Source organism: Mesocricetus auratus, unplaced genomic scaffold (assembly GCF_017639785.1).
Source record: "Mesocricetus auratus isolate SY011 unplaced genomic scaffold, BCM_Maur_2.0 Super-Scaffold_4256, whole genome shotgun sequence".
Lineage (NCBI taxonomy): Eukaryota > Metazoa > Chordata > Mammalia > Rodentia > Cricetidae > Mesocricetus > Mesocricetus auratus.
The window spans coordinates 100,086,948-100,231,126 of NW_024429182.1; the positions used below are offsets into that span (position 1 = coordinate 100,086,948).

The window sequence follows — 144,179 nt, forward strand, 5'->3', positions numbered from 1 at the left end:
TAAAATTAAAATAAGGCTGAGCCGGCACAGCAGCACACAGTAGCTATTCAACGACAACCTGCTGAAGCCAGGCATTGGGGTGCATGCCTGTAACCCCAGTATTTAAGAGGTAGAGATGGGAAGACCAGGGCTTCAAGACTCACCGGGGCCACTTGAGAAAGGCCCTCTGAGTGGCTGAGTTTGATAATGAAGGTGGGAAACAACTTAGAGAATCTTTTGAATATTATTGGAGCTTTTTTTCAAACTATAACAGAACTGTAAAGAAATTACACAGCCCAGTGCCTAGTCACGATATCACCTGCCCCAGATCAATGGTGCTCCATCCCAGTAGGGTCCAGTGGACAAGACACACAGCAGCAACTTGATCGACAGCCATGCTCCGCAGCACAGGAAGGGTCTTTCTGTGGACCCAGAGAACACACTCACCTAGGGAAGGTCTACACATTTATCTGACCTTGGACACTGAACTGAAGTTGACAAAAAGCGTCAGCCCTCTTCCCAGCAAAAACACCATTAATGTTCTTCCTTTCCCAGAAGCCTGCTTGCTCTGTGATATCTGGTCTGAGATAACATGGCAGCCTGTCTAGCTGTCGGCCCTGGGAACTGCCAGCCACGCCGTGGAGTTTAATTTACTCTTGCTTCACAGTTTCCAGACTGATCCTTGTCTCATCATTCTGACATGTGAACAGATGTCTCAGTGCAACTCCCAATAATTACCCTTCATCCTGCTTCTTTCTGCTCCACACCGCTGTGGCTTCAGTTCCCAGCACTGCCTGAGAGCTAAGAATTTAAACTGAATCGTTGGGGCTGGGGAGATAGCTCTGTCAGTAAAGTGCTTGCCCTGTAAGTATGAGGTCCTGAGTTAGAGCCCTAGCACTCATGTCAAAATATCCAGGCTTGTCCCTGTGTGCCTGTAGTCTCAGCAATTCGGAGCAGACACAGGAGGATCCCTGAGACTTGCTGGGCCCCCAGTCTAGCTGGATCAGTGCCTTCCAAATAGGTTTAGTGAGAGACCCTGTCTCAAAAAAATAAGATGGAGAGTGAGTGAAGAAGACAATTGACATTGACCTCTGACTACACACACACACACACACACACACACACACACACACACACACACACACACACACACGCATACAAACCCAACTTACTCGTGAGTACGTGAGTCCCAGTCAGAGCCTGAGGTATCTGGAAAAGTGAGCAAGTTCATTTCCATCTGTGTGTCATTATGCCACAGGCTCTGAGGCACAGAGGTAGCATTGGCCTAATCTTCTCATAAAGGCCCACCAGGAAACACTTACATATGGAAAAATTTCAATATGAAGTCTACAGGGACCACAAGCATTTAAATCACAACGCACAGGAGCCACACAAGTGTCAGCCACAAGTCAGCTGTGATTTATTAATGACCATTTCCTCCAGGAACAGCCCAGAAGAAACGGTCACAGAAATCTGGGACCCTAGTTCAGGTCTTGACATGGCCCCATGTACCAAAGCAGAAAGAAAGGATTTCCTCTCTGATATTCATTTATCTCCCAAAGCACTTTCTGAATAAACACAGTGTGTCAGTACAGCCAAACACACACAGGAAGAAAGGCCGCTTCTCTCAGCTGCAGGGCAGGTGTCTGACAAGCCTCAACTCTGAGAGAGGTTTGCTTGTGGTCTGCTATCTGCAAGCTCCAGAGGAACAACAGTGTTCTGTCACCCTTCTCTACAGTGTCTCCTTGGGTGGGGTGTCCTGATAGCTGTGTTAGTGTCATCTGGGGTGCTTGCTGAAAAGCCCGCACCTCATCCTAGACCTACTGTCATGGGGCCTTGAGGTGAGGCCTGAAAATCTGGGTTTTACCTGGGCTCCCAGACAATGTGAGTCAGGAGGGTTGGGAACTTCTACCCCTAGGTTCTTTCTCTCAAATAAAGGAAGAGCTTAGCTTGGACATCCTAGCAAAGATTTCAAGCAGTTTCTTTTCCTTTTTCCTTCCTTCCTTCCTTCCTTCCTTCCTTCCTTCCTTCCTTCCTTTCTTTCTTTCTTCCTTTGTGTAGCTTCAGTGTCTGTCCTGGAACTTACTCTGTAGACCAGACTGGTCTCAAACTCACAGAGATCAGCTTGCCTTTGCCTCTCAAATGCTGGGATTAAAGGCATGCGCCACCACTACCTGGCTTCACTCAGTTTCTTTATGCTGTCTGAGGTTGGGTAATGTGGTGTAGTGTGTGGTGTGGTATGGTGTGTGTGGTGTAGTGTGTGTGTGTGTGTGTGTGTGTGTGTGTGTGTGTGTGTTAAAAAGGAATCCACTGTATTCTAATTCTATTGCCTTACATTTTGTTTGTTTATTTGAGACAGGGTCTCATGTAGCCCAGATCAGCACAGAACTAGATATATAGCCAAGGCTGGCCTTGCACCCCTGACGCTTAGGTCTCTGTCTCCCAAGTGCTGGGACTATAAGGGTGTGCCACCATGCCCAGCTATTCTCAGTCCTTCCAAATACTGCCACCTCCCAGTAGCCTGGCCTGAGGTGTCAGTGAAGGCAGTTCACAATCAATTCCAGAATCATGCATGCAGAACACCTGTCAGGAGATATAGGGCCAGTCTGATCTGCCATCCAGGCCTTGCCAGGCAGTCTCTGTAGGGTCCTAGGCATTTGGTTCCCTGGATGCAGACAACAGTGAAATTAGACCCTGGCCTAAGTCAGGTGCAGAGTCCAACATGGCAGCAGGGCCGTCTCCTCCCAAAGCAGCCATAACATCTCACTTCCAAGATATAGCCATTGTCCCAAAGTGGTGTTTGATTTGGTGTTTCCTTTGTCCATGGCTAGTTTGGCACAATTCCCCATGAACACAATCGACCCTCAGTAAGTTAACCCCAGTGAGTCACAAAAAAAGAATGCAAAGCTATAAGCAGCCCTGGTTATTTGCAGAGGACTTGGGTCACAGTAACTTGGGTCTGTGACCCAAGAGCCCCACCTAACAGGGTATGCATTTCCCCGAAGCTCTGTATTCACAATGTCTCCCTTCCTGCTGCACACCTCTGGGAGCACGAGAAAGTCCCCAGAGCAAAGTTGATGGCAATGCTAGGCTGTCTCCAGGGCCCCCTTCTGCTATCATGGAGAGTCCTAGGAGCACCTGGGCTCATGGGTGGTGGGGACCAGGCAAAGAATAAGCAGCCTCTTTGTAGCCAGTTCCTCCTTCAGAGCCCCCAGGCACCTCCCACATCCAGGGTAGGGGGTGACCAGAATTTCAAGGGATATTACTGAAACTAACGAATGTAATAAAATTTAAAAACACCAATTCATCATATGGATATTTTGTCACTAAGTGAAAACAAACTGTTTGAATGATTGTGCTTTTGCCTCAGAAGGAAGTAACTAAGCAGTCTCTGAACAGGGTAACAACTGGCTGGATCCTGGGGTCTGGTGTGCCGTCCCACCCCTTCTCCCCGTCGCCTGGTGCAGAAGGAAAGGGGGATGAAAGAAACAAGGGGCAGACAAAGCCTGCTTCTATAATTGTGTGGTGTGTGTGTGATGTATGTGGTATGTGTGTGTGTGTGGTATGTGTGGTGTGTGTGTGGTGTGTGTGGCATATGTGTGTAGTGTGTGTGTGTGGTATGTGTGGTGTGTGTGTGGTGTGTGTGGCATATGTGTGTAGTGTGTGTGTGTGTGGTATGTGTGGTGTGTGTGTGGTGTGTGTGGCATATGTGTGTAGTGTGTGTGTGGTATGTGTGGTGTGTGTGTGTGGTGTGTGTGGTGGGTGTATATGTATACATGTGTGCATTCCAAGCACCGTGATAAACTCTGTGGAGATCAGAGCACAACCTGCCCAAACTGGTTCTTTTCTTCTACTTTGTGGTTCTGAGAACAGAACTCAAATCATCAGGCTTGATAACAGGGCATCTACCCACTAAACTATCTTTCTAGTCCAAGGCCACTGCTGCAGAATGCCTAGACACTGGGGTCTTCCAGACAGCTGTGCAACTGGAGGGTTTGTCTTGTGAGGGCCCCCATCCCCTCCCAACTCCCTACCCTAGAACCTTGGCTTGTCTTTATTCTGTGCTAAATTCTGTGTCTCTTCCCTCAGCCCAGCCCTTGCCCATCCCTCCCCAACCTCTAGGGGTCATCTGCCCTTCTAGGGAGGCTTCTGGACCCTTGTGACCCAGCACCTTGTGATGTGGACATACCTGGGATATGGACATTCCCAAGCATCCATGCCCAGCCCAGCAAGAGTCTAGACTGTTCTTAAGTCAGTCTGTATGATGACTTGGGCACCTGTGGGCACTTTCATAGCCTCTCACCCATAGGCATGCTCAAGTGTGGATTGGGACTCAGCCTCTGCACCAAGGCCCAAAGTCATATTCTCCGCATGGCTCCTGGAAGCCCTGTTCTGTTGGCCTAAATAAGGAACTTACTCCCTTCCTTGTGGAGTAAAGACAGAGTACAGTCATGGGCAGAGATGGACAGCACCATCCATTCCCCATGGGACACTTGTGCCCTTCACCAATCTCCAACAGCTCAGCTTTCTGTAGACCTTCACGGTGAGTTCCAGTCCCTCTGTGTGTTCTGGGGCAGAGGAGCTTTGGCTCCTCTGTGGTCACCATCAGACTGACGGCTGTACACTTAGAATCGAAGAAAGCCAGAGCTGGCTTTAAATGATGTTTTTGTGCATTGAGCCCTATGACCTTGAGCAAGGCTCTCAGCCTAAGAGTCCTACCCATCTATTGCATTTCTTTTGTGGTTGTTGTTACGGAGTTCACTTAGCTCAGACTGGCCTCGAACTTACTCAGCTAAGGACGATTGTGAACTCCTCATCACCCTGCCCACCTCCCTCCCTGAGCACTGGGTTACAGGTGCCACCACTCTCTGACCTGTGCACAGAATTTCCAAATTGAAAGGAGTTTGGTGCAACAGCCTTGGCATGGCATTGTTTAATAAACACCCACCTTAGAATAAATGCTCAAGTCACTGGAGTCATTATTCACGAAGGTCCCACTGCTGGGCAAGCTCTCCAGAGCTGCTCAGAAGCAGGAGACCTCATCTGCTCTTCCAGCTCACCTACCTGGGGTATCATGAGCAATGACCACAGGCCTTATCTTCCTATTGTTTCCGTCTCCTTTCACCAAGGGAGCTTAAGCATCTCAGAGGACTCCCTCCGTGGTCCTCTCTGGAAAGTGAGACCCTCCTTGGCCTTGCCAGGCTGTTGTGAGCAGAGGGGTTAGGTGGCATGTGGCAGGTGCCTGTCATAAACTTTGACAGCTGCTTCCAAATTGCCACACAGAGCTTATATTGATTGTAAATGCTCTGCTGATAGCTCAGGCTCATTATTAACTAGCTCCTACATTTTAAATTAACCCATATTCCTATATTTACCCTCTGCTTCCTGGCGGCAACTTTATTAGTATGACACGGTCGTCTTGTTTCTTTGAGTCTCTTCTCCACCTCTGACTCTGCCTTTCTTTTTCCCTGTAACAGTTTGATCACCCCAATGAGAATAACGCAGATTCATAGTGTGCAAAAGAATTGCACCACAGCAGACTTGTGACGTGGAAGCACCTGACAATTATTAATTTCTTCCTCCTATCGCCTGAGAGGAAGTAATCTCAGTTATTTCTGCAATAGCCTGGCCTACACAGTGAAACCCTGTCTCAAACAACAGCAAAGTAACAAATAAATAGGGGTGGTGAGCTGAGGAGATTATTAAGTAGATAAGAGCACTTGCGCAAGCACAAGGTCCTGAGTTCAAATCCTCAGAACTCAGATAAAGCAAGATATGTAGTTTGAGTGTTTGTAATGCCAGCACTCCTACAAGTAATTGTAAGATAAGAGAATCCCCCCAGAAGCCAGTGGGTCAGCAAGCCTGGCATGTACAGAGGTAAACAATACAGAGACCCTGTCATAAAGTGGAAGGTAAGGATAGATACCTAATGTTATCCTCTGACTTCCATACTTACACTGTGGTATGTGCACCTACATTCCCATACAGGAGTGCATGCGCACACGCGCGGGGACACACACACACAGACAGAGAGACAGAGAGAGAGAGGGATGCAATTCCTATGATAGACTAATTACCCAGTATACAAGAAGATCTGGGTTTCATAAGCCAGGTTTGCTGGCCCAAGCCTGTGATCTCAGCACTTAGCAGGTAGGAGCAGAAGAATCCAAAGTTCAGGGTCATCCTTGGCTACACAGTGAGTTTGAGGCCAGCCTGGAATACGAGAGACCCTATCTCAGAAAAAAAAAAAGAAATCCTGCAGAAGCACCTTTTACTGGTGGCAGGAGGTGCTGGCTTAGTGGCTTCACAGCCACTATTATTTCCACTGGGCTCAGCTCTGGGGAAGCTGAGGGCCTAGACACAGAAGCTGTGAAAATACTTCCTCTTGTAGTTAGGATTTTGAAGAAGTCCAGACCTTAGGCCAGATTTCTCTCCTGGCTGCATTTGCCTATTACAAGTGAGTGACACTAGGTCCCATACTGGGGAGGAAGTACAAAGTCATTGTTGCTAAGGCTGGAGTGTAGCTCAGGGGCAGAGCTTGTGTGGGGCTCCAGTTCTGTCCTCATCACTCCCCCAAAAAAAGAAAAGAAAAAGATCATTGCTACAGACTTAAAGCTGCCAGAGGATGTGACCGACAGGACACGGGAACAAATGGTCAGAGTAGCTGAACCCTGTGACTACAGAATTGTTTTTGCTATGGCCAGACTGGGAAAAACCCAAAGAGGCTGATTTGTTTGTTTGTAGTGCTGGGAATTGAACTCAGGGCCTCGGGCTGCTAAGTAAACTCTCTTCTACTGAAGTATGCCATTAGCTCATCTAATTTTATGTTTTAGACAGAATCTCAGTAAATTGCCCAGGCTGGCTTCAAACTTGCCATCTTCCTAGCTCAGGCTTCCAAGTTGCTACAAGCTGTACTTATCTATTTAGTATGTGCATGCATATGTGAGAGTGTTTCCGTGTGTGCAGATGCATGGGTGTACCTGAATGCATATGTGTGTGTGTGTGTCTGTGTCTGTGTGCTCTGTGTATGTAGGTCAGAGAACAATTTTGGGTGTTATTCTTCAACTGCCATCATCATTTTTTTTTTTGGAGATCAAGTATCTCACTGGTCCGGAACATACCAAGTAGACTAGGCTGAATGGCCAGCAAGCCCCAGGATCTACCTCTCTGTCTCCCCCAGCACTGGGATTATAAGAATTTAACATCATGTCAGATTTGCTTTACAAGATTTCTGGGCATTAAATTCATGTCTTCATGCTTGTGGGGCAAATGCTTACCACTGAGCTATTGCCACAGCTATGTATGTGTGGAATGCATGTATATATGTATGTATACATGCACTTTGATAAGCCCTCTAATTTTAGTTTGCTCTTTATTTGTTTTTCCAGACAGGGTTTTTCTGTGTAGCCCTGGCTGTCCTGGAATTCACTCTGTAAATCAGGATGGCCCTGAACTCACACATCCACCACCTACCTCTGCTTTCCTATCACTGGAAGTAAAGGCTTAATGCCACCACTGCACTGCAAAGCCCTCTAACTTTTATACTGTAGAATTTGGGGCAAGTTTCTTTCTTTCTTTCTTTCTTTCTTTCTTTCTTTCTTTCTTTCTTTCTTTCTTTCTTTCTTTCTTTCTTTCCAGGCTTATATAAATGAAACTGTGGCCAAAATATCAACATCAATACACAGTGGACAAATTACTTGAGTTCAAATTACTTGAATTACATGAAGCGAAACTGGAGGACTTTTAGAGTAGTTGATTTCTTCTTGACCACAGGCTTTTCAGGTTTAAAACAGGCCATGTTACCAGGATTAGAAAATTCAAGAAAGAATGAGAAGGGCTGGAGAAATGGCTTAGTGATTAAGAACATACAGTGCTCTTGCAGAGGACCAGAGTTTGGCTTCCAACACCCGCACTGGATAGCTCACAATCACCTGTAATTCCACCTCTGGGGAAATCTGATGCCCTCTTCTGAACTCCATGGACACCTGCATGCACTCAAGCACACATGCATGCACGCACTCAAGCACGCACACACGCAACATACCTAGAAAGGAATGAAAATAAGCCTTTAAGAGAAAGGGAGAGAATGGAGGGAGAAGGAAGGAAGACTTCTGCTGGGCTGGGATGCAGGCTCCCTCAGCTTCTTATATTTCCCTTTCTACTCAATTCAGATTATATTGCACTTTCATTATCTGTGTCCACATCTGCTCCTAGCTGGCTGTTCTCCTGGTCCTCAGGGATCCAGGACTTAGCACAAGGCTAGGAAGGCTCTAAGTGGAACCAAAAAGCTTATGGATTGAAAAGATAAAACATTAGGGCTAAAAACTGAGATGAAACAGGGTGACTTTGCCTGAACTTCCAATTGGTGAATTTGTTTCAGAGACAGTATACCATAAGAACCCTGTATGTAAACACTTTTTTATGAAGTCTATGAAGGGTTTCCTCTTTATTTACTAGCTCCCTGGAAGCCTAAAATGCCTCCTGAGTCTAGGGAGCTGTGTTGCTGTCCCTGATGTCTGGGACAAGACCCAGAATGCTGTGTGCAGCAATGAATAGACAGAAGCAGCAGGATTCAGAGGGGACAAAAGCTCCAGGCTCCCTGTGGTCTCCACCTGTCTTAGGGTTTCTGTTGCTGTAAAGAGACACCATGAGTATGGCAACTGTTACAAAGACAAACATTTAATTGAGGTGGTAGCTTACAGTTTCAGAGGTTTGTTCATTATCACTATGACGGGGAGCTTGGCGGCTGGGAGTATAGCTGTGTGCAGGTAGACATGGTGCTGGACAATTCTATATCTTGATCCAAAGGTAACAGGAAGTGAACTGAGAGGCTGGGTGTAGCTTGAGGATATATAAAACTTCAAAGCTTCCACAGTGACACACTTCCTCTAACAAGGCCACACCCACTTCAACAAAGCCACCCTCCTAATAGTGCCACCCCCTTTGGGGGCCACTTTCTTTCAAACCACTACATTTCACCCCCTGGCCCTCAAAGGCTTGTAACCATATCATAATGGAAAAAAGCATTCAGCTGCACTTCAAAAGTCCTCATAGGCTATAATAGTCTCAACAATGCTTGAAAGTCCATAGTTTTTTCTGGAGATTCATGAAATCTCTTAACTGACTCCCTATAAAATCAAAATAAAAAACAGATCACATATTTCCAACATATAATGGCACAGGATACATTACTATTCTAAAATGCAGAGAAGGAATGTAGTGAGTGTTGTAATATGTGATATGTGGCCGGGGTGGGGGTGGGGGACCTTGGCGGATTCCATGGCAGGTGAGAGACAAACTCACCATGCAGACAAAACTTACATGGGAAGTTTTATTGGAGGAAGGGAAGGGAGTAGGGGAACAGATTTATGCAATGACCTCTCTGGGCCTCCATTCAGGGACACCCTGACACATGCCTGGCCTCAATAGCTCTCATTAGTCACAAAGGCAAATTCCATATCCTCTTTCTTCTATCCTTAACTCTAGAAACATGTGACTAAAGCTGCCTACTAGGGTTGGAATACAGCCCCCTTCATTCAATGACATCTTCACCAATGTTTTTGTTAGTTTCCTTCACTGCCTAAGCTTGGCTGTCCCAGAACTTGCTCTGTAGACGATGCTGACCTTGAATTCAGAGATCTTTCAATTACATCTTCATCTGTTTTCTGTTTTTTATAATTTCCTTCACGACCTAAATTTGGCTGTTCTATAGACCAGGTGGAATGCAGGCAGACACAGTGCTGGAGAATTCTACATCTTAAGGCAACAGGATGTGAACTGAGATACTGGATGTGGCTTGAGCACAGATGAGATCTCAAAGCCTGCCTTGACAATGACACACTTCCTCCAACAAGGGGACACCCACTCCAACAAGCCCACACCTCCTAACAGTGCCACTCCCTTTGGGGGCCATTTTCTTTCAAGCCACCAAAATGCCTCAAACACCAAGCAGTGCTCTGCTACTCTTGTGTATGACTAGATGCCTTTGCCTGTCCGGTAAGTAGAGTGAGGCCCGTTAATGGGATGCACAGATTGAAATTGTAAGTTGAGAAGTGATGGTGGTTATTAAGTCATAAGGATGATGTGCCCTCATGAATGGGATAGGGACCTAGTTAAGGCACCCAGGGAAATTTCTTACTCCTCTCTCTTCCATGATTCTAAGGTAGTTTGTCAACAGGGAAGAGACCTCTCCAGATCACAACCATGTTAGCACTGTGACCTCATGTTTTCGGCCTCCACAACAGTTACTTATCAGTCTACTGGGTCTGTTACTTGCAACCACTGGGTCTGGTATTTTGGTATAACAGCCAGAATCAAGACAAGGGCCTTGGAGTAGATTTTACCATGTGCTCAAATACAAACACACACACACACACACACACAAACACACACACACACACACACACACACACACACACACACACACACGCGCGCGCACACACACACACTGAACATCAATTTTGTGCAGGTTCCACAGAGTAATGATGAAAACAGAGTATAGCTCTGGAGACCACAGTCTGAAGGTGGAAACAACCTCACGATACAGAGGCTGTCAGTATCTCCTGAAGGCCAACTGTGCCCAGGCACTTTATACTCAACATCCAATTCAGTGTTCCCGTCTGAGAGGTGTCATCCTTTCCTCAAATTCTAGTTGTGAAGCTAGGGCTCCAGAGGCTAGGTAGGGCCAGCAAACAGCACAGCTGCCACTAGAATCCATGTCTACTTGGCTCCGAGGCCAAGATGTTTCCCACCAAAACCCTAGCAGTTTGTAACCCATGGATTAAAAACAAAGATTAATACATTATGTATGAAAAAATCCCAAAGAAACAGTATTTTATGTGCTCACTAAAACATTAGTAAAAGAGAAAATCTAAATAAGAATAATAAATAAAAAGGCTAGGATATAGCTCGTTTGGCAGACTGCTGGCTTACCATGCACCAAGTCCAAGGTTCGATTCCCAGCACTGCATAAACTGGGAGTGGCGGTTCATTCTTGTAATGCCAGCACTTGAGAGATGGAGGCAAAAGAGTCAGAAGTTCAAGGCCTCTACCGTACATAGCAACAAGGCAGCTGGGGTCCTGCTTCAAAAAATAATAAGAATTAATAATAAAGTTGAAAATAGTAATTATGGAAAATCTATGACTATTTACTGAAGCAGTGAACAATGCTACTGGAAAAGGAGATCTAAGATACTTTATTAAATACAGAAATCACGCCAGGCATTGGTGGCATACACCTTTAATCCCAGAGGTAGGCAGATCTCTGTGAGTTCAAGGCCAGCCTGGTCTACAGAGCAAGCTTCAGGACAGCCTCCAAAACAATACAGAGAAACCCTGTCTCAAAAAAACAAAAACAAAACGAAACAAAAATATATAGAAATCACTTACTGGGTCTCTGATGCTGCCAGGATCCAATAGAGGGATTTACTTTCTCTTTTCCCTTTTATCTCTTGACTGTTCCATGTACCCCTTTGGGGTGTGGACACTATCTCAGGTATGTGAACTCTCCCCTACAATTACAATTTACTTCCTTAGAAGTTGGCTTTTAATTATTTTCCTTGCAATGTATATATGTGTTTGTGCACGCATGTGTGTGTGTGTGCATGTACACATGTGTGGGCATGGAGACATCATAGAGTGTGTGTGGAGATGAGGGGACAACATGTAGGAGTCGATTTCTATACCATACAGATCTCTGGTATGGAATTCAGATCGTCAGGTGTGGTGACCCCGTTAGGTCTCAAGACAAGTTTCTTCAGCAAGCATCTTTATGCCCTGGGCATTCTTCCCAGCTCATGCTTGACTCTTAGATAGTCAAAGAGGAGGCCATGGCATGGCTAAAGTAGATTAAAGTGGGAAGAAGCTGCAGATGGTGTTGTGAAGGGAGATGGGATCATACAGGGTCATCATGGTTTAGGCAGCAAAAGGAAGTCCTTAGAGGAATATAAACAAGGGAGGGACTCGACCTTGGAGAAGACTTTAGATACTTGGGCCCAAGGACCTCACATTGACCTAGCCAAAGAGGCTTATCCAGAGACCTAACAGTGGGTTATCCATGAAGCCAAGAGTTAGTTAAAAACCCTGGTCTCCCATCTCTCCAAGGGACAAAAGCAGAGCTTGTAGTCAAAGTCATGGCAGCCATGCTCTGACCACAGCACCACTGTGTCTTCTTTTGAGAAGTTACATTTCTCTTGCAACTTGGCCAGCTTTCATGTTTACGCATACCTGTGGTTTAGTGTCTATCCAGCAGATAGAGTGATAATGTTAAAACTGAATTTGTTAGTTGCCTACATTTAAACCTTCCGCCTATGCTCTTGTTGTCCCTCCAAGCCTAAGGAGTGTGGATGTTCTGTGTCCAATCATGGATTTATTCTGTGTGTGTGTGTGTGTGTGTGTGTGTGTGTGTGTGTGTGTGTGTGTGTTGGGGGGTGCGAAGACTGATGGATGAGCACACAAACATGTAGATACAGTCTTGCAAACACAAAGATTATGGCGCATTGTTTTTAAATCTATGTAGGGTAGACATGAATTCATGGTGCATATAGTGCATTGGAGACACTAGGCCAGACCTCCTGGAGGTTTGACTTCAAACACATTGCTTAGCTTTGGTGCCGAAGAGATAGCTTAGCAGCGAAGAGCACACGCTCTTCCAGAGGACCCAAGTTTGACTGTTGTCTGCATTTGCTTTCTATTGCTATGATGAATACCATAACTGTAAACATCTGGATAAGGAAGGGCTTATTTCTTCATGGAGGGAAGGTAGCCAGGGCAGGAACTGAAGCAGAGACCAGAGAGGAGTGCGGCTTACTGGCTTGCTCTCCATGGCTTGCTCAGTTTGCTTTTTTATATACCCTTTTCTTACACCTGCCCAGGGATAGCATTGCCCAAATGAACTGGGCCCTTCCACAGTAGTCTTCATTCAAGGAAATGCCCCGCAGACTGGCCCACAGGCTAATCCGATGAGGGTATTTTCTCAGTTAAGATTTCCACTTCTGAGATGACTCTAGCTTGTGTCAAGTTGACAAAATAAAACTAACTAACCCAGTTTCCAGCACCCACATGGGTTGACTTACAGCTGCCTGTAACTTGATCTCCAGGGGATTTAAAGCCCTGTTTTGGATTTCAAGGGCACCTGTACTGGAACGTGTATATAACACACACACACACACACACACACATAATTTCAATATTTTTAATTATTTACACTTTCTGTGCCTTGGTTCCTCATTATAAGGAAGATAATAAGGCATCTAAGTGTAGATTTACTGTAGATACTAAATTACTATACATAAAATATGGAGAAATACTTGAAACAGTTCCCAGTATCTATGAATTATTACTTAATCGTGTCATTACTGATGAATATATATATATATATACATATATATAATAAAGAATGGAAGAAGGATCTGGATGCATTCCATGAAGATATCTGGCATAGGGGATAAAACACTATCTTTGGAGGGCTTGCCTGAAAGGCCAGTATAACTTTGGCCCTGCAAGTCTATCTCCCCACCTGAAGGTGAAGATAATCCTTTAGAATTTGACTGCAGCACTGTTAATGAAGGGGCCACCCATATGGTATGTCAGTATTTGGCATGGACCGCAGAACCTATTCAAAGGCAAATGATGTCGCTTCCTTTCAGTATTTTCCCCAGTGGGCTGTGAGCTTGCCAGCCCAGCATCCTTAACTGCCCCCGTATGCCCACACCCTTGACCCCAGCAGAGCCTGCGTAACAAAAGACAAGCATGTGTGTGCAGTCAAAGCCACCATTGCTGTGTTCTACACCACTGCCAGAAACCTCATTGAGTACATAATCATCTGTCACAGCAGCAATGTCAGTTGCCACCTGCTGATGTCTCTGCTAAGGAAGGGAGACCTGTACAACCCAGATAATGCCTCTGCCCCGCTCAGATGCCTTTATGCGCCTCGACTCCGTGACTGGCCCTCCCACCCCTGCTCCTCAGGATGATGTTTGAGGCCACCACACCCACTCCTTGCTGTCTGGGTCATGTCTTCTCTCTGCCCTCTTCTGACCCCTCTGCTTCACACCTTCAGACAGTAACTCCTTGGACTTTGAGACTCTGCACGCTTGCACATAGTGTTTCCCTGTCAGGGTGGCCTTCCTAGAGCACTGGGACTCCAAGGCCCAATTCCCACGGTCCCGCAGCACTTCGTTGCAGCACTTCGCACAAACGGCCGCTTTGGCCCTTGTGCTGTGTTTGTCTTCATTTGTGAGTCAAGCGGGCACTCGAAGAATACGTGATCCGGAAGCGGTTTTCACCTCCTCATCCCCCCTGTATCGCCATTCCTTCGTTTCTCTCACCCTTCTGTGTGTCTTTCTGAACAAACCCAGGCGTAACCCACTTTTAATAGATGAGGCACCGGTGTTTTGGAAAGTCCATTGTCATTTGCCGAGGTGTCCTGAAAGAGTCTCTTGCCTGCCAGGGTGCTGCTGCTGCTGAGACCAGTCCTCTTGAATGCAGCTGTTGTTAACAGAGGCGCTCCTCCCGTCCCAGATCCGCCCACGGCCTTGCACAAGCACCCCACTGCTACAAGCAAAGCTTCTGCCACACTCTTCTTGAATCTGATTTTGCTTTTCCACTCTCAGCCACTTCCTCAGATGTCTCCTGAGCTACCCTAACGTCAAACAGCCCCACGCTGCTTACCCCCTTTGGAAAGTGAGTCCCAGGGCTCTCCTTATGTAAATGCGTGCTGACCCTGACTTGCGCTGGAATTGCAGGCCTGTGCCACCCAACCTCGTTTGCCCTGTTCTATTTCTGGCCTTTGAACCATGGTAACTACTTTTCCCCCTCTTCCCTCTTTTCCAAATGATGTTTCTACGCGGTTACCTCTAGGCAAAGGTGGTGGCTGAAGACAGGGACATTGACATTAAGCGTAGTCTCACTTATGTGACTGACCTTTTCTGGGTTCCTAGGTAGCACCCTAAGGTAGGTTACTACTTATTTCCTAATCTGGGTTCAGGGCTGCTCCTGGCTCTTCTGAGTGATCACACAAAGTCATCCCTGAAGATGTGCTCTGTGAGGAAAGCAGGTCACCATGTGCAAAGACACCTCCTTGACAAAGACATCACAGGACTAAGTCCCAAAGAGTGTTGTGTCTCCAGATTCACTTCTGCTGTCAAGAATCTATAGGTTTTTGTTGTTGTCACTGCTGCTGGATAAGATGGTTTCCTTTCGTCTTTGGGACAGAATTTCAAGATCTGTCACTTTGTCCTACTTTGCTCTTAATTCTATACTGCTGTACCCAGGGGACTTTCTGCATGGAGGAAGGCTGAGAGGGGTGGGCACCAGCCAATGATAGCTCCCTCACGGGGTGCCAGAGGGGAGGAGCTAAGGGCAGAAGAAGTTAGCAGAGAATAGAGAACAGTGGAGTCATAGGAGCAAAGAGATGGGGAACAGAAAAATGATACACTCGGGAAAGTTCCTAATACTCTAGATCATATTCTTCTAATGTAAGTGTATTAAATACACCTTTTCTTTTTTTGAGATGTGGTCTCACTATATATCATGAGCTGGTCATGAAGTTTCAATCCTGCTTCAGCATCCCTGGTTACACTATGTAACCCTGGTTGGCTTGGAACTCACTCTGTAGACCAGGCTGCCTTGAACTCACAGAGATCTACCTGTTGCTGCCTCCTGAGTGCTAGGATTACAGGTGTAAGCCACCATACCTAACCCCTAGGGTTTTTTAATTGCTTGTTTTAATATATTCCTGAATACATTTCAATGAAGAATGTTTCCTTCTTCTAAACATAATCATGAATAAAATGTTCATAATACATTTTGGAATATCTGTATCCTTACAGACATATTCTTCTGATGCCCCCTTCTCATCTTCTCTGCCCCTGCTTCCTGTCAGTCTCCTCTTTTCTCTGTCCCCCAGTCTCCCCTTACTTCAGTGTTAAGTGGAGGTTCCACCACCTGATGTCCTCAGTGACAACAGTAGAGCTTCTGTTCCTTTGAAATGTGGCCCAGCGCCAAAGGACCATTTCCTCAGTTACACGGACTCACTTGCAGCTCAAGGGCAGTGAATAGACTCTGTTTGTCATTGGAAGTGTGTCAGTGTCACACTGGGACTGGCATGAGTTAATGCTGTCATCTTTGGAAAATTCCACCTGCCTTGAGTGCTTGGTTTTGTTGGCCAGATTGAGGTCTCACCCCTGCTAGGGTTCCACTAAGCTACATTCATAGCCCCTCGAGTAGCTATAGCTTTGTTTTTGTTTTTTTGTAGTTAAGGTTAGTCTTGAATTTGTGATCCTGCTTCAGCTTCCCATGTACTTTAAACCAACACAGCCCCTACACAAAGCTTCAGATGAGTCCCAATACCGCAATCTATCCTTGTTCTCACAGCATCTCACTAGGCCCTCCCTTCTAGCCTCACCCCTCCCCGCCCCCATCCTCTGGATCTCTGACTACCCTCCAAGTTAGTGCACAGCCTTGCACCTTAAGCTCGTCTTCACTCTCCTCTGGCTACCCAAAGCTGTGCGAGTGAGTCTGTGTAACTGAGGAAATGGTGCTTTGGTGCTGAGCCACACTTCAAATGAACAGAAGCTCTATTGTTGCCACTGGGGACATATTGTGTCACTCTGTCCTTTGCAGTTGTCAGCCTCTTAGAGCTGGGGCCTAGATCTTTCATCCACAGGGATTCTAGAGTACCTCTCCAAAGACTTGTAGCACCCTCTGTCTCAAGTTACAAAGAACCTTCTTCATTTGCCTTCTTCTTCTTCTTCTTCTTCTTCTTCTTCTTCTTCTTCTTCTTCTTCTTCTTCTTCTTCTTCTTCTTCTTCTTCCAGTTCATGGCTTTGCAACAAGAAAGTGACACATATTTAATAAAAGGATCGATTCTCACCCAAACCATTTCCCATGCAATGCCTGGATTAATTCCAGTCTAATGATTTGTTTTAAAACACCACTCCAAGTTAGCCAAGCCATACCCTCTGTTTCATCTCTCCAAGGTTCAACATCTGGTATCATGCTGGGTCCAGTCTCCTTAGCTTACTAAACACTGTGTCACCTTTTATGTAGCTATTTGAGTCTAAGCAGCAATTTCAGGTCTATCTGAGCTGTCCGACCACCCAGTGCTATTGGTGTCACTCTTCTGACTTAAACAAAACCTAGGTCAGTGATGAGCTATACACCCTGAAAGAACTAAACCCAACATTTCTTGTTTGAGAACTCTTGCTTTCTAGTTTGTGAAGCCACTTCTTCCATGAATCTTTATTCAGGGGAATGGGTTGCCAGCAGTCGACGAGTCAGCCTTTGAGTTCTAGTTTAATCCTTAGTCATTGCATGGTCTTCACTGAGTTGCTAATTTCCAAAATGCTGAGCATCTTGTATACAAATGGGTAGCAATACCTCAAAACATAAGGATTCAGTTGGGCTTCGTGGTACAGGTCTATAATCCCAGCCACTGGGATGCAGAGGTGGGAGAATAGCAAATCCAAGTCCTTCCTGGACTATAAGTGTGAGTTCAAGGTCAGTCCAGGCAATTTAGCAAGACACTATCTCAAAATAAACAACAGGAAAACAAACAAACAAAAACCCTGGGAATGTAGCTCAGTAGTAGGTCACTTACCCAGCATGCTTAGGGTCCTGTATTAAATTTCTAGTACCAAACATAAAATAAATTAAAATGTAAAAAAAGAGAGTGGGTAAAAAAAGGTGTATCATTGTCTCAAACACAGTCAGAGTTCAGTAAGTGCTAGTCCCTTACCTGGTTCTACACTGCCTGTACCTGCCTCTAATCCCTATGATGATGAACAGCCCCTAGCTCCTTGCCCTAAAACAAGGGGCTCAGCATATGCATGCTGGAGAATCGATCACCCATCCAGGACAGGGACACTGAATTCAGTGCAAGGATCAGAGCACATTAACTTCCCTACTCTTAGCTATAGCTCGTTCTCTGGTTGGTTGGAGGTATATTTTTTGGAGATTTCTCAGAGTGTGTGTGTCAGGGTTTACCCATAGCCCTGTGTGGCTTGCTTTATCTACAGAGCACAATACAAGCCCTTCTCTCATACTGAACTCTTCACTTCAACCCTGGGTGCCAATCTACAAAGATTCTTTAACGGTCCAAATTACAGGAACTGGTTTTTATTGCTGTTTGTTAATTTGTTTTTGAAACACTCTCTCTACAGACTGGTTTAGCCTAGAACTTGCTAATTAGCCCAGGATAACCTTGAACTTCTGATCCTTTTGCCTTATCTCCCAAGTGCCTGGATGATAGGCTATGACGGCATGCCTAATTTCCGTGGTGCAGGTGGTCAGATCCAGAGGACAACTGAACCAGTCAGTTCTCTCTTCCCACCGTGGAGACTGATACACCCCACCAGGCATGCTTCTGCTTCTTCTCAGAAACCCTTCCTTGTCAAACAGATTGACTTCTGACCCACATCAGCAGACTACTTCATGCCGGCTCATGTGCCACCTGCCTGCACTAGTCACCGCAGCTGTTGCTCTCAGACATGTTCTCAACAGTGTATCGCACTCATTACCTCACTTAGCCATTGTAATAAAATGCTGGGATGCGGTACTGTCTCCCACCTTGAAGAACAGAAAACTGAGAGTTAGAAAGGTTTGGACCTGCCGGGCGGTGGTTGGCGCACGCCTTTAATTCCAGCACTCAGGAGGCAGAGGCAGGCGGATCTCTGTGAGTTCGAGGCCAGGCCGGACCGACAGCCTCCAAAACAATACAGAGAAACCCTGTCTTGTAAAACCAAAAAAAAAAAAAAAAAAAAAAAAAACCAAAAAAAAAAAAACAAGAAAAAAAGAAAAGAAAGAAAGGTTTGGACCCTTAGTTTGGACCCTTAGTGACAGAGCTATGGTTTGAAGTTTGCTACTGACAGATTTGATGAAGGGGGAATCACTGTCTTCAGTTGTATACCCAGCCTTAGTTAGGAAGAGACACCATGACCACAGCTACTCTTGTAAAGGAAAACACTCGAGGGGCTTACAGTTTCAGAAGTTTAGTCCATTATCGTCATGGCAGAACATGGAGGCGTGCAGACAGATATAGTGCTGGAGAAGGAGCCAAGAGTTAATAGATCTTGATCCAAAGGCAACAAGAAGTGGTCTGAGAAACTGGGCATGGATTGAGCATGTATGAGACTTCAAAGGCCACCTCCACACTTCTTCCAACAAGGCCAAACCTACTCCAACAAAGCCACACCTCCTAATACTGCTACTCCCTATGAGCTTATGGGGGCCAATTATGTTCAAACTACCACACTCACTGATGACCAGGATCCAGTGGATAGTCCCAATCCAATGGTCACACAGGTGGTCCTGGTTAAACTAAACGTGTCACAAAACCAAAAGTCATGATTCTGGGAGAGAAACAAGTAGGAATAAGGGGTGGGGAAGTGATCTAAGGGATGGGAGGAAAATAAGAGGTATTGGGGGAATTATCAGCATACATTATGTGTGTTTGCATGCATACATGTGTGCATGTGGCAAATAACAGAATTAATCAATAAAAATTTCAATCACACATTCACGTACACACATACACACACATGCATACACTCATGTGTAAGTACACAATCTGACCTGATTCTAAAGCTGACTTCTCCTTTACCCCAAGACTCTCTAGTCCTAGATGAGAACAAATATTTTTTATCAATTTATGCATCAAAATACAAGTGTTCTCTTGTTCCAACAGAAAACTTCTGATGATTGGGGACATGGATGTAGCTTGGTTGGTTAAGTTTCTGCCTAGTATGAACAGAACCCTGGGTTCAAGCTCTAGTACCATATAAATTGGGTATGGTGGGCCACACCTATAATCCCAGCACTTAGGAGGAGGGAGCTGGAGGATCAGACACCTATCACTACGTTACAAGTTTATAGTCTGGGCTACAAGATAGTCTGTCTTAAAAACAAGCAAACAAAAGCTTTTGAGAAGATGTTAACGAACAAACTATTCAATTTTTAAATTAAGGTCTCATATAACCCAGGATGACCTGGAACTCACTATGAATCTCAAGCTGCCCTTGGAATGGGGTGATCTTCCCACCCCAGCCTCCCCAGTGCTGGATTCCAGGCATGAACTACCATATTCAGTTTGAAGCTGGTGAATTTTTAAGCCTGTGTATTTTTTAAATTCTACCTCTAAAAAGTAGTGAACTATTTATCAATACACTAAATAATGAAAATTATCCCTAACCCCATTTTCCGTAGATACTCATCCCTCCCCTCTCACTCTGTGTGTGTGTTTAAATATGGGTCTACATTCCACATAGATTTTTTTGGTTTTTCTTGAGACAGGGTTTCTCTGTATTGTTTTGGAGCCTGTCCTGGAACTTGCTCTGTAGACCAGGCTGTTCTCGAACTCACAGTGATCCGCCTGCCTCTGCCTTCCGAGTGCTGGGTTTAAGGGTGTGCGCCACCAACTCCTGGCTGATTCCACATAGTTTTTTTACCCACCTTCTGTGTTTATCAAAACCATATGCCACATTACAGACATCTTTTGAAGTCAATGAATGCAGATCTCATAGGAGTGATAGGACTCAAGTGGCTGACAAGTTCTTGCTACTATAAAGGGGAAGGGCTGGCGGTGTCATGCAGTAGAAGCGCATGCGCTTTATTTCATGAGGGCTGGGTCAGATCGACACCAATGAGGAAAAGAAAAAAAAGCTGAGATGAGTTCCCTTTTGTTGTTTGTTTGTTTGTTTTTGTTTTTATTTTCACCAGCACTTGGAAGGCAAGTGGATCTCTGAGTTCAAAGCCAACCTGGTCTACAGAGTGAGTTCCAGAACAGCCAGGGCTACACAGAGAAACCCTGTCTTGAACCCCACACAAATTTTTATATTACATGTGTGCATGTGAATGTACCACAGCACACAAATGGGGATTCTTCTTCCACCATGTGGGTTCCAGGGATTAGGTTGTCAGCTTGGTGGCAGTACCTTTACCCAGCCATCTCTCCCACCTTTTATAAATGGGAATTTGTGGTGTCCTATGAACATCTTATTGGCTAAGGTTTGCAGTAGCACGGTTGAGATTGCACGACTCAACACAGGCATGCATGGCTCCGAGAATTGGTAGGGCTCTGCCGGCAAGATGGTACATGGGCTGCTGCTGACCTCTGCCTTCCCATTGCTCAGGCCTCCACCCTAGCCAGAGCTGGACAGAGCAATGCAGTTCAGATACAGATTCTGGTTCAGCAAGGTTCCAGAACTAATTTGGCTCTAGGTTGGGGCTCAGCTGCACTTGGGAGCTGGCGTACCCACTATGGGAGTAGGAGGAACTGTAGACCAGATAATGCAAATGTTCAGCTCGATAGACTCTGAGCCAGAAGACAGTACATGTCAAAAGTCCCTGAAAGGGTAAATGCCAGGCAGTGAATAAGTCAGAGAAGCAGGTGGTGACAGGCAACAGGAGGCAGGGATGAATCAAGGGAGAGCTGGAACAGTTCTGGACCCCAAAGATTCACTATTTTTTTTGTTTTGATTTTATTTTGTGGTTTTTCCAAGCAGGATTTCTCTCTGTAGCCCTGGATGTTCTATAACTCACTTTGTAGACAAGGCTGTCCTTGAACTCTCAGAGATCCACCTGTCTCTGCCTCCCAAGTGCTAGGATTAAAGGCATGTGCCACCACCACTCAGTTACTCAGTTAGCATCTCTATTCTTAAGGAAGCCTTAAGAGGACGTTAAACCACTTGGAACTGGAGTTACAGTTGGTTGTGAGATGCTTCCTGAGGGTGCTGGGAATCAAACCCAGATCTCCTGCATTGAGTCATCTCTCTAGCCCTTGTAGGCAACATTCTTATACATGTCTTGTAGGCAACATTCTTATACATGTCTCATGATATGCAGCTGTGAGAGCTTTTTAAGGATGTATCTCTAGAAGTTCCTTTGTTCAATCACAAAGTATGTATCTGTACGTTTGCCACTGTTTCACCTGGCTACATACTTGATTTACTTTTTCCCCCCCTGAGACAGAGTCTGTCTATTATACATCTCTGACTATCTTGGAATGCACTCTGTAGACCAGGCTGGCCTTGAACTCACAGAGATCCACCTGCTTCTGCCTCTTGGATGCTGGGATCAAAGGCGTGTGCCATCACTGCCTGGCTCATTGTGTCTTCTTTGCTATATCATATTGTAATTCTATCCAAGGAACCGCTACAGCCAGCTGATAATCTCATTTATCAAAAAAGGAAAAGAAAGAAGATCGTTTGAGACTTTTTAAACGATGGCATCCCACAGGCCTCCAAAATCCTATACACTGAAGCTGCTAAGACACGGACTGGGACTCTTAGGTGTGCCTTAGCCTTTCCCGGGGAATCTTTCTGCTAACCTTTGTGCTTTATTGTGTGTTAAAATACCGTCTTAGTAAGTATTTAAACTCAAATTCAGCCGCATACTGTCCTGAGATCACTTATTACTCAGTGGCTAAAGAGTGCAGGACTTGAGTTCAGTTCCTAGCAACCATGTAGGGTGGCCCACAACCACCTGCAACTCCAGCTTCAGGGGAATCTAATGCCCTTTTCAGGTAGATGCACCCATGTGCATGCGCATGTGTGCACACGCACACACGCACATGCGCACACATGCACATACACACACACACAATAAAATCTTTAAAAAATAGGATAGTGATGTTTATATTTCCTTGGAGAATTAAATGAAATTATTATGCATCTATATATGTTCATTCAAATGCCTGGTTAGGATTCAACAAGTATTCTTATAACAATAGTCATAATAGTATAAATAATAATGTATATCGAATTCTTGCTATTGGAGAAAACATTTTCCTTAGTGCTTGAAACTCATTATCATATTTACTCCCAACAGTAATCTTAATAGGCTGCTGATAATATCTTTAAATTTTAGGTGAAGGAGCTAAAGACTATAGAGCTGGAAAAAGTCTCAGCAATAATAAAAGGGACTGCTAGGGGCCATAGCATAGTTGACAGAGTGCTTGCCTAGCATGCATGAGACCCTGGGTTCAAGCCCCAGGATGAATTAAAACAGTCATAGTAAGCAACAGCTGGCTGTAATCCCAGCACTTGAGATGTAGAGGCAGGAGGATCACAGGGGTTATTGGAAGAGATTGGCTGACTGATCAGTTGGCAAGTCTGATCTTAGTCTGCTACACTGTAACTAGTTGTCATTATTTTATGTAGATGAGACAACACCGAGGAGAGTGAGGTCTGGAGGTAGACAGGTAGGTAACTTTGCACCCAGTACTGTGCTGGGTGCTGGGAACATACTGGGGACCAAGGCACTTTTTTTGTTCCAAGGCCATTTGGAACCTGGCTCAGGGTTTCTGAAGACTATCTGTCTCACAGTGACCCATGCTGTCCGAGGCACACACTCCATGAGGCAGTCCACTTCTTCAGGTTTGCAGGAAGTCTGAGGGTCGGTGATCCTTTTGGTTGGGAACACAGGAAATAGATGATCACAGTGCAGAGACAGAAGTTACAGAGGGATCGGACGAATCTCCTCATGAAGCCAAGTCTAAGTGGAGACCTGGAATTTAGAAAAAGTTAGCAATGAAAGTGCAGGATGAAGAAAGAAAAGGAGAGATTGGAGGTCAGGGTGCAATGTCCACATGCCTAGGAGTGAGAGGAGACCAAGAGACCTTTTCAAAGAGAGAGGAAATATTTTAGAAATGTGATGACAAGGCCCAAGAGGTTGGCAGGGATCAGGTGACAAAGGCTTGTGAGTCATGTCAGAAGGTTTGGACTTTATTCTATAGGTGGTGGAAAATCACAGAGTTAGTACTCAGAGGATGTTGACAGTTTTGAGATTAAGAACAGGTCCTCTGGCAGCCATCACACAGAGAAGAGGTTGTGAGATGGGACAAGACTTTCCTCGGGGTTGTTACAGCTCAGGCAACAGGGCCTGCTGTGAGGCAAGACTGAGGAAGGAGGGAAATGGACAGAGAGGAAATCCACAGGAGCTGGTCACTGACCGGATGTGACAGGGTGGGAGAACTGGCTGCCAGTCACATCTTCTTTCTTCAGCAAGCTGGGTCAAGGCTCTGAATTTCAACACCATAGTAAAGAAACCACTGTCAGAGAAGCCAGCGTGCAGGGGGAAGTGGCGGGCAGTTTTAAAACACACTAAGTTTGACAGCCTTGGGAAATATCCGATGGAACTGCTTAGAAGATGGTTTGGATGAGTTCTTTCCTAACAGGTATGTTTTGTTTGGGGCGACAGCCCAGTTCAAACTCTCTCCTAGACTCTTCTGCCAGTCCCCCCCCAGACTCTCTGTCATGTCTCTGAACTCCCATGGTTGCTTCTGACCAAATAGTTCTAAAGGCATATCCCAGTAAAGATTCTGGAAGGGATATTGTTTTCCTGATAACAAATGGCAGCTTGGTATACGTCTTTCGCCCCTGTCCTTGCCCTTCCTTATTCCTGCGGAATCACAGTTGGATGCTTGAACAAGCAGCAGTGAACTTGTGGCCATGGACTGAAAGCCCTATAAAGAGATCAAGAAAATGTTCTGCATTGGGCAGCGGAGGTAGGAACTGGGGCAGTCTACTACTTGAGAAAAAAAATCCTTTTTGTTTGTTTGTTTGTTTTGGGTTTGTCTGTCCTGTAGACTAGGCCTGTCTCTGACTACAGAGTGCTGGGATTAAAGGCATGTGCCACCACATCCAGTTAAAAAAATTTCCTTTAGTTAAGGTGCTGGAACTATTCTTCTGTCATTTTTAGCAAAAATGTGATCCTAATTGGTTCAAGAACTAAAGCTCTGGAGAGAGATGTGGGGTAGAGACTGAGATTCAAGTCGGCGCGGAGGCGGTAACTGACAGCCCTGAGGCAGAAGTGAAGAATGCACGTGTAAACGGTCCTGAGGTCAGAGACTGAGAGGGCTGGCTTCTAGGTGATGTTGAGAGGAGGCTTTCCAGTTCACAGGGCAAGAATCCCTGGGTTGTTTCATATTGTTGGCATTTCTATACTCTCATTCCAAATGAAACAATCCATCTGGGGTTATTTAGTGAATACTCAACCCCCTGAGACGTTATTTTGTTATCATGTGCTTAGTCAAAGGTTTGCAAGCTCTGGTCCTGTGTAGTGAGTATCTTCCAGGGTGTGCACATTTGGGGCTCACTAGCTGATCTGGGAGCCTGTGTTCTCCTCTGTTTCTCGCAAAGCAGTGAGCTCTGGAGGTCTGTCCTAGAAAGCTGGTGCAAGAATGACCTGGCCAGCTTTTGTCAAGATTGTTGCCACAGCCTCTTGACTTGCCCTATTCTTTCCCTCTTCCCTTCTTGCCCCACTGTTAAGACCCCCCCAAGCCTGGAAAGCTTTTCTGCCTAACCCACAGATGTAGATACTTTACCCCCCCACCCCCTTCCCCCCACTCTGTTCTTGCTAGGATACACAGAAAGGACCTCATTACAGCACATTAGACGGAACTCTCAGTCCCCAGCCCTCTTGCCCTGCCCCCACCTCTGCACGCAAGGGCGGCACTCTGAAGGCCTCATTCTAGTCTCCTTTCTCTTGTCCTTTCAAGCCCTTGCAGGCTGTTTTCTTGCCCAGAAATATCTTTCCACACATTCTCTTACACACTGCCCAACTCACAGCAGCTAGATTTCTTTTCTGCTTTTTCCAGCAGCTCTCCATCTTGTCCCTCTCGCTTAACCCCTTCTTCAAGTTCTGTACAAATCCTGTTGATTTCTGTGTTAGTAGTCCAGAGAATGTGCCCTTCTTCATCAGTAATGCTGTTCACTAGTTCTAGAGCTCCAGGTCTTACCCAGTTATGTTGACCTGCCCTCTCTTCGGCAAATGTATCCCATCAGCATTATCTGCCCTCACTTTGGCAAATGTACTCACTCACATCAATGTTATCTGCCCTCCCTTCATCAAATCTGACTACACCAAGCTCTTGCTTAAAACACTTTGGACTCCAAATGGAATTGTCCCCACAGATCTGCCAAGCCTTATTTTTCCAAACCAGGTGGAGGGTGAAAGCGAACACAATGCTGGCTGTTAGAGAGTCCTCTTGTCAGCTCAGCCCCTTCCTCTGACTCCTAGAAGATCAGTTAGGCACAGGAGATACAAAATGGCCCTCACACTAGACTGCTTAGGTTCCAGCCTCAGCTTAAGTGCTTGTTATCTGGGTGTCCTAGGGAGACATTTCGAATTCACCAGGTCGGTTTCACCATATTGATCCAGGCAGTACTTAATAGTACAAGGCAATACTTTGCAGGACGGTTAGATTTCATAACTATATAGGAGCAGAGTGCATGTTTGTAAGTACTAGGTACTGTGATTGTAACAGCCATTTGGGCCCATTAGGTATGTATATCTGTTTTGTCTTCTTCAATTGTCTACAATATTGTCTGACACTCAGTAGATGTTTATTAAGCGTTTATTGCAAAGTGAGTTTGCTAACTCACTTGGTCAGGGTGTCTTGTCACATTTCATTTTGGCAGTTAAATTAGTATCAGGTTAAAGCCAGGAGTTTTGCTCTTCTACTCTGCCTCCCCACACCTGAGCTGAAGTCTTGGTTTCCAGTAGATGTCCAATTCATTTTTGCCAGTTCCCATGTAACATGATCATGTGTGAGTGTATGTGCTGGTATTTGCGAATAAGTATATGCATGCAGGCCAAAGGTAAGCTTCAGGTGTCATTCATATTTCATATAGAGAAAGAAAACAGACTTAAACCCATGTGTCATTCCATGTGACTAAGGAAGCACATCTCTCCTTTTTCTTTTCCCTGTGGTTGTGGCTCATCTGACTCACGTAGAAAGCAACAACTGTTAATTCTTTATCTGTATTCTTTGTTGCGTATAGTGGGTCCAGGTAGAACCTTGTAGACTGGATCACAAAGTATAGAAAGCCAGGTCTCTATTCTCAGACGCATGTTTCTTGACTGTGAGAGTTAGGGAGGTCTTCAGAGAGCTGGGTTTTAAAGGAAGAGTGGGCAGTTGGCCAAATTCAGAAGCAAAGGAAGGACTATGGAAGCTGATCAGCAGCATGATGACCCAGGGAGAATTTTCTGGAACTGAACACAGGGGCAACAGGATGAGTCTATTATTGTGTGTGCGCATAGACGCATTTGCCGTGTTGGTTGTATGGAGGTCAGAGGACAACTTGGTGAAGTCAGTGCTCTCCTTGCATTATTACATGGTTCCCAAGGTAAGGCTCAGGCTGGCAGATTGGAATAGTAAATGCCTTTAGCCAAACCCATCATCCGCAGACCTGTGTTTGAGTTCTTAATAGCCCAGTCTGGAAGCAGCAGGGATGCTAGTTATTGACAAGGCAGGCAGTAGGATCTCTTAAGGAGGCAGAAAATGCTATGCATAGACTCCCAAAGGGAAGTCACGAACTTTTTAGTGCTTTATCCAGTGTATACTTTTAAAGGATGCCGACACCTTTTTTTTTTTTTTTTTTTTTTTTTTTTAATTCTGCCCATTCCGAGTTGTTGCCCCTTTCTTTTGCCTCCACAGGACACTCAGAGTGACTTCCCGGGAATCGCCGGAGCTGGCTAGGGGTGCTCTTTTTGGAGGTCCGTGGTCAGAGTTAGACACCTAGGTGCCTCACTGTGCAAGTTGAATCAAGCTCCGGGCTTGACAGAGAAAGGTTTCATCTCCTTCTCGCCCCAATTAAACCAGACCGCCCACACACTAATAGAGGCTTGGTCCGGTCCAGACAGAAATGAGAGTGCCAGACGCCTCCAACCTTGAGCCACGGGCGTGTCAAAATCGGCCGGCTTCCCCACTTTCCCACCTTCTACTCCCGTTGATCAGTACTCTCGGAGCCCAGGAGGGACAGGGTCTCCGGGCGCCATCTGGATGGGCCCTGTGCGCCTGCTCTCGATGCGGTGGGCGGAGCTGTGTAGGGGGAGGGGGCGGTCTGGAGGCGCGGTGGGCGGGGCCTGCCGTTGGGCAGGTTCAGTGACGGCTCTAGCTCCGCCCCTGTCCTTCTGGTCAGGGAGGAGGGCGCCGGAGAGCGCGCGTAGCCTGAGCCGGCCCGGGAGCGGCCGCGCAGTGTGGGGCGGCGGCGCGATGGCTCCAGCTGTGGACCGCGAAGGCTACTGGGGCCCCACGACCTCCACATTGGACTGGTGCGAGGAGAACTATACGGTGACCCTGTTCGTCGCTGAGTTCTGTGAGTGGGGCCTGAGGCGGGGAGCGAGGGCGCGCGCCGAGGGGCGACGCGGCGTGCGGAGAACGCGGAGGGCGAACCTGGCCGCGAGCGGAGGCTCCAGGCCGGGCCCGGGAGCGGCAGCTGGGCGTGCGCGGCCGGGGGAAGCCGGGGAGCCGACGGGGACGCCCGTTGTGCCCGGCTGGCTTCAGGGGGCCTCCGGGTTGGGGACGGAAGGGACGTGGGAGCCGCGCCTGGGACCTCAGAGGACGTAGTGAGGCGCGCGGCTAGGAATGAGAGTTCCTACCTGAGCGCTGCTGCGGCCAGGCCGAGCGCTGTCCGTCCCGAGGTCGGGGCTGAGGAGGTCTCTGCCGCGAGGGCCCTGAACGCCAGCCCGACTGCTGCCACCCGCCTCAAGCTGGCCGGGCACGAAGGGGACGCTTACTGACTTCATCCTCTCCCAGTCTGGGGAACTCTTCAGGGCCCTTCCCTTCATCTCTCCGTCCTCATTAGTCCACGCTCACCTCCAGGGAACAGTTACCGTTTCTCTTAGCTGAAGCCGCCCCCCCCACTCCCACCCCTACTCCGGTGTCTGCAAGTGGCAGCGATCGCTGTTCACCTTGCATCAGAAGTGGAAGCCAGAACACCTTATCACTACCTTCCTGCTCCAGCCCAGCCACTCTCCCAAGAGCACGAGAGACTGCCTCCTTGCTCCCCTCTGCGTCTAGCTTATCAGACTTTCCAGGGGTTAATGGTCATCTAAGGACACTTCTTTCCACGAATGTTCCTTCAGAGTCTGCGATTTGCTGTTGCTAGACCCGCATTGCTGGCCAGGTTTGGGTCGCACTCTCTGTCCCCTTCCCTCCCTCCCTGCCTCCCTCCCTCCCTGCCTCCCTCCCTCCCTCCCTCCCTCCCTCCCTCCCTCCCTCCCTCCCTCCCTCCCTCCCTCCCTCCCTCCCTCTCTCTCTCTCTCTCTCTCTCTCTCTCTCTCTCTCTCTCTCTCTCTCTCTCCCTAGATGATCAGCTTTTGAGAGTACAGTGTTTGATGATTGTTTATGTTGTTGTTTGTTTCTGTCAAGGAGCAGAGAGTAGTCTTTGGCTGCTACTGCCTTCTTTTGAATGAACCCACTTTACTAGGCCATGATGCAAAACTCTCCTTAGCTAACATTCCCATTCTTGAGTCCTTCTCGATGGCAAAGGGTTTCATGCCAGATGATCCCGCACAAAGTCTTGGCAGGATGTTAGTCCCACAGATTGCGTATCACTTTTTCTGAACTACTAGTTTAAATTAATAGTTTTTATACAGTGAATGAGAAAACAGGCAAAATAATCATTTATAGGTTAATTACTTGGCAACCCAAACATTGGCAAAGGAATCACTTTGCCAGTTCTTTTTTACATAGCTTTGGCAAGAATATCAGAGACTCATGACCACCAGAGAGACTTAAAATCATGTTCTCGGAACTGGAAGTGTGTAGCTTTTTATTTTTCCCCTCTTAGGAGTCTTCAAATATTGGGTGGGCTTGAAGTTCACTCACTTTCTCTAGAATGTAGAATTAGGTGCAGTGGGTGGAAAAAAGTAACTGTAAGGAAAGATTTTTGCTTCAACACAAGGGAAAACTTTCTAACCAGGGATACTGTCTTGGAGCAGTTTGGCATGGGGGTAAGGGAGTAAGAACTTTTTGTCACTGAAAGTGCTAAAATAGGCACTCTTCACCTTTAATTCATTTATTTTCAGAGGACCTGTGTAGTAAAGGAACTAACCCCATTCATCTTTATTAATCTACATAGGTTAAGAAAGACTTTTATTTCAGAACCAAGATTTTAGATTAGAATCAAAAGAGAAAACTGGCAGTTGAGTCATGTGAACTGAGAGAGAGGAAGATACTAGTATTTTGGCACTTAGCTCTGAGAAATGGGAAATGGCTTTACTTCTTCATGTCCTCAGAAGAGGAAACTGAGTAGACTGAAGGAAGGTTTTGACATAGCAATCAAAAGTGTTGCATGAAGAGGATAAATTAATGTGTTCGGAACTCTTTGTGTATATACATTGGGAGAAAATGGCCTGAAGGAGGTTGAGTCAAATTGTCTGATCACATAATATAGTGGTGGATATCGATTAGAATTTGGAGTGGGAGTATTTGACCTTTGAATATTATGCAGATTTAAAAAGCTGAGTGTGTTGTTACATGCCTATAATTCCAGCACCTGGGAGGTAGGAGCAGGAAAATTAGGAGTTCAAGTCCAGACTCTGCTACATGAAACACTTTCTCTAAAAACAACAACACCAAAAAAGCAAGCAAAAGCTAATTAATACATCTTAACCATGTACTCCTGACAAGTGCAGCTCTATCACATTTACATTAGTTTTAATGATAGTATTATTAAGGATAATAATAGTTATTAACTAAGTACTCATTATGTACCACAATTTGCTAAGCCTTTGATATGTTTTATCTCTTTTGAGTTTTACAGTAATTCTCTGAAGGTATTATGCCCATTTCACAGATTAAGAACTTGAAATATTCATTTGTTTTTAATTTTTAGTTTGTTTTGTGTAAAGGTTTCTGTAACCCAGACACTCCAGATGTTCAATGTATATGTAGACTGGGCTAACCTCAGACTCTTGGTACTCTTCCTGTCTTAGCATCTCAAGTGCTTGGATCACAGGAATGAGCCACAATTCCTGGAAGGAACATATATTTCTTGTATTTTTGGTTGTGAGCCTAGCCTTTAATGGCTGAACCATCTCTCCAGCCCAGGAACATCTTTTTTTTTTAAAGAAATAATTTATCTAAAGTTGCAATGAGTTGTCCTGAAACAGTGTTCAGATTAAAGTTGTGTTCTAAATCTATTATGTACCTTTGCTTCCCCATCATAGTTTTTATTACACTTATTGTTTTGCCCTTGCATTCACGGGAGAACAGAAATCCTATATAGTATCACAAAAGACAAACTGATGGAACATTCAAGTTATTCAGCCATCTTTCAGCATTACAGTGTATTTTGAATAATGATTGAATTTGTGAACCATAGATGTGGCAGTGGTAACTCGAAGTCCTGAAAGCTATCTTCTTTTTTAATTAATTATTTTATCTATATCTATATATTTTGTTTTTCGAGATAGGGTTTCTCTATGTAGCCTTGGCTATAGATTCAGGCTGGCCTTCTAGTCAGGGATCTGCCTGCCTCTGCCTTCTGAGTGCTGAGATGAAAGATATGCACAACCACTGCCCCACTAAAAGTTATCAGCCCATAATGATTCAAATTTATTTTTATTTGAAAAGATTGGAAAGACCAGGGGAAAGGGAAGAGAGTCTTTTTAGGTAAGACATAACAAGTTCTGTGATGTGCCAGAACTTATAGGGATAAGTGGTTCCTGTTTTGAATTGGATTGTACAAGTAACAGTGCAAGCTAAAACTGGGCTAATAATATTTTGTTTGTTTATGTGGTGGAGGGAGTGTGTAATGCTACATTGTATGGAGGCCAGAGGATGAATGACTTGCAGAAGTCAGTTCTTTCCTTCCACCATATGGGTTCCAGGGACTAAACTCACTTCATCAGGCCTGATGGCCCCGAAGCAATTGTATAATTCATAGTAGAAAAGTTATAGTTGTTTTGTAAACTTTAAAAACTGTTGTCAAATAGGGCTGGCAAGATGGCTCACTTACCTAGTACTTCCTGCCAACTTTGGTGACCTGAGTTCAATTCCCTAAACCTACAAGGTAGGAGAGAACTGACTCCCACAAATAGTTCACTGACCTTTCCACATGCTCCCTTGACACCACATACACCAGAGTGGTTTTGGTTTTTTGAAACAGGGTTTCTCTGTGGTTTTGGAGGCTGTCCTGAAACTAGCTCTTGTAGACCAGGCTGGTCTCCAACTCACTGAGATCCGCCTGCCTCTGCCTCCCCGAGTGCTGGATTAAAGGTGTGCGCTACCAATGGCCGGCTCAAAAGTGTTTTTATTTCTTTGTAAAATAGCATATCAACAAATGTAGCTCCTTCTCATCACATAACATGGAATGAATGTTTTTCCTATGCATTGACTTTGTATTTAAATGTATTTCCTTTCTGAGTTTGGACAATCTTTTAGCATTTTATTCTTTGCACTTTCCATATTATTAAATACCTCCAAGAATTCCTTTAATTAGCATTGACTTAGTTTTGTTTGTTGTCCACCACTATCATTCTTATGGATTATCTTCACTCTTTTTCACCACAGCTGTTGTGTTCATTAGGTTGATAAGTTTGCCTTAACTAAGTTTCTCAAGAAGTACATCTTTAGCTCCTTAAATGCATCAACATTTCTGTAACAAGTCTTTTTTTCTGTCCTGCCAGGCAGCAGTGACAGAATAATGACACGGAGACGTCTTATTAATTATGAAAGATTGGCCTATAGCTTAGGCTTGATCTTAACTAACTCTTATAACTTAAATTAACCCATTTCTATTAATCTGTGTTCTGTCATGTACCACCCATCCTGCTTCCTTGAATCTCTCCTTGTGTGCTGAGATTCCTCCTACTTTCTCTCTGCTTAGAAGTCCTATAAGTCTTGCCTGTACCTCCTGCCTAGGTATTGGCTGTTCAGCTTTTTATTACACCAATAACAACAGTACACCTTCAACAGTGTACAAATATCCCACAACGCATTTCCACTATTTCTCTTATAACTGTTCACATTTGTTTGGATTTTCTATCCATTGGAGTTTGTTCTCTGCTCTCTTTTCCCCATTGTTGGTCAGTTCCTTCTTACTATTCATTTTTGTAAGATGCCATCAGGAGAAAAAGATGCAGCTATGCTAATGTCTGTATGTGGACTGAATAACAGATATTTAATGACTTTTAAAGTAATCAACTTTGAAAGAATTGACTTAGTTGGTCACTGAAAAAATTTATGTAATTATATGTGGGTTGAAGATCTAGCAGTGAAGTTTTTAGTATATTTATTTCGATTAGTATTATTTAACTAAATTCTGGCAAACCAAAATATATACATATTGGAACTCTGCTGAGCGAAGATTGCCTGTATATTAATAATCCTCAAAATATTCTTATCAAGTAGGTGATGGTACCACATTTTAAAAAAGGGGTATTAGGTCTGAAAGAAGTTACCTCCTCAATGGCATATAGATGTGCCACTAATAATGGCAGAAATAGTATTAAAACTTAGATCTGACAACTTTCTACCATGGTGCACAGATTATTGAAAGTTTCATTTTGAGTACTAGTAGTTTAATGGAAGAAATAATGCCTAAAGGAAGAGGAGAGTTCTAAGCCTTATTGTTGCCTTAGAGAAGAAATTACACAGTTAAAAATTATTTAAGGATCTGGGTGTGGTGGCTCATGTCTACAATTCCAGGACTTAGGAGGTAGGGACAGGTGAGTCAGAAGTTCAAGGCTGTTCTTAGCTACAGTTAGCATCTACCCTAGGTATTAAAAGACCTGTTTTTAATTTTTTTCAGAGTATTTCACTTATTCAGTAAATATTTATTGAGCTATTTTGTCATTTGTTTCAGACTGTAAAACTGTTATGTATAGGCAGCCTCTCTGTCAATGATAGTTGAAAATGCCAGAAAGATATAAATAGGCACACTTTCCCCGCCCCCAGATTAGAGGTTGAAGCCAGGACTGTATGTGTGCTAAAGCTGTATCTATATATCATTATACATATATATGTATATATATATCTATCTCTACTACTGAGCTAAGCTCAACTCTCTGTTTCTTATTTTAAGACAGAATCTCACTAATTTGTCTAAGGTAGCCTTGAAGTCACTCTGTGTAGTTCAGACAGGCCTTGAACTTATTTCCTTAGTCTTCAGAGTAGCTGTGATTGCAGGCCTGTTTTCACTGCTCCTTCCAAGTGAAATACATTTCAAAAAATGTATTTGATAGAAGAATGTCCAAGAATTTACATTTTATAGGAGTTATATGTTAAAAAGCTAAATAATATTTGAAAATTCTTAGTTATGACTTCCATCAGGTAGAGGAGGTAACTTGATTGGCTGCATCTTCACTGATGAAGAGAATCAACAGCACTCACAGTAAGACCATGTGACCATCTTCCTTTTATTTTGGAGTTGGGATGATTTGAGCTACGTATTGTTTCTCCTCATGGATTTTGTTGCCACTCTTTCTTCAGTCCTATCTGTAGGACCCAGGCAGAAGGAAGTAGGCATCCCTCAGTGCCCTCAGTCTTTATGGCTTTATTATAAGATTCACTTAGATGGGAGACAGGAGTTTGTTTTTTCTCTCTCTGTAGCCAAGGATAAAAGGCTTTAACCAGTTGTCTTTCATACATATGCCATACATACAGATACTTAGGGGTATCTGGTTTCTTATTTTTGCTTCCTTTCTTTTCCTTTCCTTTTCTCAGGCTCCTTCCATTTTTCTTGAAATAAGTGGGTACACATTAGGAGTCTTTTAGTTCTGAGTCTCTGTGGGCTGGCAGAGGTGACAGTTTTTTATCATCTTAAGGAAGATAATTATTTTGTTAAAATTTTTATTACAATTTTATTTTTTAGTATGTATGTGTGCATATGCTTGTGGCTATCAGAAGACAACTTGTGAGAGTCAATTCATTTTCTATCCTCTGGGTCATGGGGATTGAACTTAGGTCCTCAGAATTGATGGTAGGTGCCTCTACCCACTGAGCCATTTCACTTGTCTCAAGAGAATTTGTTTCCTAAGGAAAAGCAGACGGGCAGCACTGCATTCAACGTATAATGCAAAAGCTCCATAAGTCAGGTGAAGAAGGAAAAACAAATGAAAGATCAAATTTAGTGTACAAAAAGATTTAGGTTTAATATATCAAACTCATAGACTGCAGGTAAATGTTTTTGTTTTTGTTGTGGTGGTGGTGGTAGACATACTTATGGGTACATTAGAACAGAAATGATACTTAATAAAAACCTGAAACAGATTTATAAAGACTTGTTGATGTACCTAGCTTTTGACATTGCAACACACCAACACTGCACTGTCATCTGCAAAGTTCATTCTTGAGAAGCACATAATTGAGCTAATATATATATAGCAAAACCAAAACCCCTCAATTTTTAAGTAAGTTTACAATTTTGTGTTGGCCTACAGACATGTTTAGAACTCATCAAAATGACAGAGCCAGAAAGAGAGAAGAACAGTTATGGTAACATGAAAACCCTGGACATTTTACTATGGAAAAAGCAACAGGGTAATAGAAAGGCCAGTATACTAAAGTCTGGATCTTTGCTCCAGTTCAGGCTTGTGACTTTGGGTAAGTCATTTATTCTCTGTATCATTTTATTTTCTATAAAATGCACCTTTTGAATGAAGGACCTCAAGCATGTGAGATAAGCGCTTTATTGAAGAGGGAATCAATGCAATGGGGAAAGCAGTATTTTTATTAACAGGAGAAAGCACTTACACACAAGCTGGGAAAATGAGAAGCGTGGCCAGCTTCCAAGAGAGAAGCTTTTGCTTTTCCTTTCCTTTATATACCTCCTGTCCTGTACCCCTTTGGGGTGAGGACAGTATTGTGGGCTCATCCCTACAATTCCCCTTTTAGTCTAAATAAAGCATTTAAACTTGCTACAAAGCTCAAACATATGCAACATATATACATAGAAGGTGATAAGCAAGTTATAATCTACTTATATCCTAAACTAAACATATCTATCCCATCTAAATCCTAAACTTATCTGAAAGAGATGCCCAAGTCTGAACACCTCCTTCCAATCCCAATCCTAAAATAATTGAAAACTAATACTAACAGGTGTAAACTATCCTATAATATCAACAGTAGGAAAAGGGGGTGTAGTATTCTCAAAATTACTTCCTGCTGAAATGGGATGACGACAGTCTCATGGAAACCTGTGGGAAGAAAGTGTTTGCACAACAAGAGCCTTAAATACATTAAATAGTCTCTGTTTGGCAGGAGATGCTTGAATGAAGTTCTTGACTGAAGTTGTAATGTTGATTGAAGCTCTTGTCTGAAGCTCTGGCCAGCTTGTAGGAAGTGAACCGTATCAGTTCATTGGTCTGGAGTTGTGTCGAGCAATGTAGTTCCAAACTGGTTTCAGGATGGTACTAGTCAGGTGGAGTCAATGATATGGGGCAGTTCAGATGAATCAAGTCGAATCAGGTGGAGTCGATAAAGTGGGGATTCCTGTTAGGAAATTCCTTGTTCTCTGGAAAACTCAAACATTAATGCTAACAGAGACATTTTCAACTTTTATATGTATGCATATCAGTAAAGGCAACAATAAGGAAGATAGTAAACATGAAGGAGATTAGACTTTCAGAAAAGGAACCGAATTTAAACAGATGACATCCTAGTTTTGTTTTCTTTTGTCTTATATCAATGGCTTTTTGATATAATACAGAAATTCTGAATCTTATTTTAATAATATGTTTGGATTTAGAGGAGAGCCAATCCAATTCCAGAGCCAGCTCCAGTTAAATGAATTGGGACTAAATAATATTAAGAAGCAAGGAGAAATGGATTATTATAAGAACAAGATAGAGAGATTTAGACATTGATACCCAGTGGTATCAATAGTTTGTTTGATAGTCCTCAGGGTAGCTATCCATTCTTCAGGTATCCATATGTCCAGTATTTTTCTATGTTTGGAGCAGAGTTTTCCTGTGAAGACAAAAACAAAACACTTCTCTTTCCTTTTATGAGGTCTCCTTACACATAGTAGAATATGACCTTGTAGATAAGCTGTCACCTTTCCTCCTCCTGAAGTTTCTTCTGTTCGGATCGAATCTTGATAATTTTTATGGAATCCAAAGTTTTTCTTCTCCTGTGGAAACAAAGGCAAAACCTCAAGCACAGCACATATCCTGGTTTCCAAACTGAGGTCATAACCTTGAAATACACGGGTTGGTTTAGTTCAGAAGTTTTTTTCTGTAGTTCAGTGTCTTTCTGCAGCTGTTTGTCCTTTTTTATTAGCATTAAGAAAGTTCAATGTTAGTAAAGCATTATGTAATCTGTGTTTAAGTGTCTTTGTTCCCCCCTGGTTGTTTATGAATCATTTCTTTTAAGGTGCGGTTAGATCTCTCAACCACTGCTTGTCCTGTAGGATTGTGAGGTATACCAGTTTTTTTTTGTTATAATATTTGAAAAACGGTTCCAATTTGCTGGAGACATATGCTGGAGCATTGCCAGTTTTTATTTGTGCAGGTATACCCATAACAGCCATCACCTCTAAGGGGTGTGTTATAACAGAATAAGCCTTTTTAGAGCTGAGGCCAGTAGCCCATTGGAAGCCTGAAAATGTGTCTATGGTATGGTGTATGTATTTCAAACTTCCAGATTCTGGAAAGTGAAATACATACATTTGCCAAATTTCATTTCTGCGAATACCTTTGGGATTACTGCCTGCTGGTAGTGGAGTTTGATTATAGAATGAACAGGTGGGGCAGTTTCTTACTATTTCCTTGGCTTGTTGCCAAGTGGTAGAAATGTCCTTCTTTAAGCCTTTGCTGTTGACATGGTGTTTCTTATGAAATTCTAAAGCTTCTAACACACTTCCTATTAATAAATGATATCAAACTCATCATTGCCTTGTGCTAGAGGACCTGGAAGACCTGTATGGGATCTGATGTGTGTTATATACAGGATGAGTTCTATTTCTGATGGTTTCATGTAATTGTAAAAACAATGAGGTTAATTCTGTATCATCAGGAACAAATTCTGCAGTCTTGATGTGTAAAACTACTCTCTCTGCGTACTGAGAATCCGTAACTATGTTGAGAGGCTCTGTAAAGTCTTTAAGTACCATGAGAATGGCGTACAACTCTGCCTTTTGCACAGAGTTGTAAGGCCTTTGAACTACTTTACTTATATTTCCTGATTTATAGCCTGCCTTACCTGACTTGTTTGCATCAATGCAGAATGTAAGAACTCCAGAGATAGGTGTTTTTCTTACAATACGCAGAAGGATCCAAATTGTTTTCTTTATGAATTTGATTCTCTCTGTTTTGGGATAATTGTTACTGATTGTTCCCAAAAAGTCACTGCAAACCCTTTGCCAATATTCATTTTCCTTCCATAAGGAGGAAATTTCCTCATTTGTTAAGGGTACAACAATTTCTGCTGGGTCCTTCCCAGTTAGTTGATGAAGCCTTAAATTACCTTTTAATGTCAAATTAGAGATCTTTTCTATATATATCTTCAGTTTTTTATTCTTTTTATGTGGCAGAAATACCCATTCCAGTATTATGTCTTCCCTCTGCATTAATATTCCAGAGGGGTATTCTCTAGGCAAAATATCCAGAATGCAGTCCAGTTTTGGATCCACATGTGCTTCAAATATTCTTTGTTCTACCCATTCTAATTCTTTTTTAACCTCAGCTGATAATATTCTAGGACTATTTAAGTCCGTGTCTCCCTTTAGGGCCATTTTCAGGTGTTTTAAATCATGCCCTTCCACTCCAATAATCGTCTGTAGTTGAGAAATTTCTCCTAGTAATTTTTGAAGATCATTAAGAGTCTGGTAATGATGTCTTCTGATCTGTACCTTTTGCAGTCCAATCTTTTATAAGTCTATTTTATAGCATAAATAATTTTTCTGGGGCAATTTGTAATCCCCTTCAAGGTAAAGTTTCCTTTATTGCCTCAAACATCTTTTCCAACATACCTTTTTTTTTGAATCAGCTAACAATATATCATCCATATAATGATAGATCATTGATTGTGGAAATTGTTTATGAATTATTTCCAAGGGTTTTTGCGCAAAATACTGGCACAAAGTCAGACTACTTAACATTCCTTGTGGCAACACCTTCCACTGAAATCTCTGTACTGGTTGAGAATTGTTATAAGTAGGCACTGTGAAGGCGAATTTTTCCTTATCTTTTTCTTGTAAAGGTATAGTGAAGAAGCAGTCTTTTAAATCTATAACTATAATTGTCCATCCTTTAGGAATCAGAGAAGGTAATAGCATCCCAGGCTGTAGAGAGCCCATAGGCTGAATTACCTTGTTGATAGCTCTCAGATCAGTAACCATTCTCCATTTCTCAGACTTCATTTTGATAACAAGTACAGGAGAATTCCACGGACTGTTTGATTCTTCAATATGTCCAGTATTTAGCTGTTCCTGAACTAACTTTTCTAAAGTCTCTAACTTCTCAGAGGTCATAGGCCATTGCCCTACCCAGACAGGTTCATCTATTAGCCATTTTTAAGGATAGTGCGTTTGGTTCCTCTGTAGGTGTGTCACTAGCATCCTGTAACTGTACAGCTTGTATATTCTGCAACTTTTTATTGTAGTGCCTTACAATATTCTTTCTACCACTAACAGCTTGCTTATTATTCATCTCTCACAGAAGGAATGTTAATCTTGGTATTCCATTGCTGTAATAAATCACAACCCCAGCAATTTATAGCAATATCTGCGACATATGGCCTCAATCTTCCTCTTTGTCCTTCTGGTCCTATACACTCTACCTATCTAGTACTTTGTCTTACTTGAGATAGGGTCCCTATTTCTAACAATTGGACGTTTAAAACTTGAAGAGGCCAATTTTTCGGCCACGATTCCTGAGTTATAATAGAAATATCATCCCATGTGTCAAGCAAGCCTTACAGAATAATGTTTTTTACCTGTACTTTTAATTTTGGCCTCTTGTCATTGATAGCAATCTACCAAAATACACATTTTCATTTCCTCTAGTATCGACTGGTTCATCTTCAATAACTAATCTGTCATCCACAGTGCCATTAGTCTTTACAATAGGCAGTGGATCTTCTAATTGTCCTGAGAGAAATCTTCTACAGTGACTAGGAATGACCGGACCACTTTTGACATGGGGGACTTCGAGAGGCCCCCTTGAGGAGTTTCCCTATTGTTAAGGGTTACTTTGTTTGTCCATAGTCGCCTACATTCTTTGGTCCAGTGTCGGCCCTTGCCATATCTCCTACACAAACCAGAAGGCTGAGGCCTTCTGTTGGAATCATTCCTATGAGAAGCATTATTTCCTACTCAGATGTCCTATTCTACCACAATTAAGACAGCTGGTGTTATGATGTCTTTTTAAACTTCTGGTGATTGCCCCTCCAACCCAAGTTTGTATCTCCTCACGGTTAGGCCATTTGTCATCTTGGTGCCTCTTTAGGCCTTTAGAAATGGCCTCTCCTACCCAGGTCCCTGTCTCTGGACTATTATTCTCAATATTAGCTGTATACAAGACCCATTTGTCCAATGGCTCTGATCTGATCTTTAATGGCCACAGGAACTGTTTGTATTGTAGATTTGCATTCTCATAAGCTAAAGATTCCATAAGGAGTCACCTAGTATTTGAATCAGTTACCTGTAAGTCTACTGCTCTGGATAATCATTGTAGGAATTCAGGGAACCTTTCTCTAAGACCTTGTTAACTTTTTCTCCTGGTTTATGGTCCTTATTCAAAGCATTTAAAGCTGCTGTGCGACATTAAAGTATATGTTCGTTAAATCCAGCTTGGGCCTGTGGATTAGCAAATTCACCGTCACCAATAATCTCATCTTGGGAAGCTTCAAAGCCATGCTTCAAGCCTTGAAGTTTGAGGGCCTTGCCTTCCTGTCTCCACAAAGTCTTCCACTGTATTTGGGAAGACTGGTCCAGCACCACTGATACTAAATTATCCCAATTTATGAGCATGATCTTATTCATTTTTGCCCAAGAATTCAGCAATTCCTTTACATAGGGGCTGTGAACCCTATAAGCTGGCTTTATTCCTTTCAGGTCTTTCATTGGTATTGGTTCCCACTGGTAAGTGATGGACCCATTTTGATGCCCTGTGATGCTGGCCTTTGTGCCATAGTTACTGGAAAGGCCACCTTAGGATGATCTCCTAGCCATCTTGTAGGTATACCTCTTTTATTGCCTGGTGGCTTATTGGCTAGTTCCTCAGAGTCTGATGTTTTAAATGGTGAATCTTCTAAAGATTGCAACCTTGTGACAATATCATCTCTTAGCGCTTGTATTTCCTGAATCAAAAATTCTTCCAATGACTTGATATGCTCCTTGGACTCGTCAGTCAAGTGTGATTCCAAGCCTTTCATACCATCATCCCTAGAGGCTCTAAAGGCATCTACTTTTCTTTCTAGAAATATCATCCTATCTGCTAGATGGCCACTGTCTTCATACATAGAGTGAATTGTCCCTGATGATTCAGTAACTTCCTCCTGGCTGAACTCTATTTTGGTAATAAATGCAGTGGGCATTGAATTAAATGTGTTCCAAAGGTTATTCTGATTAAGTTCCAAGTTATCTGTTCTGGTGGCTAAGTCCCCCTTTTTCCTGAAGATTCTGAATTTTTTACTCTTATTTTTTAATCATTTGTACAGTTTGTCTATTATCTGTCTGTTTGGTCACTCTCTTCCGTGTGATTATGTGTATTAGAACGCTAACCGCTAGCATTAGACACAAATACATTTGAAATATATCATAATTGTCTTCTAATACATAATCCATAACATTGGTAATGAGATCTCTAACATTCTGCAGTGTTAAATTATCTGCCATGGTATAATTAGATATTCTTACCACCAATTACAAAGTACTGAATTGTAAAAATCACCTATAATGGGGTTTGTGTTTGGGAGAGGAATCTTACCTGTAGTTACTGCGCTTGGCCAGAAGATGGCACAGGTGTACGCCAAACACGGCTTCTCCACAGAACATCGATTTTAACCAAAAAGATCCTGAAAATTATAATAACAGTTTGTACAGAAATTAGCAAGCAAATTCCGGGAGGGAATGGCCTGGGGACATGCTGCTATAAGTAGCCGTGAAATCCTATGAACAGAAGGGGTAAAATCACGCTGCACTGCCAGAATGAGCTGTGCAACTCTGGGAGGTCAGGTGGTCAGATGGGCAGCAAGCTCGCCTGGTGGCTGGAAAGCTGGGCAGGGCTGGAGCCAGCCCGGGACTCTGACGGCTGGCGCTAGGACCCTGAGCTGAGCCTGCAGCAGTGGCCGCAGCAGGGAAGGGAAGCTGTGGAGGCCAAGGCAGCACACAGCTGGGAACCAAGTGGAGCTACTTGTCCCAAGGCGCTGTAGTGGGGCAGGATCGCGGCGCCACATGATCTGGTGGGCTTGGGGGAAGCATTGGAGGCAGGAGACAGCGAATGCGTGCTCTGTTGTAGGCTGGGGAGATAACTCTCAGCACAACTTTCAGGAAGATGCTATCAGCAAAACTAGCGATGCAGTGCAAATAGGGCTTGATTTACCTGTGAATTCCAGTCCGGTGGGAACACACACCACGTTCCACGGGGCTGGCTTTCTTTGGCAAGGCTGTGGCACAGCATGCCAGACAGGCAGCATTGGGGCCACCCAGGGGGCTCATCTCCCCAAGCCCGAGTTTGGGGGCTGGGTAAAAACTCCTGACATCAGCTAAAGAGGGAATCAATGCAATGGGGAAAGCAGTATTTTTATTAACAGGAGAAAGCACTTACACACAAGCTGGGAAGATGAGAAGCGTGGCCGTCTTCCAAGAGAGAAGCTTTTGCTTTCCTTTCCTTTATATACCACCTGTCCTGTACCCCTTTGGGGTGTGGACAGTATTGTGTGCTCACCCCTACAACACTTTATATCCTTTTTGTTTGTTTGGTTGGTTTTGGCTTTTTGAGGCAGGGCTTCTTTGTGTAGCCCTGGTTCTCCTGGAACTCACTCTGTAGACCAGGCTGGCCACAAACTCAGAGATCCGCCTGCCTCTGTCTCTTGAGTGCTGGGATTAAAGGCATGTGCCACCACTGCTCTTTATATTTGCTTTATCTTGTTTATTTCATATGTATGGGTGCTTTCCCTGCATGTATGTCTGTGTACCACTTGCATGCTTAATATGCAGTGAGGCCAAAAGAAGACATTGGTCCTCTGCAACTAGAGAATTTCCGTTTGTTTTTTTTTCCCCGAGACAAGGTCTCTCTATTGCTTTGGAGCCTGTCCTGGAATTCTCTCTGTAGACCAGGCTGACTTCGAACTCACAGAGATCGCCTGCCTCTGCCTCCCAAGTGCTGGGATGAAAGTCATGTGTCACCAATGCACAGATGCAACTAGAGAATCTTAACAGACAATTGTAAGCTTCTGTTGGGTGCTGGGAGTTGAACTTGGGGCCTCTAGAAGAGCAACCAGTACTCTTAACAACTGAACCATCTCTCCGGCCTTCCAACTTAAATGTTTTTTTAGGTGAAAACTTGGAAGAATACTGCCATGGATGTTCATTTACCCATTGTCTACACTCTATTTTTTAACTGTTTTATAACATATTTATTGGTTTACTGATTCTTCTCTCAGCCTATCATTTTTTTTGACACAGTATACTTCCCCTAAAAAATTTCACATTTGTTTAATTATTCAATTACATAAACATTAAACATATTTGCTGAAAAATAATACACCTGTATAGCAAAACCCTTATAGAGATACGCAGCTTTAAGTTGGGGATGTAGCTTTGTGGGCAGTGAATGATTAGCATTCCTGAAGCCCTAGAAGCTTTATATGCTCTCCAGCAAGTGTAGGGGCAGAGGAAAGAGAGATAGAAGGCTTTGAGGGGAATTAATAGTCACCTCTTCATCCTTCCTCTTCAGTGCAACCATTGTTCTGATTTTTTCCTTCCTTCCATAAAGTAGATTTGCCTGTTCTGAAACTGCTTGTAAGTGGAATGAATCATCTAAGGTTTCTTATGATCAGCAGAATGTTTTTGAGATTCATTTGTGTTGCTGTGTAGTGGTAGTTTACTATAAATGAAACACAGAACACATTTTCCTGCTGGGATGGCCATCTGACTGTTTTGGGATTTTGATGATTATCAGTAGAACTGCTATGAACATTCTTGTGGAACAAATATGCATTTTTGTTATTTTCTGTTTGTTTGTTTGTTTATTATTTTGACATGGTGTTGCTGTGTAGCCCTGGCTGACCTGCTGTTTAACCCTCACTGATCTTGAAGTTGTTTCAGTCTTAGCCTCCTAAGTTCTGGGGTTGCAGGCTTGTGTCATCACACCTGCCTAGAAGATCCATCTTTTTTTTGTGTGTAGCTAAATCCCTATAGTTGAAATATTTGGGACATAGAGTAAATATATGCTTTTGTTGTGTTAGAAACTACCAGGCTTTTCTCCATTTTATAGTGGTAGGTTTTTTGTTTTTGTTTTGAGACAGGGTCTGGCTATGTAGCCCGGGCTAGCCTTGAACTTTCTATGTAGCCCACACTGGCCCTGACTACTAGGAATAAAGCCATGTACTACCATCCTGACTTACACATACATATCTGACCCGCATTCTTTCAGCAGTTTGCTTCAGTTACTTTCACAATTCTGGTGAATATATACTCACATGCCTTTATATCTAATTTATTTATTCTTAGGTATTCAGTCTTTTTTTCCATTCTCCACTCCACCCCACTGTGTGCACTACTTTTTTTCAAAACTGCTATTAACATATGCATTATATATCCATGCCCCTTTCATTATTCATAATGTTCTATGGAAGATAATAAAATGTCTTTTGAAATTTTGACATTTGGACTGGTTTTTCAGCAATAGGTAACTGAAAACAGTGTTTGAAGTTGATTTTGAGCATTTTTGATTTCCTATGTAACCTTGGTATGCCAAATTATACCATACTTTACTAAAGTCTTAGAAGATGAGACTAAAAAATAAGAACTAAGTTTAGTACTTTTGAAAGCTGTTTTATCTTCCTAGAATTTTATAAGCATCCTTTTATTGATCCCTCTAATGTATGCATAATAATCAAAAGAGGTATTTCACGCAGTGAAAGTGTAACTCAAAGTTGAAAATATTTGCAGAACTGGGATTAATTGTTGACCCATCCTAGATGTGCACTCTTAGCTTTTAGATATATTCTCTAATTTCTCACAGCAGACTGATTTTAGAAGTAATGACTGGGTAGAGTTAGAAGAGCAAAGCAGAACTCTATAATTATACATAGTAAAATTTTGTTATTAGAATTGACTGTAAACACATTGATAAGCTTGAGCTATTGACCCGTTACCTTTATGACATGTCATCTGTTTTCTCTAGTAATAACTAAATCCTGAAGTCTGCTTTCTTTGATGTTAGTAAAATCACCCAGCTTTTTTATAGTTCATGTTGGTATGACTCTTCTTTCTTACCTTTTAAATTTTAACCTATCTGTTTATTTTAACATTTAAAGCACCTTTTCTATAGGATTTATAATTGACTTTTTATATTCATTTTTGTCAGTGTCTTAGTTCTATTGCTGTGAAGAAACCCCACGACCAATCACAATTTAGAGATTTAGTCTGTTGTCATAGTGAGCATGGCAGCATGCAGGCAGACATGTGCTGGAGAAGGATCTGAGAGTTCTACATCTTGATCCACAGGCATCAAAGGAGACTGTGTACCACACTGGGTGTCTCTTAAGCATATTTCAAAGCCCATCCCCATAGTGACACACTTCCCCCAACAAGGCCACACCTATTCCAACAAGGCCACACCTCCTAATAGTGCTACTCCCTATGGGCTACACATTCAAACACATGAGTCTATGGGGGCCATTGTAGTAGGACTTTCTTGTTGGACTTTCTTTAGGACTGCCAGCCCCCAAATAATGACATGGAGACTTATTATTAATTATGAAAGCTTCACTCTAGCTTAGGCTTTTTTTGTTTTGTTTTGTTTTTTGTTTTTGTTTTTGTTTTCTTTTTGAGACAGGCTTTCTCTGTGTAGCTTTGGAGCCTGTCCTGGAACTAGCTTTTGTAGACCAGGCTGGTCTTGAACTCACAGAGATCCTCCTGCCTCTGTCTCCCAAGTGCTGGGATTGAAGGTATGCGCCACCACCGCCCGACAAGGCTCGTTTTTAACTAGCTTTTATAACTTAAATCGCCTTCTTCTATTATCTACATTCTGCCATGTGATTTTTTTAACCTTTCCTTAACTCTTATATGTCTAATTCCCTCCATGTCTCACTGGCGTTCTCACATGCCTAGATTCATCCCAGCTTCTCTCTCTTCCTGGAAGTTCTGCCTATCCTCTCCTGTTTGTCTATCTGTTGGCCATTCAGCTCTTTATTAAACTGATCAGGTGCCTTAGACAGGTGATGCCAAACAATAGACACATTTTAATACAGTGTAAACAAATCCTGCAACAGGCCATTTCTATTTAAACTACCACAGTCATTTTAATAATTTCTCCCTGTTTTTTGTTTTTGTTTTTGTTTTTTTGTTTTGTTTTTTTGGTTTGTTTTTGACATAGCTTCTTATGTATAGTCCAGAATGACTTTGAACTCAGACAGCAATTGTCTCAGCCTCTTATGTAGTTCGATTATAAACATGAACCACCACACCTGGTTTAAATCTCTACCTTTTCATTGGCATATGTTGTCTGTTTATAGGTAATGCATGATTTGGTTATCATTTGTATGATTTGGTTATCATTTTTTACAGTCTTTTTTGCATTTGTTCTTTGCTATTTTTCCCATTTTTTCTTGTTGTTTTAATTAATTTAACTATGTGTTTATACACCTGGTCTTTCAGCTGTTCTAGTAGCTTCACTGCTCTCTCTCTCTCTCTCTCTCTCTCTCTCTCTCTCTCTCTCTCTCTCTCTCTCTCTTGCTCTTTATTGATTTTGAAGTTGCTCTTACAGGCATGTTCAGCCTTTGACATTATTACAAGATGTGGCATCCAAAAAGTTTACACTGTTGAGTTACCAAAACAAAACAAAATCTGTGGTTGTTTAAATAGATATGTCACCCATAGACTCCCGTGTTTGAGTGTTTGGCCCGTAAGGAGTATAGCCTTGTTGGAGAAATTGTGTCACTGTGGGGGTGGACTTTGAGGTCTCATATTTGCTCAGGCTATGCCCAGGAGGGCACATAGTTGCTTCTGCTGCCTGCGAATCAAGATATAGAACCATCAGCTCCTTCTCCAGTATCATGTTTGCCTGCATGCTGCCTGTCATGATGATAACAGACTAAACCTCTGAAACTGTCAGCCACCCTCAATGAAATGTTTTCCTTTATAAGAGTTGCCATGGTCATGATGTCTCTTCACAGCAACAGAAACCCTAACTAAAACAAAATCCAAAACAACAAAACAAACAAACAAAAAAACCTTTGTAAGGGACTTATAGGAGGGCTTATCAGGTAGAAGAGATTGTTGTACAAACATGGCAACCTTCAATCCCCTGACTCCACAGAGTTGTCCTCTGGCCTCCACACATGTTATGGCATTCACATATCCTCCTTTCTCCATCATACACACACACACACACACACACACACACACACCACAACATGATAAATAATAAACAGTTTTGTTATTTACTTAGTTTTAATTTAATAATATTTAAATAAGTTTATGATTTTTTTTGTTGTTGTTGGGTTGAGTTCATAGCTGCCCTGGAGTACATGCTAGGCAAATTCTTAGCTACACCCAAATCGTCTTCTTTTTTTTTTTTATTTCTTAAAACACAGTCTCACTCACTAAGTGTCCAGGCTAGCCTTGGATTCACTTTGTCACCTAGGCAGGTCTTGAATTTTCTGCTTTCCTATCTTAGCTGCCCAAATAGTTGGGGTCACATGTTCCCAAGTGAAATAATTATTGTTCCATTGTATTTTTATTTATTTTACCTATAACAAGACCAATATGAATCAGCTGTCTTGCTTTTCAATACTACTAAATGGTTATTTTTTTATTTCATGTAGCTGTGAGTTAGTAGCCCTTTAAACATACCAAGCAGTCTCAGATCTAGTGTCTGTTACTGCAGTGGTCCAAGGCCTCAGTCTTATTCTGGTGTGAGCACTGAATCTCACCCTCTTGTGGTACCGAAACAGGCACTCATGCCCTTCCCCTACTCTCTTGGGGCAGTCATAACCTGGTTACCATGTTGGTTTTTTAATTTCCTTTTGTGCCACATTCCTCAGAAGTATCTTGAGTTTTAATAATGTTAGGGTTAAGCTGTGTGTTTAAGAATATATTTATTAAGCCAAGTGGTGGCATATTTCTTTAATCCCAGCATTGAGTAGGCAGAAACAGGTGGATCTTTGTGAGTTTGAGGCCAACCTGGTCTACATAAGGAATTCTAGGTTAGCCAGGGCTATATAGTGATACCTTGTCTTGGAAACAAAAACAAAACAAAGAATATAGTATTGAAAGTTTCCAACATATCTATGTATTTGTAGGGCAAGTTTGTCTTCATATTCCTAGATAGCTATTTATTTTCTCTTAGCCAAGGATTTATATATTTTAAAACTAGCAGTTTTACTGTGTAGGTATGTGGATAGAAAGTCATCTAGGTAGTAGTTTATTAGGTCACAGCCATACAGTTTTTAAGCCTGCCCATATTTCTAAATTATACAGAAAAGCATGAAAGCATGTCTGTTTGCGCTTTTCTTCTTTCTTTTATAAGAATGACTTCCTAACACTTTGGGCTTCCCCAACATTTTGGACTTCCTTACTCTCTATGAGTGTGTCCTTTCTATCATGTGTCTGACCTCCATCGTTTTATTTTCCTTCTCAACTCTAATTTTCTTCTCCAGGCACCTCTGAGATTTACAGGTTGCCTGCTCTGCCGGATTTTCTTTTAAAACCTAATGAAATTTGTTCTTGAGCTGAAAAAATAACCATCTAAGCAGTATCAGCATACCAAGAACGTCCTGTTGAGATCTAGCTTTCATAACCTGCCTTTGCTTCCTTCTAATGTGACCTCAGCTTTGTACACTTGTGCTTTATGTGATGCTGCTGTTACTTTCTTAGATTCAGCACACCATCCTTGTTCCATGCATTTGTGTACATGGGCCTTTTTATTGCTCATGTTCTGCCCTAGCCTGCCCATGCCCCTCTACTTGATTAATTCAGCCTTTGATTTTTCTCATAGATTTACAACTTATTTTAGTTTTTCTAAGTTTTCATTTCTGGAGGATTAATTTTTCCCAAATATGTTTGTGTCAGTGTTGGTCATAATCTTTTTCTTTTGTGTTTGTTTTTTGTTGTTACCTTTATTTCTTTAAACATTATAAAAATATTCATATTTTGAAATTTTCATCTTTGTGTGATTATTGTTTTGCTAATGCCTTTTATTCTAAGATTTTTTTCATGCAAGTGCATGTGTGTATGTGTGTGTGTTAGTGTGTTAATGTGAATATGTGACACGTGAGTGCTGGTGCCTGTGGAGGCCTGAAGACACCGGATCTTCTGGAGCTGGAGTTCCAGGCAGTTGTGAGCTACCCAATGTGGATGGTGAGAATCAAAATTAGGTTCTCTGCAAGAACAGCCAGTATCCTTAACAGCTGAGCCATCTCTCCAGCCCATTTTGCTGATTGTTTTTGTTTCTCTATGTAGCTTTGGAGTCTATCCTGGCACTCGCTCTGTAGACCAGGCCAGGCTGGCCTCAAACTCACTGAGATCCGCCTGCCTCTGCCTCCCTAGTGCTGGGATTAAAGTCGTGCACCACCGACACCCAGCCCATTTTGCTGATTCGTATGCTTATTGCATGTATATTGCTTTTGCTTTGCAATGTTACACAATAGATTTCTTTCTCCCGCTGAGCTATAAACTGTTAAAAAAATGTAAAAAAGGCAAATAGCTGGGGTGAGCTGGCCACAAGGATGTGAGCAGGGCCTAGGCTCCTCCTTTCATCTGCCTTAAGGTGTTGTGGGGATGGGAGAGGGCAACCCCTCACTGCCTGTGATGCCCTCTGTCCCCACTTTCCTCACCCTTCCCCTCAACAGCTATACCACTGGGGAGAGCAGGCCCTACACCTCACCTGGGCAGCACAGTAGAGCTGACTTGATTTTGGAGTACTGGCCATAAGAACATGAAAGTGGGAGAGCTGGTCCTGCCCCCTCTTGTATGCCCCTGTGGTGGTGAGGGCAAGGGGAAGAGGCCCTCCCCCTCTTACCCCTGGACACCTGCAGCAGGTGGGAGAGCTGGTCTCGGGGGAGGTTATGGGAATGGGAGAGCTGGCCCTGCCCCTCGCCAGTTGCAGCACTCAGGAGAGTGACACCTGCACCTCACCTGGGCAACACGATGAGCTTGCCTTGTGATGTGGGTGCGAGTGAGGGAGTAAGAGCAGGAGAGTGGGTCCTGTCCCTTACAGCTTGCAGCATAGGGTGAGCTAGCCTGGGTGGTGCTGGTGATGAGGATGAGGGAGAGCTAGTGGGATGACCAACTCAGCAACCACCCATGCCCAGAACTAGGACTACAAGTTGGCCTGCCTTAACATCCCCACATCTGTGATCTGCTGGAGTGCATTAAAGGGGCCAATTCTGCATATCCAGAGCTGCAGGATCTCCATGACAGGGCAACAGCAGAATTTCCATGAGGAATCCCAGTGAGGCTCCAGCAGAAGTCAGAGGCCTTGAACCAAACCAATGACTTTGCAGTGAACACTTGCAAGTAAAGATGTATGGGTCCCCTGGAGTTGGAGTTACAAGAGGTTGTCAGCCACCTGACATGGTTTTGGGAACCAAATTCAGGTCCTCTGAAAGAGTGGTATAGTCTCTTAACCACTGAGCCATCTCCAGCCCTGAGAATAGAAATTTTATAATCGGTGTCCTTGTATGTGAACCCTGATTTTTCCTTGAGGGTTTTTTTTTTTTTTGCTTTTCAAGACAGGGTTTTTCTGTGTAGCCCTGGCTGTCTTGGAACTCGTTCTGTAGACCAGGCTAGCCTTGAACTCATCACTTGCTCTGCCTCCCAGTGCTGGGATTAAAGGCATGTGCCATCACTACCCAGCTAAGATATTTTATGTAAGACAAATTGCTTAGTTTTTCTTTAGCTGTCATACTAGATTACCAATATCTTATGGTTTAGATAAGGAAAATGACTTCCATAGACCTGAAAGTAGCATATAAATGTTGGTTAATGTTTTAAAGCTTTACTATAAATTCAGGATGTGGTTGTGTGATCTGGAGGCAAAGGTAGGTGGATCTTTGTGAGTTCCATAATAGCCCCTGATTTACATAGTGTGACCTTATCTGGAAAAAAAGTCTTCACTATCTTCCAAATTCAAATTATCTTCCGTTTTACTTATGAACTGAAAAGTTATATATTTTCTTCTCAAAAAATGTCTGTTTTACTATAATCTTTACTCAGCACAATGCCTATACCCTCTAATAGGTGCTCATAAATTATAGAGTGAAGGGATGAAGAAGTTTAGTCTCTTAGCATCAACATTACATATTGCTATTAAAAACTACTTCTTAATTGGTAAATATAGATAGGCTCATCATCACCCACAGAGTCATTGTGGAGATTGTTTCATATTTTGAAAACAATGTAGTACAATTAATAAGCTTAGTCCTAGGTTTGAATCTACTGCATTCTCAGATAACAACTATTTACAAATCATTTTCTCTTTTGAGCCTCAATGTCTTTAGTAAATGATTATTCTCATACATGTATCTACTTAGAAGATTGCTTTAGAAAGTGAATATCAGTAGGTGTGAATATATTTATTATAAGCTAGGAAAAGTAGAATATGTAGACACTTTTTGTTTTATAAAAATAGAGGCATATGAGCTAACTACATGGCCTACTTTTACACTTGTGAAAATTATGAAAAATATAAAGATTCCACAAGGTTAGATATCTTAAAGGAAGGCATAGCAAGAGAAGGGTAAGGCAGACATTGAAGCTGTGGAAAATATCAAAGGATCCTAATTTGTGTACCGGTTTGCTTATCTCTGAATTGAACCAGTGGGATCTGGGTTATAAGTTTAGGTTTCAGGAGACCTCAAGGTTGTAATTCCCAGAGCGCTGTATTGTGTTGCTACTCAAGTAGTATGTAGTGATTTTTAAAAAACTGTATGTCCTAGTATTCTTAATACTTTACTCATACATATTCAAAGCTATATTTGATTTATCTAATGTAAGATATGGGAAAAAGACTGAGCTTAATTTTTTGTCAAGATGGATTTTAGTTCAGTTACCTCTTACCATTTGTTAAATGCTTCTTCCAACAATAATTATATACTGTATCTTAAATGTACTTGCATATGTATCTGAACTTTCCAGTCTGTCTTATTGAGCTCTCTTGTTACAGCATCGTATTATCTTGATGGTGTGTGTGTGTGTGTGTGTGTGTGTGTGTGTGTGTGTGTGTGTGTGCTGGCATGTGTGTGCATTTGGTTGGGCTCAAATTTAGGATCATATGCATGCCATACAAGTATTCAACCACTGAGCTATGTCTGCTGCCCTGTTTCAATTGATTTTTATATAGCTTCCTAATTGCTTCAGTTGTGGTTTTTGTATCTATACCCATGTCCCTGTCACCAGGAAGAAACACTACAGCACTGCAGATAGAGAAAAGGACTTTGTATTTTTGTTTAGGGCCAACAGTGGGAGAACACTGGATGATACTTTTTGGAACCAGGAAGGGAAAAACGAGAGTGATACGGTTTATGTCCACGAAAACTCATATGGAAAGTTAATTCCCAATGTAACATTATTGTGAGTTGAGACTTTTTGGAAGTACTGAGGACATGGGTGCTCTGAGCACAGATCATGTATCTTTAGAAGGAGTCTGACATTTCCCTTATTCTTGTGTACACTACTTTCCCTTCATCCCCCAGGTTATGATGCACCATGAAGCCCTTGCCAATCTGTGCCTCCAGAACATTGAGGTAAATAAGTTGTCTAGTCCCTAGTGTTTTGATATTGCAAAACATATGTTAAGACAGAAGAAAAGTAGAATAACTAAGGAAAGGGGCATTTACTCAGGACATTATTTTGAGATGACTCTTATGCTTCCTGTATAAATGTGGGAAAGCCAGTTGATGTGAGGTATCTATTCCCTCATTTGTAACAGAAGAAAATCAATTAGGTTAATGTTCCTTAAATTTTTCTGTTGAAGCATTCATATAGGTAGAGGAAAGTGACAACAAATGCCTGTGTCTGAAGTTGTAACTGTGCACAGCCTTCCACAAATAAGTTTATTTTTGATACTCATAAAAGGATTTTGTGTGTGCATGTGTGCACATCTGTGTGCATACATACACTTTGGTGATTATACCATTGACCATTGTAGTAAAAATTGGAAAAGAGCAAAATTTCAGTTACTAGAAAATTGTGTAAATAAAATATTATATAGCTTTATACTAAAATACTGTATAGCTAATAAAATTAAATGGAATTGTCAATATTGAAAATGTGATCAGGATTTTGGCTCATGTTCATTTTTATATTTACATTTTTCATATCACTAAACAACAATAATCATCGAGTTATGAAGAAACCCTGGAGTTGTATAATATAAAAAGTTCTTGTATCTGGAACTATTTGTGAACCCTTATTCTACCACTAATTTGTTTTTATTAATTTGTTTTACATTCCAATCTCAGTTCCCCCTTCCTCTTTTCCTCCAGCTCCCTCTATTCCCCCCTCCTCCCGTCTGCTACATGGAGAGGGTAAGGCCTCCCATAGGAAGTCTACTAAGTCTGTCCCATCTTCTACTTGAGGCAGGACCAAGACACACACCCTCCACCCCTGTGTCTAGTCTGGGCATGGTATCTCTCCATATAGAATGGGCTCCACTAAGTCAGTTTGTGCATTAGTGTTAGGTCTTGAACCCACTGCCAATGGCCTCATATATTGTCCCATTCACACCATTATCACCTATATTAAGGGAGTCTAGTTTGGTCTTATGCAGGTTCCCCATTTGTCAGACCTGAGTCAGTGATCTCTCACTACCTTGGGTCAGCTGATTCTGTGGGTGTCCCCATCATGGTCTGGACTTCTTTTTCATATTTTTACTCCTCCCTCACTTCGATTGTACTCCAGGAGCTTGGCCCAATGATTAGTTGTGGGTTTCTGTATCCGCTTCCATCTGTTTCTGGAAGAGATTTCTAAGGTTGTGGATTGTAGGCTAGTTATCTTTTGCTTTATTTCTATACCACTAATTTTTAATTCTGCTTCTTTAAATTTCTGGTGGTTAGTATAAGAAAGCTTCTTTGTTGATGGAGAATGAAAGTGAATTTGCAAAAAGATGATTGTTTTCAAGTGTTTGAATTCTTGGAACATTTTTTTGTTTGTTTTTTTTTTTCGAGACAGGGTTTCTCTGTATTGTTTTGGAGGCTATCGGTCCAGCCTGGCCTCGAACTCACAGAGATCCGCCTGCCTCTGCCTCCCGAGTGCTGGGATTAAAGGCGTGCGCCACCACCGCCCGGCCTTGGAACATTTTTTATTCATGTATCATCTATTGTCATCTAAAAGCGTAAGCTTCCAACACTAGGATTTTTGTGACTGTTTTTTGTCCTCCCTATATCATGATTAAAATGACCTGCAAAGACTTATAGAATCCCCTGCTACTCTTCTGTTCCAACTGAATTTTTTTCTTTCAAATGCTAAGGCTTGAACCCATGACCTCCATACTGTTATGATTCTGCACAAGAGAGACCTTGATGGGTTGGGTCCAAACCATGATGGGTGAGAGACAAACAATGCCCTGCAGACAGAGCTTATGTGGGAAGTGTTATTGGAGGAGGGGAAAGGATAGAGGGAAGGAAGAGAAAAAGGGAGAGCAGAGCAGCCTTATGGAGAGAAGAGAGAGGAGAGGTGCAGAGAGGCAGAGAGCTAGCGGGAAAGAGGCAGATGGGGGAGGAAGAGGAAAAAGAAGAGAGAGAGCAGGTGGGGTTCAGCGACATGGCTGAAGACATTGTTGAGACCCTGAGCAGTTTAGAGTACTGCCTGAATACTCGCAAGGCATCCATGTAGGGGTGATACAGTCTGCCAGGTCTCCAGGAGTGGGCCAGGCATACCTGGATGCTAACCTTCCTCCCTTTTTGTTTACTAAAAAGATGAGGCATTATGGGTGTGGCAGGTTAAGGGAATGCAGCTCTGAGTTCTTGAGACTACTTCCTGCTGATCTGGGGGTGTCGGAATCTTGGGGGACTTGAGAAAACTGGGGAGCTGGCCACATCCAGGAGTAGCTGGCTACCTCACCACTGTCCAGGCTCTGTGGAACCATAACAGTGCCTCTTGGACCTGGTGAGGTGATGGCAGAACAGAGGACAAGGTTAAGTTTAGGGAATTTTTTTTCTTAGGTCCTAGTAATTGAGGGAGAGGAGTGTCAAAACCAGGGAAAGGTAAGGGCTTAGGCTGTTTAGATCCTGGTAATTGAGGGAGGCATGCATTAGACCTCTTTGAGGAGAATCGAAGATGACTTCATGGAACCTAGAAGAATTCTTTGAGTATGTGAAAAGATAAGTTTTAAACACATTAACATTAGCATTCCCATTGTTTGTAAACTGTACTGAAATTCACACAGTAGAAATGGCAGTATACTCATGCCAGAAATGATTTTGGTAGAAAGCATTAACATTCTTTCTTCCATTTGGAAAACTGACAGATGTTTTTAGCACAGTGTAAAGCACCTTTGAGGTCTATAGTAGAAAACAACCAAAGGGAATTTAAAATCTTGATTTTGTAGTTATGATTTTATAGTGGTATAGTATGGTGTTTAGTACTCTGTCAGAGTTAGATTAATAGTTTATCAGAATTTTATTGGTTACTGTTAAGACTGAACTTTTAGAGTCTTAATAGAACTGTAGCATAATGAGAGTGAGAGATCTGGAACATGTTTCAGATCTCAAATAAACTTTCTCTTTATCAGCACTTAAGCCTTTTCATCCCCAGGCCTTCATAACTTGCATTTATATACCTTAAGTCACTTTCTTAGACCCTGAAACATTCTTTGATACTCAGATCTTAAGTTTTCATGTCCTCACATAAACTTTGCCCCTTAAAAGTTCTATCTAATTCACTAGTAAATACAGGTGGCTGATCACTGAGAGCAGTCACTATAAACTAAGTTCCTTTAAACAGGAATGGTAACAAGTTATACTGAAATCTATGTTGTGAGTTTATCTCTTTTCTGAGTCTGATAATGAGGTAAATTGTGTCTAGACTTAGTATTAGCTCTAGGGAAGGAAGGCCTGTGACTTGGATTTTACAGAGATTAGAGAAGGTAGCTGACGCCTTGGTTGCTGCTGTTAAGCTGCAAAGCTACTAGTCACCAAACAACATCAGAGTTCTGAGAAGAATAAATTTTCCCTGAATTAATGATTTAAAATGACAGAAACTTACTTGCTGGCTGCCCAGATGACTGCCCTGGGGTTCTCCATGGTTACCGAGGGCAAAGGTTTCAGGGCAACATTAGTCTTCTACTGGAAGGCGTAGGTCTGCCAGGCCTCAGAAGACCCTGTGGAGTAGGAGCTTGTAGGAAGAGCGGCCTACCTTTGTCTAAGCAACCTGAGGCTGTCAATTCCATGGTGTCCTGTTTTGTCCAGGGTCTGAAGGGGTCTTTGCAGCAGTTGAGGTGAAAGGCAGTTTTGTTCAGTGGCTAGTGCTGCCCTTTTGAAGCCAGTTCTGGGTGGAGGTTCTTCTGAGCCCATCTGTCTTCTTTGGAGGAAACAGGGGTGCTGCCAGCAGCTGGCATGTCTCTCTGTTCTGAAAAACTTTTTAATAAAACATTTTAAATTCCATATTTTGCAGAGCCCTGAACATTTGAGAACTGTCTGTCTATTGGGTATATCTGAGTAGACAAACTTTGTTTCTAGTTATTTGCTTTAAGCTTATCTCTGAAGACATATAGGGGACTAGGTGAGGCTTATCCATGTAATTAATTACATCACTACTTAGCATGACTATAAATAAATAGCTTGCTCATTTATAAGATAACTCTTAACTTGTATTCCTTAACGGTCTACACGGCACATAGAAACCTTTTAGACAGAAGTACATTATGGGAACTTTATTAAAATAGACATTGGCCGGGCAGTGGTGGCACACACCTTTACTCCCAGCACTCGGGAGACAGAGTCAGGCAGATCTCTGTGATTTTGAGGCCAGCCTGGTCTACAAAGCTACACAGAGAAATACTGTCTCAAAATAAATAAATAAATAGATAGATAGATAGATAGATAGATAGATAGATAGATAGATAGATAGATAAAACAGAACAAAAAATGAGCTCTCCAACTCCCAACCTTGGCCAACACTGAAAGGTCTGCCAGGTTTGGGAAATGTGTTCATCTAATGCTGTAACTGGTTCTTTTCAAACTTTATGCTTTTAGGGTCTCTTCCTGCTCTTAAAAATTATTGTGAGTGCTGGTGTGAGGTCTCAGTGGGTTAAGACTCTTGTCATGAGAATCTAATGACCTAAGTTGACTCTCTGGAACCTGTAAGATGAAAAGAAAGAACTGACTGACTCCACAACATTCTGGCCTCCACATGTTGGCTATGACGCAGGTTCCCTACCACACACTTCATGCAGTTTAACAATAAGAGTGGTACTTCTTTACATTTTTAGAAGTCTCTAACATTAGGTTAATAACAGTCAGCTGGGTTCTCCCCTTTTCCTTTGCATTTAATCTGTAATAATGTTTTGGGTCAAGTGTATAAAATATTAGGCTTTAAACATAGATAGGTAGTAGGAAAAAAGAAGCATTTTGTTAGCCTTTCTCAATAATTGTGGGTGCTCTTTGATTCTATACTAAAACTTGACAAGTTGTTGTAGTCTCATGGTAAGTTAAAACATAGACCTCTATGACTGTAACATTGATCTTGTGCCAATGTCACATTAAAATACATTAATTTTCTTGTACATTGAATGATCTTTTATCAAATCTGCATGACTTTATAAGCATCATGCCTCAGCTATTTGGAAAAAAAGGTTCACTGTTAATATAGGTCTTTTAGATATAAGGTACTTATTTAATATTTACAAAAATCACATTTATAATATAACACTTTGGCATTGCCAGATAAGTCTGTAAATATTGACAAGCTGCTAATCTCACAGTGGTAGTTACCAGAGTTTCAAAACTAAGTTTTACTTCAAAAGCTAATATTTTGTCATTTGAAAAAAACATACACTTGTTTTTCTTAGAGGAACATTGACTTTGCTTATTTCTGGGAAGATCTTCCAAATAATCATAATTTACCTGTCAGTCTTTCAAATTAAAATGCTGCTCATGAAGAAAGAAAGTAATTAAATTCACATCTTAAAACAGTTTTTGTTGTTGCTGTTGTTTTGAGACAGGGTTTCTCTGTATTGCTTTGGAGGTTGTCCTGGAACTCACTCTGTAGACCAGGCTGGCCTCGAACTCACAGAGATCCACCTGCCTCTGCCTCCCAAGTGCTGGGTTTAAAGGCTTGTACCACCAACGCTGGGTCTTTTTTTTTTTTTTCTGAGATTTTCCTTTGAATACTTTTTTTTCATTTTTTAATTTAAATTAGAAACAAGCTTGCTTCACATGTCAATCCTAGCTCTCTCTCCCTCCCCTCCTCCCCCCCAGGCTCCCCAGCCCCCCACCCAATTCCCACTCCAATCCCCAGGGAGGGTGAGGCCCTCCATGGAGGATCTCCAGAGTCTGTCATTTAATTAAGGGCAGGGACTAGGCCCTCCCCCAAGAGTCCAGACTGAGAGAGCATCCCTCATTGTGGGATGGGTACCAAAACAGTTTTAACAAGTGCTTTTCCGAGGAATAGCCTTGTGAATCTGATGACTATATACTTCGGTATGTAATAGTTCTTTATGTAAATTTTATTTTACGATAATTTTATGACAAAGCATTAAATAGATGTACACTCAAGAGTTGGGAGTACAACTCTTTAAAAAATACATAACTTAGCCGGACAGTGGTGGCGCACACCTTTAATCCCAGCACTTAGGAGGCAGAGGCAGGCGGATCTCTGTGAGTTCGAGGCCGGGCTGGACTGACAGCCTCCAAAACAATACAGAGAAACCCTGTCTGGTAAAACCAAAAAACCAAAAACCAAACCAAAACAAAACAAAACAAAAAACCAGAACTTCAGATTCACCTGAAACTGGTTTACTTATCAACTTGTCTATTAGCCATCCCACTTATCTAGCTGATTTGGGGCTTCTTGGAGTCCAAACCAGAGTCTAAACCAGCACTTCAGATAGGAACTCCCCAGTGCCAGTTCATTTTTGGTTACTCAGCATGCTTTCTTTAGTTTCTGTTATCATGAGGTATTTCATAGGGTATTTTCCCGATTTTACGTTCATTATACAGTACATTTGATCAAAATATAGATGCTTAGGCATTAACTACACCACTTTCCTATAAAAGTTCAAAACAGTGCTGTTTTTATGGCAGCTGATTCTAATTCTCACAACAAAGAATCTTGGATTGATGTGAGAATTGACCAAAGGAGTGTAGGGAATGTAGAAGCTCTTATAGCTTGCAGCCATCCTACATGGGGAACCAGCTCTTAAGAAGAAATGCTAGGAGAAGATTCTACTTATAGGAATTCACCCTGTGGGATAATAAAATCTATAGATTAAAGGAATGTTTTCTAAGGGTTGGAGAGATGGCTCAGCAGTCAAAAACAGTTGCTGCTATTGCAGAGGATCAGAGTTCAGTTTCCAGCACCTGTATAGAAGCTCACAACCATGTATAACACCTGTATAGCAGCTCATAACCATGTATAACTCCCTTTTATGGCCTCTTCAGACACTGCATTTGTGGTGTACAATAAACACAGTTGTGCAAAACTTCATATACATAGGCAAACACTCATATGCATAAAATAAAAAATATATTCTAAAATCATGTTTACTACATTATATAAGGTAATTAAGGAATTCTCAAGGATAATTTCCTTGTTATTGTTTCACTTTTTTTTTCTTCAAGACAGTGTTTCTCAGTGAGGCTTTTACTCCTGTTCTGGAACTCGCTCTATAGCCCAGGTTGACCTCAAACTCACAGAGATTCGCCTGGCTTTACTTCCAGAGTGCTGGGATTAAAGGCCTGCACCACCACCATCACTTTTTGGTAAACTTTTTTTAGTTTGAAAAAGAATTGCTGATTTAGCTTGGCAGTGTGATGCACGGCTTCACTCCCAGTACTTGGGAGGCAGAGGCAGATGTATATCTGCATCTGAGACCAGTCTGGTCTTCAGAGCAAGTTCCAGGACAGCCAGGGTGACACAGAGAAACCCTGTCTGGAAAAACCAACAAAAGAAAAAGAATTGCTGCTTTAAAATATGTTATGTTTTTATTTTAAATGTATGTTCAATAATATTGTGGTGACAAGTAATGTTCACCTGAAGTTCCTGTCCATTTGGTACCTCCGAGCATGACCTGATCTGAATATAGGGTCTTTGCAGATATAATTAAAAATCTTGGGATGAAATTACCGGAACTATGGTGCTCTAAATTCATTGACTGGTATCTTAAAGAAGAAGAAATCACAGTGACAAAGAGAGAAGAAAGCAGGTGAAAGTGGAGGCAGAGATTGGGATGATACATTTACAAACCAAAGAGTGCCAAAATATGCCAGCAGTAACCCAAAGCTCAGAGAAATGAGGGGACAGTTTTTCCTCAGTGCCTCCATAAGGAAACAACTCTGCTGACACCTTGGTTTAAGATGTCTAACCTTCTCAATAAATTCATAAAGACACCCAGGCTATGGTATTTTGTTATGGCAGCCCAAGGAAACAAGAATGATGTTCATAGTATGTTTAAACTTCTTTAAATAAGAAGCTATTAACATAATTTTATTTTGTGTGCACATTAGGGTGTGTGTGTATGTGTGTGTGTGTGTGTGTGTGTGTGTGTGTGTGTGTGTGTGTGTGTGTGTGTGTGTATACATGACCCAGAAGATACTGGGTATGGTGAGAATGAATACACATAAATGTATCATCTGATCATAGGTAATTGTTTAAATATTTTTCATTTATAGATTGTTAAACAAAGATGTTAGCTAACAAATAAATTACCTCCATAGAACAGTATGCTGCCTACTATAAATTGGAGAGATTAAATTCTCCCTTTCCTCCTCCAGCTCTGAATGCCCAGGAGTTTTTAGCACTATTTGGATATTTCATGAAAATATTTGGCAAAACGAAATTTGGAGAAACTTCATGGTTACTTTACAGCTTTCATATAGCTCATTTGCTGGCTGAGGGAGAGCTTTCGAAGTATCAGTAATACACAATTGGTATTTTTTGGAGCTTCATTAGATTTTGATGCTTCTGTGTTTTGATTCTTAGCTCTGGGAGATGGTTATATAATTGTAAATTCATCTAAACTTCAAATTGCAGCATCTAGTCACCTCAGGGCCCTATGTATTTTGCCAAATACTGGGCAGTTAGCTTGCTGAACACACTGGCTCCACCTACTGCCATGCTGAAACAAAACATCTTGCTTGTGTATCATCATTCAGCGTTCTCTTCTAAACTTATCCTTTGCTTATTGCCCTTTCCTCCTTTCCTTTTCTCGTGTGTGTGTGTGTGTGTGTGTGTGTGTGTGTGTGTGTTGCTTTGTGGTCATTGTGACTACAACACATGACAGAAATAATCTGAGGATTTATCTTAGTTTCAGCTTGTCCTTGTGGGGTAGGCATGAAAGCCAGAGTGTGGTGGAGGTTGTTCACATTTTGGACCAAGAAACAGAGTTCATGACAGACATGAGAGGTTATGCACAACCTTCAAGAACTTGCCCTTAATGACTTGTTTCTACCATCTTGGCCCCATCTCCTGCATATTCCAGAACCTTCCAAAGTAGCATCATCATCAGGAGAACAAGTGGTCAAATCATGATTTTGTGGGGGAGCCATTTCAGCTTCAAATCATAAAACCATATTTTAATATGTGAGTCTTTCTTGAAAAAATGACTGCTAAGCAACTCTGAAATTACTAGAATATTACCAACCTGGCCTATAAATTATATAAAGAAACTGCTTAACTTTTCAGATTTTTAAATTTTATTTTTACTTCTGTGTGTATGCATGTGTGTAGAGATGGTTCGTCACTCATGCATGTGGGTGTAGAGGCCAGAGATTAATATTAGGTATCCTCATTCACTTTCTACCTTACTGTTTTGAAACACTATCTCTCACTGAAACTGGAGCTCATCATTTCTGATAGATTGGCTAACTAGTGAGCCCTGGAATCTGTCAGCCTCAACTCCAACCCCTAACAGCAAAAGCTACAGATATATGCTACCACACTCAGGTTTTGCATGATTTATGGGGATCCAAACTCAGGTCCCATGCTTACACAGAAAACACTTTACTTACCGAGCCATCTCTTTATCCCTTTTAGAAAATAATGTTTAATTCATTTAAAAACATTCAAGAAGAATTTTTATTTAACAACTACTGTGTGGTGTATGGATGAATGTTATTGTTTCCAGAAAATAAGCTGTTTTTAATATAATTTTCTAGAAGTTAATTCCAAACCCAGTTAAATTCTTAGCGGAAGTAATTTAGCCTTTATTTTTCTATCATTCAGCTTTTTAAAATACTTCAAATTACAAAACACTACAGACACATTAAAATATATGGAGAAGAAAACTATTTCACCTCAAACTCCCATTTTTATGTGGTTATTAGGGCACCCTCACCAGGCATAGTTTGGTTCAGACACAATTTATAGAAGTTTAACTTCTAGAATCAATTTATTGCCTGTTCTTTGCTCCAAATTCAATGTTTATTCTATACTATCTTTAACTGTTCTTTTGACAACTAGCAGGGGTTAAACTTTGTCAGTGGAGGGCACTAGAGATACATCCCAGGAAGAAGGACTTTTCCTTCTTGATGTTGGTGTATTGGCCAGGCAATTTCTTGGGTGCCCATTCTTGAAGTCCAAGTGAAATTAGTTCCATATAACTCCTACAAGTTCAGGAAGCTTCTCTAGTACCTAGGTCCTGAAATTAGTACAGAACACATAGTAGCCAATAACTTCTCCCTACACCCTCAGGATGGTCAGCTTTTACTGGCATCTTAGAAGATAGCTTTCTGATGGGTGAGGGTGTGTGTGTGTGTGTGTGTGTGTGTGTGTGTGTGTGTGTGTGTGTGTGTGTGTGTGTGTGTGATGGGCTCATGTGTCCTAGGCTGGTCTCAAATTCTCTATGCAGTGGAAGATTACCTTCAGTTTCTGATGTTTCTCCTTCCTCCTGAGTGCTAGGATTATAGACATATACTACCACATTGAGTTTATGCAGTGCTGTGCTCAGGGCTTTGTGCATGCTAGACAAACACTCTTACCAATGGAGCTGTATCACCCAACCTTCTGGCAGGTTTTAATGGGTAGCATAGCTTAGTAGCATGTCACACAACAGCTTCTCTACTGGTCAGTGAACCAGGGCTGTTGGTCAGCATTTCAGCCCCAAGGGATCCTCTTTACTGCTCTACCACAGTGAGTAGGTATAGTAGGTCTACTCTCCTTGCACCTATTTTTTTTTAATTCTGCAGAATTCTCTTTACTTCTTACCAACTAACCCACTCTATTTCCTTCTTTAATTAATAATCTAATCTTGAGCTTGAGATCCTTCTACCTCTGTCTCCCAAGTATTGGGATTACAGGTATATTTTACCAGGTGACCTGGCTCCAATATTTTTTTATTTTTGAAACTGAGTCTCATACAGCCCAAGCTGCCCTTCAGTTCACAGTATAGCTGAGTATAACCTTAAACCTCTGATCTTTGTGCTCTTGAGTGCTGGAATTATAGACATACACCGAAGGGGTGAGCTCCCAATACTGTCCACGTCCCAAAAGGCTCACTCCTACACATACACCACCCGGTTAGTGTGATATTGGAAATCAGTTCCTAGCATCTAGTGTCTCATGAATGATAGGCAAGAACTCTGCCAGCTGAGGTACATATAACCCGCTTCAGCAATTCTTTATTGTAAACTTTGCCCGCTCATATTGCCCCATGGTTTACCAATTCTGGTTAGAATCTAATTAATAGCAGTTTTTAATTAAAAAATTAAGTTTGCAATCGTGTATATTATTTTGTTTAGTAAACTTAAATTGGCTATCATTTATATAATTTCTTTTTAAAAGAACAATTTTATGTCTATTTCTAAAATCAACTTTTTTATTTTCTTTTGTTCCATTGCTCCCACCTTGCTCCCACCCCATCCTTGGAGCTGAGGACTGAACCATGGCGTAGTGCTTCATAGGCAAGCCCTCTACCACAGAGCTAAAGCCTCAGCTCCTACATCAGCTTTTTAAAACCATGTGTCTGGAGAGTCGTCTCAGAGGTTAAGAGCACGTGTTGCTCTTGCACAAGACCCAGCACCTACATGGCGTCTCACAACCACCTTGTACCTCTAATCCCAGGGGATCTTATGCCTTTTTCTGAACACCAGTGAATATCAACATCGTCAGATGCTCATCTCTTATATAAAATGGCCTAATATTCTCATACAGTCTGCACACATCCTTCAATATGCATCATTATCCCTTGATTATTTATAATAACTGAACACAATGTAAATATTGTGTAAGCAGTTGCTATATTGTTGAGGGAAAAATGACAAAAAAAAGTCTGTGTTTAGTACACACATTTAAAAAATATTTCCAGTATGTGGTGGGTTGAATCTGCTGATACAGAACTCACAGATATGGAGGACCAACTGTATATGGTTATACTTTACAGTATTACATGTAATTGAATTAGTCTAATATTCAGCAACAGATGCCTGGGTCAGTTGAAACCAGGTTGACTAAACAGTATACATTTTCTAATACTTCTGTCAAATTTCCTACCAACATTTTGACTCATTAGATTACCTATTTTTCCTTGGAAATTTCCTGCAGTTTTTTACTTTCCTGCTTTATTTTCAACCATGTCATCACTGATATGTTGGACAGCAGTCCTCTTGATCCTTTACTTTCCTATGTTGTAGCTCCCGTTTCTTAGATTTTTTTTACCTCATCTTTTCTCATAAGTAATGTCCTTATTTTGGCTCATTATATTATCTAGTTGGTTCCAGAGAAAAGATGTGTTGCAAATATACTTTTTCAATCTTTGGTTGTTTGAGAAAATATCTCCATTGTACTTTTTCAATTAATTGGTAATTTATCTTGATTAGTAACTATATTGAAAGTCATTCACTTGAAACATTTAAAATATATTACTCATCTCTGCCTATAATAAAATTTGCATTGTTTAATCATTTCTTTCCTTGTTTTACTAACATGGTTGCAACATGGTTTTATTCTTTTGCTATTTGTGTTTGAATTTTGTTTTATTTTTATCATGTTTTATTTATTTACATGTGTACATATGCATATGCATCCCAGAACACATGTGAAATTCAGAAAACAATATGAAGGAATTGATTCTTCCACCATATATATGAACCCCAGAATTAAAATCAGGTCATCAGACTTAGTGATACACCTTTGCCCACTCTGCTTTTTTGCTGTTCTTTAGAACTTTGTTTTTGTAAACATGAGAACAAAAGTCATGTAAGATCCACTGCAAGCCAGGCAGTGGTGGCACATGGCACACACCTTTAATCTCAGCACTTAAGAGGTGGAGACAAGTGGATCCCAGTGAGCTCTAGGCCAGCCTAGCCTGGTCTACAAAAGTGAGTTCCAGGACATCCAGGACTGTTACACAGAGAAATCCTGTCTCAAAAAACAAACAAACAAACAAAAATCCACTGTATTACAGAAAAATTGGATTTTAAAAATCTCTTGTCTCATGTCTAGGAAACTAAGAACACTACGAGAAAAATGAAATATTACAAAACACATGAAGTGTAGACTTTCAGTTCATTACTTTTCAATTCCACAGCCAAAAGAGTAATCCAGTTATTTATATTATTATTTATATTATTTTATGTTATAATATCAGTGTTTATATTATCATTTACTTATAGAGAACCACACTTTGAAGTATGGACTCCATCTTCAGCTAACTTACTGTTGTATCTCTGAGGTTTTTCTGGGATCCTTTCCTTGCTTCCTTTTAGAATTTAGAATTTGTCTTAAGTGGGTATACTCTAAAACATTCTTAGTTTCATTTTTCAGGAAGTGTCTCTGTTTTTATTTGGTTATTTTGAAAAAATTTTATTGAATAAAGACTTTTTGTAGTACCATGACAATATCTTATCACAGTCTTTCCAAGGAGTTCCTTGTTTAACTGTTGCTAAAGAGGAAATCAATGTGTTCTTAAGTGTTACTGGTTAATCTAAATATCTTCTTTTGTTTTTCTCCTGTAGGGAATACAGTGAGTAACCTGATTATGATCATACCTCCAATTTTTGGTGCAATTCAGAGCATTAGAGATAGACTGGAAAAACGGTACATTGCTGCTTATTTAGCACTCACAGGTATGTAGAATACTTCATTTGAAAACAATGGTGTGCTATAATATAATCTTCCTTACTTAAATAAACAGTCTCAAATCAATAAGTAAACACCAAAAGCTATAGCATATGAAAGATAATGTCCATAATGTCCATAAGTATAACAAGAGGTCTCACATAATATCTGTCCACAGAGGAGTCTCTATGAAAGCCCCAGAATTCAATAAGAAGTTGAACAACTATGGTAGAGCCTGAAACCTAAAAGAATTGTTTTGAGAGTACACACCCACACCCAGTTGTGTTCCTGAGTTCAATCTTTACTCTAAGGGCTTGAATATAGCTCCGTTTCATGTGCCAAAGTGTTCAGAAGGAATCATATATATTGGAGCAGTGGCAGAAAGGTTTATCTGCCTTCTGACATTGGTCTTGACAGCAGACCTGAAATTTACCCTTTGCTTGGCTCAAACTCTGATCTCTATCTCATTGTAATTGGGAAACCGTCCAAACTCTGAGAAACTGCTGGGAGATGTATGCATGTCTGGGCCACCAGCATAGGTTCACCCATTACTGTATCACAACAGAGCTTAAGGAGATCCAGTGTCAGCTCCAGGTCCTGTTGCTGCTGTCAGAGAACGGTCACATCTATGGGGAGGCATCAGAGTCATGCATATTTGGTCTACCGCAACAAGTTTCTTGAGTCCCTCTGAAGCTTTCTCAACAAATTCTGAGTAACCTCCCTGCATCTTCTGCAGCTCTATGTAGTTAGCTCCCCCATTAACCTTGGAGCCCTTATAAAACTCATAACATCCCAGTCTAAGAGCACCCCTTAGTGTTGAAATGTTTGCAGTGTAGGAAATGCAAATCTACCTGCTTTGAATTTCTGAACAAGTGAAGAAAGATGGCACAAAGAAAGCCAAACTGGCAGAGACTGAAATAACACCTAATTCTTCAACGAGAAGACAACATTTCATGCCTAAAAGCATCAAACACGAGCAGTGAAATATGACCTCATCAAACAAGGAAAATAAGTTGTCAGTGATTGACCCCAGAAAAATGGAATCTATCAAAAAATTTCAAAACTGTTTAAGGAAGTTTAACTCAGGGGCTAGAGAAGGGTTCAGTGGTATAGAACACTGGTTGCTCTTGCATAGCTCTTGACTTCAGTTCCCAGCACCCACATGGTAGCCCACAGTTATCCATAGCCCCAGTTTCAGGGGGTCTGACACCCTCTTCTGACCTTTGAAGATACTAGACATGTATGTGGTGCACAGACATACATGCAAGCAGAACACTTATACACATAAATATATCTTAAACAGTTTTTTAAAGGAAGCTTTAACCTTAGTAAAAACAATTCAGAAATCTATTGGAGAAGTTTAAAAGAAATATGGAAATACTATTTTAAAAATCAAATTATGGAACTGAAAAATATAGTGAATATAATGAAAAACTACAGTAGAGAGCACCAACAGTAAATCAAGCAAGAGGAAGAATGTGAATCAGAAAAGTTATTTAAATATATATAGTCAGGAGAGAAAAAAATAAATGAAGAGGTTTTAAGGGATTTGTAAAACTAAATCAAAACAGTATTTATGTGAGTTATTTGAATTTATGAAAGAATAGAAGAAGACAGGGAGTAAAAGGTAAGACATTATAGGGATGGAGATATAGCTCAGTTGGTAGAATGCTTGCCTAGCATGCTCCAAGCTTTAATCCCAAGCACTGCATAAAGCAGATGTAATGGCTCATGCCTGTAATCTCAGCAGGTAGATGGATCAAAATTTCAAGATCACTTTTGCTACATAGCAATTTGAGGCCAGCTTAGGTAACTGTAATAATTATGTGAATAATAAAATATAAATTGTGACATCAGACATTTAAAATGTTAAGAAGGGGAAAAGTTAAAATATTAAGATTTTTCGCTAGGCAGTTGTGGTGATCGCCTTTAATCCTAGCACTTGGAAGGCAGAGGCAGGAGGATCTCCAAGTCCTAGGCCAGCCTAATCTGTAGAGTGAGTTCCAGGACAGAGAGGACTACACAGAAACCTTGTCTCCAAAAACAAACAAACAAACAAACAAAAAATGAAGGTTTTTTTCCTTCCTTCTATGTGATCAAACTTGAGTTTTTAATCTACTTAGCATAACCTATTATGTTATAAGACATTCTTGGTAGTTTCATAGTAGCCGTAAAGCAAAAACCTTAATAAATACACTAAAAATAAAATACATGGAGTTAGACAATACTAGAGAAAAGTCACTGCCTCAAAGAAAGAGTTCTAGAAGAAAAAAAGTATATACAAAACAACTAAAATATAATATAGTAACAAGTCCTTACTTATCTATAATTACCATGGATGTAAATAGATTAACCTCTCCAATTAAAAGCACAGAATACTTGATGATTAAAAAACAAAACTGAAAATTATGTATTGCCTCTAACTGAGATATTCTTTGGAAATGTATACTGAAAGGATTAGCTATACTGATGTCAACTAAAATACTGAGTTAAAGAAAAAGACAAGGATGGTCATTACATAATAAGCAGATCAATTCAACAATCATAAATAAATACACACACATACACAATCAAACAGACTATAATGCAATAATAGAAGGAGGCTTCAACACCCTGCTTTTAACAATGGTCAGATTATCCAGGCAAAACTCAAAAAAAAAAAAAAACCCAGCAGATCTAAATTGTACTATAGACCAAATAAACCTGAAATATATTTACAGAACATTACATCCAGCAGCTACAGAATACATACATACCTCAGCATTACATGGAACTTTCTCCAGGACATTACATTTTGACTCACAAAAATAAGTCTTAAAAATTTAAGATTGAAATGATTTTAAGTATCTTTCTGATCAGAATGATATAAAACTACAAATAAATAACAGGAAACATGTTAGGAACTCTACAGATATGGAGAAACTAAGATATATGCTCCTGAATAAATAGTGAATTAATGAAAAAATGGAACTACAACATATGAAAACCTGTGGGTGATAGCAAAAGCAATTAAAAAAGGATGTTTATATCAAGAAGAGTACAAGTGACCCTAACATTGCATCTCAAGAAATAAAAAACAGTAGACCTTAAAAGTAATAGAAGGAAAGAAATAATAAAGACCAGAGCAGAAATAAATGAAATAAAGGCAAATATATATGATCAGTGAAATGAAGATGATAAATTACAACTGATGTAGTGATGCAAAGAATCATAAGGAACTTTTTGTTTGTTTGTTGTTTTTCAAGACAGGGTTTCACTGTGTAACTGGCTGTCCTGGAACTTCATCCATAGACCAGTTTGCCTCAGTCTCAGAGATCCACCTGCCTCTGACTCCCAAGTGCTGGGGCATGTGCCACTATCTCCCAGCCATAAGGAACTATTATGAATAGTGATATGCCAACAAATGAGATAAAATAGAAATACACAAATTCCTGAACATATATAGCTTACCAAATATTGATAAAATGGTGTCTCCAGTCATTGGGGCAAAGATAAAATATTTTCATAATTGATGCTAGAGAAAATAATTGACTATATAACTTACACACAAAAATAAATTCTAGCTGGCACTGGTGGTGCACACCTTTAATCTCAGCACTCAGGAGAAAGAGGCAGGCAGATCTCTGTTAGCTCCAAGCCAGCCTGATCTGCAGAATGAGTTCCAGGACAGGCTCCAAAGCAATACAGAGAAACCCTGTCTCTAAAAACCAAAAATAAAATAAAATAAATTATAAATTGATCAGAAGAATACATATAAAAACCAAAATATTACAAATGCTGAAAGAAAAAGTGTGAATTTATGCCCAGCATTTTTGAGAGACTTTCTGTGATTTAAATTCAGATGTAAGGAGAGATGGGCAAATTGAACCACACACCTGAGCAGGTGTAATGGGACACATGTAATCCCAGACACTTGGGAGGCTTGCATATATAGTGAGTGTGAGATCAATTTGTACAACTTAAGACTCTGTTTCAATCTACAATTTTTTTTTTGACTTGGGATGCTCATTGGTAGAGCTATGCCTAGCACGATCATAGCCCTAGCATTAATCCCCAGTACTACCAAAAGGGGGTAGGTACTTTTTCTTTTTTCTCCTTTCAATTAGCATGAAATGGAATATACGGACTGTTGATATAATTATTTATTATAAAAGTCCTACCTAAGCCAGGCGTTGGTGGCGCACGCCTTTAATTCCAGCACTCGGGAGGGAGAGGCAGGCGGATCTCTGTGAGTTTGAGACCAGCCTGGATTACTAATCGAGTTCCAGGACAGCCTCCAAAGCCACAGAGAAACCCTGTCTCGAAAAAACAAAAACAAAAACAACAACAAAAAAAACCCAAAAGTCCTACCTAGCTACAAAATTTTATTAGCCATGCTTACAAAGCTCACCTTGGGGCCAGAAAATTGAAAATGTCTTCTGTGTCTTTTCTGTACATATCTCTGTAATTGTTTCCTAGATATATAAGTTGTATGTATGATATTTTACAAAGGAAGCTGAGTTAGAATCTCTTCCTTATTACTTAATAGCTGTATACCATGCCTTTGTTGAGGGTGAATTACACAAAGGCCAGATGGTAACTGATAATGGTTCTGTAGAGATGAAAGGACCTAGAGCATATATAGCGATCAGCACACTTGGCATAGCATAAAACCTCAATACATAGAACTATTTACTGTAGTAGAGACAGCCCCAAACTGCCACCAGAGTCTGATATGTTCTCTTGTATCCTTGATTATATACCACAGAAACAATTACAGAATGAGTCAGAAAGAAGCAAAGTTAGTTTATTAAGTAGTCACACACAGAGACAACAGCATACTTTCACAAGAAAGTTATCAAAAGAACTACATCTAGGTGTCTGTACAGTAGTTTTGCATATTGTGACTCTCTAAATTGTATTACTACGTTTTATTAATCAGAGGAGTACAAGACAGTGTGAAAGGAAGCTGACCAACCATGCACATTAAAGCTTATCCTGAACATCCAGTACTTTATAGAAATAATACCTAGTAATCTACTCAGTAGGGAGAATTTTAGAAAAATTATACTGTTCTTGTTTTCTTCTACGCCAAAATCCTAAGTCATAGCACTAACTCAGCATCATCTGTATCTTGTCACAAGACCTTATAAACTTTGTTTTTCTCAAAACTTAATACTTTGAAATGTCTTATTGTCTTCTGAAGTTTCTCTGGCCCCCAAAGAATTTTTTTGCTAATCCTTTTGTTTGTCTGTCTTAATTTCAGTGGTAGGAATGGGATCTTGGTGTTTCCACATGACTCTGAAATATGAAATGCAGGTGAGTATTGGCAAAAGTAAGTGATTATTTCTCTCAATTTAGAAACATTTCCAATTTGAGAAAAGAACATATAGCTAAAGGATAATAAAAGAGGTACTTGTCATCACTTCAGGTCAAAGAACTCAGACTGACCATATAAAGAAGTAGTATGGCTATCTAGGTATGTGTGCCAACTCTGTGCAGACATAAATAATTTTAGAACAGCATTAAAAAAGACTGTTACATGGAGGTGTCTTAAAAAGTTGTAAGCAGTTCACAAAATCATTATATTCTTAGGTGCCTGCAGTCTTTCCTGTGTCAGTGGTATCTATTTGAATGGGAAAGTTGATATATCCTTTATAGTTTCTTTCTCCTCTCTTTTCTATAAAATTAATGACAAATCTCTATTTTACTTCCCAAATATTTCTCAAATCTTCACATTTACAATCATTCCGATTTCCTTGGCCTTGACTCTGATTACAAGGCTGCTCTCTGGAATGTACTACCTAAATGTCTGTCTTAGAAGGGACAGATAGATAACTTTGATAGTTCAAAAACAACAGACTATACAAATAAGTTAGATGATGATGAATACATTAAATAATTAAAAGAAATTAAATAAGAATTAATGATTTTGGGGAAAGCAACTAGGAATTGAACCCAGGGCCTGTGCATGCTAAGCAATGCATTCTACCACTGAGGTACATCCCTGGCTTAAGATGATAATCATAATCATTCTGAAGTTTGGATTTGACTTCCATAGTTATAACTGTACTGTATTCACATCTTTGTCTCTCTGCTTCATGTAGCTATTGGATGAGCTCCCCATGATTTACAGCTGTTGCATATTTGTGTACTGCATGTAAGTACCTACATTTTAAATTCAATTCAATGTGATTTTTGGTTCAATTACATTACTAGGATATGTAGTGTAAAAGATAAAAATATTGTGACATTAGTGAAGAGTTTAGTTTTGGGGAAGCTACAGGAATCTCAAAACCCTAATGTCAGTTTAGATAGTATCTTAATTGCCTTAAGTACACATTTTTCCTTTTCTTAAGTGAAGAGTGTATCCAAATTGTGCCACAAAAGTTTTGGGGGTAGTTTGTCTATACTGCAGTATGAATGGTTTCTTTTTTAGTTACTGCTTTTTTAAAAATGTATTTATTTTCACTTTATGTGTGTGAGCATTTTGCCTGCATATATGTTTGTGCACCATGTGCATGCCTGGTATGAAAAGTCCAGAGGAGTGTATTGGATCCTCTGGAACTAGAGTTATAGAGGGTGTGAGCCATCATATACATGCTAGGAGCAAGTTCTCTGCAAGAGTAGCAAGTACTCATAACTGCTGAGCCAGCACCAGTTTCTTTTGTTGTTGTTGTTTATTATTGTGTGTGCATTTACCACAGTGTACATGTTAGACATGTACAGAAGACAACTTTCATAAGTGAATTCTCTCCTTCCATACTGGTATACTGAGATTGAACATAGGTCTTCAGGCTTGAACTGTAATTACTTTTACTTGCTGAACCATCTCAATAGCCCGTGAACTGTGTCCTATTATAGAGCTACAGTAATGAAAACAGCTTGGCATTAGCATAAAACAGACAGGTAGACCAATGGAATCAACTTGAAGACAGTGATATTAATCCACACATTATGAACACCTGATTTTTGACAAAGACACTAAAATTATGCAATGGAAAAAAAGAAAGCATCTTCTACAAATGGTGCTGGTATAACTGGAGGTCGATATGTAGAAGAATGCAAATAGATCCATATCTATCACCATGCATAAAACTCAAGTCAAATTGAACAAAGACCTCAACATAAATCCAACCACTTTGAATCTCATAGAAGTTAAAGTGGGAAGTAGCCTTGGATGCATTGGCACAGGAGGCCATTTCCTAAATAAAACACCAGTAGTGCAGACACTGAGAGCAATTAATAAAGGGGACCTGTTGAAACTGAGAAGTTTCTGTAAGGCAAAGGACACAGTCAACAACACAAAACAGCAACCTAAAGAATGGGAAAAAATCTTCACCAACACCACATCTGGAAGAGGACTGATCTCCATAATATACAAAGAACTCAAGAAACTAGACACCAAAGTACCAGATAATCTAATTAAAAAATGGGGTATAGATCTAAAAGGAATTCTCAACATAAGAAACTCAAATGGTTGAAAGACATTTAAGGAATTGCTCAGCATCCTTAACTATCAGAGAAATGCAAATCAAAACAACTCTGAGATATCTTCTTATACCAATCAGAATGACTAAGATCAAAAACACCAATGACAGCTTATGCTGCAGAGGATGTGGAGTAAGGGGAACATTCCTCCATTGCTGGTGGGAGTGCAAACTTGTACAGCCATTTTGGAAATCAGTATAGTGGTTTCTCAGAAAATTGGGAATCAATCTACTTTAGGACCCTGCAATACCATTTTTGGGCATATGCTCAAAGGATGTGTACTCATACAAGGACTTTTGCTCATCTATGCTCACAGCAGCATTATTCATAATAGCCAAAACTTGGAAACAACCTAGATGCCCTTCAAGTGAAGAATGGATAAAGAAAATGTGGTACATTTACACAATGGAATACTATGTGGGGGGACTACGACAAAACAATAAGATCTTGAAATTCACAAGCAAATAGACAGAAATAGAAAAATACATACTGAGAGAGGTAACCCAGACCCAGAAAGACAAATATGGTATGTACTCACTTGTAAGTGGATATTAGACATACAGCAAAGGATAACCAGTCTATAGTGCATGACCCCAGAAAAACTAACACTAAGAGACACATACATTGATTGGTCTAGGAAGGGGAAATAGACAAGTACTTATGAGTAAATTGGCAATGTGGGAAGGTGGAAGGGAAGAGAGGAGGAGAGATGGGGTGTGAAGAGAACGAGGGAATGGGATAGTCGAGTTGAGGGAAGGTCAGAGAGAGAGAAAGGAAAGAAATATCTTGGTAGAAGGAGGCATTATGGGATTGAGAAACCTGGCACTAGGGAAATTCCCAGGAATACACAAGAATAACCTCCCCAGCAATAGTAGAGAGGGTGCCTGAACTGACCTCCCCTGTAATCAGATTGAGGACTACGATAATTGTCAGCATAGAACCTTCATCCAGTAACTGATGGAAGCAGATGCAGAGATCTACAACTAACTACTAGGCTGAACTCCTGGAGTCCAGCCAAAGAGAGGGAGGAGCGATAAAATGAGCAAAGAAATCAAGACCATGATTGGGAAACCCACAGAAATATCTGCCATGAACTTGTAGGAACTCATTGACTCCAGTCTGACAGCTAGGGAACCTGCATAGGACCATCCTGAATACAGGTGACAGGACAGTGGATGGCTTGGGCAGTTTGTAGGGCCACTGGCAGTGGGACCAGGATCTATCCCTAGTGCATGAACTGGTTTTTTTTTTTTTGAGCCCATTTCCTATGGAGAGATACCTTGCTCAGTCTAGATATGGAGGTGGGGTGGGGGCTTGGTCCTCCCTTAGCATGGTGATGGGACAGACTTTGTTGACTCCCCATGGGATGCCTTACCCTCTCTGAGGAGCAGATGGGGTGGGGGAGGGAGTAGAAGGAGAGGGAGGGGAATCTGGGATTGGTATGTAAAGTTAAAAGAAAGCATATCTGAAAAGTGAAGTACTCTCATAGTATTGTTTGAGAATTTCATACAATGTATTTTGATCATCTTTTCCCCCTCCCTGAACTCTTCCCAGATCCATTCCTATCTCCCTAACCACCAAATGTTATGTTCTATTATTAGTTATTGTTGTTGTTATCCTATCAAGTCCAGTTTGTGTTGGTCAGCTACTCTTGGGTGTGGAGCTTTCTCTTGATTATAATTGAAATATTAGTGGTCACACCATTAAAGAACCAGACTGTCTCTTTTCCAGTAGTTATCAAATGCCAGTAGCTCCTCGGCTATGGATGGGGCTTTGTGCCCACCCCTGCACTGTCTCCTTATTTCACCTAATGAGGACAGTAGGTACTGAACTAGTTTTATACACAAGAAGGTATAAAGCACAGAGAAATTTAGCAACTTGATCAAGGGTGTGAGCAGAGCTTCATTAATAACATATGTGTTGCTTAACAATATTCTTTGAGAAGATTTGAAATAAGTTTCTCAGCTGTAGACAAAGCAAAAAAGAAAGTATAATTCATAAATACACTACCTAACTCTTCTATCCAATTATAAAGTCATATAATTTAAAAGTATGATCCTGCCTTATATTTGTATCATCTTCAGAGTCATAAATCCATAGAATTTAAAGGTTAAAGAGAGCATAGAAACCTTCTATTCCAGTTTCCTTTATTTACAGAGGAGATAAGCATGTAGTTCCGTTTCTATAAGCAGTTAGTAAATTGAGAATGCACTGCTGTCTATTCTAATACATAGTCCTTAAAGATTGGGTGCTTATTGATGGCCATCCCCATCCCTATTCTATCTCCTGTTCATCTGTCACCAACCTAGGAACTGTTTAAAAAAATCATAAGATTATATCATTGTACACAAAAAAATTCACAATCTAGTTGGGGAGACACATAAGGAAAAATAATTATGATAGAAGCCTTTTTCCTCTTTCTCTTCTTCAACAAAATCTCACTCTTACCCCCCGCAGGGCTGTTCTCCAGTCCCAGCCTCCTGAATGCTGGATAAAAAGCATGAGCTACCATGCCTAACAATACAGTGATCTCAGTAGTTTCATTCAGAGAGAGATCATCAGTTGTAAGATACACAAATACACAAAGCTACTAGAGTTAAAGAAACTTCCTTTTTGTAAGTACATGAGGAAACTGAAACCAAATAGAAGGGAATCTAACTTTGCCTCACTAGAACTGGAAAGTCATGTCTTTGTGCCTTTGTCTTTTCTCCATTCCTTTCTCTCCACATGGCTTCAAGTCTTTTCATTCACTTGTTTATTCAGTGGCTGCCTCCAAATTTCAGCCTTAAATTATCTGATACCATGTTTTGAGTTTCCTTACTTAATTAGTTGTCTTTCAATCATACTTGAAGAGAGAACTTCATTGTCTCAGCTAAAGTTTGTGGCTACCGCTGATCCTATTAGCCTCTTGTAATCTGTATACAACTCAGTGTTTGTAACACGGAGAGCGGGAGGGTAGAAATAGTGAGTACTGCTGGATCACAAAGGTGTGTGGGCAAGCTGTAAGCAGCACTCAGTTTGTCCCTGGTTATACATTATAAAGTGAATTTCTTTCTCTCTTATCTTAAAGGTTTGAATGTTTCAAGACAAAGAACTCAATAAACTACCATCTGATTTTTACCCTAGTTCTATTCAGCTTAATAGTAACCACGGTAAGTCATACTTTATCTCCAGTAAGGTGTACCATGTAGGAAATTTGAAACAGTTTCCAGTGTTTGCATGAAGCTGCTCAAACTGAAATATTTTTATGCAATTTGAATGTCATATTTTCTTTACACTTTTATTTCCTTTTCAAAAATTTTAATTGAAAAACTTTTAAAAGTTTTTTTAGATTATTCGTGTGTGTGTGTGTGTGTGTGAGAGAGAGAGAGAGAGAGAGAGAGAGAGAGAGAGAGAGAGAGAGAGAGAGAGAGAGAGAGTGTTTTGTCTATATGTATGTGCACCATTTGTGTGACTGATGCCTCCAGAGGTCAGAGGATATTAGATCCCCTGGAGTTTCAGATGGTTGTGAGCCACCATGTAGGTGCTGGGAACTGAATCTGGGGCCTCTACAAAAACAGCAAATGCTCTTTACTAATGAGCCATCTCTTCAGTTCCCCAAATAATTTTTAACGTGTTTTTTGAAGACGAAGAAAAGGTTGAAATGTAAACATTTAGTTAGTAGGGATGAGAAAAATTGCTTTTCTCAAAGATAAATTTACTATCTCTTATTTGTTAAAAACAAGAAGTGAAGTTTTCCACATTGGCCCCACTGTGACTGTTTTCATTGTTAACCTTGAATTAAGAAAATGTTAATTGGAAATTTGTGTCAGAAACTAGACATACAAAAGTGACTTAAGCAGTTGATATCCATAAGGGAACTCATTCTACTAGGGAAGTTAAACAGGAACAACGACTTGCATCAAAAGATAATGACTGCAAGAATAAAGGTAAAAACCTGTCATATAGTGATGTGAGAAAAGAGGATCAATTAAGACCATGTGAGTGCATTACACATCACACATATGTGTAATTTTTGTCTTTATGAATCATTTTTAAAAACCAATTAATTTTGGGACTGGAGGGATGGCTCAGTAGTTAAAATGCACACCTCTCTTAGAAAAGACCCCAATTTGGTTCCCATTTCAGGTGGTTCACAAACACCTGTTACCCTAACTTTAGATGGATTTGTTGCCTTCACATCACCTGCACTCATGTGCAGGAATGTTCATGTGTGTGCACATGAACACAAATAATTAAAACATAATATAAATAAATTGCTTAAAATTTAGTTTATTCTTGAAGCCATGATGATGGTGTGTTCTTATTATCCCAACACCTAGAGGCTAAAGAGGATAAGAAGTTTGAGGCCATCCTGAACTATATAGTATGTTCTAGGCCAGCTTTATCTATATGACTTTGTCTCAGCATGCCTCCACTTCCTTTCTTATTTTAATTAAATAAAATACTGCTTGATTAGGATTGTACATAGGCTTGAGGTCACCCTGGACTACAAAACGTTCTGTTCTTAGCCTAGAACTTAGAAAACAAAAACTAAGGTTACTGTTTGAACCAGACATGATGGCTTGAGACTATCCTGGGCTACATCAAAAGACTGTCTGAGGAAACAAAAACAACAAAAAATACTTTTAGAGTAGGTCAGGGCAAACTTCAGAGAAGAATCTCTTGAGTTAGATTTTAACTGATGAACAGCAGTTTTTCAGGCCTCTGGGCAACAGTGTGGCAAGGCGTTTTTTTGTTTGTTTGTTTGTTTGTTTTTGTTTTTTTTTAGTTTTTTGTATTTCCATACACTCAGACCTTAGAAGAGCACAGTGAATTGATTTTTTTTATATTACTATGTGCCAGATGTTTACTGAATACTTTGCCTTGATTGCCCAATTAAATTATCATGGGTACAATCGAGAGAGGTTTTATACAGTTGATTGCCATATGGTAGAGGAAAGTAGTAAATGGGTCTGGTGAGTTAGACAAAATGTCAGGTAATAAAGTCCCGTGTGTGCTATGTTTAAGAGTTTAAATTTGTTCTCTAAGTAGTACCGATCCATAAAGTAAAAAAATATTTAATCAGACAAGTGTTAGAAAAATTATGTGTCACAGAAGATAGATTAGAGGAGTCTGGAGATTAAATCAGTGATGTATGGCCCTTTGGTGCAGAGTGGCTTCTCCTCTTATAGCCTGGTTGTTAGCCTATTAACCATGTAAGTTGTGACACATGACTGTAGTCCTAGCACTTATCAGGCCAAGGCATGACTTCCCAAATTTGAGGCGAGCATAGACTATACAGCAAGACCTTCTTTTAAAATTAAAACATGGAGTCAGCATGTTGGGAAGGGCCTGTAATCCCAGCACTCACGAGGCAAAGACAGGAGGGTCATAAGTTAAAGGCAATTTTTTCTACACCCCAAATTTCAGGAGCAGGCTACATGAGTCTTAAAATATAAAAATTAAATTGCCAGGTGGTGGTGGCATACACTTTAATCCCAGTACTCAGGAGACAAGCAGGTGGATCTCTGAGTTTGATGCCAGCCTGGTCTACAGAATAAGTTTCAGGATAAGCAAGGCTACATAAGAGAAACCCTGTCTTGAAAAACAAGACAAAAAAATTAAGTTAAAATTAAAAAATAAAACTACATATGAAATATGTAAGAGTGCGGTTATAGTCTAGTTGGTAAAGTGCTTGCCTAGTGTACAGAACACCCTAGACTATACCCTCAGCCCTGAATAAAATCAAGTGTGTTGGTGTATGTCTGCATTCCCAAAACCTAATTTAGGAAAGTGGAAGCAGGAAGATCAGAAGTTTGAGGTCATCTTTAACTATATAATTTATAAGTTAAGAGATGTGACAGTTAGAAACAAATCAAGCTTTGGAATCAGTTGGATGTGAATTTGGCTTAATATTTATACTTCTCTCTCAGATGTAATTTTTCTTACCATAAAATGAAGATAAAATAGAACTTTTGTTTGTTTGTTCGTTTTCAGAGACAGGGTTTTTCTGTGTAGCATTGGAGCCTGTCCTGGAACTCGGTCTGTAGACCAGGCTAGTCTTGAGCTCACAGAGATCTGCCTGCCTCTGCCTCCCAAGTGCTGGGATTAAAAGCCCTACCTCTGTCTGGCTAAAATAGAACATTTTTTATGCTAACTATAATATTAAGACCTGACACATAATAAGGTCTCCATAATTCTTGGCCTAGAAAACATAGTTGACGAGACATGCCCTTAAGCCTGGCTTGTTGGTGCATACCTATAATCCCTGCACTCAGGAGATAGAAGCAGGAGGATTGTGAGTTCAAGGCCAGCCTACACTACATAATGGGTTCCAGTTAGTATTTTGAAATAAACACAGATTAGGTACATTCTCTTTATTGAATTTATACTTACAGGTAATGTTTCAGTCAAAGTCCTTTGACTTCTTAAAGGAAATTATTGTGGTCTTTTTATAGTAAGAAACTTATTTCAGAAGTAAATTTTTAGCTAACTTTTAAAACTATGTTTCATTAGATTACTACATTAAAAATGAAGACATAAAGATGTCTAAGCCCAGTTCTAGATAGCAAAGAGATTATTATCTTATAGAGAAAAGCAACAAACCAATAGAATGCCATAAAGTAGTATTTCTCAACCTTTGGGTTGTAACCACTAAAGGGGTCACATATCTGATATCTTGCATATTAGATATTACATTACAGTTCATAACCGTAGCAAATTTACAGTTATTAAGTAGTTATTAAGTAAGTTATTAAGTAACTAAAGAACTTTATGGTTGTGGGTCACCACAACATGAATTATATTGAAGAGTCACAGCATTAGGAAGGTCACTGCCATAAACCTTATAGGTAGATGGTGAATAGTTGCTTCTCTTGGAAATGGGAGAGACCAGAAAAGACTTCAAGAAGGAATAATTTATGTTGAATTTCAAAAGTATTTGTAAGTTGGGAAGGATTTCTGAACAAAGTAAAGAGCAATATGTTTACGGATGCAAAAGCATAAAAGTGATGCATTTAAAGAAGCATAATGCTCTGTGGAGATTAGCGTAAGAGAAGAAAGCAGTGAAGACAGACAGGAAGACAGCAGCTGTGGGAGGCTTTGGATGTCAAGTTAAGAAGTCTGAACTTTGTTGTGGTAGTGTAAGAGTCATTGAAGGGTTGATTTGAATTTTGATTCCTTTGTACTGTGTCATTTAAAAGTTGTACTGCTGTAGACAATATATACATATTAAATCTTACAAAGGCATTGAACTTAACGTGCACAAGACACTGGAACCTGTATAACTGGAGATGTATTTAGGTAGTGAATAGTTTGGAAGCAGAAATGACTATAAGGAATTGGTTTAAATGGCTTCACTTACTGATAACCTAGTATGTCTAGATCCTTGTGTGTACTTTAGTTTAGCATTCTCCATGCTGCTATTCTCCTTTCTTCAGGTAAGGATCAATTCATTTAAGTTAAATGGCACTTACTGAAAGCCTATAGCAATTAAGTGGAAGAGCTAGAAATTTGACTTTGGTCCCTGAGTACAGTATTCTTTCTACTGATACAGGGACTATTGAGATAATTTATTCATGCTCCATGAATAACCTTGTATCCTTGACTGTCCTTGATGGTAACACAAAGACCAATGCTGAAGCAGCCCATTGTTGATTGAAATATTTAATTATTTCATTTGCCATGGCTGGGCTAGAATGACAAGGTAGGTGCTAGCCTTCCTGTGCCATGCCATTAGTTTGGTTGGTTTTATGTGGCTGAAATCTAGTTGGAATAACATAGATGAAGAAGATGTTTGGGATTTGAAGGGTGGTTGGAATAGGTTTTTATATACCTTCCTTCATTAATGTTTCTTCTAATATTTTTCAGATTTACCTAAAAGTAAAAGAGCCTATATTCCATCAGGTAATTTTGTTAAAGATTTATTTATTTTATGTTATTTATATGAGTGTTTTGCTTGCATGTATCTCTGTGTACCATGTGCATGCTTGGGGTATGTGAAGTCCAGAAGAAGGTATCAGATTCCCTGGAACTGAAGTTATGAATGGTTTTGGGCTGCCACATGGGTTCTGGGAATCAAACCTGGGTCTTCTGCAAGAGTAAGAAGTTTCCTTAACTAATGAGCCATCTCTCCAGCCTGATTTTTTATTTAGTTATGAAACATTTAATTGTTTAACAGTATATGCCTGTTGTCTGTGTTTCCCTTCTCTAGGAAATTATATGCTGCTATAACTTTTGAAAATGAACTGGTAAAATGTCAAGAATCTACTATTAGCCTAGAATACTAGTTCTCAACCTTCCTAATGCTGCAACCCTTTAATATAGTTTCTCATGTTGTGGTGACCCTCCAACCATAAAATTCTTTCATTGCTACTTCATAACTGTACTTTTGATACTGTTATGAATTATAATATAAATATCTGACATACAGGGTATATGATATGCCACCCCTGTGAAAGGGTTATTCAACACCCCCCCCAAAGGGATCATGACCCACAGGTTGAGAACCACTGGCCTAGAATAATGATACATTCCAGTACTTAAGAGATCCTAGCGGGAGGACTTCAAGGTCATCCTCAGCTACAAAGTCAATTCAAGGCCAGCAGGGACTTTATGACTGTGCTGGATACAGTCCTTGTTGGTCTGGAGCTCTGTGTAGATCAAATTGACCTTTAACTCATAGAGGTCTCTGCTGCTTGCCCCAGTGCTGTGATTAAAATGTGGTAGTACTCCAAAAAGAATTTCAAAACAAAGGAGCTGCAAACAGGAGCTAGGCATCTGTAATAGGAATAAAACTGGGACAGCCAATGTCACAGTAATGTTGGTATTCAGTAACACAGCTACAGTATCGCTTTTAGAAGCTAAAAGAACCCTGGAGCTTCATGTATATGCACACACATAAAATCTTTTCATGAAACCTAATGTGGTACCACACACCTGTAATGCCAGTACTTGGGAGATGGAGGAAGGAGGATCAGGCTAGCCCTACCTCCATAGTTAGTATGAGACTAGATTAGCCTATGTTAGATCTTGTGTCCAGAAAAGTCTTTATAATATTATGATATAGAAAAGACTAAACTGCAAATTCCTCAAATACTTTATCCTTAATATATTTAATGGATTTTTTTGAGGTGGGGGTTATTGATGGAGTACTATGCCTGATACCATATAGACTTCAAACTTTTATTCTCATTGACAGCCCTACATATCAGGGATTAGTCTGAATATCTTAAGGGAAATGAGCTCAGATATGAAATCAGTTGCCTTCAGACAGCAAATACAGTATAAGGTAGAGCTAGGATCATAACCTAGACTTATATGACTTGTAGTTTGAATGAGAATGTGCCCCAGAGGCTCAGATGTTTGAATACTTAGTCCCCAGATGAGGGTGCTGTTCGGGAGGTTTAGGAAGTGGTCTCTTGTTGACTGAAGGTGGGCTTTAAGAGTATAAAGATTTGGCTGTCATTTTGAGTTCTGCTTGTGGTTAGAGATGTGGGCCCTCAGCTTGAAGTCCAGCCACCATTCTTGTAGTTTGCTGCCTCCACTCTGCACCATGTATTCTAACCCTCTTAAACCATAAGCCCAAATAAACCCTTTCTTCTGTAAGTTCCCTTGGTCTTGGTGTTCCCTACAGCAATAGAAAAGTAACTAATATATGACTCCTGCTACCATTCTATTAACAAACTAACTAAAATACATACGTATATACATACATAGTACATGTATACATACATACATGACTACATGTCATGAATGTCATACTCATACTTTTAAATGCTAATATAGAAAATAAATATTCCTCTAACTCAATACATTAATTATATAACTGTATTCTGTTTGTTAAAATAAAATCTGTAACTTCCTTATGGCGCCTTGCTTTTTTTCTTCATGCCTTTGGAAGCATATGTACTCATCAACACTATAGTAAAGGGCATCATCACTTTCTTATTTATTGTAATTTACAGTGATATCATTATATAATTGCCATTTTATTTAGAAAGATTTGTAATTTTATGATCATCAGATTCCATTTTGTGTTTTAAGCTTATTCAAATCTGATTTGTAACAAAATATCAATGTAACCTACCCATAATGCAATAGCTATGTGTTTTCCAGCAAGAAATATTTCCTTTTATACATATAACAATACTGTATGCTGATAAAAAAGAAAAGCAGGTTGAAAACTGAGTTTGCTTATGTCCATTGTGTTTTATACCCTAGGCCCAGAGATTAAAAAATCAGGATATCTATGTCCTCAGCATGTGACTACACATTCTGGTGCTCGTGCTCACACACACATACACACACACACACACACACACACACACACACACACACACACACACACAGGCAAGATTAGTGCTTCCAGAAAGTGGAACAATAGCATGCTAAGAGTGGGCATGAAAAATTGAAAAATTTGTGTGCCTTCTTCCATACCTTCTCTTACTCATCTACATCCTTTGTACTGTTCTTTATAATAATCTATCAAACAATTGAGCAAACAGCTATTCCTGACTGTTGGAGGAAGTTACATATAGAAAGATAGTTGTGCTTGGTGGTGCCCACCTATCTTAGCACTCAGGAGTCAGGAGCAAGAGAAAATTTAAGAATTATTCCTCCTACTGGATTGCCTTACCCAGCCTTAATACAAGGGGAGGTGCTTAGTCCTACCACAACTTGATAAGCCATGCTTTGTTGATACCCATGGGAGGCCTGCCCCTTTCTGAACAGAAATAGAGTAGGAGTAGATTTGGGAACAGGGGGAGAGGAGAGATGGAAAGCTGAGGTTGGGATGTAAAATAAATAAAGTTAATTTTTTAAAAAGAAATAAATAAAAAAGACTTCAGAGAATATCCTAGCTTGCTTCTGTTGATGCAATAAATACCATGACTAAAAGAAACTTGAGAGGAAAAAGGTTTCTTTCATTTTACAGCTTACAGTCCATCATGTAGGGAAGTCAAGGCAGGATCTCAAGCAGGAACCTGGAGGTAGGAACTTAAACTGAGACTTACTGGCTTCCTCCTCATGGATTACTCAGCTTGCTTTTTTTTTTAAACAAGATTAAAATTTAAGGCAGGAAGTCCTTAACCCCAGCATTTGAGAGGCAAAGGCAGGCAGAGCTCTTAGTTTGAGGCCAACCTGGTCTACAGATCAAGTTCCAGGACAGCCAGGGCTACACAAAGAAATCCTGTCTCAAAAATAAATAAATAAATAAGATTATAATTACCTTTCCCTTTCTTCCCTCTAAACCTTCTCATGTACTCCTCCCATGCTCCTTCAAATTCATGGCCTTAAAAACAAAAAAACAAAAAAAACCTAATTGTTACTGCATGCATATATGTATATGTGTATACAAATATATTCCTAAATATAACCTATTTGGTCCATATATTGCTACCTGTATCTATGTTTTCTTGGTGATCATTTGACACTGGACAACCAATTGGTGTGTTCTTCCTTGGAAATACCAGTTGCAGGCCAATTTCCCTCATGAACATTGATGCAAAAATACTCAATAAAATACTGGCAAACGGAATCCAAGAACACAGCAGAAGATCAACCGTGACCAAGTAGGATTCATCCCAGAGATGCAGAGATGGTTCAACATATGAAAATTTGTCAGTGTAATCCTCCATATAAACAAACTAAAAGAAAAAAGCCACATGATCATCTCATTAGATGCTGAAGAAGCCTTCAACAATATTTAACACCCTGTCATGATAAAGGTCTTGGAGAGAATATGGATACAAGGAACACACCTAAACAAAATAAAGGCAATATACAGTAACCCAACAGTGAACATCAAACTAAATGGAGAGAAACTCAATGCGATTCCTCTAAAATCAGGAACAAGACAAGGCTGTCCACTCTCTCCATATCTACTCAATATAGTACTTGAAGTTCTAGCTAGAGTAATAAAACAACAAAAGGAAATCAAGGAGATACAAATTGGAAAGGAAGAAGTCAAAGTATTGCTATTTGCAGATGATATGATAGTACACATAAGTGACTCCAAAAATTCTACCAGGGAACTCCTACAGCTGGTAAATACCTTCATCAGAGTAGCTGGATAGAAAATTAACTCACAAAGAAAATCAGTACCCATCCTCTATACAATCGATAAATAGTCTGAGAAAAAAAATCAGGAAAGCAAAACCCTTCATAATAGCCAAAAATAATATAAAATATCTTAGTGTAACTCTAACCAAGCAAGTGAAAGACGTGTCTTTGAAGAAAGAAGCTGGAGAAGATATCAGAAGATGAAAAGATATCCTATGCTCTTGGATAGGTAGGTTAAACATAGTAAAAATGGTAATCCTACCAAAAATAATATACAGATTCAATGCAATCCTCATCAAAATCCCAGCACAATTCTTCACAGACCTGGAAAGAACAAAAAACCCAGGATAGCCAAAACAACCCTGTACAATAAAGGATCATCTGGGAGCATCACCATCCCTAACTTCAAGTTCTACTATAGAGCCATGAAAACATCTTGATTTGGCATAAAAACAGACGGGGACAAATGGAATAGAATTGAAGACCATGATATCAACCCATACACCTATAAGCACCTGATTTTTGACAAAGAAGCTAAAGTTATACAATGGAAAAAAGAAAACATATTCAACACATGGTGCTGGTATAACTGGCTGTCAACGTGGAGAAGAACGTAAATCCGTATCTATCGCCATGAACAGAACACAAGTCTAAATGGATCAGAGACATCAACATAAATCTATCCATATTGAACCTCACAGAAGAGAATGTGGGAAATACATTTGAATGATTGGCACAGGAGACCACTTCCTAAGTAGAACACCAGTAGCACAGACACTGAGAGCAATAGTTAATTCCTGAAACTAAGAAGCTTCTGTAAAACAAACAACAGGTCAAGAAGACAAAAACGGCTCCCTACAGAATGGAAAAAATATCTTCACCAACCCCACATCTGACAGAGGGATGACCTCCAAAATATATAAAGAACTCAAGAAACTAGACATTAAATTACCAAATAATTAATTAAAAAATGAGGTATAGATCTAAATAGAGAATTCTCAACAAAACAGTCTTAAATGGTGAAAAGACACTTAAGGAAATGCTCAGCATCCTTAGTTATCAGGGAAATGCAAATCAAAATAACTCTGAGATACCATCTTACACCTGTCAGAATGGCTAAGATCAAAACAACAATGACAACTTATGCTGGGGAGAATATGGAGAGAGGGGAACACTTCTCCATTGTTGGTGGGAATGCAAACTTGTACAACCGCTGTGGAAATCACTCAGAAAATTAGGAATCAACCTACCTCAAGACCCTGCAATACCACTCTTGGGCATATACCCAAAGGAGGCATATTCACATCACAAGGACATTTGCTCACCTATGTTCATAGCATTATTATTCATAATAACCAAAACCTAGAAACAGCCTAGATGTGTCTCAACTGAAGAATGGATAAAGAAAATGTGGCACATTTACACAATAGAGTACAGCACAGTGGTAAGAAACAGTAACATCCTAACTTTTGCAGGCAAATCCCAGAGCTAGAAAGACAAATATAGTATGTACTCATAAGTGGATAGTAGACATAAAGCAAAAGATACCCATCCTATAATCCACAACCCCAGAGAAGCTATAACTCTCTTCCAAAAACAGATGGAAGCAGATGCAGAAATCCACAACTAACCATTGGGCCGAGCTCCTGGAGTACAATTAAAGTGAGGGAGGAGGGATAATATGAACAAGGGAGTCAAGACCATGATGGGGAAACCCACAGAATCAGCTGACCTGAGCTAGTGAGAGATCACTGACTCTGGTCTGACAAATGGGGAACCTGCATAAGACTGAACTAGGTTCCCTTAATGTAGGTGACAATGGTGCAGCTGGGGCAGTATATAAGGCCACTGACAGTGGGTCCAAGATCTAACTCTAATACACAAACAGAGTTAGTGGAGCCCATTCTATATGGAGAGATACCTTGTTCAGTCTAGACACGGGTGAGGGAGGTGGGGAAGTGCCTTGGTCCTGCCTCAAGAGGATGATGGGACAGACTTAGTAGACTTCCTAGGGGAGACTTTACCCTCTCTGAGGAGCAGATCGGGGGGAGATGGGGGAAACAGGAAGAGAGGAGGGAGGGGAACTGGGATTGGAATGTAAAAAATAATAATTTTTTTAAATAAAGGATATAGTAGCTCAGTGACAGAACACTTCCCTAGTATGTATGAGGCTCCAGTTTAATTCTTGTTACCACAACATACATGGAAGGATGGATGGATGGATGGATGGATGGATGGATGGATGGATGGATGGATGGATGGATGGATGAGAAGGAAGTAAGGAGGGAAGGAAGAAAGGAAAAGTTGTACTGACCATTTTCTTTTTCTTCCCTCTTCAGGTCATGTATGGAATGTTGGTCTTTACATTAGTACTTCGTTCTATTTATATTGTCACGTGGTAAGTAGTTTGCATCTATCATCAACATTCTGATAAAAATATACTCAGGCTTGTAACCATAAATCTATAGCCTAAATTGGAATAAAATAAAACCTAACTCTAGCAAAATAGTGCTAGAAAACTATAACCCATACTTATTTATGATGTACAGAAGGCTTGTTCTTCAAGTAACTTATTAATGTGCATCATGTAAAAACAAGAGTTCTAAAATTAAAGAAATTTGAAGAAAACTATATATGAGACATCTACTTGATTATGTATAGCATTGACTAGGATGTTAAAGACTTTGAAAAGTACTACATTAAAAAAATGTTTTTATTGGGATAGAGAGATGGCTCAGCAGTTAAGAGCATTGACTGTTCTTCCAGAGTTCCTAAGTGAAATTCCCAACAACCACATGGTGGCTCACAACCATCTATTATGGAATCCGATGCCACCTTCTGACATACATGCAAATAGAGGACTCCTATATATAAAATGCATTTTTTTAAAAAACTTTTAAAAAATTAAAAACGTTTTTGTTTCTCAGACTTGGTTGACTAAGTTAAGTAACACCTCAAGGAAGAATGTCATGTCATAAAACGTTTCACAGGCTGGGAAAGCAGTTTAGCAGCAGAGCACTTAGCTGGCATAGGCCAGTTTCATCCTGAGCACCACCTCCTCCCACCAAGTATTTCACAGAAGATCATTTAAGAGTTATACCTAATCTTTAGTAAGAATTTATCTTAGGTGGTGCTGGCACACAGTTTTAACCCTCGTACTTGAAGACAGAGGCAGATGGATCTCTGTGAGTTCAAGGCCAGCCTGGTCTCCAGAGTGAGTTCCAGGACAGCCAGCAGAGAAACCCTGTCTCAAAAAAAAGTATTTATGAAAATTAAATTATACTAGTGAGTGTGGTGCCCACACCACAAGCAAGTCCAAGGTATCAGGAAAAGAAAGACAAGATATCCAGCTGTTTGTACTAAGAGGATGCATGTAGGAGAGAGAGAGGGAGGGAGGGAAGAAGGAGGGAGGGAAGAGGAGGGAGGGAGGGAGAGAAAGTAAGTGTGTGTGTGTGTGTGTGTGTGTGTGTGTGTGTGTGTGTGTGTGTGTGTGTCTTTATTGCAAGTGCTAAGAGGTCTCTCTCTAGTAGGAGGGAGCAGTCTTATATACAGATTTACAGCACAGTGGAAAAACCCCAGGTGGAAGACTGAGTGTTTTCCTCCTGCTGGATGTTGATGTCAGAGGGTCAAGGCCAGGGCAGGAAGCCAGGACTAGAAAACAGGATGCGCTTAGACTGAAAAACAGGATTGACTTGTGACTGACCAGTGACTCACAGAGACCCCGTGGGGTCTGGGGTCCAACAAGTGAGATTACCTTACGTAGGTCCTACCTATACACTGGGTGCTCAGCCCAAGTGGTACAATCTTTTATAATGTAGAAGTGCATGTATAATATAGTATCAATCAGGAGTTGATACTAACACAATGGAGACATAAAACACTTTAGCAGAAGGATCCCTGTGTTGTCCCTTTATCACCTCATTTACTTCCTACCCCCTGCTCCCTGTTCTTAATCCCTGACAATTACTAGCCTTTTTTTTATATTTATAGTTTTGTCTTCTCAAGCAAGTTTTATAAATAAATCCATATGGAATATAGCCTTAGAGATTGTTTTTTGAACCTCGGTATAATCCTCCAGATAATAGTGCATACTTCTCTTGCTGAGTAATATTCCAATGGTATAGATGTACCACAGTGGAGTAACTTACAGATTGGGGCTGTTGTAAAGCTACTATGACATTTATGTACAAGACTTTGGAAAAACACTTGTTCTCTTTTCTCTGGAATAAAGTCGCAGAGTAGAATTGTTGGGATGTATGGAAATTGTATGTTTAGTTTTTCTTAAAACTGCAGAAATGTTTTCCAGAGTGGTTCTGCCATTTTTACGTTTTTTGCCCATAATGTATGTGTGATTCAATTTTTCTGTATTCTCATCAGCAATTTTTATTTCATGAAAGATCATCAGTGACCCTAGTTAGAAATTGTAGAGAGAAGCCTTTTCCTTGCCAGCTGCTTTGGTTTTTCCCCGGCAGTCACCTGGGCTCTGCCGAGTTGTAGTCCCCAAATAACACACAAGACGCTGTATTAATTATGAAGCTGTTGGCCTTGCTTGTTTCTTACTGGCTAGCTCTGACTTAAGTATTTAACCCATCTAAGTTTTTCTCTTACCGGACGGACATCTTACTTCTCTGGGGGGGCTACATGATGACTCCCTGTGTTTGATGACTCCCTGTGTTTCTCCTACTCAGAATCCTTCTCTACTCCTAGTCCCACCTATCTTGCTTCCCTATTAGCCAACAGTGCTTTATTGACATATACACAGGACTTCCCCATCAAGAAATAAAGTCATTCTGAAGTACTAGGGTTAGGAGTTAAATGTATTTTGGTAGTGGAGAAGAGAATAATTCAACATGTGTCTTGTTCCATTTAAAATATAATTACCTGAAATATTTTCTCTACATAAATTTAGAAACACATCAGATGACATTGTGATTTTTGCCTCGATACATTTTCTTTAAAAACTCAAGAAAAGGGAAGTGTATTTTCTGGTTTTGTTGTTTAAGACAAGACAGTCTTGCTGTGTTGCCCATGCTGGTCATGAACTTGTGATCCTTCTGCCTCTTTTTCCTAGATACCTAATAAGGATGTCTGGACCCAATTTGCTGAATGGCTTGGAGAAGGGACTACACTGTGTGTGTGTGTGTGTGTGTGTGTGTGTGTGTGTGTGTGTGTGTGTGTGTGTGTGTAAGAGAGAGAAAGAGTCTGAGACTAAAGTAGGTGATTATTATTTTAAGTTTCTGTGTTTCAAGGCTGGCTCTTATCTTGATTCATTTGGTGGAGAAAGTAGGTTTTGTTGGGACTTTTTCTGTCTGTGCCTAGACTTCATATACTGGCTAGTTCCCTTCTAAGTCCAGAGTAGCCCAGAAGAACGCATGTGGTGCCAGGCAGTGGTCATACACACTTGGGAGGCAGAAGCAGGAGGATGTCTGTGAGTTTGAGGACAACCTGGTCTACAGAGCTAGTACCTGGACATCCAGAGCTACACGAAGAAATCTGTCTTAAAAAAATCAAGCACTCAAACAAAGAATGCATATGGTAGATAAACCTGAAGAGTATTGTGCTAAGTGAAATAAGCCAGGTTTAAGTAGAAATACCACTTGAGTTGGTGAGATGGCTTAGAATGACTGGCAATCGGAGTTCCATCCCTGGGAGGAGAGAACTAACTTCTGTAAGTTACCCTTCCAAGGCACCTGTGTACACATGCCACACTAAATAAATAAATAAATAAATAAATGTAATTTTAAAGATTAGTTTTTAGAAAAAGAATATCACGTATGCCACACAGTCTTTCTTACATGTAGAAACTGAAAATGCTGAACTCTTGTAAGTGTAGAGTAAATGGTGGTTATAGAGGCTAGGGGTGGAGCAGCAAGGCAATGGGAAAATGTTGGCAGAAGGGTACAATGGATCAGACAAAAGGAGTAAGTTTTTGAGGTCTATAGTACAATAGTTTACTATGGTTAGTAATGTGCATTTCAAAACAGCTAAGAGAATAAATTTCAAATATGTTACCACGGAAAAATGACAAGTGAGACAGATATTAATTAGCTTGATTTAATTACTTCAGATTGTATACATAGAACATAAGCTTGTATTCCATAAGTAGATATAATCACAATTTGTTATAATGTGTTAATTAAAATATTAATTTTAAAAGAAAACATAGGAAACTTAACACTATCATTTTTCAGGTCTCAGAACCCATACCTAGTCTACATCCTTCTCCCTACCTTTCAAAGTCTTCTAATGTCTATTTAACATTACATTTAATACATAGGATTTTGTGGAATTTAGTAGAAAGAATAGGAAAAACTCAGTTTACTCCATCTTTCCCCACTTTATTCTGTTTGTAATCTGAGCACCTAACATAAAACATTTTAATTCTTAATTCCAGTCTGATAGGATATAGGTATGCTAAGAAACACAAATACCTTTTAAAAAGAACTTACCAATGGGCTGGTGAGATGGCTCGGTAAGTAGATAAAGGCACTTCCCTCCAGTTCCCAGGAGCCACAAGTTAAAATTTAACTTTTGACAGTTAAATGGAGAGAACCAATCCCCAAAAACAACATGCCAAGGTACCAACAAAGTATACACACACACACACACACACACACACACACACACACTTGCCCACCCTCTCCTATAATAAAAAGACTTTTTAAAGTATTTACTAGTAACAACTATGAAACAAAATCATCTTTTATCTGCCTTGTAGTACCTTCTTTCTTGTATCTCTGTTTAGTGATCATTTCATTTAGTGTTGTTCATTTTCTTCCTGTCTGTATCTGACTACAATGTGTTTTCCCCTTATCTGTCCCAGACTACATTGTGTTTTCTTCTTATCTGTCTCTGACTGCATTGTGAGGGGTTTGTTGATGTTGTTTTGGGGTTTTGTTTGTTTATTTTTCAAGACAGGGTTTCTCTGTGTAGTCCTGGCTATGCTGGAACTCTGTAGACCAGGCTGGCCTTGAACTCAGAAATTATCTGCCACTGCCTCCTGACTATTGGGATTAAAGGAATTAAAGGAGTGCACCACCTCTTTGTGAGCTTAAGACTTAGTTAACTTGATAATCCCTAGAACCCAGGACCATTCTTCTGTACAAAGTTTCTTAATATCAAATAGAAGTGATCAAATTCTGTTTTTAAATGTGACCAAGATCTTAAAATTCCTTCTGTAACAAAACACTTGGCTAGTCTGAATAAAACACAATAAATTTTAAATACTAGCTAGCTTAAAGGGGCATGAGAAGAATTCTAAAGCATCAAATCCAAAGAAGCTGCGAAATAAATGAGTGTTATATAATAGTTAGCTTGAAGGCACTGGAAGATGCTAGTACACTAACATCTTAAGTTTCAAGAGCCTCAGAATAAACAGAAACGAAAGTTTTTAGTTTAGGGCCTGAAAGGTTACTCTGTGAATAAAGGTGCTTGCTTAGCCAAACCTGATGACCTGAGTTTAATTCCAGGACTCACATGGTGAAAAAGGAGAACCAAATCCTGTGAGTTGGTCTCTGACCTCCACATGTATACTATGGTACTCACTGCATGTATATACCTGTATGCATACACACACACAAAATAAATAAATGTAAAATAATTTTTTAAATGCCTGAATAATTTGAGCTGTTTTCCCATCATGATACTAGAACCAGAAAGACACATAGTGAAAGATTGAGTCCTGAAAGCAAATGTCCTCCAGTAAAAGAAATGGTGACTTTCAATTTCAAGTTTCAGGTTTTATACACGCTCTCACACACACACACACACACACACACACACACACACACACACGCAGAAGCGTGGCAGAAATGTGCCCTTCAGGCATCATCATGCCAAAGGGGTCCTGACTGTTCCCAAGCCTGCCCTGCTGGCAGAATCCAAGTGATGCTTGTTGTTCACATTTACTCCAATTACTACATTACCAAGTGGAATATACACTGCCCAATTCTGTGCAAATAATTTATAAGAGGATACTTATTATTCATCTTTCTGCAGTATCTAATTTACTGTATTCCATCTTTCTCCACTTCTGATCATGTTGTGACTTGAAGATTTGTCATTTTGCTTTTCTTTTCTCCACAGGGTTTATCCATGGCTTAGAGGACTAGGTTATACATCCTTGACTATCTTTTTATTGGGATTTTTATTGTGGAATGTAGATAACATCTTTTGTGATTCACTGAGGTAAGATATATTTTCATTCCCAGAAAATAATTTTGGAAGCATAATATTAAGTAGAGAATTTTTATTATAATTTTTTTATTCATTTTACTTACCAACCACAGTTCTCCCTCCCTCCCCCTCCTCCTGCTTCCTCCCCAACCTCCCTTCTACCTCACCTCCCATCCACTCCCCAGAAAGAATAAGGACTCCCTTGGAGAGTCAGCAAAGCCTGGTACATCAAGTTGAGGCAGGCCCAGGCAACCTCCCTGCTGCATCAAGACTGAGCAAGGCATCCCACCATAGGGAATGGGCTCCAAAAAGCCAGCTCATACACTAAGGATAGATCCTGGTCCCACTGCCAGGGGCCCCACAAACAGACCAAACTATACAACTGTCACCCACATGTAAAGGTCCTAGTTCGGTCCCATGCATACTCTCCAGCTGTCCATGAGGTCCCATGAGCTTGGACTCCCCAGAGTCTGTGAGGTCCCATGAACTCCGGTCAGCTGTCCCTGTGGGTTCCCCCATCATGATCCTGACCTTCCTTGTTGATGTAATCCCTCCTCCCTCTAGTGGACTGGACTTCCCGAAACTCAGCCCAGTGCTTAGCCTTGATAGTATATACCACTACATATGGCTCTTACTTTGCATACCTTTGCATGTATTTGAAATTCTCAAAATTTCCTATATTAAAAAGTTGCATGTGTAACTGTGGAACTTTTAAATGTAGGTAAGGATATACTTTGTTTAGATCCCTACAGTAAAAAGTTGTATAAATGTAGACAAGTAAATACATTCCTTGCTTAAACACTAAGATCTAGCTGGATATGGTGGTGTATGCCCATGATCCCAGAACTCTAGGCAGAGTTAAAGACATGAAAGCTAGCCTAGACTACATGAAACCCTGGGAAGGGGCAGGGTAGAAAGAATAAAGTAAGTAACTAAGACCTAGATGCATGCTTCTGAATTAGAAATATCCGGCAGAATGCCTAGGAGAGTGGAGCTTTTATACTGAGTGTGATCCCCTGGGTGTGATCCACTAATCTATGATATGGCCTCAAGTTAGCATTCCGCATTGGTATTCTTCTCCAATAAATATTAGAATGATAGATACTTTTGTTTTGTTTTGTTTTTGGAAACTGTCCTGGAAATCTCTTTGAAGACCAGGCTGGCTTCTAATTCACAGAGATCTGCTTGCCTCTGCCTCCTGAGTGCTGGGAATAAAGGTGTGTGCCGCCACCGCCACCGCCGCCACCGCCACCGCCACCGCCACCGCCACCACCACCCATCCAATATATACTTCTTTAACCAAAAGAATTTGAGACCCATCTGAACTCCTAGGTGACTGACTTGGGAAACTAATCTACAAATTTTAAGTTCCTGCTATATATAGCTTTGCTAATGACTGCTCCCTCAAAGAAGCACTTAGATGTGAAATCATAGATATTATAAGAATTACAGACTGTATAGTGGTACACTGACATGGATGGAAATGCATGTATATTCTTTCCTGAGCAAATAGCTAACTGAACTAGTGATTCTCAAAGTGTGTTCCAGAAAATAGTTGTTCCGGAGTATTAATAAAGTAATACCAAAAAAAAAGAAAGAAAATCCCATGAATTAGTGATTACCTGGAACAAAATGTTAGATTCCATGGTAAGACTTGTTCAAAGCCTTTAATTAATTAATAGGCACTAAAATTAATAAGAGATCAGTAAATTGTTTTCTACATTATTTTGAGTCATTTCTTAATGAAACTTCTGAAAATATTGTTTGTTCCACAATACGCTTTTAGAAAAAACAATACAGTGAATGTGAGGAAATTAAATAATTGCCTATTTTAGAATATTTCAAAATGTAACATTGTCAGCACTAGTATATCTTCAATTGTAACACAGTGATTTTCACCTTCTCCACACAGGAACTTTCGAAAGAGAGCACCCCCTATCCTAGGTGTTACAACACAGTTTCATGCATGGTGGCATATTTTAACTGGCCTGGGCTCTTATCTTCACATCCTTTTCAGGTAGGAAATAAAGACTTTTTAACCACTATTGGAAGAGTTTTGCTTTTTTTTTTAACTTCAAGAAGAAAGGTGTAAATATAAAATGCTGGAGATAAAATCAGTGTTCCAGCACTGCCTTTGTCACTGGGTGACCATAAGAAATTCCTTCCCACATTTATGGGATCATGGAGCAGCTGATAGTTGGGAGCCTATCATGTATATTCCAAAAGTTTTGTGGAATACTCTGGATGTACATTGGAATACTCTGATATGACAGCATCTTTGTAAAGATGCTATAGACTATATTCAGGATAGCTATACCAGAAAGTACTACAGGACCAAATGTCTTCAGTTCTATCTTTGAGATACTGCAGAGCTTCTGGTTTTAATTTGGAAGAAACAAAAGTGGGAATAAGATCAAGAAACATGCATAGGTAGTCAGTCTTGATCTTGCTAATCATTGACTCAGATGGTCATTCAGAGCTAGGGCCAGGAGTCTAGTTTTGGATCATCACACGTTGTTTATAGATAAGGCCTATTGATTGGAACTGTTATTCCTGGGATCCTGGAGAGAATGACTAATGGAAAAGAAAGTCAGAAAGAACAGATGAAATTAGTTAAGCTTTCAGGTTTAAAACAATTGACTGAGGATTTCTAGGTACCTATCTGGTTGTCTGGAACAAGATGTTGTAAAAAGATTGTCATTGGTAATGTACTGATGGTGATGTCTACAAATCATAACAATATCCTAGTTTCTCTTACCCTGATTCCTTCAGCCTTTTGCAGTGTGGCATTACCAGCTTTAAATGAATATCCCAAAATAATTTTCGTGTCTGCATGCATATCTGAGCAAAAATCTGATCCAAAATTTAAGATAGCAAGGGAGACAGGATACAGGTTTTACAAAATTAAGTTCAATTGCCAGTTAGCACTGATTAAATCCCAATACTATATCACTGACCATAAAGCAGCAAAATTAATATAGTGTGCTACAAAGTTAAACAATTGCAAAGCATAGGATGGGGATGATAAATATGTTCAAAATACATTGTGTAGAATTCTCAAAAATTTAATAAAATTAAAAATTGTTTAGAGTAAATGTGAAAATAATGCTGAATGAGATAAAGGAAGGGACGGGAAGAAATAAAAGAAAAGCAAGGTTAAATGAAAGAACAGGAAAAAAGAAGAGTGGAGAAGAACGTTATGAAAGGAAAGAAAAAAGATTGAGCCAGCTTGGAAAGATAGCTCAGCAGTTAAGAGCACTTGCTGCTCTACCAAAGGACCTGAGTTTGGTTCCCAGAACCTACCCACATTGGACAGTTCACAGTTGCCTGTGATCTTAACTCCAAGGAACCTGCCCTGCCCCCATCTGATGTGTGCAGGCACCTACATACATATGGCACACACAGATATACACACATACACATAGTACCCTCCATGCATTTTTTTAATTTAAAAATTGGAAAAAGATTAAGAGATCAGAAAAAGAAAGAAAACGATCTGAGCATAGTGGCACACCTCTGTAATCCTAGTCCTCGGGAAGTAGAGACAGGATGATCATGAGTTTGAGAGTTCAGAGATCATTCTCAGCTATACATAGTGAGTGTAAGACCTGCTTTATTTATATAACTGGTCTCAAAACAACAGCAACAAGAGCATTCCCATTACTCAAAGTTTGGAAACAAAATAGATAATGTAAGAAAGGAGATTAAAAAATAAAAATGTAAAAGCTTTAAAAAACAAAAATAAGCTGGGAAATGGTAATCTAAGCCTTTAATTCCAGCTCTTAGAAGGCAGAGGCAGGTGGATTTCTCAGTTCAGGGCCAACCTGGTCTACAGATCAAGTTCCAGGACAGCCAGGGCTACACAGAGAAATCCTGTCTCGAAAAGCAATAATAATAATGTAAAAATATATGATATAGTAAGAAGAAGGGAAACAGGCAAAAAAGAAAAGAAGGATCTAGGACTGTAGCTCACTTGGTGAATACTTGCTTAGCATGCACAAAACCTTGGGTCCATCTCCAGCACCACAGAAAACTGGGCATGGTGGCACCAGGAGATAGATGCTGGAAGATCAGAAGTTGAAAGTCATCCTTATCTACATTGTGAATTGGAGGCCCATCTGAACTACATATGATCCTGCCTCAAAATAACAAGAAAGGGGGTGGCTAGGGAGTAAAAACATGAAAGCCCTGCTTCTTAAAAAAATTATATATATATACATATATATATGGTAGAAATACTGCTAAAAGTGAAAAAAAGGAAAATACAGAGGCAGAAAAACAGGAAAGAGAAACAGAGCAAGCCTTAGAACAGCTTTTCTCTGCCCTTGAAACTTGGAGATGATCAGTAATAGACACAAGATAGGGGAAGACTTACTAACTTGTAGACATTTGTCTCTGCTATGCTTTTTGCTGGTAAGAAGCATATAGTGGACAAGTGTCCAAAGTACACTAGAGCTGTCTAACTTTAATGGTTTCTCTGTGTATCAAGAGTCTCAGCTGACTACACTTAGTTTTACAGTCAGTCCGTGAGCTGGTCAGATTCTCTTGAGATTCCCAGTATTGTACCCCTGAGGTAGTTTAATGTTCTAGCTAGAGTCTCCCAAATGTGTAACAAGTGACAACACAACCAAAGCACAAGAATCTGTATGGACAGAAAACCTGACTTCATACTTGGCAAACACTGTAAGTATTGATCATCCTGCTGGAGGAATTCAGCAGTGGATGTCAAGTGGAACCTCAGCAGGTAGTTCCAGAGGGTGCATTAAAATTAATAAGAAGTCAGTAATTGTTTTCTACATTATTTTGGGTCATTTCTTAATGAGACTTCTGAAAATATTGTTTGTTCCACAATACACTTTTAGAAAAAACAATACAGTAAATGTGAGGAAATTGCCTATTTTAGAATATTTCAAAATGTAAGATTGTCAGCACTAGCAGCCCTACCTGCTAACCTCAGGCTCAGAGCTATCAGACTCCAGGGTTTTTCTCAGTTGATGAGGTCTACACTGGGGTTATTGCAGGTTAGTTTTAAGCTGGGGGTGGAGGGGAGAGGAGAGAGGGGAGGGGAGGGGAGGAGGGGGAAGGAGGAGGGGAGGAGAGGGGAGGAGAGGAGAGGGATTCTCACTTTTCTTGGCCTGGCTGCTTTTTGCTACATCACCTTGGTTGCTTTCTGTACTTTTCAGTTGATCTATCACTACCTGTATGAATTTTCAGGGCTTTTCTTTCTCTCTGTAGGATAGGGTCTTTTTCTTATACTGACTTTCTCCCTTAACCGGGTCACATGAAAGCAACTTCTAGTCTACCATTTTACTTAGAAGACAAAGCCAAATTGCTTATTTAGCCCTACACCTCAATTTCCTATTCTGTTAAATACTTAATAGATTGTTGAAATGATTGAGTTAAACAGGACTTTTTCTCCACCCCCACCCCCAGATATTCTCACCATGTAGATTAGGATGGCCTGAAAATAGTCACTAAGTAGTCCAGGTTAGCCTCAAACCCAAAACCCTCCTGCTTTCCTTACTAAATACTAGGCAAGTGGTGGCAAGTGCCACCATGCTCGGTGAAGAATTACTTCTGCCTAAATTGTGCTAACAAATTTCCCACTAAAGCAGTTGTTTAGGTTTTTTTTGTTGTTGTTATTTGATAAATACTTAAAAATATTAGCAATTAACAAGTTCAAAGTTTTACAGCTAGCAAATGTTAAGGTAACATCTAAACTGCCATTCACTGATGTTTCAGCTTTAGTACAGGAAAATGTAGCATAGCCATGTTAAATTTTACAAATTTAACATGTAGGTTCTCTTGACCTTTACATTATTTGAAATACTAGAAAATTAGGCTTTGTATATGTTGTCATAATATATTTGTTACTATTCAAATACATTTAAATAGTGTAGTATACACAAATATTAAGTCTATTTACATTGTATATTGCATACAACCTAGCAATTTTCAGGGAAAAAATTCAGGAGTGTTTATTATATGCGAACTTTACTGACCTAATCTCACCTCCAGCAATGACTCGGTTTAAAGACAGACCCCAAAGAAACTGTTGCCTTTCTGGTTTTCTCATCCCTTTACTTAATTAATGCTTACAACTGCATTTGCAAAGATGGAATTGTGATATCAAACACATGGGACATTATAATGAGATGCTTGGTCCTAAATTACATGAAGTTATAGTCTATGAATTGAGTTGTCTAAGAAAATTTTTCCACTTTTCTTTCAGTTTATATACAAGAACACTTTACCTGAGATACAGGCCAAAAGTGAAGGTAAGCCTGTGTTGTGAAGGGCAGATGGTGGTAGTCTTGAGAAGATCAAATGGATGTAAGAAACATCAGGGAGCTATTGAGCAGTGGACAGGAAATGGAGCATAGACTTTGGAACCAGCAGACATGAATTCTGAAATGTTCATTATCCATCTATTAATATGTGATCTTTGATAAGTCTCTCCTTTAAGCCTGGGATTCTTCAACAGAATGGAGCTGTTAATAGCAATGTTCAGCATTATTTTAAGAATGGAAGATTAAAGGGCTGGGAGATGTCTCAGCAGTTAAAAGCATGTCCTGGTATTTCAAAGGACCCATGTTCCATTCTCAACACACACATCAGGTCCTCACAGCCATCTCTCACTCCAGCTTTAGGGAACCCAGTGCCCTCCTCTGACTTCCACAAGCACTGCATTCACATATGTGTGCATGCACACACACACCTCTACCAAATATCTTTAGGAATTACAGATTAAATGTCTACTTCCATGCTTGGCAAAGTAGATGCTTAATACATTAAATAAATTAAGTGAAAGTAGTTTTTGAGATCTGATGCAAGTCAAGAAGGCTCTTGCTGTGCCCAGGTACTCATACTAACAAACCTAACATGTGTTACAGTTCAGACCCCCAGGGATTGTTAATCCTCATTTCTTTTCAAACATAGAATAATCTCTTCTTGTTTTTGTCCTCATTTGTTTCCACAGTTTCTCTTTGGGATGTGGCCAGTGGTCATGTTTGAACCTCAGAGGAAACACTGATGAATTATTCTACCAAGAAAACAAAAAGCACCTACTATAGTTCTGGCAAGATGGTCAAGAAGTCCCCAAAGACTTGCATATTCAAAGACACCATGCCCATCACCAGAGATGAATGACTCAGCCACACAGAGAATGAGCAATTGGTCTGTTGGCTGCTTAGCTTCTGGCTTTATCTCATTTGTCCTCGACCTAAGATGCTTACAGAGAAGCAGATGGGGTATATATTTATATTCTGGAATGGTGGAGAGGTTGGGCTTTTCTTAACAGATTAACAGTTTGTGCTGGTCATTTATGGAAAATTAATATTTTTAATTTTCTTTTTTTTTATAAGAGTTGCATGTTAATTATACCTTCCATAATTTTTGATTAAATATTGAACAAAGTCACTAAGGACTAGTAAAATGCCATATCCACATGGCTGACTATGTGCCAGCACTTAGCTGTGTCAGCTTTGATTTATATTATTATATAACCTCACAGGTGGTTTTTTAATATTAAAAAGAAAAAGAAAGACCTGATAGTTGAATTATAGGTAGCTCCTCACTTTCTGCCCTGGTGCTAGCTTGAGTGCTGTAAGCAAACTCTGACCTGCCAGTGAGTGGGCTCTGTTCTTACCTCCAAGAATTTGTCCCTGGCTCTGTGGCTCTCAGCCAATCAAAGGGGCGGGCCCTCTATTATCCCTCCAGAAGCTCTTCCATGGCACCTGTGGAATGTGTGTAGCCCCTTTCACCAGTTAAAGTCTGTTGTTTTGCTTTCTTCGATCTTCAAGTTATTTTTATTTTTATGTCTAGCAAATTTAACTGGTGGTCTGGTCTACCTATATTCTGTATGCCAACAGTTTAAGTGAAGTTATTGGGGAAAGTTGTACATTTTTTATTTTTTGCATTATGCAGTATTTTCCAGTTCTCAGAGAAGTCATGGCTATACTTAGGCACATATACCAGGATAATTACAAGTAAAATGGTCAGGACTATTTTGCATAAAGCTTATTAAAATATTTGCTCCTTCATTTTTTTGAAGAAGAAGAAATACAAGTGTTGAAACAGTACTGACTTACAACTTTTACCACATCTAGAACTTAGAAAACTAAGTAATAGTCATAAAATATCACTGTGAGGCAGATAGTTCTAATTTGGACTTGAGTGTATAAGAAATTGAATTGATTGTCACAAACAGTAAATGAAGGATCATATATTTATTGATTGCATCCTGAGCTATGGCTTCACAAGAAAACTAGCGTTTTTTTTCTCATGCAAAATTGATAAAAACAAACAGCTTTCCCATTTTTCCAATATTCATTAACTAGCCTTAGCCTGTCAGGGTGATGCATGCCTTTAATCTCAGCACTTAAAAGGCAGAGACAGGCAGATCTCTGTGACTTTAAGGCCAGCCTGGTCTGTATAGTTCCAGACCAGGCAGAGATAAATAGTGAAACTTTGTCTCAAAAACAAAACAAAAAAACCTGTTTAGTATGTTTTTAAAACCAGAAATGTTTCCCAGAATGCCATTAAACAAACATACCTTTTATAAAAACAAGACATGCCAACACATAAATCTTAAGAGAACCTCAGTTGTACTTTGATTTTAGGTCAGACTCCAGAGTACACCCACTGAGATGCCCAGGTTCCTGTGTCCTGGAACAAATGTTGGACCAGAGACATATGGGTAGTGGTGGAAATAGAGATCTTTTACCAGGAGAGGAGTGGGCCCAAGGACTGACTGGCAAAGGTCTAAGGCTGAAAGGCCCTTGGCCAACAGTTTCTACCCTTTATAGCACATTTACATAGCTCCCATCTTTTCTGGCAATTAGAGAAGGTAGAGCTTTTTTTTTTTTAAAGCATGCTGTTTCTAGTCTTCCTTTGGAATTTTTGTGTGTGTGTGCGTGCGTGCGTGCGTGCGTGCGTGCGTGCGTGCGTGTGTGTGTGTGTGTGTGTGTGTTTGCCTCTAGAACTTCCTATTGGCCTACCTCACTTTACTCCATCCTCAGAGCTGTGGTCTCAAAAATCTTTCTTAGGGGCTAAAGGGTAATAATCTATTTTGTATAATTTCCATGCTGATGAGGAGTGTAGTCCTTGCCAAAGAGAGACTACAAAGCTCTCTTCCTGTTGTGTCTGTTGGTTGAAGGGAGGCTTTGAAGTTTTTGTTGGGAGTTGACTTGAATCCCTATATCATAGTGAGTTAAGTTTGAAACTGTCATATCCTAGAAAAACACAGATTTTTACAGGACTAAAAAATGCAAGAATTTGGGCTAGAGAGATGGTTTAACCGTTAAGAGCACTAATTGCTCTTGCAGAAAACCTGGGTCTGATTCTCAGTATCCACATGATATCCCACAGCCATCCATAGCTGCAGTTCTTAAGGAACTAACAACCTCTTCTGACATCTGCAGGCATAGACACGCAAGTGGTACACATACATATCTGCAAGTAAACGTCAATGCACCTAAAATAAATAAATCTAAAGAAAAGCTGTCAATGCAAGAATAATGTGATTATGCCAATCAGTGACCCCAGAAAGGACCAAAGTCCGGAAAACCAAAGCTATGTTTTGTAAATTGTTCCTGATATGATCCTTTAGACTACTTTGGGAAAAAAAAGACACACAAAATCACAACTGATGGTTATACATTGAGATCATGACAAAATACAAAAGAACAATTTTTATGAAAAATCCACTAATAGGATAGGTTAAAGGAGGGAAGATGGGGTTGGATGGCGTTTGTAACCACTGAGTACCAACAGTGCCAAAAGAAAAAGAAAGAAAAAAACCAAAACATAAGATAATTATAGATAGATTTATAATAGAGATTATCTTTGCCTTTAAGAAGTTAAAGCTTCCTGTTTGTTGTCTGAAGAGGTCTTTAAGTCCTTAAACCTTTTAGTAGCTTATAGGTGTAGGTGGCCTTATCTTCAAGGTTTTTTTGAGGCTGTGGATACTTGGTTCTTATGGACACTGGTGCCACTTTTTAGAATGACCTCTACAGACTGTATCCTGTCTCCAAACATCTAGTACCCTTCTTTAACCAGATTTAATACCCTGTCAGATACCGTATATTGTCTTTGCCCAGGATCTCCAGAGAAATAAGATTTTTAGCAGTGCACTAAGTTGTAACCAAAATAAGGGAGACTTTCCTTTTCTGATAAGACTTAATCATATGTCCTTTTTATTACATACACAGTAAGTATACCCAGTCTGATGTTATTGTTTGATGGTATTATAACTCCTATAATTTTCATTATGGAAAGGAAATTCCATTTAAAGTTCTTTGGCAAACATATCCATCATTCTAGATGTATCTCAGCCTTACCAGAAATTGTGCATACATTACTTGTACACTAAGAGCACTCTTATAAAAGGAATCATTCCAGCTGAAGAATTCTAACCACAGCATCCAGAGAATTGAGTCAACATAAAGCATTTTGATGCTGTTTTATTTTTGTTATCCTTGACTTTTAAAAAATTGAAATAAAATTTTAATCTTTTCCAGAACTGGTTTTTGTAGACGGAAGTTTCTATCCCACTGGGTCCCACAGCTGTTTAGTCCCAAATAAACACACAGAGACTTATATTAGCTATAAACTAATGGGCCAATGGCTCAGGCTTCTTATTAGCTAGCTCTCTCTTAAATATTAACCCATTTCTATTAATCTCCACATGGTCCTCGCTTACTGGTGATGCCAGATTGTCGTGCTTTCTCAGCAGCTACATGGCGTCTCCCTGACTCCACCTACTTCCTTTCTCTATCCCTGTTCAGATTTCCTGCCTGGCTAAATCCTGCCTGTCCGTTGTCTGAAAACAGTTTTAATCATCAACTAATAAGAAAAACATACGTTCATAGCATATAGAAGAACATCCCCCATCAGGTTTTGGGAGAAATTCTTATTAAAATCTATGTATCCCGTGTAAGATTTAATGGCTTAATGGAACTTTCATTGTGATGCCAAATACTGTTCATTTTATATACACAGGTAGCATTTTAAGGTTTCATAAAACATTTGAAAGTTTCAAGGAGTTAAAAGTACCTACATTTGTTATAAAGCAGTATGTATTTATCAAGCCTTTTAATATGCCTCTCAGACATTCATGTTTACTTGCATGTTTTAAATTAGTCCTGGCAATGAGGCTGGAGTGATAGCTCAACAATCAAGAGCACTTTCTGCACTTGCAGAGGACCTGGGTTAATTCCTAGCACCCAAAGGTGACTCGTGACCATTCATAACTCTGGTTCCAGGGGATCCAATGCTCTGGGTAACAGGCATACATGTGGTAAACATATGTACATGCAGACAAAACACTTATACACATAAAATAAATCTTTAAAAAAACAGGCATACTAAGAGAAGCACAAGGTAAGGTTTTTTAATGTATAAATGAAATGCTTACAGACTTTTATCACTTAGTTTTTTTTTCAGAATACAAAATGATAAAGATAATTACATGAAAACAATTGCCATGAATAGACGTGACACAATTAGAATAGGTTATACCCATCAAGAAGGCCCTGTATAGTAGAATTAAAACTCTACATCTTTGAGATGTAAGAAAGGGTTAATGAGAGGAGAAAGTTCCAAGGTAAAGCTGTTAAGTAGGATTAGTTTATTTTCCTTCTTGTTTAAGAGTTAACAGAGAATCACATTCACAACAGGGAATTTTTAGAATGGCATCTCTTTTATCTTTATGTTTTATCCTAAAATAGACTGCAGTAATTCTTTGATAGAAAATTTTTATTGTTTGAAGTTAAAGAAGGAAGAGGAGAAGTCGGAGCAGAAAACATAGCTCGAGAATGCTTAAATTATTTTCTTAAGAATTTATCTTAGTTCTTGTGCAATCTTAAAACTTATTAATTTCTTACTCATTTTTAACATTCCAGTATCTTAGATGTAGTTTTAAAACTCTAGTTAACTGTAAACTAAATTTTCAGTGTTTTCTTTAGATGTTTTAAATTTCAATTAGGCCTGGCACACATTTTAATTCCAGCTCTCAGGAGGCAGAGGCAGGTGGATCTCTCTGAATTCGAGGCCAGCCTAGTGAGTTCCAGGACAGCCAGGGCTGCACAGAAAAAACCTGTCTCGAAAAACCAAAAATAAAATTTCAATTAAAGTAAACTGTCCATTTGTGATCTTTCATTGCTATTGTTCAGTTCTTTCAATTTAGTGTGTGTATGAGAAATCAAATATTCCCTATTTTGGGAAACATAAAATCAAATTACCTTTAGTTATATTTATCCAATTTTTAAATATTTATAACTTTAATTTACACAGTTACCAAACAAAACTCTCTGAGGTACTAAATGACAACTTTTCAGATATTCTTCTGTAAATTAGACACTAGAGGAGTGACAAAAGTATCAAAGGCAGAATACTATAAATTAACAACCAAACATCCTAAAAACAAACCCAGTGTTCTGAAACCACATGCACTGAAAACAAACACAATGGACACCATGCTTCTGACTGTTCACCAGCTCATAATAAACCAGTGGATTGTGACCCAAACCATGCAAGTCCAAGTCCCTGAAAAAACTTGCCAACATCTACCTGAGAAGGTAACACTAAGTGGTTGAGCATAGTGGGCACATTCTGGTACCTGACACCTGTCCATGCTGCTCTTCTGGTGAAAGGGGATCATCCTTGAAGCACCATGTTTAGGTGCTGGAAAGACAGTTCAGTGGGTAGAGTGCTGCTTACCCACCAACGTATGTAAGAAGCCCTAAGTTCAGTTCCCAACAACTCACACAACAACAACAACACAAAACATAGATCTGACCTCAAACATGGAACTAAACTAGTGACCATGACCTAGGAACAGATTCAGATTACCCCAAATACTGTAGTCCCACATGGTAGCAATTTCATAAAGTTTTTAAAGGAACAGAACAAAGAAAACCTTGTATCATGGGGCTAGAGAGATGGTTTGATAGTTAAGAGCTCTTGTTCTTACAGAGAGGACCCAGGTTTACTTCCAAGTACCCACACTAGGCAGCTCCAATTGCCTGTAACTCCAGTTTTAAGGGATCTGATATTCTCTTAACTCCTGGCTGGTGGCTTGCCAAAATGTGTTACAGACAGAGATCTATCTCCTCAAGCAATAAAAACTTCTTGGACCATCTTGTAGAACCAGAATTGAATAAACAAGCAGCAAAAAAAGCTCTCGCCAGTATGTAAAAGGTGCTTTGGGGACCATCAGATTCCTCTGTTCATTCTCCCAGCATGACCATGTTTAAATCTCCTCTTTTAGGCTTGTGAGATGACAATGCATGTTAAAGCACATGTTGCTAAGCCTGATGACCTGAGTTTGATCCTTGGGACCCATGTAGTGGAAAAAGAGAACTGACTCTATCCAGCAAGTTGTTCTCTGACTCCACCTGTGCCATGGCATACACATACACACTAAATAGATAAGTTTAATTAAAAAAAACAGCTTGGCAGTGGTGGCACATGCCTTTAATTCCAGCAAGGCAGAGGTAGGCTGACCTCTGTGAGTTCAAGGCCAGCCTGGTCTACAGAGAGTTCCAAGACAGGCTCCAAAGTGTCGAGTCTGCTGCGCGGCCTGTGTCCGAGAACGTGCGGAGGGTGTCGGGGATTGACAACACAGAGACTCGTTCAACGATGTAAAGAAAACTTTAAGCAGGCTCCAAAAAGGTTCAAGAAAACTTCCTAAGAAAGGCTCCCACCAGAGAAGCTTCTGCTCTCTCCTCTCCCCCTGGCTGGTTCTGCTCTGACCCCAGAAACTGATCTGGGCGTGGCAGAAGAGGCGGTTAGTCTTTGGACAAGGTCGAGCTCAGGGTGGTTTCTGCGGGCAGGCCTTTTCCAGGAACTTAATGCCCCCAGGCATTGTATTGTTTTTAGTAAACATGTTTTTAGTAAACATTGTCTTACAGCTGCCTACTCCCAGGCAGAAGGGGAAGTGGGTCTCTGCTCAAGGTCTGGTGTTCCCACACCAAAGCTACAGAGAAACCATGTCTCAAAAAAAAAAGTTCTTCACTATTGCAGTCTTTAACTGGCATATTGGGAAAGCTGGCCAAGTTTAAATTTGAACACTTACATGTCATAGACATAAATCTTACCCTGATCAAACATGCCTTAATAGATTTCAGAGTCTTCCATCCTCATCCCCATGACTTGAGCCCAGCAGCTCTATATGCCCAGGCACAGTGGCAACAGTTCTTTCTGTTTTCAGTCCATCCATGAGTAGGGTATAAGGTGTGGGCATTTGAGAAACTATGCCATAGGAGAGGTGGCTTGACCCACTGCTGAGGAATGTCATTGTGGAACCACAGCAAGGGAGATCCCCAGGAGGGAAGAACAGGTTGCTCAAGATTTGGCCAGTTCAGCTGTGAGGATGGGGCAGTTACTGTTGGGTAGATAAGTGTCTACACAGTCAGGGCCCAAGGAAGAACACTCCAATCCCAGTCACTTTTCCCATGGACCTTTCCAGTTGTCCTGGAACCAGTTGTGGCTCATTGCCATGGAAATGCACTTGATCATAGTTAGGCACTGCTGAGGGATGGTCTCCTATCTACCCTAAACCCTGATCATTTGGAGCCCACCAGGCTGTAAGCCTGAGAGAGATATACACTACTAGGTCAAGTCTTTTGTGGGAACTGAGTGAACCTTACCTGTTTTCATAATGGTTCAATGTGGTCAGTGCTACACTGGTTAGTCCACATAGCCATCTTTTACTTGTGGGCAGCAGGCAGCTTCCCAACTTTCCCAGGCTTAAGTATAGGATTTGTTTGGCAGCCTCTAATGTGAGCTCCTTGGTTTGTGGCCCTAGGGAACTGTCTTAGTGTTCTATTGCTGTGAATAGATACTATAACCTGGCGACTCTTCAAAAGAAAGTGTTTATGATTGAGCATCCTTTGAGTACATGCCCAAGAGTGGTATAGCTAGATCAATTTCTAATATTCTGAGAAACTGCCATGTTGATTTCTATAGTGGCTGTATAAGTTTGCCCTCCCACCAGCAATAGAGGAATGCTCCCCTTGTTCCACATCCTCTCCAATATAAGCTGTCATCTGTGTTTTTGACCTTGGTCATTCTGACAGGTGTAAGATGGAATCTCAGAGTCATTTTGATTTGCACTTCCCTTATGGCTAAGGATATTAAGCAATTCTTTAAGTACTTCCCTGCCACTTGAGATTCTTCTGTTGAGAATTCTCTGTTTAAATCTGTACCCCATTTTTAATTGGATTATTTGTGGTTTTTTATGTCTAGTTTCTTGAGTTATTTATGTATTTTAGAAATCAGCCCTCTGTCAGATGTGGGGTTGGTGAAGATCTTTTCCTATTCTGTAGGCTGCTGTTTTGTCCTATTGACAGTGTCCTTTGCCTTACAGAGATTTTCAGTTTCATAATGTTGCATTTATTAAATATCTGTGTTAGTGTCTATGTTACTGATGTTCTATTCAGGAAGTTGTCTCCTATGCCAATGCATTCAAGGCTATTTCCCACTTTCTTTTCTATCAGGTTCAATGTAACTAGATTTATGTTGAGGCTTTTATCCACTTGGACTTGAGTTTTGTACAGGCTGATAAATATGGATCTATTTGTATTCTTCTATATGTGAGCATCCAGTTATGCCAGCACCATTGTTGAAGATGCTTCCTTTGTTCCACTGTATAATTTTGGCTTCTTTGTTGAAAATTGTGTGTCAATAGGTGTGTGGATTTACTTCTGGATCTTTAATTTGATTCCTTTGATCTACTTATCTGTTTTTATGACAATCCCATGCTGTTTTTATTACTGTAGCTCTGTAGTACAGCTTGAAATCAGGGATATGATACCTCCAGAAGTTCTTTTATTGTACAGTATTGTTTTAGCTACCCTAGGTTTTTGTTTTTCCATATGAAGTTGAGTGTTGGTCTTTCAAGGTCTGTAAAGAATTGTGTTGGGATTTTAATGGGAATTGCATTGAATCTGTAGATTGCTTTTAGGAAGGTGGCCATTTTTACTGTTAATCCTACCGATCCATGAGCATGGAAGATATTTTATGGTGGTTTGAAAGAAAATGACACTATTAGGAGGTGTGGCCTATTGAAGTAGGTGTGATCTCATTGAAGTAGTGTCACTGTTGAGGTGGGCTTTGAGGTCTAATATATGCTTAAGACACCACACAGTATCTTAGACCACTTCTTGTTGCCTGTAAATCAAAATGAAGGATACTTGGCTACTTCTCCAGCACCATGTTTGCCTGTACACCACCATGCCCCACCATGTTGATAATGCACTAAATCTCTGAAAATGTAAGCTATCCCAATTAAATGTTTTTCTTTATAAGGGTTGCTGTGGTTATGGTGTCTCTTTCCACCAATAGAAACCATAACTAAAACATCCTTCTGTCTTCTGATATCTTGTGAAATTTCTCTCTTCAAAGACTTGTCGGGGCTGAAGAGATGGCTCAGTGGTTAGAGCACTCGATGTTCTTCCAGAGGCCCTGAGTTCAATTCCCAACAACCACATAGTGGCTCACAACCATCTGTAATGAGATCTGGTGCCCTCTTTTGACTTGAAGGCAAGCATGCAAGCAGAACACTGTATACATAATAATAAAATAAAAAATAAAAATAAATATAGTATTTGGTTTAATAAAAAGACTTGTCATACAGGTCTTTCACTTGCTTGGTTAGAGTTACCCCAAGATATTTTATATATTTTCTGACTATTATGAAGGGCGTTATTTCCCTAATTTCTTTCTCAGTAGCCCATTTATCATTTGTATATAAGAGGGTTACTGATTTTTACCACAAGGACACTTGCTCAACTATGTTCATAGAAGCATTATTTATAATATCCAGAAGCTAGAAACAGCCTAGATGTCCCACAACTGAAGAATGTATAAAGAAAATGTGATACATTTATACAATGGAGTTAAAAAGCAGTGACACCATGAAATTTGAAGACAAATAGAAGGAACTAGAAAAAAAAATCATCCTGAGTGAGATAACACAGACCCCAAAAAACAAACATGGTATGTACTCATAAGTAGATATTAGCTGTAAAATAAAGGATAACCATGATACAATCCACAGACACAGAGAGTCTAGGTAACAAGGAGGGCTCAAAAAGGGATGCACAGATCTCATGGGTGGACTGGAGGCAAGTGGGGATGGGAACATGAGGGGATGGATGGAGGGGAAGAGTACTGAAAGAGAAGGCTGGAGGGGTCAGGTAGAAACCTGTTGCAAGGGAAACTCCCAGGAATCTACAAGGATGACCTCAGCTAAGACTTTTAGCAATAGTGGATACATAGCCTGAACTGGCCATCTCCTGTGGCCAGGCAAGATTTCCAATGGAAGTATTGGGATACCAACCCAGCCACATAACCTTCATTCTACAGTCTTCCCTGCCTATGAGATGTGCTGAGGTAAAGGTGGCACAGAGATTGTGTGAGTGGCCAACCAGTGACTGGTCCAGCCTGAGATCCATGCCACAAGAGTGAGCCCACCCCTGACACTCCCTGTACTCCAGGACCCAGAAGCTGGATGGCCCAGAGATTTAGGATAGAACCAAACACGATTAGAAAAAAAAGTCAATGTAATTATGCCTAGCAATATTCTTATACTCATAGATAGATTGTTGCCTACCCAAATTGTCATCAGAGAGGCTTCATTCAGTAACTGATGGAAACAGATCCTGAGACCCACAGTCAAACATGAGCCTAAGCTTGGGGAATCCTGCTGGAGAGAGGAAAGATTGTAGGAGCCAGAGGGGTCAAGGACATCATAAGAAAATCCACAAAATCAACTAACCTGGGCTCATAGGGGTTCACAGAAACTGACAATCAGAGAACCTGTGTGGGACTGACGTAGGCCCTCTGCATATATGTGACAGTTGTGTAGCTCTGTCTATTTGTGGGACTCCTAACAGTGTGAGCAGGTGCTATTCCTAACAACACTTTGACTGGCTTTTGGGAACCTATTCCTCATACTGGGTTGCCTTGACCAGCATTAATACAAAGAGAGGTGCTTAGTCCTACTGCAACTTGATATGCCATGTTTGTGTCCATACCCTTAGGAAAACTACCCCTTTCTAATTAGAAACAAGGGTGGAGTGGATGGGGGTGGTCAGAGGGGAGGTTGAGGAACAGAATTTGAGGCAGAGGAAACTGAGGTCGGGATATGAAGTAAATAAATAAATAAATTTAATTAAATAAGAAAGCATTTACTTAGAGCTTACTTGCAGTTTCAGAGGTCTACCCCATTATCCTAACGGTGGGGATCTTGGAGGCATGCCGGCAGACATAGTAGCTAAGAACTCTACATCTAGATCCAAAGGTAGCAGGAAGAGAGAACCACTGGGCCTGGCTTGGGCTTTTAAAACTCAAAACCCACCAGCAACTTCCTCCTAGAACTCTCTTTCTAAACCTTTCAGTTAGTACCACTCTGTGACGACTAAGCTTTCAAATACATGAGCCTGTGGGGGCCATTCTTGTTCTCACCACCACAACCACTGTGAGTCACCTTCAGGAAAGAAGGGGAAGGGACAGATTGGACCTGGTGCCTTCTGCTTGGGAGCTTGCCTAGCATTCTCAACTGCTTCGGGGAAAGTGAAAGCCGAGGGGATGGAGGACAGGTACAGATCCCGTGATGAATCTTGGTAAAGAAAAAAGAAGTTGGAAAGCATTTTGTGCTTCTTTAACTTAAAGTTTTGTTTGTTTAGTTTTTGTGTGGGAGTATGCCGTGTGTATAGGGGTCTCCACAAAGGCCAGAAGAGGACATTGGATCTCCTGGAGCTGGAGTTAACAGGCTGTTAGGAGTGGCCCTAAATTGGTGCTGGGAACTGCTGTGTCTCCTCTGGATCAGCAGCAAGCACTCTTCCCTGGACCCATCTCACTAACCCCTGAGTTAAAGTTCTTAAGGAAAAACATATATGTGTATTCAAGTATTTGTGTTCTGAGCTGGTACTTAGCAAATGTGTTATAAGCATAGATCAGCGTCCAGACAGCACTCGTGGGATTTCCAGGTTCTCTGACCTGAAAAAACTGCACCAGGGACACAGGTTAGTGATAGAAACAGAGACCTTTTACTAAAAAAAAAAAAAAAGATACTTCACAGAATAGGAATGTGCCCCTTCCCTGAGAGCTGGGGAAAGTTCGAGGTCCAGTCCTTTGTGGAACATTTACAAAGCCTCTACCTTCTCTGACAATAGGAGGTCACAGGGCTTTTTTGTGTGTGGTATTTTGTTATATGTAACCTATAGTTGGAAGGGTTTCCTGTCTTCCTCTGCCATTGGTTTTATCATATGTTTTTCTGTTCTTTATTCTCCTTCCTCTCTTAGAAGCAGGTTGTGAAACTGTATTTTGCTTTAAATTTCTGATTTCTGACTATATTTTACTTGCACCTGACATGAGAGACCACTTCTAAAGAATGCATTTATTTCATAACACTTCATTTTTGTACTGTTCAGCCAAGAACTATTCTGCATAAAGTATATATAATAAAGACAGAGGCATATCTTTTGTAACAAGGTTATTAAATTTATAAGACTCAGATTCTGCAGCATCCAAGTCAGATTAAAAATAAAGCAACATGCCCTAAGGCTATGGGCTTTTGGGCAGGATTTTGGATATTCATTTCAGCACCACCACCAGTGGTCACTAGAGTAAATTGCCCAGCCTCTCATAGGAGATGTATCTACACCCCTCAGGGGCAAGACCGCAATCACTTCTTCACAGACTTCACTTGTTCCAGAGTGAAAGTCAAAGGCAGGCACTTTCAGTTCCTCAGTCAGGCCTTGTGTGGAGATAAGTGCTGACTTCCAAGCTGTTGTTAATTCACCTTTATTCCTATGCGCTTGTTTGTTTTTCCATTGTGGATTCATTGTAGCCGTTACAAGGTTTGGACATTATTACCCTCCCTTGCCCTCCTCTGACTTCCTCTTAGCTAGAATGTTAAGTACCTACTGAGCAAACAATGGTTTGTCTGTCTCACCAAGGTAAGCACAAATACTTTGTGAAGATGTGAAAGAACCATCCCCTTGCACATGGGAATATCCTGTGTTGCCATTTTCACTCTGGAAAACAGATTTCCATTCCACTTGAGGTGAGTATTATCAAGCATCAGGTTCATCGCTTTACATGCAGACTCCACCTTGGTGCTTTCATGCAGCATTCCCACCAGAGGAAGTAATCCCTTTCCCTTTGTGATGTACTGGGGAACCAGCTGATCAGATAGTAAAGTTTAGCCTTAGTGCAAATTCCAAGACAGTCTGGTTTTCCTTGCACAGGAAACTTTTCTTAGGCAAAGAAGTGTAAGTCAAAGAAAATGGGAAACCAAAACCCTGGCTATATAGTGAGTTCAAAGCCAGGCTAGGTGATTTCAGCACCATATAAATGAAAAAAAAAAAAGCATAGGACTGTTCCTAGGTATGGTGGAGGAGAAAGTTTATTATAGATATGTGGGAGAGCAGAGCCAGGGGAAGGAATGTCTAGGACAGTTCAGAGTAGACATGATCAGCTGAGCTATTCCATGACCAGAGGGATAGGTCAGGGGAACCAGCTGCAGCAGCCCAAAGGTACAAAGACAGCATAAGCAAAATGGATTACATAGAGAAGGGCATCTGGGGGAAGGGCAGCCCAGACCCTGAGCTGGAGAGTTCAGAGTAAGGGGCAGGGTATGCCAGCCAGGAAGACCCTATAACAGGGAGAGGCTGAGGGATGCAGGAAGAACCTGATGGCCAGGCTCACTTTGGTATGTCGAATAGGCACCTCAGGTTTAAAACCTAACACTTCCCTGAAGTTCAAATGGAAGGTGCAGCTTTAACTGCAAATCATAAGCATTTGCTTTGAAATCTTGGCTCTGTTAAAGAAAACGTGGAATCTGTTAGGAGACACCCACCAAGGTGTGCTCCCGAAAGAAGCACAGTATTAGCTTAGAAGTGAGGGAGGAGAAGCTACAATTTGAGACCACTCTGAGCTACTTGGTAAGGGACTCTGTCTCAAAGATTTTATTGCAGTGATGAAACATTGTGACCAAAAGCAGCTTGGGGGTTGCAAGGGTTTATTTCATCTTTCACACTGTATTGGTGAGGAGAGTCAGGGTGGGAACTTAAGGTAGCAAGCTGGAGGCAGAGCTGAAGCAGACAGAGGAGAGCTGCTTTCCATAGCTTGCTCAACTTGCTTTCATCTACAACTCAGGGTCACCAGTCCAGGGATGTGTAGTGATACATTATTTATGATTTACCAAAGCCTGCCTGAGGGTTCAGAAAGCAAAGCTAGCCATAAGCCATTGAGGTCAGGTAATAGTGATACACACCTTTAATCCCAGCAGCCATGCTAGCTAGCCATAGAACCAGGCAGTGATGACACACACCTTTAATACCAGGACTCAAGAAACAGATAACAAGGCCACACTAAGCTACATGAAATTGATCCAGTACTAAAGAGAAAGAACAGCTCACACAAAGGTTGTCTCAGCACTTGGGGTCACATGCCTTTAATCCCAGGATTTGAGAGGTATAAAAAGATTTAGTCTTCAGCTACATTGAGGAGAGGCAGCAATGTAGAATTACAGTCTGAGAATCCATGGAGGCAGGATTGCCATTTCAACCTGAGGTAGAGGATAAGATCTACTGTCTTGGCTGCTTTGCTTTTCTGATCTTCAGTTTGGAGCTTGAACCCCAGTATCAGTCTCTGAGATTTTATTATTCATGTTACATTGGTGATACTGCTCTCCCACATCAATCATTAATCAAGGTGATATTCCACAGTTTACCATCTGAGCATGGTAGTGGGAAGTATAATACTGATAAGCAGGTCTGAAGTTCAGCTGAAATTTGGGACTTAAGTCATAAACTCGAGGAACACAAATAATAACGGAAATAAGGAGCTGAAGAAGAGATCACCGGCCGAGTCCTGGAAACTGAGTCACCCCAGGATTCAGTGGAGAATGGTGAAGGATAAGGGACTCTGGTCAGAGCAGGGTCAAAAGAATGATAAATGGTGAACAATGCCTTGAAGAACTGTGAGAAGCTCCAGGAAAAAAGGCAGAGAGGCCTTTTACCTCAAGTGCATATTGTTCTCTGGATTGTTTTTGGACATGATTTTGTGCCTCCTGTGACAAGTTTTGCACCAATTTATAAAGTATGTTTATTCTTATTGGATGTTGAAACATAGCTATAGAACCCAATCTGGTGAAAGGGTATGCTGAGTGCTGTCCTTACTGCACCCCGAATCTGTACATGGCCTTCCGCCTTGCTTCTGTGCTTTCCCAGGTATAATGTATAATTGTGTTTAAATTGCTTTGTCCTGAGAAAGTTCTGGGAAAGGACTGTTAATATTTAGTATGTGCTTACTGGTGTTTATTTACATGTTTTTCTGAACTCATACAGCCTTCCTTGGATCATTGTTTTCATTGTTACATTCATACATAAAAGTACACTGAAACGGCGAGTGAGGTTGTCTACAGCATTAGACTGTAGTCCACCCCATTCTTTCAGGTCCTCCAATCCCAGACTCTCACAAAGATCTGGATATATTGTCGAAAGCTGACAAGTGGTGTCTGAATCTGGGACCTGAATGAAAAGCTAAGTGAGGACATGAGGACCCCTGCAGAAGGAGGTAAGCAGGGGTTAAAAGTAGGAAAACTGGCACCATATATGGAGTTGATGCATCATTTCTTTAAAAAGAATGGTGCTGGAATGTCTAAAGCCCAGCTGCAAGAATTATGGGATTAAATAACAGAATATATTCCTTGGTTTTCTGAAAAGAACACTCTGGATCCTGTAGTATGGGATCAGATTAAAGGAAATATAATTAAAGCTCATAGTCAAGGAAAACGTATCGTAGTGCAGTTCTGGATGACTTGGGTATTGGTCCCTCTAATGATACAAACAATAAATGGGCGCAAGCCAAAGGATTTAGAAAAGGCTATGACAGATTCTTTACATGAGTATGAGCCAGATAATGAAACATGAGGAAAAAAATCTTACAAGATAGAAAGTTTTTCCAGTGCAAGGCCAGAAAGGGCCCAGCAAGCAAAATGGAAAATAAAAATGTCAGCTCTGGTCAAGGATGGGCACCCCTGGCCATCCTCTCCCCTGCCTACAATACTGTACCTCCCTCTACCTGACGGTTCTAATGATGACTGGAATGAACTGGGAATGGGGGAAGGTGATACGCTGCTGTTCTTAGGAACATCAACACAGGCACTGCACACATGCCAGTAAGTTACCAGATTCTGGACAAAAGACAGAGGAACTTTCTGAAATTAGACAGGGGCCTGATGAACCATAGCAAGATTTTGTTTCCCATCTTTTACAGGTAGTCAGTTGTCTTGTGGTTGATGGAGAGGCAGAAATACTTATTGTTAAGCAACTGCCATATGAGAATGCTAATGCTTCATGGCAGATACCACCCATCCCTTTTGGAATAAAGGAGATATCAATGATTACAACTTCCTCAGTACTGATATTGGACTTTTGCATACTCAAGGTTAACTCTGGTTACAGCCCTCCAAGAACAGACAATGCCTCAATTATTGGCAGTCATTCAAGGGAAAGGAATGAATAATGACAAATAGCCCAACTTTATGTCAAAAGTTTGTTACTACTGCTTTAAAAAGAGCTAAAGAACTATTGACTCTTACTTTCATTATACGTTATGGATGATAGTCTGCTTTCTATAAAAAGCAGATATGTTTACAAAACTAAAAACTGAATTAACTATTTAAATTTGCATTCCTCAAAAATTGAAATTTTTCATAAATGCTTTGGATGACTTAACAATGACTTTGCTATTTTATGCACCTGTAAAATATTAAAAAAAACTAACAAGCCATGTAGTGGTGGCACATACCTTTAATCATGGCAGACACAGAGGCAAATAGATCTCTCTGAGTTCTGGTCTACAGTGCAAGTTCCAGGATAGCCAAAGCTAGACAGAGAAGCCCTGTTTCGAAAAGCAAACAAAACAGAAGAAAATAACAATGTTCCTCCATACACTGCCAAGCCTTTTTAGAAATTTTACCAAAAGTTTAATATAACCGACATCACAGGCATTCCTTATAACCCTCAGGGTCAATCTGTTGTGGAAAAGAACTAATGGACAACTTAAATGTTATTTAAAAAATAAAGGAGGGAAAGTAGGATAGTATGGCTACTCCTCACACTATTTTATCTTCTATTTTATCTAGTTTAAATTTTTAAATTTGATGGCCTTACTACTGTGGAATGTTTTTGGACCCCTCCAAAACATTCAGGATGACAGTCCTTTGGAGAAATGTTATGTCTGGCCAATTGAATGGCTTGGCTCCAGTAATTCACTGGGCCAGAGCTATTTGTATTCCCCCTGCCCCCTCAGGGCCCTGAAGAGCTGGTGTGGATCCTGAAAAACTGACTCTGCCTTTGGCCTGTGGAAAATGGACTAAGAGCTTCTGAAGCGTCTACAGAAGCTACACCTGAAGAAAAGGAGAATGGTATCATCAAACCAAAAGAACAGAGTCTTCCCACCGATGACGATTCAGATGAAGAAACTAGTGACTGAGGGAAGAGACTTGGTGAAATCTCAGGGCAAGGGTATGACTGCAGAATTGCTGTTCCTTGCTGTGCTGTCTCTGTTGAACATGTCTATTACTGCTGAGACATACTGAGCTAATGGACCTGGTCCTTCTATGCTTCACTTTTTTAACTGGGAAGAGAATAACATTTCTGTTTATGTCAATGACTCTGAGATATTGTTCTCAAGCAAAGAAGGTCACCTGACAATTTAAGTGTTGATGTTAAAGGCTTGCATAGTAAAGTATTAACTATTCAGCATTCAAAGTTAGATAAATTACTCTCCTCCAAAGCTCTTATTTCCACCTTGTTGCAGACATTAACTGTATGGGTATTCCCACATAGTTAAAACAGATAATGGTCCTGCTTTTACTAGTTAAGAATTTTAAGAAATTCTGTAAAGAGAGACAAATTTTCCGGGCAGTGGTGACACATGCCTTTAATCCCTGCCATGGGGAGGCAGAGGCAGGTGAATCTCTGTGAGTTTGAGGTCAGCCTGGTCTACAGATCAAATTATAGGCTCCAAAACTACACAGAGAGACACCATCTTGAAAAGAAAAAAAATGAAACAACAACAAAAAAAGAATGGCAAATTCAAAATCTGTAAGAATATGCACTTCCACACTAAAGAAACAACTTTTAAAGACTAAAAAGAAGAAACCACTCACTGATGGTGGTATCCTTCTGTATACATGTTTCTCTTATTGGTTGATGAGTAAAACACTGTTTGGCCAATAGAGGCAGGAAGATGGGTGGGACGAGGAGAGAGACCACAAAGAGACACCACATAGAGACTGGGAAGATAAGGCATGCCACGAATTCTTTGGTAAGAAAAGGACATGTAGAAACATATAGACTAGTAGTTATGAGTTAATAATTAAGAGAGAGCTAGCCAATAAGAAGCCCTAGACATCGGTCAACAGTTTAATAATTAAGTCTCCATGTGTTTATTTTGGGCTGAAGAAGCTGCAGGAGCAGGCAGGACAAGAAACTCCAGATACAAAATGGCATTGGCAACGTGGGTTGCAAGAATCTCCACATAAAATCTGACAAAAGTTTTAAAAGGGATTCTAAACAAAAGAACAGAAACAAGCAAGGCTTCTTGATAGCAGCATTTTCTCAGGTTGGCTTTGTTTGCTAGAGACAAACAGAGGCTCATGCTCCTTTAAGAGAGGCTTCCTGACTGGGCATTAATGGCAAAAACTGCATGGCTCTATTAAGAGGCCCTCTACAAACAATTAAATGGTATAAAGGAGCAGCTGGCAGCAGCAGTGACCACATCTCCAAGGCACACAGCATGCTGCATGACAGATTTAGCTTTTACTCACACAGACAAAAAAAGGTAAATGTACCCCCACCATGTTGGAAAGTCAGTGATAAATCAGCCACTGCTTTAATTTAGCCATGTTGTTTAGCAGATAAATGACTCATTGCCAGAAAAAAAAAATAGAGATATACAATAAAGACAGAGTCAGATAAAGAAAAACCTCTAAAGCATTTACAGTGTGTTTAAAAATATACATAGGTGTCGGGCACGGTGGCACACGCCTATAAGTCCCAGCTACTCAGGAGCTGAGACAAGAAGATTGCTTGAGTCCAGAAGTTCTGATCTGTAGTGCACTATGTGATCAGCTGCCTCGTCCGCTGCACAGCCTGTGTCTGATCCGATGCACAGCCTGTGTCTGAGAACGTGCGGAGGGTGTCGGGGATTGACAACACATAGACCCGAAGGCTCCTCAAGAAGGCTCTCCTTTATTCCTACTCTGGCTGGTTATTATATACCCTGACACCAGAGGTGGATGTGGGTGGGTCTGAAGGTGCGGTTAGTCTTTGGAAAAGGTCAAGGACAGGGCGGATCCCTGGGCAAGCCCTTTTTAGGAACTTATTGCCCAGGGCATTGTATTGTTTTTAGTAAACATGTTTTTAGTAAACATTGTCTTACAGCTGCCTACTCCCAGGCTGATGGGGAAGTGGGTCTCTGAACAAGGTCTGGTGGTACCACAATTCCCCCTTTTTTATTTTCTAATGAGGCACTCCTGGCTTAGGTCAAGTAGGGTCACCCTCCCTTGCCCGTCTTCGGGGGACCTTGAACCCCTGTCTTAGGTGGGAGGGGTCTTCCCCACCAGTTGCCCATCAACAGAAGAACCTCATCCTTAAATCATCTGTAACCAACCTTCATGGCTATCGGGATTGCCATGGGCTAAGCTAAGCAATACTTGGTTACAGATCTCTTGCCTCTGGAACAAGGCACATTTGAGCTCGGCATAAAGCCAGAATGCCTACCGCCACTGCCACCATTTCCAGGACCCCCATTGGCATAGCGCCTCTCCATCACCATACCCATCACCAGATCTGGGCCATAACATTCTACCAGCCTTCGCCTGTTACAAGGGTAACCCGCACATGATTTACATTCTGTTACAAGAGTAACCCCCATGTGATTTACATTTACAATTTGATAAAGTTTACAATCGTTCCAAGATCTGCTCAGGAAAGCATTTAGAAAGTGCACTTGCACAGATACATTAGGTACAATCATTGATGTTACACATGTAGCATTATATATAAAAAATATGAACAATAGGCGCCAATTTGTTCCTGTGGTGATGCAGTTTGTTGATTTAATGTCAGTAGCCTCAGCTGATTATGTGACTTGGGTCAAAGTCTCCTTTTTGTCGCATTAGGACAAGTTGCATTTCTCCAGAAAATACACTGGCATAGGGGCGATTCCAGAAACAGGAACCACCAAGTCTGATATTTCAAGTGACCATGTCCTGTTCAAATACTGAAAAGAGGCTTTTGCCACTCAATCACAGTCCATACCAATGTCCAAATGTTTTAAATTGGTCCTTTTTCCCCCAAAAGGGAAAAACTGGCAAAATGAATTCTGTTGTTTCAAGGTGTGTCAAGGGCAGATAGTTAGTCTTTCCAGTTCTCTGTTGGCTTCAGGATGAAAACTCATGGGTCCGGGAGGTTGATGCAGCAGGCCTGTTGAGAAACTGGAAATCTCGAACCGACTGTTTTCCTTCTCCACTGTCTAGTGCATGGATGTCTCCATTTGACCTGAGCAATAGTTGCTCAAGTTCCATCATGCCAGAATCTGTCTGAAGCAGATTGCTCACTGACATTCACATTTTAAAATTTTTTAAATGAGGAGTGTATTATTTGATGAGTCATGTGGGGACTGGGGACATTATTCCCCCTTTTTATTTTCTAAAATAAAAGATTTTTTTTTTGAACTGTTGAAGCTGGACCATAACAGTAGAAGGATTTGTCTACCCCCCCTTGGTTAACTATCTAGGTAAATTGGGATCACTACTTAGATTATTTGTAGATGCCCTTTAAAAAGGACATATCCATTAAATATTTCCCAAAAAACTTCTGAAAATCACTCAAAGATTGTAAACTATACTGTGTCCAAATAACTTTTGAAAATTATTTGAAGTCTGTGAGCAGTCTTTCCCAATCTAACCTGTAGAGCTCTCACTAGCTGACAAGGCCTCATTTGTATCCTAACTTTTCTGTTAAAACTGGCTAGATGTTCCTTTTGGCTATATTTAAAGCAATCTAGGTAGCTTTTTAACTATTTTTGAAGGGATTTAAGTATCCTTTTAATCATATAAGCAGTTCACACTCACGCATTCACAATCACATTTCATACATACCGGTGTGGCCACACCATACATTCAGAACATACATGCATCTTTTGGTCATCCTTTTTTCCTAGGTCATGATTAGTCTGTTGAAATGAAACTTCCTTAATTGAAATCTATATAAAGGAACAACTTCAGCCAATCCTTGAACTAAAAAGGTTAAAAAATCCTGTATGCCCTTCATCATTCCTCCATTTGAGCTACAGTCATGGGGTACAGCCGTACCTACTCCTTGTAACTCTGTAGATGCAAGGTGGAGAGGCCAGGCTTTTGGCCAAAAGTTTTTAGAGATGACTCACAAAATAGAACTTAAATGCAAACAAAAATTTTCATTCTATATACCTTTGTCTTTCTTTTTCTTTACTTAATACCAATACTTCATTTACTGTTACCAATTTTTTTTTGTTTTTGATTCACCCATTTTTTTTTTCCGAGACAGAGTTTCTCTGTATTATTTGGAGGCTGTCCTGGAACTTGCCCTGTAGACCAGGCTGGCCTTGAACTCAAGAGATCTGCCTGCCTGTGTCTCCCAAGTACTGGGATTAAAGGCGTGTGCCGCCAACGCCCGGCTATTCACCCATTTTCAATCCATGTTTCAATCCAGGATGTTCCCTCATAAAGGCGTGCTGGGATTAAAGGCGTGTGCCGGCTTCTCTATTTAACACTATGCTGTTTCTTTTATTTTTGTCTCTCAATCCTACATACATTTTGTAAACACACTGTAAACCGTTAGAGGTTTTTCTTCATCTGAGTCTGAGTTTACTGTAAATCTTTATGTTTTTCTGGCCATGTGTCTTATCTGTTAAAACCGTGGCTTTTATTACGATAGGGGCTAAGGGCTTCCTTACAATATTTATTTGCATTTTCAAAAGCCATCTGCTTAATGACTGGCATCGCAGGCCCAATGCCCCCAAATATTCTTTCTGCTACCTGACTGAGACGGTCTACGAAGTCTTGAAAAGGTTCAGAGGGTCCTTGAAGGACTTTGGACAGATGATCCCCTCCTTCCTTGGAAGGCAATGCTTTCCAAGCCCCTTGGGCTGCTGCCACTTGGGCATAGACTGCGATGTCATATAGCATTTGTTGCTGAATGGTGGCATATTGACCACTCCCGGTAAGCATCTTCACATTTCTCTGGGGCTGTCCAGCTTGTGCATTTCTTTGGGCTGTCTGGCTGCATCTTTCCTGAAACTCACCTCTCCAAATCAAATCATCTCCCCCTGATAGAGTGGCTCGGCAGAGCTGCTGCCAATCACTAGGTGTCAAGTTAAGAGACGCAAAAGAGTCCATTAAGGAAAGTGTAAAGGGAGCCTCCATAATTTAAAGTTGCCTCTTTAAGTTGTTTTATATCTTTAAAACTTAAAGGGTTATGATGCCGAATAACCTGCCCAGAATTGTTCGGGTCTGGAACTTCTATTACCGGGGCCACCACAGGGCAGTATTGGACCCCCCCTTTGGGTCTTTCATCAAGGTCCAAGAAGGACTGGGTTATATCATAGGAGGAGTCCCTTTTTTCAGAGTATGGAGAAGGGTTTCTCTCCCTGTCCTGTCTTTCCTTAATTCGAGTCTTTTTTAGTTCTTTTTTAAGGGCCGCAATCTCAGCAAGTAACCGTTCCTTTTCAGACTGTGACGAGTCTGAGTCTGAGCTACTTCCATTTTCTAGGTCTGATAGAGAAGGGTATAACCGATTCTGACTGGAGCCCTTTTGGGTTTTGCCGGGAGACCTCTACCCGGTTTTTTTGTTGTTGTTGTTGTTGTTCCTAAGAGACTCATCCTCATCCTTACTAACAATGGAGCCTCTACTTTCAGTCAGGGTCTCTTCAGATGATTCATCATCACTCTCTGCCCCTGAACTCAAGGAGGCTTGAGTCTCAGTCTCTTGTAACTCTAAAAAAAGCCTCTTTTGTGTCCTGAACTACCTGGCGGTGACGAACCTTATCTGTCAAAAGTGCACCCCTCACTAATCTCCATAAGGAGAATGTGGTAGGGGGCAAGGACTCAGATCCCTCTTTTCGTAAAAGTCTATGAAGATCACGGCGAACCTCCTCCCAATCTGGGATATTTAAGCTTCCCCCAGTAATGAACCATGGGCTGGCTCGTTCAATCGATTTTAGAAAGCCTTCTAGGGTTTTAGACTTGACTGCAGTCCCATGTCCTTTAAGTAACGTTTTTAATTGATACTGTAATGATTCTAGCTTCCCGGAACTATTCCCCATCATTTCTTAACCCCGTCCACTTACCTCGCTTTCACGATCTCGGTGGAACCTCCAATTGCTGCGTTTGCTGCACAGCCTGTGTCCGAGAGCGTGCGGAGGGTGTCGGGGATTGACAACACATAGGCCCGAAGGCTCCTCAAGAAGGCTCTCCTTTATTCCTACTCTGGCTGGTTATTATATACCCTGACACCAGAGATGGATGTGGGTGGGTCTGAAGGTGCGGTTAGTCTTTGGAAAAGGTCAAGGACAGGGCGGATCCCTGGGCAAGCCCTTTTTTAGGAACTTATTGCCCCGGGCATTGTATTGTTTTTAGTAAACATGTTTTTAGTAAACATTGTCTTACAGCTGCCTACTCCCAGGCTGATGGGGAAGTGGGTCTCTGAACAAGGTCTGGTGGTCCCACAATCAGCTGTCCGTACTAAGTTCAGTGTCAATATGGTGACCTCCTGGAAGCGGGGTGGCGTGGCCACCAGGTTGCTTAAGGAGGGGTGAACTGGCCCAGGTCGGAAAAATATACATAGGCTTGGGAGAGAAAAGAAAAATGATAAAGTGGTTAAAAAAGAAATAAAGCTGGGTGGTGGTGGCACATATCTTTAATCCCAGCACTCAGGAGGCAGAGACGGAAGATCTCTGCGATTTCAAGGTCAACAGAGTGAATTCTAGGACAGACAAAAGTACACAAAGAAACCGTGACTCAAAAAAATAAAAGTAAAAGAAATAAGAGTTAAAAAAAAATGCCGTGTACTCTGGAAAGTACACAGAGTCTGGAAACTGAATATTATTGTGTTGTCTTTGAATTGTTTGATTGCCGAGGAAGGAGCAACAACTGCTAAAAGACATTTGATTATAAATGCTGCTGGATTAATTCAACTTATATATTTTGAAAATGCCTTGAATTCTACACTTAAGTCTAAGGACATGTCACTTTGGTAAAGAGGTTCTGTTTTTGTTTCCACAGAAAATGAAAAGCTGTAGATTCCTTTCAGATTAATATGGTTTGATGAAGCAAGACCCCCTGAAGCAGTGTCCCAGGTCATTCAACATCCAAAACAGCTAGGACAAGGCAGACTTGCAGGCCACTGCAGCCAAGATTTGGCCAGGGTTCTGTGTTTTCTCAGGATCTCAGTGCCCCCAAACAGCAGGAAGCAGTTTAGAGAGAACAACTCCCAAATTCCCAAATACTGTTTATAGGTTTTTTTTTTTCATTTAAATGGGGTCAGTTATAAATGGTTAACGATCACAGCCAATCTCTTTTTAAAAGAAAAAGGGGGACTATGATATAGAAATGAATACTTTGCATTGGTGTGGATTTTGGTTTATTGATACAAATTTAAGGTCAATTTGTTATAGGTATATTTCTCCTCTTGTTTAGGTATTGTGTTTATACAGCTCATTTAAAAATGTAATGTGTAGCCGGGCGTTGGTGGCGCACGCCTTTAATCCCAGCACTCGGGAGGCAGAGGCAGGCGGATCTCTGTGAGTTCGAGGCCAGCCTGGTCTACAGAGCAAGTTCCAGGACAGCCTCCAAAGCCACAGAGAAACCCTGTCTCGAAAAACCAAAAAAAAAAATGTAATGTGTAATTAAATACAGATTATATATAGTCACCTATAATAGTCAAAACTTATAGTTTATGGTTATGCTTTTCCTTAGTTATGATAACAGATAAGTTACACATAAAACTGTAGACTCACAAAGATAGGATAGATAATAGGATATTTTCTATAAATATTGCCAAATGTTAGTGGACTAAATATTGTTAACTATAGTCTTGCTTGATAGCTGTTTTGTTTTATATAATTTTACTATGTTAAAGTTAAAACCCTTCTTTTTATTTAGACAAAAAAGAGAAGATGATGGGGGATATCCTTCTGTATATATTGGTTGATGAATAAAACACTTTTTGGGCAGTAGAGGCAGGAATATAGGTGAGACTAGGAGACGAGGAGAATTCTGAAAAAGGTAGGCAGAAGGGTTGCAAAGAGGAAGGAGTAACATGTCTGGGCATTCTCTGATAAGCCAAGACTATGTGAAAAAACATAGATTAATAGAAATGAGTTAATAAGTAAAACAGAGCTGTCCCATAAGAAGCCCTAGATATGGCCAACAGTTTTATAGTTAATATAGTGTCTGTGTACTTATTTGGGACTGAGAAGGGCAGCAGGACCTGACAGGACAAGAAACACTCCAGCAAAAACTCCCTGAGATACTCTTGCTAAAATCTTATTTACTGTGAATTTTTAAATTTGCCCCAAAAGGAAGCTATCACTGGAGTATCCCCAAATTTTCAGGAGGTTCTGACCTACATGCAGTAATTGTCCCATTCCAGATGGTATGAAGAACTGAACTCCTACGTACCAGGAGGAAATTTCTCAGACATTTTTTTTTGGTTTTACTAGACAGGGTTTCTCTGTATTGTTTTGGAGGCTGTTAGTCCAGCCCGGCCTTGAACTCACAGCGATCCACCTGCCTCTGCCTCCCGAGTGCTGGGATTAAAGGCATGTGCCACCAACGCCCAGCTTCTCAGACATTTACTACACAGTTGTGTGGAATTTCTGGACGATGAATAACAAAAGGAATTGCTGGTGCCTTATAACACATTGTTCCATGTTCCTGGTGGCAAATTATTAGGCACTGTGCTCTAGTATCTATCATGACACTTAACATATGTCTTTTCATGTTTTTCTTAGGATGTTGATGGCTCCAAACAAGAATAAATGCCCAAGAACACTCAGCTTTATCTACCACACTGGCTGTTCTTACTTTAAAAGATAAAAAAGGGGAGTTGTCAGAACAGGGTCAGAAGAATGATACTTGGTGAGCAATGCCTTGAGGAACTGTGAGAAGCTCAAGTACATATTGTTCCCTGGATTGTTTTTGGAGATGATTTTGTGTCTTCTGTGACAAATATTTGCATTCTTCTATTTATAAGATATGCTTATTATTGTTGAATGTGTATTGGTGTCTTGCCATGGGTGTCCAGTCCCTTTGAACTGAAGTTACAGACAGTGGTTTTGTTTTACTTATGTGTTTGTTTGTTTGTTTGTTTGTTTTTAGTTTTTCAAGACAGGGTTTCTCTGTAGCTTTGGAGCCTGTCCTGGAAATTGCTCTGCAGACAAAACTGACCTTGAACTCCCAGAGATCTCCTGTCTGCCTCCCAAGTGCTGGGGAATAAAGGCATGTGCCATCACCACCAGGCCTTTTGTTTTGCTTTATTTATGTATTTATTTGCTTGTTTGTTTGATTTTATTTGTTACGGACAGTTGTAAGCTTTCATGTGGGTGCTAGGAATTGAACCTGGGTCCTCTGAAAGAGCAGCCAGTGCTCTTAACCACTGAGCTATCTCTCCAGTCCCTTGTTGGATATTGAAACATAACTATAGAACCCAATCTGGTGAAAAGCTATGCTGACTGCTGTCCTCATTGTACCCATAATCTGTACATGGCCTTCTGTGGGGACACCAGACCTTGAGCAGAGACCCACTTCCCCATCGGCCTGGGAGTAGGCAGCTGTAAGACAATGTTTACTAAAAACATGTTTACTAAAAACAATACAATGCCTGGGGCAATAGGTTCCTGAAAAGGGCTTGCCCAAGGGAACCGCCCTGTCCTCGACCTTTTCCAAAGACTAACTGCCTCCTCAGACCCACCCATATCCCTCTGGTATCAGGGTATATAATAACCAGCCAGAGTAGGAATAAAAGAGAGCCTTCTTGAGGAGCCTTCGGGTCTCTGTATCGTCAAGTCAATCCCCACTCTCTCGCCACATTCTCGGATACAGGCTGCGCAGTGGACGCGGCAGCCTTCTACCTTGCTTTTGTGTTTTCCCAGATATAATGTATAGTACATGCCAGGTTAATTGGTTTTAGATTGGCTTGTCCTGAGAAAGTTCTGGTAAAGGGCTGCTCTGTTAATATTTAGTATATGCTTACTGGTGTCTATTTACATGTTTTTCTTATCATGTTTTTTTAATTCAAACAACCTTCCTTGGATCATTGTTTTCATTGTTACATTCATACATAAAAGTACACTGAAACGCGAGTGAGGTTGTCTACAGCATTAGACTGTAGTCCACCCCATTCTTTCAGGTCCTCCAATCCCAGACTCTCATACAGATCCGCATAGGTTTGTGAAAATCCACAGACCCTCAACCCAAAGAGATACCACCCAAAAGCCTGGAGAGATCCAGTGGCTGAGCAGGGTAGGGTTGTCAGCAGAGCTAGCTACATGTTTGGCATGAGAGGGCTCAGTACCCAACTGGTGCTCACAGGCATTAATCACAGAGGTCAGGTTGTCCTCTGCTAGACACATCATTTCCTTTCTGTGTACATAAAAACCTGGCTAGGGTCCTGGTCCTCCACCGAAGAGCTGTGTAGTTGTGGCAAAGTCACTTGACTAATATTTAGATTCTGTATCTGTGAAATGTAGGATTGGCACTCTGTAGCATAAATCCAACAGTGACTTCCTTGTATTCTTGTCATAATATTACCTTGTCTGGGACTGTTGAGTACCTCATAACTTCTGGCAGATGCAAGTGGTCAGCCCCGTCCCAATCCCTCTCACTGATCCATGCAGCCTAGAATAAACAGGGGTTGCCTGTGCCCACAACACCTGTTTATATTGGAAGTAGTAAGAAGTAAGGCTCTTATTATACTCCTGTCTTTCACACTAAGGTGTGGCAGGATAGAGAGTGGGCCAAGTCTTTTTCACCTCACCTGCTCTAAAGGAGAAGGTAAAGAGAGAATTAGGCTTGCTTTAATCCCCCTCTGAGCAGAGTATATGTTCTCAAAGTTGCTTCTTCCCCCCACCCTTGCCTACTTCAGTTGTGGCCACTCCGAAGACTTCTTACTGTTGGTCTTAGAGTCTTCATTTGATTCTAAGAACCTTATTGCCCTGGCCAGCAGGGCATAGCGGGGATCGAACCCATGGGAACCTGGAATGAAAGGGACAAGAGACATGAGAGACAGACGACGGCAAAACAGGCTTTCTGATCAAGCAGCAGAATTTTATTTTCTCACAAGGGTTCTTATAGTGGTTGAAGCAGGAAGCTTGGTCTTGGCAGGATATTTTCCAAGGACACAAGTCTGCGGCTGGGGGAGTCTGGACTGCAGGCCAGGTGGCAGGGGGTGGGAGAGCCTGGACTACAGGCCTTGAAAGTATGCTGTACAGGAAGATAATCAGGCACAGAGACATAGAAGCTTAACTAAGTGTTAGTCACTAAGAATACAGTAGGAATACTAAAATGGATTTTATTATGCTATCCTTATTTAGATTCCTCCACAGCTGGCAATATTTACAAGAGGTCCTATATACCGATCGTACTTATCCCAAGGAATCCTTCCCTCCACCTCAACTTACTGTCAGATTTCACAGAAAACATTTCTGTTAAGAGTCTTCAGGGGGCCGGGCGTTGGTGGCGCATGCCTTTAATCCCAGCACTCGGGAGATCTCTGTGAGTTCGAGGCTAGCCTGGTCTACCAAGCGACTTCCAGGACAGCCTCCAGAACAATACAGAGAAACCTTGTCTCGAAAAACAAACAAACAAACAAACAAACAAACAAAAAAAAGAGTCTTCAGGGGGCCTAAAGAAAATGGATTCAAATACAGTCAGCTACCCAGACATAGTCTCAAGAATGGTGGGCCCTAGTCTTGGAGAGGAATGTGGTGGAGTCTCTTCCTGGGACTGTTCTTGCCCAGATCTAACTGGCGATTCAGCCTCTTCAGAACTCTGCCCTTCTATGAAGTGTCCAGTAAGCCTTTAGACTTTCCTGCTCTTCTAGACAAAGCCTGTTAGAAACATTTGCTCCCCTCCCAGACTGCCTCCCAATACTCCCCTTGCTCCCACCCCTCACTCATCTCATGCAGACCCTTCTGTAAGTCACCAAGCCAGGAAGATGCCCACCCCTCTACTCAGAGAGCCCCTACCTACTTAGGCCTCAGCATTAGGCACTACTCCCGCAACCCCGGCCTTTGATTATCTCCCCTCTATCAACCTTGCCTCCAGGGTAGGCTGATATAATAGACTCATGAGCATAGATAAGGACTTGTGAAATTTTTCAAAGAATCAAGTGAAAGTCCAGTTATCATTCAAGGTCCTTCTCCCCAGCCCTCCCAAGTTTCTTTGTGTCTTCCGGACTAGTGCTCCTCCATCCATGGTATGTATAACTTGAGTGTCTCACAGGCATGCTCTCCTGCCCAGTTCACCCTGTCCCTCTAGACCTCTCCTTGTCTGCTGTGGGAACTCCTCACCATCTTCAGACCTCAATGTGACTGGTTAGATAGCACCATGAATTTCTGGAACTCTCTAACCTCTTCATCTGGGGTGTTCTTTATTTTTTTTTTTTTTTTTGGTTTTTACGAGACAGGGTTTCTCTGTATTGTTTTGGAGGCTATCGGTCCAGCCCCACTCAAACTCACAGAGATCCGCCTGCCTCTGCCTCCCGAGTGCTGGGATTAAAGGCGTGAGCCACCACCGCCCGGCTGGGGTGTTCTTATGACAGTTTGATCAATAAGATATCTGGAATGACTTCATTCAAGTTCGAGTGAGGCCACTGTGCTGTAAAATTTGGCATGCAGCTAAGCCAGCCCTTGGCCTAACACTCACAGAATACAGATGGCCACAAGAAGAGGCTGGTGGGTCCAGCACAAGAAATGAGTCAAACCACAGAATATTGAGAAATACCAATACCAACTGTGGTTGACTGTCTGCATTAAACTCTCCACCTAACAGAAAGCAACTTCCCCAAGCTTCCTCTGCCATTCTACTCATGTCTTGTAATTTCATTTTCATTTTCCAGATGGTTTCTGTCTCCAAAGACATGTTGAGTTCTTTAAGGACTGGGGTTATCTCTGTCCCAAGCGTTCTCAGAAGCAGTGAGATAGACTCTTGACTACTTGCAAAATTCAGGGTACTTGGGACTGGGTGAAACTTTCCAAAGGATCAAGTTAAAACTGGGAGGAAAGGAGAAAGGTAGTAACTCGGTGGTATACCACATTATCTTCATATGCTCTATGTTCCAGCACTCATACTCTGATGTCATTTGTGTATTTTAAAAGTATATATATGAGCAGAGAGAGAGAGAGAGAGAGAGAGAGAGAGAGAGAGAGAGAGAGAGAGAGAGTATGCATGTGTACATGTATGTTCAGGGGCATGTGCAGACCAGAGAGGGACATCAGATATCCTCCTCCACCACTTTTCCCCTTAATTTTCAAGACAGGATCTTCCGCCATTAACTTGGAGCTGACCAGCAAGCCCCCAGTTACGCTTGTCTGTCTCCCCAGAGCTGGATTACAGGTGTACTGGCTTCCTACAAGGGTTCTAGGGATTAGAACTCCGGCCTTATGCTTACGTGGCAAATACTTTACCTACTGAGCTATCTCCCAAACCTCATGCAATGTATCCAACAAAGACTTAACAGAACCCTCATTGTGACAGTCCGAATTAAGATGGTTGTTCGTCCTATCTGCAGTCCCTCAAAGAATATACAGCAAGAGGTGAGCAGAGGGCTCAAAGAGTCTCCCAGAGGAGGCCACATGCAAGCCGGAGCTGAAAGAACAACCAGATAGTTGCATGGACTAAAGAAACGTGTGGCTACCGTCACCCTACCCCTGAAGAGGAGGAGTGATGGCCTGGATTGGTTAAATGCAAGAATACTAAGTCACCGTCATGGGGGTGGGGTAGGGGGTGGAAACCAGTGTGTAACAAAGGTTGTCCCAGTTTGGGAAGGAAGGCACAGGACAGAGTCTCCTCTCTCAAACACACAAGGTAAGATTGGATGGGGTGGGCTTCTTACTGAGAAGAAATCTATTTATTTGTGTGGGGTCAGGGGAGAGAGGGAGAGAGAGAGGGAGGGAGGAAGAGAGAGAAAGGGGGTGGAGGGAGAGAGGGGGAGAGAGAGAGGGGGAGAGGGGGGGGAGAGAGAGGGGAAGAGAAAGAGGGAGAGAGAGAGAGAGAGGGAGAGAGGGGGGAAGAGAGAGAGAGGCCAAAGGATAACTTGCAGGAGTTAGCTCTCTCCTACCATGTATGTCCTGGGGATCAAACTTTGATTGTCAGCCTTGGCAGCAGGGCCATCTACTGAACTACCAAATCCCAGGGTCATCCTTTTGGGGAATTAATTGTGCCCTCCTCTCACCCCACTCCCTTCTTAGAAGAAAACTTCATAGTCCATGCAGCTCCAAGTGGCTAGGTCTGGGTGCTGGGGAGAGGTCAGACACCGAGAGATAGCAAAAGTTACTTTACTTGTCATGTTTTCTGTCCAATTACTCCCCCAGGAGAACTCTGGGGTGCTGCTTGGGGACTAGATGGTGACCCTGACATTTGGTCAGGAAATAGCCAGAATAGTTCTTGGGAAGGAGGAAGTGTGGATTATGAGCAGAGAGGGCCATATTGCGAGTGTAAAGCAATAAGCAGTGAGCTGCAGACAGAGAACCAGAAGAAGGTTCAGTCACTCCCTCAGAGGATGGCAAGCCAGGCTCCAGGAGAGTCAAGGTTACTGGGGCACTTAACCTGTGGCAGACATCCATCTAAGTACTTAGTCACATCAATCCACAGCATGGGCTGCTGAGACAACCTGCCCAATCCCACACCCAAGAGACAGACGGTCCTCTTTCATGCAAGCACAGTAGCCATGGCACTGAAGAAGACAGATCGGTTGACCTGGACTCACCAGGAAGTGACCTGAAGGAGATGGTACTGGAGCTAAGTCCAAGCTGAGGCAGGAGCCGCGCCAGTGGAGACCAGGAGGAGAAGGGACTCCCGGCACCTGGAGGAGTAGTCTGAGAAAAGGGAAGTCCAGAAAAAGGGACCAAAGGGAAGATACTTGTCAAGTCAGAGCCAAGTCAGAGGTTATACGTGCTAGCACAGAGAGAGCCAGCTCCACCCTCAGAAAGGGCCTGCCCTTCCCCCTATTACATTGAAAGCTGGCTACACTCCAGCCTTTTCTGACTTAGCAGAGGAAATGCTCTCTTCTTTAAAAGCAGATTTACTGAAGCATTAAGACTGAGAACATTTTTCTTTCAAGAAGTGACTCTACACAAAGAGCTGAAAAACGTTAAAAAAAAAAAAAACGAGTTTGCTATGTATAGTCCATGCTTTCTCAGCCTCCTGAATGCGGGATTATGGGCGTGGCCACCCACCAAACCTGGTTTAGAGAAATACTTTTAAATTATGCTTTAAGATGAAAATAGTAGTAGTAGGTGCTTGTAACCTCAGGGATGAAGACAGGAAGATCAGAAGTTCAAAGTTAGCCTAAGCCAAATGAAACCTTGTCTCAAAAATAGTAAAATAACCCGGGCTTGCCAGTTCATGCTTAAATCCCAGATCTTCGTGAGCAAAGCCAGCTTTGTCTACATAGTGAGTTTCAGATCAGCCAGTCTCAAAAAATTAAAAGTAAACTAAAATATAGTAGTTTAGCATTTGTAAGGCACTTTACCATTTGCTAAGAGATGTCATTAGTGTTTACGAGGGAGGAAACTCAAACCTTGTGTTGTTCTTTTGTAAAAGTTTAAACATTAGAAAAAGGTGAAAGGCACGAGATGGGACCGGGACTGGAACAATGGAACACGAGCCACAGAGAGTATGAACCATAGTATATTTCAGCAGCGGGGAGACCGACACGAGGAGTGAGAAGAGGGTTGTAGAGAGAAGGGGTAAGAGAAGTAAGAGCATGGAGAGTGTAAGAGAGTGGAGAGGAAGGGGAGAAAGGAGAGAGGGGACAGCATAGAGAGAGTGGCCATGTGGAGGTGGTCACTTAAAAGAGGAAGCTTACACATGCGTACTGAGTCATTATGCAGCCCCATAGCGGTGATGCAATGACATGGCATGCCGTTGTGCCTATCTCGCTTGTCAGGGCGGTGGGGTCGGTTCCAACAATCTGACCTCTTATTTTTATTAAAAAGGTGGGCTGTTAGGCATGGCAAGCTAGGGAATAAGGATGTCAAGTTTTCAAGACTGCTTCCTGCTGACCTGGGGGAGTGTTGACAATCTTTGGGGGAACTGAGAAAGCTGGAATGTTGCCACATTGTAAGGTAGCTGTTTGCTCCATCGCAGTCCAGGCTGTATGAAACTCTCTGGCGCCTCTTAGACCTGGCAAGATGCTAGCAGAGTGGAAGACAAGGTTAAGTTTAGAAAAATTTTTTTCTTAGGTCCTGGTATTTGAGGGGAAGATTGTAAGAGGAAGGAAGGATTTTTGAGGGGATTTCAAGATGAGGGAAGGGAGTCCCAGGACCAGGGAGAGATTGAATAATATCTGGAGTGAATTTGACTTGTTTGGGTGGGTCCAATTCAGCTCCCTGAAACTTACAAGAATCCTTTGAATTTGTGAAAACATAAATTTTAGACACATTTAGCAGTATATTTATGTTAGAAGCGACTTGGCTGAAAGCATCAACATTTTTAAAACTGACAGGTAAAGGACAATGAAAAGTACCTTAATTTTGTCCTTGCAGTTATGATTGTAGAGTGGCATAGTTGTTTAGTACTCTGTTAGAGTTGGATTAGTACCTTATCAGAACTTTATTAATATTAAGACTATAACATAATGAAAGAGAGAAATCTGGAACATGTTTCATTCTTTGTAGTGTCTCAACTCACTTTATTTGTCATCACTTAGGCCTTTTTATCCTTAGACCTTCATAACTTTAATTCATACTCCTTAATTACCATCTTATATGGACAAACCTTAAAATACCTGTTCCTGAAATCTGTCCTGTGACAGTTAGGGCCTTGGCCGCTGCCCTAACCTGGCAAAGCTTCCAGCTGTCAAAAGCATCAGAGCTCCTGAGGTCAAAATTTTACCTGAGTTAATGATCAAAGAATAACAGAGACTAACCAGCTGGCTGCATGCACAGCCACCCGCAATGTCCTGCATAGTTACTGAAGTCTGGGGCTTCTAAGGACACCTGCCTTCTGATGACAGAGTGAGACCTGAGGATTAGGGTTTTTACGAAGACTTCCCTACTGTTGGCCCAAGCAACGTGGAGAAAAGCCGATTCCACTGTCCTCTTGTCCATGGTCTGAAGAGTCCTTTGCAGTCATTGAGGTGAAAAGCAGGGTTGGTCAGTGGCCACCGTTGTCACTTTTGCGGGTGGAGTTTCTTCAGTGCCCACCAGTCTTCTTGGAGGAAAAGGGGTGGAGCCAGCAGCTGGCCTGTCTCTGTTACAAAAAGCTTTGTAATAAAACATTTAAATGCTATGTTCTCTAGATCTCTGAGCATTTGAGGACTGTCTGCCTGTTTAGCATATCTTAGCAGACAAAATTTGTCTTTAGTGACTTGCCTTAGGCACATAGGTAGCTAGAGAAAATTCTCCTTTTGTAATAGAATCTTTACCTTTGTAAACAGTTTACAGAAAGGACTGGGTGCTATAAATATTTTGTTAATTTGAAATAGACCCTTGCCACTTTAAATGTTTACCATCATTTAAAGATATAACAATTTAAAAATATTTGAGACTTAGCATAGTTAAATTTAAATTGTATACAAAGTTACCTTACATTACTTAAGCAGTGACTACATATAGATACATTAAACAGGACTGGGTAAAAGGAAGAAGGAAGAACCAGAGTGTAGTTTCTGATTCCCACGTTGTAGCAAACAGACAGGAGATTTAAAGAGACAGAGTAGACTTAAACTGTCAGTGACAGGAGAGCAGGTCCCCTGCAGATAGAACAGGGGGCCCTGGAAAGACACAGTATTCCATAAACAAGCCACGTGCAACAGGGCCAGTGAAAGAAGAAATTAGAGGCAAAAAGGTGAAAAGAATTGCGTCTGTCAGCAGAAGCTGGCTAGACTGAGTGGGTGTGCCCACAACTAGGTCACATGGTCAAGATGGGGGCCGTAGGTCTGAGAAACGAATGTCACATCCAAAAAAGACCACCGTAGGTCTGAGAAACAGAAGTGGCAGTCTGCGCATCCAAAACAGGTCACCGTAGGTCTGAGAAATGGATGAAGCTGTGCTAGGGTACAAAACCCGAGGGACTCCACCGTGGGTCTGGGCACCAGTCAGTACAAAACCCGAAAACCTCAAACCTCATTCATGGAGGAAAAAATGAAAAACTCTCAGAGTGTCCCCAGCAGATGCTGGCCCAGGCTACCTCACTGTGAGTCAAAACTCTCAGAGAGTCCCGAGCAGGCCACTGTAAGCCCCTGGCATCTGCATGGAGAAGAAACATGGCAGAAAGGCAGCAGGGAGGTAGAAGCTTAGAAAAATAGCCGGGCGGTGGTGGCGCACGCCTTTAATCCCAACACTCGAGAGGCAGAGGCAGGCAGATCTCTGTGAGTTCGAGGCCGGGCTGGACCGACAGCCTCCAAAACAATACAGAGAAACCCTGTCTCATAAAAACCTAAAAAAAAAGAAAAGAAAAGTAGTAACTCCTTCCATTTACCTGTCCGCTGCTGGTACTCCCAGTTTGAAGTTATTTCCCATGGGTGTAGCCGAAGATGGCTCAGCCCAGCCTCAGAACTCGTCAGCCTGAGATCGCTGTCAAGGGCAGAAGGAGCCCAAAAAGCAAAGCGATAGGGTACAGAACTCCAAAAAGGGGGTGAAACCACTGAAGGCTTGAAGTCGAAAGACACAGCTAAGGGAATGCGGTGATGGACCTCATCCGTGGGAAATTTACTGACCAGGAGAAAGGGTGTCGTACCAGGTCACAGCAAACTGGTAGATGAGTGGGTTGTTGGCTTGAATTTTAGGGTCCCCGTGAGTTCCCGCTTGCCCGCCTGCGGGCAGCCAGAGAGGTCACGGAGAGAGCCTATCCAAGTCATGGAACCATAATGTTGTTCTTTTGTAAAACTTTTAAAAATTAGAAAAAGGCGAAAAGTGCGAGATGGGACCAGGACTGGAACAATGGAACACGAGCCACAGAGAGTATGAACCATAGTTTATTTCAGCGGCGGGAGAGTGGGGAGACCGACACGAGAAATGAGAAGAGGGTTGTAGAGAGAAGGGGTAAGAGAAGTAAGAGCATGGAGAGTGTAAGAGAGTGGAGAGGAAGGGGAGAAAGGAGAGAGGGGACAGCATAGAGAGAGCGGCCACGTGGAGGTGGTCACTTAAAAGGGGAAGCTTACACATGCGTACTGAGTCATTATGCAGCCCCATAGCGGTGATGTAGCGATGACGTGGCATGCCACTGTGTGTGTCCCGCTTATCATCAGGGGATGGGGTCAGTATGATGCCGATAGTTCCAATACCTTGGAGATTAAGTAATCCATGGAAAGTGCTGAGACTCAAGCCCGGCTATTCAGACTCCAAATCCTGTGTTCATTCATATTTCATTCTTTTGTTCATGAAAAAAAGTCTTTATAGGCTGCCAGTGTAGCTCAGTTGACCTCGAGTGCTTGCCCAGCATGGATGAAGCAGTGGGTTTCATTTCCAGTACCACATACTCTGGGCATTGTGGCACATGCCTGTAACTAGCACTTAGAGGCAGGGGAATCAGAAGTTCAAGGTTATCCTTGGATACATGAGTTTGAAGGCCAGGCTGGTGTACATAAGACCTTGTCAGAAGAAGGAGGACAAGAAAGGAAAGAAGGAAGGAAAGGTGTAGTAGCACCATCTGTAGTAACTCCATTTTGCAGGGCCAGTCTGGGGGCAGTAACCCGTCTTTGTGGGGCTTCAGTCAGACCCAGCTGTCTTACTCAGTCCGTACCTGAGAGGGAGAGTGTGTATCGAAAGAATGGCAGGTAAAGATACTAAGGAAGAGAGAGACACAGGATAGAATCAGGAGGAAATCCAGCGAATACTGAATGCTCTAAGTTTATTCTTCAACATTCTTGTTAATTCTTCAACATTCTTAAATACCCCAACCAAAAGGGAGGGAATGGCGAAAGACTTTATCAAGATACAAGGAAGAAACACACTTTTCAAACATTTTGTAACCACACCTTAGACTAAATCTCTCCTTATCTGGCCTGGATAATTAAGAGTAACCACTCTTCAAACCAAATCTTTAGTCATTCAGGTAAGAATCCACACCTAAGACTGAACATCCTACAGTAGCCAAGCCTTAGACCTTTAGGTCTTATGATGTTGACCTTGGAAAAGTAAGGATAGTTTTGAACTCTGACCTTAAGCCAAGATGAAGCAAAGTCATTTTTATGGACCTCGGCAATTCCTCCTTCTACATTTAATTAACACCTGTGCTTCTGCCACAGGACAGAAACTGTGTCTGTCTTAGGTTGTCTTCTTTTACCTTCCAGATTTACTCATCATTGGAACACACATTCTGTCATGCGTGACCAGTCTTAGGTCTCCTGGAAGCTAAAAGGTCTTACCTGTCTTTGACTACCAGCCTCTGTAATAAAAAAGATTAGAGGATCGTACATAGCTTGATGACATGCACCTCTGAGCCAACATTTCATAGAGAGTTCACACGCAAGCTTGAAAATGTTAAGCAATACACATGCTTTTATAGCTACAACTCCTACTAAAGGAATAAAGGATGACCAAAACGAAATGACCTTTTTTAATTGGTCTGGGATGTCTCCAGTAGTTTTAGCTGTATCAAAGTCTAAATCTGCCTTCTTAATTACATCGTATCTAATGACTCATTCCCATCATGTCAACTTCTTGTCAGAATGAGCTCTGTCTTTTTTTCATTCATTAATGCTTACATAGCACAGGAAAGGTTACAAACAATAATTACAGCATGATTATTAATAATAGTCACATAATTAGCTAGATTAAAATTCTCATAATTTCAATTCAATCAAAGGACAATAAAATTTTCTTGTGGTGGATGAAGTACGAGTAGCTCCACAATTCTGAACCTTTTCTTCTTCCCTCTCTCCAAGTCCGATGCATTACTGCTTCTTCCAATTTCCAAAGCTAAGTTTGGGATACTACAGTCCTTGAGTACTGAATTCCAGCAGCAATGCTTTTGTCAACCCCTCACATATTGCAGAGGGGCTTTACCCACACATCCCCTCCAGAATGGTGTTCAATTATCCTAACGAGTCCTTTTCCCCCAGAGGGGAGGTCTCCGAGGCAACATCAGAAATGAGTGTTTACTGGTAAAGATGAGTTCTATGTCCCAAGCTGTGGATAAACTGCTGGACATTCAGGTCTTGGATGGATACAGGACAATTAAAACACACAGAGGTTTGGGGAGTTGGTGTAGCAGGTTTGTTAAGAAACTGGAAACCATCGAATGTAGTCTCCTTCCCTTCTCCATCTGCAGAAATATGACATCAGAGGGTCAGGTCAAATTCATTTGGGGGGTCTCCAACAGTCACTGTATCATGAGGTCTGGGATTGCTCTGCTCCACACACCTCACCATACCTTCTGCAGCCATTGAGCCTTGTTTTATCCAGCGAGAAAACACAAACATGCCCTCGACCCCTTGTTAAAACAGGACGGGTCCTTTCCATAATCCAGTACAAGAATCTTTCCATTTGACTTGAGCAAAAGTTGCTTGAGTGCCATCATGTCAGAATCTGTCCATGGCAGACTGTTCATGGGCATCCACATTCAGAACATTTAAAATCAAGAATACATGACTTAAATGCATTATGTGGAGACTCGGGGTACAACTAACTCCCCTTTGCTTATCTTTTGAAGCTGTGTTTTCAAAGCTCCGTTGGCATGTCAATTGTGTACTCCATTTCAGTCAGCACCTATCCAGCAGCTTCCATGAGCTGTCTAGAGGAACTAGGGTCACAACTGCCTTTGAGAATCTCATCGAGGGGGTCAAGATCCCCCTTAGACAATTTTAAATAGGGTCATATCTCCCAATAATTTTTTAAAATTAAAGTTTGTAAGTAGTCTTTTCTAATCCAAGTTGTAAAGCTTTCATTAGCTGACGTGGTCTCATTTGCATTTTCACAGACTTTTGCTGGTGGAGCTGAGCAACAGCCCCCTGAGGCTGTGTCTCATTAACTTTTTTTTCAAATCTTGTATTAACCTCCATTCTCTAGATTTCTTTAACTATGAAAATAGGAGAATTTGTGAGTCTTCTCCTCTGCCAAAGGCTACTAAACCATCCATAGAGGCTCCTTGGGCTCTCAGGCATGTTGGCTTCAGCCATTCCCTGTCAAAAGGCTCTGGGGGCTGGCAGGAGGCACAGCTAGCCAAGCATCCCTGTTAAGACACTGTCTGACCTTGTGCCCTTTATGACTACATCCAAAGCAATTCCAAGGAGGTCCTTTGCCCCTCCTCCTCCCTAGGCCATCATTAGTTTGTTGGAATAAACCAATTAACTGAATTCCCTTGTAATGCAGCAGTTACAGTTAACCCCTAAGTGTATGAGGATCCAATGTCTGAAAAAATTCAAATAAATTCAGATATCTGCTTTCTTTCTAAAAGGTCTTAAAGCAGTTTCTGACAGGCTGCATTAATTAGCATTTTCCATACACTTGATTAGCTGGCGCTATAGCGGCAGCTCTCAAGCCTGGAGGCTTCAAAGCTCAGCCCTCCCACCAGGGACCTGGCAACCCAGAGGCCTCTGCTCACCTTTGTCCTGAAGGCCTGGGCTGGCATGCCAAAGTTGTGTGACTTCGGCTGCTTGTGAAGTTAACAGCCACCATTGTAATAGCAGCTCTAAGACCATGGTGCCCACAGGTCCTGCTGACCTAGAACATGTTCAGGAACACACCTTCACTTCACTGGGACAGTTCTGAGACAGTTGCAGTGGTAACTTTTCGGGGTAAGGATATCTACAAAATTTACAAATTCTCTCATTATCTTGCCTGGAGAATTAAGAGTAACCACTCCTCAGACCAAATCTCTTATCATTCAAGTAAGACATCCATGCCTAGGACCGAACATCCTACAGTAGCCAAGCCTTAGACCTTTAGGTCTTATGACTTTGACCTTGGAAAAGCAAGGATAGTTTTGAACTCTCAGCCTTAAGACAAGATGAAGTGTCCTGACCCACAGGACATTCAATGTGGGTTTGGTAGATACCCAGGAGAAAGATGGGGGCAGGGGATACAAGAAAGGATGCCAAGACAGGAGTCTGATCAAGGTGACAACTTTATTCATCCCAAAGGGATTTATATAGGGGAAGGGGGAGGGGAAGGAATGGGGGATGTGCTGCAGCTGCAATGAGCCTGGCAGAGCCAAGGTCACTGGGATGGGTAGGTCATCCTGTGTCCTCTGGTAACCTAACTGCAGACTAACTTTATCTTCCACATTCCACCTTCTATTGTTTAAGCCTACATCCTAGATAAGCCGCAGGTCTGTTTCTGGAATTTGGCAGGTAGCAGGGTGGTCCAGAGTCAGGTACTCTCTATGAGGGTTGAGTCACATCTTTTCTCATGAGTACGTGAGGCAGCCGTACCTGGTTGATGGCCGGAGGACCCTGACAATGAAGTGAAGCCATTTTTATGTGGGGGGGGGGGGTGGGAGGGAAGAAGAAAGGAAAGAGAAAAGAGATCACTGATCCGAATTTGCCAAACATTCGCGTGTGCACTGAGTAGCTGTGACAGTAACATGGCACAGCTTGTCACGGTCCCTCCTCCAGTGCATCAACACTGAGGCAGGACTGTGAGCAACAGTGGGAATCCACAGCTGACCTTTCTAGCAGTAGCGACACAGTTACATGTGTGCACAGTAACTGTGGCCACTCTACCCTGAGGACCTGCTCTGTGCTCACTCTGAGCTAGACGCTGGACGGTCTATAATAAACAAGTACTGCAGTACAGTCCGTTCCAGTAACGCCTATCATCGCAAGCTACTGTCTGAAAATATATGATAAGCACATGTTCTAGAACATTCATCTATACTTGACAGTCATACTAGCTAACATTTACTGAACACTTAACCGCGTGCCAAGCACTATACCAAGCTCTTGTTTCTTTTTGGCTTTTAAACATTAATTGTTGTTGTCATTTTTGTTTAAAATTATTTGTGACATACATGCCATGGCATGGGTGCAGAGGTCAGAGGGTAACCTCTAGGAGTCATTTCTCTCTTTCTGTCTTGTGGATCCCAGGGAGCTAACTCAGGTCATTGGGCTTAGGAGCAATGACTCCACTAAGCCATTTCACTGGCCCTCTTTGAGTCTCACTATATAGTCTAGGCTGGCTCTGAACTCATGATCTGCTTAGCCTTTGAGTCTGGGATTATAGGTATGAACTCCCTTCCCCAGCTTGTATACTAACTTCTTCATAGACATTGCTATTTACTTCTCACTAAAAGTTCTAAGAGAGTCAGGTATGTGATTCAGTGGCACGCACTTGCTCAGTGTGCACACGGCCTTCAGTTTGACTCCCCAATACCAGACGCACCAAAAGAATAACAGAAAAAACAAAAACAAAAAACCTCTTCCGAGGAGCTGGGAGTGGTGGCATATACCCATAATTTTCACTTGGAAGGCTGAGGCAAGAAAATCCATGTCTCAAATAATTTTTTAATTGAGGATAGGTATGAGACAAGCCTGTGTCTGCTTGCTTAACTATGCAGCTGGAAAGTAGCAGGAGCAGGATTTGAACCCGAGTAAGCAGAATTCACCACACTACACCATCCCCTCAGCCTACAATGGTGAAGAACACAGATTCCATCCCTGCCCCAGGGATGCTGGTGGGCTATAAGGGGGGAAAAGGGGAATGGCTGGCAGTTTGCCTGCTCTCCTTTGGCCTCCACTGAAACTTTCTCAAGGTTTCGCTTCTTCAAGTGTGCCACAAGATGAGTAATTAAGGTAGCAGAGATCAGTGCAGGTTAGCAAACACCACGGGACCAAGTTCCAGAGCAGGAAGAGATGAGGTGGTTTGCCAGGTCAGGAGTTTGGTAAACAAGCAGATGGTGTGCATACCCTCATTGTTCAGACAGAGAGTGGCAGCTGGCCATCCCTGTAATCCTAGCACTAGAACATGAAGGAGGATGTCCTAGTAAGCAGTATTTGTTTCACTATGCTGTCCTCCCAGCCAGCACTGGATCCAGGCAGGTGGAGATGGAGAGGGTAAACCAGAGAGAAATGTAGAATTCAGAACCAGCCGAGTGTGTGTGTGTGGGGGGGGGGGAGATCTGCACTCTGAGGAGGTCAGGGGAGAGCTGTGGGGCTTCTGGTTGAGCAAATGAGTGAATAGTAGTACCGCTCATGAGAAAGGGCTGCATGATGACTCACAGCAAGATGGACCTTTGAACATGCGTCTGCCATGCTGGGTGACATCTCGGAGGGTGTGCATCAGCCATGACAAACAGCTATGGAGGTGCAAGCACTCCCTATGGGAGACCTACAATGCTCAGTCTTCAGGAATTCCTTGTTCTGTTTTGGGTCAGTGATTGTCCTGCCTGTCTCTCAGAATGCGGGGGTTACAGGTTTGAGCCACCATACTCAGTTTATGCAGTTCTGGGTACCCAAACCAGGGCCTCCTTCATGCTAGACAGCACTATACCAGCTGCACCAGCACCGTTTGCTTTTGTTTTGGTTGGTTGGTTGTTTTGTTTTTGTTTTTTGAAACAAGGTCTCCTGTAACCCAGTTTGGCCTTGAACTTATTATGTAGCTAAAGATAATCCGGAACTCTGGGTCCTCCTGTTTTTCCGACTCTCCTGTGCGGATAGACTAAAGGCATGCAGCATGCAGATCTCAACTTCAGTTAACCTCTTAGAAGAGTTGAGAAAGGGCTGAGCCATATTCTGGGAAAGACCTGATGGCGACAGAGAGGCATCCCACTGGTATCGAAGATTACTGGCTCATCTGTGACTTGTGTGTCTCTTCCCCTCCCCCCCCTCCCCGCAGATGGCTCGATTCTGCCGCAAGTCCAAGAATTCCAAGACACTGGCTTTCCTTTTAGTGGGCGTGACTTTCGTGGGGCTGCACCAGTGGGTCCTTCAGATGTCTACACGGGAGAAAGCTGAGGGCACCACCGCTGCTCCCTGGTCTTCTGCAGCTGCGGTGCAACCGTCGCCACACCTCCCGGTGCCCCCGTGCATGGCCAACGCCTCTGTGAACCTCACTGCTGGCTTCCAGCAGCTGCCTGCTCGGATCCAAGACTTCTTACGCTACCGCCACTGCCGCCGCTTCCCACAGCTGTGGGACGCGCCCCGCAAGTGCGCCGGCCGCCGCGGC

The 144,179-nt window shown here is 41.2% G+C and overlaps 2 protein-coding genes and 1 long non-coding RNA gene across 5 annotated transcripts in view; 2 read left to right on the top strand and 1 right to left on the bottom strand.

The window, feature by feature from the left end:
• Window positions 1-26,316: 26,316 nt before the first annotated feature.
• LOC121132816 lies at window positions 26,317-27,984 on the bottom strand. The gene is made up of 2 exons (XR_005869464.1): window positions 27,696-27,984; window positions 26,317-26,970 (listed from the first exon to the last, which is right to left on the bottom strand). It is a non-coding gene; the product is annotated as an uncharacterized LOC121132816 (long non-coding RNA).
• Window positions 27,894-104,304, top strand: Acer3 (alkaline ceramidase 3). Of its 3 annotated transcripts, XM_040728168.1 has the most exons (12): window positions 28,245-28,886; window positions 35,149-35,311; window positions 65,993-66,103; window positions 71,341-71,393; window positions 72,182-72,234; window positions 76,636-76,717; window positions 81,417-81,452; window positions 87,947-88,005; window positions 93,693-93,794; window positions 95,695-95,799; window positions 100,015-100,060; window positions 100,762-104,304. In XM_040728168.1, exons 2-12 carry the CDS (start codon window positions 35,170-35,172, stop codon window positions 100,813-100,815), a joined length of 843 nt encoding a protein of 280 aa, XP_040584102.1. In that variant the 5' UTR covers window positions 28,245-28,886; window positions 35,149-35,169; the 3' UTR covers window positions 100,816-104,304. The 3 variants fall into 3 exon arrangements, with proteins under 3 accessions (XP_005074015.1, XP_040584102.1, XP_040584109.1); XM_005073958.4 differs by lacking the exons at window positions 28,245-28,886; window positions 35,149-35,311 and adding an exon at window positions 27,894-28,076; XM_040728175.1 differs by lacking the exon at window positions 35,149-35,311.
• Window positions 104,305-131,824: 27,520 nt separating this feature from the next.
• The window catches only part of B3gnt6 (UDP-GlcNAc:betaGal beta-1,3-N-acetylglucosaminyltransferase 6), a 15,002-nt gene continuing 2,647 nt past the window's right edge, over window positions 131,825-144,179 (top strand). The window contains exons 1-2 of the mRNA XM_005074122.3: window positions 131,825-131,937; window positions 143,850-144,179. The exon at window positions 143,850-144,179 is cut by the window's right edge and continues 2,647 nt beyond it. Of these exons, the coding sequence (XP_005074179.1) occupies window positions 143,850-144,179 (330 nt within the window). The 5' untranslated portion in view covers window positions 131,825-131,937. The remainder of the gene's footprint in view (window positions 131,938-143,849) is intronic.

Bases quoted from the DNA above. Each gene is read 5' to 3' on its own strand.
- Acer3 (XM_040728168.1), top strand. From the start codon at position 35,170: ATGACAGAGCCAGAAAGAGAGAAGAACAGTTATGGTAACATGAAAACC. The intron at 66,104-71,340 runs GTATGTAGAATA...TCTTAATTTCAG, and splicing joins TGCTTATTTAGCACTCACAG to TGGTAGGAATGGGATCTTGG. The intron at 81,453-87,946 runs GTAATTTTGTTA...TTCCCTCTTCAG, and splicing joins AAGAGCCTATATTCCATCAG to GTCATGTATGGAATGTTGGT.